Raw genomic sequence first — 144179 nt, 5'->3', positions numbered from 1 at the left:
ATAAAAGAGGAACTTTACAGGAGAGAGCTAAAACCTTACTAACTTTTAATGTTTTAAGTCCTCGGGTAGAATTGTGTCTACTGGTTTACTCATTAAGACATTTTGACAGAGTGTGTAGGACAATTTGTGTGTTTAAATTATATAGTAAACAAAAAATCAACAAAAATGGACATAGTGTTTTTTTATTGGTGAGCAAAGATGTCAAATTTTCTTTCCTGTGTTGAGAGATCAGATTCTTTACTTCTGTTAGTTTTTATTTTATTTTAGATTGTTTAAGGGAATGAAGGAAAAAATAAGCATTTTAGAGTTTAGTTCATTACTGTTAAAAATGAAAAACAAAAGAATATAATAGTTTCTTGCAAAAGGGGAGTTTATTAATGTGTAATTATGCATTGGGAGCAAAGAATTATTAGAGAAGTTCTAAGAATTGCAGGAGGCAAATCATCGCTTCTTCAAAGCCAGTAGATTTGAAGTAGGTTTGGTGAAGAGAAGTGATGAAGTTGGTGTAGTCTGTTTTGGGGTGTGTGTGTGTGTCGTTGGATGAGCGAGTGAGTAAAAGAGAGACAGAGAGAGAGAGAGAGAGAGAGAGAGAGGGAGTTGGAAAATCTCTTGATTAATCAACAAAGGGAGCGGGAGCTCTCCTGCTGAAGCCAATCAAAGTGAGAGCGGATCAGGTTTTAGCGCACCGTGCCAAATCCTCTTGTTCCTCCAGCGGAGGCGGCTTTTGTCTGCACAAAGCCAACCTAACATGCTTTCACAGCAACAAGGAATAGGAGGGCTGCTTTTTGGGGGGCCTCGAAAACAGCCAACAAGAGGTGTGAATGGACTGCCTTTCTACTCCGCCGCCTTTTACACTAATTCCCGCCCGGATCCCCTCATCCTCCCCTCCCCTCCACCCCACCCTCTCCTTTTTTTTCTTCCCTCACGTCTGGGCCGCCACAAAACAACAAACACAGGCGAGAACAAGTGAAAACAAGAGATCCTGAAAGGCTTAGCGAGCTTGTAATCCTTTAGCACTTCTGACCCCGTGTTGCCGCGTAAGACCCCGACCCCTCCGCCGAGCCCCCTCCAACTCTCGGCCCATTGGTGTGAGTCTACATTCAGCCTCGCAGCCCCTTCAAACACCCCGAGACCTCCCGCTCCAAAGACGGGGCACCACTCCTAGTGGTCCTCCAACACCCTGCGCCTTTTAGAAAGCGCTGGCCAGGAATCCGCGCTTTCAAACACCTCGTGGGCACTGAAAAGGTTGGAGTTGGTGGTCTTGGTGGGAGGGGTGAGCTGTAAGTAGCCTAAGTACGAGAGCTCCGGTCTCGTTAACACGATCTTCCCTTCGCTTTTCTTCCATCCCCGCTTCTTGCTTTCTTGCTCCTCTCTTCTTCATTCTTTCCCTCATTCCTTACTTACATCACGCTCTGAACTTCAAAGAGTCCTGCGCCTCCCCAAAGGAGAAAGTCACCTCCCTTCTTCTCCCTCTTCTTCTTTTTCTTCTCTTCCTTCTGTTCCACAAGGTGCTCCTTCACCCCCCCCCCTCCCTCTTTCCTTTAAGCAGCTGAGGAGAAATCAGCTCACTTTCTCTGCTTGCTTTGCATTTGAAAAAAGGAGTAATTAGTAGAACAGAGAACAGGGGGTTGGGTGAGGGTGTATGTGTGTGTGTGTGTGAGCGTATTGGAGATGTGTGTGTGGTGAAGGTATCAAAAGGCCCACACCCCCATGTTCACTGAGATCTTGCCACCCATCCATCCCATCTACCTGCTCTCGGCGGCAAAGCCAACATTTCACAGAAACACTGGATTTCTACACCATAAAAACAGTATTTAGTCCTGAGTAAATTCCCAACGGTGAGCCTTTTTTCACACAGCCTCTACTTCTCCTGGTTCTACATAGTACTAAAAATATGTTTGCTTTTTTTTCACCAACTGTTCTTACTGCATTTGAAGAAATGTCTTCTTAACAGCAGAATACACAGTTTTTTATGAAGGTTCTGACAATCACCATTGCTTTCTTATTCAGCAATTCTTCCACTTATGAGAAGGTTAGGATACATTGTTATAAAAGCACAGTTGTGAACAGTTCTAAAAGATCAATCTTTCATCCGTTACTTACTTCTGTAATTTCGAAACAGTAAGGAGAATTTCATTTTCCAGAGAATGGGCCCTTTATAAATGTATTTTACATACTCTGAGCCATTTAAAAAAAGAGAGGAAAGTTGATTTTCCATATTATATGCCATTTTTAAAAAAAGGGATGTTGATGTTCCACATTATGAGCATTTTTTAAAAGAGAGGAAAGTTGATTCTTTATATTATGAGTCATTTGAAAAGAGAAGGAAGTTGATATTTCATATTATGAGCCATTTTAAAAGAGAAGTTGCCCTGTTAAATAGGGGGAACCTTCATTTATCAGAGAATTAACACTTTAAAGAGTGAGGAAAACTGATTTTCCAGGAAATTGAGGAAAGCTGATTTTTCACTGAACCTTAGGTAAGCACCCAATGGTTCTTTGGTTTGTTAGGGTTGTATATAGACTTCTACACTACGTTATACTGTAAATCAAACACAAAGGTAATTCAAATATATTACATCAACCAGATATACCAAATATTACCAAATAGAAACATTTGTAAGAGTGTAAATGTGACTATTGGGTGAGCATTAGACCAACACTGTTAGGTGCACCGTAAACTGTTCGGTAAAATGGTTACTTTGAAGAAGAAAAAGAAAAAGGCTTGTCATGCTGGTGGACCAGTGTGGTCAGACTGGCAGAGCAGCTTAGCCAATCTGTGTAAGCTATCTTAGCTTCTGACTAGCATAAAGTATGTTTTCATTGAGTTTGATGGTTTATCTCGCCTGCAAGTATGATCAATCTGACCACGCTAGACAATCAGTATGATCAAGTTGGCTAAAGCAGCATTACCAGTCTGACCACACTGGTTCACCAGCATAACAACACTCTGGTCCATAAGTACAGTCAACCAGATTTATCACTACCATTAGCTAAAACTAGTCAAAAGTTCCACTATCTGTAAATTAGTTCAGACTAGTGCAAATGAAAGTTCAAGATACAATATAATTCAAATCTTCTCATTTAATTATTTTATTTATTTCTTTATTTAATTTGTTTTCTACAGTGTAGATTAATATTAAAGATATGAAAACAATTAAGGGACACATGGAATTGGGTTCAGCCTCCACAAACTCCTGACCTAAACACAACTGAGACGGGTGATTTCAGATGAGCTGGAAGAAACAGTGTGAAGAAAAATAAAACATGTGGTGACTGGTGCAGGGTGCTGCAAATGCAAGTATTTTAATAAAAAACAACAGAAATAAACCAAAGTAAACACAAAACTGGATCAATAAGCAGACAGGGTAACTAGGAGAAACACAGAATACACTCAGACAGAAAACAAACAAAAAAACCTACAACCTAACAGCCGGAAAAAGGCACGAAAATTGACAAGGAAACACTGGAACAAAGGGGCTATATATACATGGCGGTAACAGGAAAGAGAAAAAACCTGGGAACAGGTATAAAGGGGGTGGAGTTACAAATGCACAACCAAGTTATCAGTTAAAAGTGCTCTTTATTTTTGCTCAGGTTATTTGTCTGATATTAAAGTTTACTAAAAAAATATAAGTATGATAAAAAGCAAAAAATAAAGAAATCTCTAGGGAGGCCAGAGTATATGTAGAGCCCACATCTTTTAGGCAATAGGCATGATGCCAAATGGTTCATGGTTGTTTATACGCTCCAGAGAATCCTATATTCTATTGGCAGTACTTCTATACTTCTCTACAGGGAGTAGACAAGCTGTGTGTGCGTGCATTTGCACACCCGTGTCGGCAATGGGTGTGACTTAAAGTAGCTAAATGAATGTGTTTGTTAGAAAGAGTGTCCACAAACATTTGGACACATAGTGATTATCGCTGAAAGGGAGGAAACTGCTTCAGTTGGTTTCAGGCTGAATTATCGCTTTAATGTTTGCTGAGGGTTTTTTGACGTGGTGGTCTGTGTTTATCAGGCTGATGGTGGTGTTTGAGCGTGCTGATAGAGCTGGGAAGGTGGCAGGCTTCAGAGAGCATCGATGAGGCAGATGTTAGAGAAGGAGAATAGCGCTAACACACACACACACACACACACACATACAGTGTCAGAGGTTTGTGGTGAACACTGGTTGTCACAGCCCCCCTGGTTTCCCTGCACCGTGAGAGGAATGTGTGAGCCAGAGATATGCAGAGCAGTGTGTGTGTGCATGTGTGTGTGTGTGTGTGTGTGTCTGTCCACTGAGTCCTCAGGCAAGATGGAGCTGATAACAGGCTTCAGCATTATCACAGCCGAGCAGACGATTAAACACACACACACACATGCACGCACACACATACGCACACACACATACACACACGCAGACTCTGCTCACCTTGCCCTGTGCATGCACTCACACGCCAGAAGGTGCTCATTTGTGCAAAAGCACATTAGTCAGATTTCACACACACAATTAGCTTCATACACGAAAAATGGAAATGACAATTATGTGGATTTTTATGCATTTCGCATTTTTTACACAGAGCAGAAACAATAGAGACTCATACACTCCCGCGTGTTCTCTCTTCACGCAGCCTTAAAGGGCCCACAACACCGAGAAAATATAAAAATACTACTAAAAATGTCTCTTTAACATAAAAATATAGCAATAATGTAGCAATCTTCCCCATTCACCCTAACAACCATCCTTCCTGATTTCTGAACTCAAGCCAAGTTAACTGTAAATACTATGCTGAGAAAACCTTTTTAACCCTTACTCGTCTATAATTAGTCCCGGCTACATTAGCTGTGCATAATTAATTGCATTGTTACATTCCAATTACATTTCATTTATATTCAGTACCAGCAGATTCATGAGCTCTCACCTCAACATCAAAATCTGAACATGACAAAAAAAAGGAAGCAAAGAATTTTTAAAACATGAAACTTAGATGTAAGATGTAAATGCATTAACATATATTTAGTTTAAACATAATAAAAAAGCCTTTAAGTCAAGTGTAAAGAAGAGATAAAGCATAAATATAACTGCTTGAATGCGAAATTAAGTGTTATGGATACATGTAATTAAGTTTAAGGAAAATTTAAAACAAGCATGACCAGGATTCGAACCAGCGCTTTAGACCACTGGACCACTCGGGGCCCCCTGACTGAGACACTATAACATGTTACTGCTCTTTATTCATAATATTATCATCATCCATGCTGCAATAGCAAGCTTGCAATCTGAATTGCCTGTTGTTGCTACTTTCCTACTCTTCTTTTATATTTTGTGTATTTATCTTGAAATCTAATTTATTCTTATTTTATTCAATTTTATTTTATTTAATCTTTATATTTATTGTATTTATCATGAGAATACAATTTTATTCCACCACATGTATCACGTGTCACTCAGACTCTTCAGTAATGTTCAGTTACTTCAGGATCAGTATCCAGCAGTAAAACTCGAGCAGATGCCTTCCTGCACCATGGTGACCGTCTGACTGGCCAGCGGCTGGACGAACGCAGGAGTTAATTATCAGTCTGTTTAGTCTAGTTAATGCTGTGGGCGACTGAAAGCAGGACAATGCTGTAAGTACATTCTGAGTATGTTAATGTCGAGTCAAGAGGACACTTAAGTTGTTCACTTTGTTCCTTATATTCTTTCTTTTTTTGTGATATATGATTTTTTGGGATCTGTGTGTAGTGTGTTTTTGTGTTTTTAGCTCCTTGTGAGGACCAGTGTGATGAAAATATGAACACAGAGTGTTTTTTTCTGCAGATTTTATGATGATATTCACAAAAAAAATTGCATTCATAAGACGACATGTAAAACCATTAGTAATTATAAGCTTTTTAAATACGTTAATCATCTATAAACAAAATCTTGCTGCTGTTTTTTTTTCTCTTGGGGTGCCAAAGTGCAATTTTGGGCAGAGAGCTATTTATTTTATAATTTTATTTGTTTTGTTACTGCTTTTACTTTTTGCCTTTTACCTTTTTTTTATTTGAAATACTTTAATTTTCCTAAAAACATCAGTGCACCTTATAATCCGGTGCTCCTTATATACACATTTCTACCAGTCAGGTTGTAAAGAGCAGTAAAGCCACTCTGTTGAATTACAGCGTTATACAGGAGTTTCAGTGAAGTTTTTTAGCACCTCTAGCTCTTTCACTGTTCACCATTAACTGATAGCACCCTGGGTTGCCAAAATACTCGGGCGACATTTACTAGTGCTAAGCGCTGCTAACTGAGGCTAGCGCTGCTGCTAACTGAGACTAGCGCTGCTGCTAAATGAGACTAGCGCTGCTGCTAACTGAGGCTAGCGCTGCTGCTAACTGAGACTAGCGCTGCTGCTAAATGAGACTAGCGCTGCTGCTAACTGAGACTAGCGCTGCTGCTAACCATGCTGTTGAAAATATACGAAATCCAAGCTCACTGTAAATAAACAGAAGCGCTTTACTCACCCAAACAGTTAACAGGAGAGAAATCTGTGTAAGTTAACATCCAGCACTCATTTGACTTTAAAATAAAAAATAATACAGCTTTGTTTACTTTGATGACATTAGAAGAAAAACATGGCAACACCCTTGTTCCTTCATATTGTTGTTTAAAATGCACCTTATAATACAGTGCTCCTTATGTATGAAAATAGACCAGAAAATAGACATTCATTAAAAGGGCATCCTATAATACCTTATACGCCTTACAGTCTGTAAAATATGGTACACAGTATATACACATCAAAACTAAACTATTTTCAAAACCTTACACCATCATAGGAGAAGGTGGAAAACGCCACACACAATGTGTTTTCCTTTCTTTTTATGATTTTTTTACATTGTAAATTTCATATTAAAGATTATACAGGATCTATACAGGAACACATGCAGAATAATTTTGTAAACTAAAAGTGTTAAAAACTTTAGATTCTTCTAAGTATCACATTTAGCTTTGAGCTCTGAACACTCTTGGTATTTTAATCTCAGTGTCTTCATGAGAAAGAGTCACCTGGAACTCAGCAACTTGAATGAGTTTCTGGAGGTGCTGAACAATAGTTGCTTTTCCTTCAGCTGTGAAGCTCCAGCTCATCCGAAATCACCTCAAATCACTGTATTAGTTCATCGGGTTTAGATCAGGGGATTGTGAGGACAACCACTTTTTTGTTTACTTCATATTTCTCTACATAGTGTTCCTTAATTGTTATAATATTAAATATATTAGATTAGGAAATAAAGAAAAGCATGGAACTGGTACTGTACAAACAACGCTGTGTGCTTGATGTCAAAAACTTTTCTGTAAATGTTAAATTTTGTAGCAATACTGCATGGTTATATCTATGTAGCTACACACATAAAAAAACTAAAATTTTATTTATTTATTTATTTTTTAAGAAATTAGCGTCATTGTATGGATCTGGCGACAAAACCTAATTTTCGCTTTTTCTTGAATCAGTGAGTGGATTTATCTGCCCAGCCGATCCCGAGAAGAAGTAAATGATTACGCTTTATTGTATTTGACAGGTGGGTTGATGGTTTAATTCATTAGTATACATAGTTTTGACTGATGACATATGATGTACATATGCTACATTTAATTGCTCAAAAAAATTATTTTTATATATAAGAGTCATAAGTTTTATACACAAGTTATTAATTATGAGGAACTACACAACGCAATGTGAATAATCTTGTTAATAATCACCATGAAAAACACTAGTGCCATTAATAGTGCACTTCGACAAATAAAAAATAGCCATATAAAACTGTAATTAATCGCATGCACAGTTATTAGGCAAAACACAATTTATATAACAGAGATATGATACTTTTTGCTTGTTTATTGCAAAAAATATATATAATTGAGATTAATTACACAAATACAGCAATTAATTATGATATTCTGCAAAATGTGGTGGGACTGCAATTCATTGATATGACAAACCTTCTTTATCTACACAGAGATATTTATTTTTTATCTTTACGTTCATGGTTTAAATCATGGTTGCCGTAGTTACTGATTAAGTTGGTTAATCAGTGTTTTAACAACACAAAAAGCAGAAAATACAGTTTAAAAATATTGTAAACACCAAACATTCTTAAATGAGGGGGGGTGTAGGGTTGCGGTAACTTTCTGCCCAACAAAAACAAACATCCTCTGAGGTCAATTTTGAACGACTCTAAATTTACACGCTGCAATAAAATAGACCATGGAAACACCACACACACACACACACACACTCACACTCACACTCACATACACTCCATGCCTTTAGGCCTCGTATTGATTTTTCCAGGGATATGAATCAAACAAAGCGAGAGGTTTACACAGATTTCACTTCTCACTCTTTCCCGATGCGGTGAGCCGTCGTTGTGTGTGGATGGTCTGAGTGCGGCGGCTTCAGAGGAGCGGCTAACAAAAGCCTTCTTATACCATTTCAATTTTAGACCCGTGTGTTGATTCAGTCATATCTGAGGCCTCTGTTTGACATCGCTCACGGATTCGCGCGCTGTGTTGGTTCAGCCACCAAAAGGCTGTTGGTTCTGTGGGTTTCTGTGTTTCCGTTCGGGGCGTGACGTCGCTGTTGATTCAGTGCGAGTCGTGTTTTGCGTCCGCTGTTGATTTGATCCCTGGCCGCCGCCGCCGGTTTTCCAGCTCCCGCTCCGCTTTGCCCGGGGGACCCAGTGTTTGTGTGCTTCCAAACCTATCGATCGGCTGAGGAGAGGAAAACATTAGCGCTGGCGCAGGCCGGAGCAGGGAGGCACTGGGTAAACAGCTTTGTCAGGTGCAGAGAATCTACTGGTGTCAGGGAAATGAATGGGAGCTGTATTTGCAGAGAGCTCGCGGGAGGCAATCTCGCAGCCGGGCTGAGCCGTGCCGGACTGATCGACAGGGTGTCAGAGTGACTCCACGCTGGGCTCTGATGGACTCGCTGTGTAGCAGCACCATGTGCACCACTTTGGGAGTCTATTTATGAGTGTGCGTTGTGTGTGAGCTTATATATATATATATATATATATATATATATATATATATATATATATATATATATATATATATATATATATATATAAAGATGGACACATTTCTTTAGTATTTAGCTTTTTTTATCATACTTATATTTTTCAGATTAACAAACACAGTTTAATATCAGAACTATATAACTGAGTAAATATAAAAAGCAGATTGTAAATTCACACACCCTGTGCAGTCTATTTTCACGCCTTGCACCCACGCCGTTAAAATACCGTCAGAGTTTAGGAACAAATCTAAACTGATAAGTGTGGTGGTCTGGAAGTGAGGTGTGTTCAGGTAAAATTCTGTCGTGTTTCTATCATAATACTGTAACTTGGTTGTGCACAATTAGCGCCAACAACTGCAATCAAGCGTTGGCAATAACTGGCAATGAGTCTTTCATATCTCAGTGGCCCATCTTTCTTTGCAGAATTGTTTTTTTTTTTTTTTTAAGCAAATACTTTTGCCAGTGTTTTGTTGTATTTTATTGTATTGTATTGTAAATGATGATTGGTAAAAAAAATCAGATCTACATACAGTGCTCATTGTTGTATGAAGCCCCCCCCCCTATACTTTCACACACCTACACACACCCCAACACTCAACAAGAGACACTTCACCATATATACTCAGCAGCAGCGTTGGGTTAACTCCAAGCCTCATCTTTAATTAACTCTGCAACCTAAGAGCCTGTTCAGGTACTTGGGTGAAGACTCTGTAATAGATTAATTTAGCTTGTCAGATCTGCTGCACCCTTTTTTTGGCATCATGGCTTTGCCATTTAAAGGGGAGGTGCCAGTGGGGGTTGGCATTAACACCAGATTCTTAAAGGGCACTTCATTAATCACCGTCCCGCACAGCTGGGCACAGGGGGGCGGGGGTGCCTCTGTTGAAAGAAGGATGTGTTAAAGACAAACTTCATGATCACTGAACTTTACAATCCTTATAGCGAGCGTTTAAATGTAGGATTCAATGGAAATCTTTTTTTTATTTTGTAAGAGATTAAAAATACAAGTTAGGTAGATGAACGTGATGAACTTGAGACTGTTTAAATCTAACATAATAGACATACAAAGGAAGATCCATTGCTGTTAGTTGATGCCTTAGTGCCTTGGGTGTGATCAAATATTAACTCTAAAGCTCTGGAAAAAAATTAAGAGGCCACTTCAGTTTCTGAATCAGCTTCTCTGATTTTGCTATTTATAGGTTTATGTTTGAAAAATGAACATTGTTGTTTTATTCTATAAACTACAGACAACATTTCCCCAAAATTCCACATGAAAATAATGTAATTTATAGCATTTACTTGCAGAAATGAGAAATGGCTGAAATGACAAATAAGATGAAGAGCTTTCAGACCTCAAATAATGCAAAGAAATCAAGTTTATATTCAGTTTTAAGTTTTAAGAGTTCAGAAATTTGGCGGAATACCCCTGGTTTTTAAATCACAGTTTTCATGCATCTTGAGCATTTTCAAGCAGTTTTGATGGCTTGTGATCTTCCATCTTCCCCTTAATTGTATATTATAGAGGTTTTCAGTTTGGTAAACTTAAGAAACTCATCATTTTTAAATGGTTATTTATTTTTTTCCACAGATGTATGCTATTATCTAGAATGTGGGAGCTTTTGGGGCAGCTAAAAACTAATACTTAGCAACTAAACCATGAACAATACTGTTATTCTGAGCTTTCAGCGACTGAAGAAAAAACAGATGCCACCATGCTGGAGTTTTTTTTATTTAAACTAGGCATCTGAGAAAAGGCAAAAAAAATTGGCAATAGACAAATTAAGCAAGAACCAAAACTATTATTGGTACCTTGGAGAATTTGGAAAGCAAACTTTAAATCTCTGTGATCAAAATAAGAACGGATATTATTATTTGTTACGTTGAAGATGTTATAGAAGCTAAAAGCTAATACTGAGTGACTAAAGAAAAGGTCACTCTAGGCATCTGAGGAAAGGCTAAAAGCTAACAGTAGATAAATAAAGCAATAAGATCCAAAGCTATTATTAGTGCTTTGAAGTATTTAGAGAGGCTAAACACGAACACTCAGTGACCAAAGCAAGAACTCAGACTGTTCTTTGCTTCTTGAACAATCAGCAACTAAAAAAGAGGCAGATGCTGCTAGTAAAGTCATGGATAGGCTAAAAGCTAACAACAGACAAACAAATAAAGTGCAGATACTGTTGTTTGATGCATTGGAGCTCTGTAAGTGGCTAAAAGCTAACGTTTAACAACCGAAACAATGTTTTATTTTATGATTTGGTGCCCTGGGGCCCTGAAAGTGGCCAAAAATTAACAAAAAGAAAGGGCTAGTGCTGTTATCCAGCATGCGGAAATTTTAGAGCATCTAACACTTAACAGTCCTAAAAAATTTAAGCAAGAACCAATGCTGTAATTTGCCACTTTGGAGACCCGAGAGGGGCTAAAAGCTAACACTCAGCCACTAAAGAAAAGGCTGATGCTGTCATCTTCCATTCTGGATGCTCTTGCTAACACTAGGCAACTGCAGAAAGGCTAAAAAAAAAAAAAAAAAGCTAACACAAGACAAACAAAGCAACAGACGACACGACTAAGTGCCTTTGGAGTGACTAAAAGCTAACCGTATACAACTGACCTAAAAAAAAAAACACTTTGCCCTTGTCTGGGAGCTAAAATCTAACTTTAGGTGGACAAATTAAGAAACACTGCTTTTAGATACCACTCTGGTGTTGGAGTGGCTAAAAGCTAACCTTGGGCAAACAAACTAAAAATGGTGTTTGGTGCATTAGAGACTTTGCGGTGACTAAAAGCTAACACTGTTTTTCAGAGCTTTAAGACACTGGAAGGACCTCAGATACTTTGGTGCTACAGCTTTTTAAAGCAACTAAAAGACAACCCTTGGCAACCAAAACAAGAACCAATGGACTGTTCTTTGCCAACTTAAAGACTTAGGTCAAGCGAAAAGCTAACACTAAATAAGGGCAGATACTGTCATTTATCATGTTAGAGCTTTTTGAGGGGCTAAAAGCTAGTAGTAAACTGAAAAAGGCTAAAAGCTAACACTAGGCTAATAAAAAGCAAAAGTCAGTACCTTTAATTGATGCCTTGGAGTATTTGGAGCAGCTAAAAGCTAACACTACTCAATGACATAAAAAAAAAAACACTTTGCCCTAACTCTAGGTGGCCAAATTCAGAAACACTGCTTTTACATAACATTTTGGACAAACTAACAAACTAAAACTGGTGTTTGGTTCGTTAGAGATTTTGCAGTGACTAAAAGCTAACACTGTGCTACCAACACGTAAACCAATGCTGTTTTTCAGAGATTTTAGACACTGGAAAGACCTCAGTCCCTTAGGTGCTAAAGCTTTTTGAAGCAGCTAAAACTCAACCCAAGGCAACCAAAACAAAACCAATGCTGTCATTTTGAGGCAACCGAAGCAAGAACCAAGGCTGTTCTTTGCAGATACTGTTATTCACCATACTGGAGCTTTTTAAGTGGCTAAAAGCTAGTGGTCAACTAAAAAAAAGGCTAAAAGCTAACCCTAGGCAAATAAAAAGCAAAAGTCAGTACTGTTACTTGATGCCTTGGCGTATTTGTAGCAGCTAAAAGCTAACACTACAAGACAGATGCAGAAAGTGATGTTGCTATTCAGAGCTTTTACACATTAAAGCTAACACTACGCAATCAAGGCAAGAAACAATGCTGTTAATTAGAGCTTTTAGCCACTGGAGAAACTATAAGCTAACACTAGATAACCAACACTAGAAGCATTATTTTTATTTGGAGCTTTGGAGAATTTGGAGAGGCACTAAGAAAAGAACTGGTGCTGTGGAACCTTTGGAGTGGGAAAACTGATGCTGTTATTTAGGGGGTTAAAGCTTTTTTTTGTAGCGGCTAAAAGCTAATAAACCAGGGGCTGATGTTGGCCACCACCATGCTGAAGCTTTTGAAGCAGCTAAAGACTAAAAACAAGCAGAAGAATAACCTGTGATCTCACACACATTGACCACAACATGGCTAAACTTGACCCACCATCTTCTCCTTCCCCCCTCACACACACACACACACACACACACACACACATATATACACACATGTTTCTCAACAATTCATATCAACAAATATACTTGCAGCTGTACATACAATCACACACTCTCACACGTATGAGTACGAGCTGAGACACACACACACACACACACACACACACACACACACACACACACACACACAGATATGAATATTTAACAGTAGCTTGTGGGTGTGGGAGGGGGGTTGTGGTGGTTGCACTGTCTGTCGTCACCAAATAGAACTTAATCTTTTCAATTTCTGGGTGCAAATATTCACACTGCTGCTGTTTGTCTGGCCCATTAATGAGCGCTCCCCCATAATCCTCAGCTGCTAATTCAAGTGGCTGCTGGGGCGTCCGGCCAGGAGAGAGCGGCGCGCAGCCTTCCATACACCGTCCAGATTATCACACACACACACTCTCTATCTCTTTATCTTTCCTCCATCACTCTATCTCTCTTTTCTGCTCCCTCTTTATTTTCTCTGTATCTCTTTTTCTTTTTCTCTCTCTCACTCTCTTTTACCTTCTGTTTCTTCCCCCTAATTTCTGCATCCCCCTCTTTTGTAGATTATGTCTTCTCTTTTTTTCCTCTCCCTCTTTCTCTCTCTCTGTACGTTTTCTTTCCCTCCAATAATACCACAACCTCTCTCTGTCCGTCTTTCTCACCCCGGACTTTTGCACTCTCACTCTCCTGCTTTATCTCTCTATCTTTCCTGCATTTCTCTCTCTCACACTATATTGTCCACTCTATTTTTCTCAGTACTTTTGTCTTTTTTCTGTCTCTCTCATGCAATTTGTCAGTATACTGTATTTAATTTTATTTAATTAATCACAGCACACATGGTTTCCAATAAAGTGGCCAGTGTGTGAAAACACAATGTAGTAAGTAGTAGGTGTTTCTAATAAAGTGGCCAGTGAGTGGAAGTACAAGTTAGTAGTTGGTGTTTTTAATAAAGGGTCCAGTAAATGGAAGCACCAGGTAGTATTGTCAATCCAGAAGTTATAAGTCTGCCTGCTCTAGACTCTGTTTCACACATAAAAGACTCAAACTCCCAGCATGCACTCACACCGGACCTTCCAGCCTCTGCTGATCACATGTTGCTACAGCGTTCAGGCTCTCCGAGCTTCTGATTGCCCGCACCTGGTCTATGTTAGTATAAATACCCCTCTGTTTAAGTACAAAATCTATTTATTTCTAGCTCTTTGTAGTACATTTCATTGTTTTGCCTTTGTAACCAACTCGTTTTTTATTTTTGACTACTCTTTTTGCCTTGCCCCTTTTACCTGCTGGATTTCCCATGTATGCCTTCTTTATGTTAACTATGCCCTCGTAACTCACCACTTGGTTAATAACCTTAATAAAGTTTCTGCATGTGTCAATGCTGTAGTATGTGTTTCTAATAAAATGGCCATTAAGTTGTATTACAAGCTAGATGGTGTTTATAATATGTGTGGAAGCATAAGGTAGTGGTAAGTGTTTTTAATAAAGTTATCAGTGAGTGGAAGTAAACCACTCACTTTCCACAGTGAGTGGAAAAACCTACCTTGTGCTTCCATGCGCTGGCCACTTTATTTGAAACGTATGTGCCATGTGAGTCTTCATAGTTCTATCTAATCCTCATCCTCTGCACTCTCCTCCCAGTCTCGTCCCACCCAGGTCTCCTCCCACTTTGTTCTCCTCACCCTCTGCTAGGCTGTTGCTATTTAGCTGACTGCACCTTTGGTCAGTCCATTAGTGGATGGGTGGGGGGGTGAGGTGGGGTGAGGGGTGTTCGTGGTCACGGTGGGTGACCCTATCCGCCCTGCTATTATTAATGGAGTAGATGGGGGCACACACACACACACACACACACACACACACACACACTCATTACCTCATTAGGATGTGCCAAGGGATGCAGGTAATCTACCTCATTAGGCTGCGGTGACAGTGGCTGGAACTGGGTGCTCTCACACACACACACACACAAACACACACACAGTCAAAACCATCACCGTACATGACATACTGTCTTTTAAAAGCACATTACCTAACCTACCATACCTGAAATGCTCTGTGCTCCTCACACACACACACACACACACACACACGGAACACAACCTGCCTCACTCACTGTCCTCTCTTATACACATGCCACAAAAGCTGCCACACTTGACATTCTCTCCCACCACACACAAAGCCCACAGTTACGGTCTCACACATGCTGTACACCACAGTCAATCAGAGCTGCCCACACCTCAATAGTGCTGTATAACTGACAAGATGTGATACTATCAATGGCAATATGGTAATATCACTATAAATGATGATTCAGTGTATGTAAAATATATTGCAATACTGTGTTCATAACAATGTATTGTGATACATTGAATTCTAATAAATTGGCCAGTGAACTGAAGCACAAAGTTTCTAATAAAGTGGCCACTGAACTGAAAAACAGGGTATGGTTTCTATAAAAGTGGCCAGCAAGTGAAAACACAGGGGAAAAAAGATGTTTCTAATAAAGTGGCCAGCAAGTGGAAACATGAGGAAAAAAAGTGTTTCTAATAAAGTGGCCAGCAAGTGGAAATGCAAGGAAAAAGGTGCTTCTTATAAAGTGGCCAATGAACTAAAGAACATTTTATGGTTTCTAATAGAGACCGACCGATATGGGTTTTTCTAAGGCCGATGCCGATACCGATCATTAGTGGTCAGAGTCAGCCGATGGCCGATGTGACCTGCCGATTTTTAGGGCCGATATGCTATCGTATTATATTTATTTGGCATGCTTAAAATCATACTAGTAAGAGGAGGAACAACAGTTGTAAACTTCACACAATTTATTGAAAATAAATTAGCATTTTATAGTGACTTTAATGTTACTATATCACTATATGTTAATAAAAAAAATATTAATTTTATTTAGATTGTATTATCCATAACATTTTATTTTATTCATTATATAACATATGTTCTATATACACTATATATTCATGTTTATAGTAGAAATATTATGTTGGCTATTATATAAAATTTACTGTAGGGGCCTACTAATTAACAAATGTATGACTTGTTGCAGTCTGTTAGTCTATTAATTATTCATTTTAATATGTTTAACAGAGTGCAAGAAGACTTCCATAATGTGACAACTTTAGATAGTTACTCCAAAACGGCAAAGCTTATTTCTTCTTCAACTCCATGCAGTTGAAAACGAATGGACATGGGAGGACAATGTTATAAAATGTTCACATTAGGGCTGCAGCTATTATTTTACAAAAATGGGTGACGTTTAAATTAAGAATAAAATTATAAATAATGCAAAAACAGACAGGTGCTGTAATTTAAATATAGCTTTATCTGTTTTTTTTTTTCTTCTTCAAATGAGCTCCTTAGCCAGAGAAACGCGTCTCATCAGCTGTACTGGAGGTTCGGTGCAGCGGAAAATGAGTTGAGAAAGCTGAAGAGCGCGGACTTTATAGGTTCAGGATAAAATGAGCTTTTATCAGAAAAGTCTGGAGGGGGTTCTAAAGTAGAACCCGACAAAACAGAAAATTCTGCTCATCGTTTCATTTAATATCTAACAGCGCAAACCGCTTTAAACGGGTGAGTTTTACAGCAGAACAGCAGGAGGCGGCATGATTTAATGTCTGTTTGTAGTGAAGGAAAAAGAGATGTTTTATTTTAACTCCATTATTTTAGAAACTATTTGTTTTATTAATTCGTTTACAATAAAGCTTATTTATATACAGTGTTGGGAGTAACGGCGTTAAAACTAACGGCGTTATAACTAACGCAGTTACTTTTTTTCAGTAATCTAACTAATTACTATGACTGTAACTATAACGCCGTTACCATTTCCGACACCCCGTTACTGCACGTTACTTTAGCAGCTCTATGAACTTTTTTTTTTTATTTCGCTTTGCCCTGGTTAACCCCTCCTCTGTCCGGTGAACTTGAGCTTCTGGCCGCTGTGCCTGTGGTTTGGCGTGGTGAAGTGAGGCACAATTGTGACGATTTGCGTGCTCTACTCAATTCAGTGATTGCCGTGGACAACCCAAGTTCCGAATTAAGGACGTTAAGCTCTTTTTAGCTGCTCCGGTTTTTGTGGTGCTGCTGCTTTCTATTTTAGAGCTTAGATTCTCTGCCCGAATCCCACCTGACCTGAGGACCGACCCGAAATCTGGCTCCTATTTTTATTTTATATAAAGCTCTGGTGTGATAATCACAATGTTGCTAAGTAACCAATTATTATTGTTCACTAAAGCGAACGAAATAGCGAAAATTGAAAGTGAAAAACATTTGTGTTAACTGAATCTAATAAAAACGGTAATTAAAAGGAAAAACATAACTATCTCGAACTGTATTTTGTGTTTATAAAACTAACTAAAACGAACTGAAATTACTGATAGAATACCCTCATTTTTGTGTTTAATTTATTTATAAGCGCTGTTGTACAGCGGAGTTGTACAGCGGGAGTTGTTGTGCCGAGCGCGCGGCACTCGTGGTCCGTTAGTTCTTGTGTAAAGAGCTCGCGCTAGCAAGCCCACCCTAAAATGAACAGAAAAAATAAAAACAAAATAAAATTAAACTATAATAAAAATGAAAACTGTAATCACGTAGCTCTGGGCGCACGTGAACGCCTCCGCGTTTGACTTGCAGCATTGTGTGTAGCTGTTCTTAAAAATCATTTAAATTAAATAATAGTTCTATGCTTCTATGTTACAGTGTTAATTAACATAATTCTGATTATATTTCGCTCATTCAATCAGCCCGAAAACAGACAGTTTATGGGGCGGATCGGGTCAGGCTCATAATGACAGTTTATGGTTCGGGCTTGGGCAGAATGTGCACGGGCTCCGGCTGGGTCGGATTTTTTGGGCACGATCTAAGCTCTATTCTCTTTTGGTGAAGCTGTTATATTAATACCATTTTAACGGGCATTAAATTGTTGTTTTTGTCCATTATTTTGTTTTATATATACATATTTCTTTTGAGTGTGGCTTGGTTTGTTAAATTTCATCCCCAGACGCGTTTTTCCGCTTTTTTCAGTATTACAAGTTTTAGTAATTTTCTTTGGTTGTGTGGAGAATTTCGTTTTATTTTTTTGAAATTCGTTAGATTATATTTTTGTCAACATTTTGGGTTTATTTTCGTTTGTTATTTTTTGTTATTTTTCTAATAATAATAGTAAATGCATAATTGATTTCCTTTTTTTGACGGGCGAATAATAAAAAGTAACGCGATAGTTACTGGTAACTAATTACTTTTATAGTGGAGTAACTCCCTTAGTAACTCAGTTACTTTTTTGGAGAAGTAACGAGTAACTATAACTAATTACTTTTTCAAAGTAACGTGCACAACACTGTTTATATATAAGGAGAAGTACAGTCCTCTAATAATCCTGACTAACCAGTAATTATTATTTCAGCGCAGCTGATGCTGCGAATATCCTTAAACAGTTTTAGTCCTGCCCTTTTTCATTTCGTCTAAAAATAATTTAAATACTGAAAATATCAAGTGTTAATTTGATTTTATTTACTTAGATTTTCGTTTCTGAAGAAGAGACGTCAGTTATTTTATACTAGAGCTTATAGATAGGGCTTGCCTTGCATAGTCAGGGCGCATTCCAAATGCACTCCTGCCATCAACGCTAAGCATAGTTTCGTTTGGAGAGAAATGCTACAACACCGATGCAGTTGAAATTCTATTCTTTTTCAGTAAATGAAGCAACATCACAGATTACTAATCATGAGAGAAAATATAGACTTTGGGACACTGGATTGTAAAAATGGATGCCTTACCCAAGTCTTGCTCACTCTTGAAACCTTGCGCTGCGTTCCAAGTAGCTGCCCGCAGATGTGCCGGATTAAAATCGGCGCGGCCAAATAAGAAAATCGGCCGATGCCGATTGATAAAAAAATAACAAAAATCGGCCGATTAAATCGGCTGGCCGATCGATCGGTCGGCCTCTAGTTTCTAATAAAGTGGTCAGAGTGGAGGCACAAGGTTAGTTAGTGTTCCTAATAAAGTGGCCAGCAAGTGGAAACACAAGGACAAAGGTGTTTCTAATAAAGTGGCCAGCAAGTGAAAACACAAGGAAAAGGGTGTTTCTAATAAAGTGGCCAAAAGTGGAGGTTCAAGGGAGAGGTTTCTAATAAGTTCATCTATTTTCATATTCCCTCCATCCAACTATTCATATATCCATCTCTGCACATGTTTAACTACGTGTGTGTGTGTGTGTGTGTGTGTGCCAAAATAGAACATTAATGCTCTGAGGCTGGCCTGGGTGTTAATGGAGAGAGCTTAGATATATAATAAGCATAGATAAGTGAGATGGACAGCAAATGTGTGTGTGTGTGTGTGTGTGTGTGTGTGTGTGTGTGTGTGTGTGTGTGTGTGTGTGTGTGTGTGTATGCACCTAACCCTTTGCAGGTCATCTTAAATGTACATATAGAATATTGACATAAGTATTTGCATGTAAATCTATAAATATGCTAAACATTGAATTTCCAAAATAGCTTTACAGCAGAAGGGGAAAATATTTTGTGAAAGTCAGTGAAAAATACTTTATTCCAACTTATTGTGGAGCTTTTTTATTGGTCCATTCATCATGAAACTGTCCGATTCACACAGTCAAACTTAAAAATAGTTAAAATGGAAATAAAAGGTTTTGTGTGATCATGTAAAGTCAGAGACAGAAGCTCTGTAATCTGTTTGTCGTTGCTTTCTGTTGGTTATCCTATATTCCTTAATCAGTAGTCTCATGATGCTGATCAGAGGACGGTGCCCACAGAATAAAACTTTTTGGTTTAGACCAGCCCCTCATAATAGGCGGAGCCAAACCGACTTGTAATTTATGTATGTGGCCTACATAGAAGCATAATGTATCATCAACATATTAAATATAAGAAGTTTTTGTCTGCTCTGTGTAGTTTAATTGTTTTTATCCTTTTTATTGAAATCATCTCTAATATGTATGTTCTGATTTTGTCTGTTATAACAGCTCAATTCTAATTCTTCATTTTAAAAGTGTTCCTCCTTTAAACAGCTATAACATGTATTTGTATCAGGTTACACACAGAATTTTAGTTCAGTGACCAGGGTTAAGAACCTGCTTTAAACTACCAACATTACCCAGTACTCAATTCTAGCTATCCTCTACATCCAGCTTCTAGCAAACTAGTTAGCTAAATGAATTTTCATTCATTATAGCTTACAAGTCCTGCAATCCTAAGACAATGAACACAATTTGAAAATGAAATAATAGTTATTGGCTGATCAGGCACATCTGGGCAAGTTAAAGATTATTTTTTTTTCTTAAACCTTGATTACCTATCTATCTAATTTCAAATTTAGTGGGTTAAATCTGTGTGTTTTGATTCATGTCTTTCTAAACAGCTATCAGAAAACAGCTCCAGAAACGTGAGAACAGTTTACATGGTTAGCTACCCTTACCTTCTTTTTTTAAAAATCCGCCTTATGTCCAAAGTACCGTATTTTTCGGACTATAAGGCGCACTTAAAAACTTTTAATTTTCACAAAAATTGACAGTGCGTCTTATAATACGGTGCGCCTTTTGTATGGATTTTACTCGTCAGGTTGTAAGGAGCAGTAAACACACACTCCGTGCAGCGTTATAGAGAGTTTCAGTGCTATACAGAGTCCAGAGCCGTGCAGCTCCGAGGCTGGAGCAGCAATAGCATTAGCTAGATGCTAACCGCTAAGCTAGCTAGCTTTTTCACTGTTCAGAGATCAGTATTATCTAAATTTAGCACTTTTAATACTGCTGGAGCAGTATTATTAGAGTTAGATGCTAATCGCTAAGCGTTCACCGTTCAGAGGTGAGTTATCGGCCTGTAAGTCTGTGCTGCTTTGCCTGGCTAGCATTAGCTAGATGCTAAGCGCTAACTCTCTCAGAGGTGAGTTTTATCAGCCTGTAATCTGCTTGTTTACCGTGTTAAAACAAGCTACGGGGGACGAATCGCTAGCTAATATCTCACTGTCTTACCAGAACACGCAGGATTACTCAGTGTAACGCTGTCGTTTAAGTTTGGGTTAACTTTACTAGTTTAGGTGACTAGCTAGCGTGCTAGCGGATAGCTATGCTAACGCTGGTGCAGCAAGCCTTAGTGGACATCTGGAAATCTAAGCTTACTGTAAATAAACTGAAGCACGTTACTCACCCAAATAAACAGTTTTCAGGAGAGGAATCTGTGTAGATTAATATCCAGCACTCGTTTGACTTTGAAAGAGCTAGATTTGTATACTGAGACGCTCCACCGCCAAGAGACCACCCCCGGTGGGGGAAGGGAAACATGGCGCCACCCCTGTTCACTTTGATATAGGCACCCTTTCTAGTGTCACTTAACGCGCCTTATAATGCGATGCGCCCTATGTATGGAAAAATAGCAGAGAATAGGCGTTCTTTGATAGTGCGTCTTATAATACGGTGCGCCTTATAGTCCGAAAAATACGGTAGTTGTATTATCCATATATCCATATTATCCACAAACAGAAACAGAACAGAACCAATCCCAGCTAACTGAAGAACCACAGAGCCAACCCAGCTAACTGTAGAACCACAGAGCTAACTCAGCTAACTGAGGAACCACAGAACTAACCCAGCTAACTGTAGAGCCACATAGCTAACCCAGCTAACTGTAGAGCCACAGAGCAAACCCAGCTAACTGTAGAGCCACAGAGCTAACCCAGCTAACTGAAGAACCACAGAGCTAACTCAGCTAACTGAAGAACCACAGATCTAACTCAGCTAACTGAAGAACCACAGAGCCAACTCAGCTAACTGAAGAACCACAGAGCCAACTCAGCTAACTGAAGAACCACAGAGCTAACCCAGCTAACTGAAGAACCACAAATCTAACCCAGCTAACTGAAGAACCACAGATCTAACTCTGCTAACTGAAGAACCACAGAGCCAACTCAGCTAACTGAGGAACCACAGAACTAACCCAGCTAACTGTAGAGCCACATAGCTATCCCAGCTAACTGTAGAGCCACAGAGCAAACCCAGCTAACTGTAGAGCCACAGAGCTAACCCAGCTAACTGAAGAACCACAGAGCTAACTCAGCTAACTGAAGAACCACAGATCTAACTCAGCTAACTGAAGAACCACAGAGCCAACTCAGCTAACTGAAGAACCACAGAGCTAACCCAGCTAACTGAAGAACCACAAATCTAACCCAGCTAACTGAAGAACCACAGATCTAACTCTGCTAACTGAAGAACCACAGAGCCAACTCAGCTAACTGAAGAACCACAGAGCTAACCCAGCTAACTGAAGAACAACAGAGCTAACCCAGCTAACTGAAGAACCACAGATCTAACCCAGCTAACTGAAGAACCACAGATCTAACCCAGCTAACTGAAGAACCACAGATCTAACCCAGCTAACTGAAGAACCACAGAGCCAACCCAGCTAACTGAAGAACCACAGAGCCAACCCAGCTAACTGAAGAACCACAGAGCCAACCCAGCTAAGTGAAGAACCACAGAGCTAACTCAGCTAACTGAGGAACCACAGAACTAACCCAGCTAACTGTAGAGCCACATAGCTAACCCAGCTAACTGTAGAGCCACAGAGCTAACCCAGCTAACTGTAGAATCACAGAGCTAACTCAGCTAACTGAGGAACCACAGAACTAACCCAGCTAACTGTAGAGCCACATAGCTAACCCAGCTAACTGTAGAGCCACATAGCTAACCCAGCTAACTGTAGAGCCACAGAGCTAACCCAGCTAACTGTAGAACCACAGAGCTAACTCAGCTAACTGAAGAACCACAGAGCTAACCCAGCTAACTGAAGAACCACAGATCTAACCCAGCTAACTGAAGAACCACAGAGCCAACCCAGCTAACTGAAGAACCACAGAGCCAACCCAGCTAACTGTAGAACCACAGAGCTAACTCAGCTAACTGAGGAACCACAGAACTAACCCAGCTAACTGTAGAGCCACATAGCTAAACCAGCTAACTGTAGAGCCACAGAGCTAACCCAGCTAACTGTAGAACCACAGAGCTAACTCAGCTAACTGAAGAACCACAGAGCTAACCCAGCTAACTGTAGAACCACAGAGCTAACTCAGCTAACTGAAGAACCACAGAGCTAACCCAGCTAACTGAAGAACCACAGAGCTAACTCAGCTAACTGAAGAACCACAGAGCTAACCCAGCTAACTGAAGAACCACAGAGCTAACCCAGCTAACTGAAGAACCACAGAGCTAACCCAGCTAACTGAAGAACCACAGATCTAACCCAGCTAACTGAAGAACCACAGAGCAAACCCAGCTAACTGAAGAACCACAGAGCCAACCCAGCTAACTGTAGAACCACAGAGCTAACTCAGCTAACTGAGGAACCACAGAACTAACCCAGCTAACTGTAGAGCCACATAGCTAAACCAGCTAACTGTAGAGCCACAGAGCTAACCCAGCTAACTGTAGAACCACAGAGCTAACTCAGCTAACTGAAGAACCACAGAGCTAACCCAGCTAACTGTAGAACCACAGAGCTAACTCAGCTAACTGAAGAACCACAGAGCTAACCCAGCTAACTGAAGAACCACAGAGCTAACTCAGCTAACTGAAGAACCACAGAGCTAACTCAGCTAACTGAAGAACCACAGTGCTAACCCAGCTAACTGAAGAACCACAGAGCTAACCCAGCTAACTGAAAAACCACAGATTCTAAAACACTTAAAAATGCTTAATGTGAGTTTTCTTTCCACTGAAGCCTGTTATAAGGACGAATCTTAACGTGGACTAATGTACTAAAACAAGAGATAGAAACACCAAACATCTTATTTATTCACTGCATAATACACTTAATCAGAATCTACAAACAAATCACTGTAACCCACATTACTGACCTGCTGTAAAATCCAGAGAGGCTGTGGAGTAAACAGGCTGGATGATGAGCTCCAGCAGCAGTATATGATGTATTTTGAGTTTGATGGTGTAGCTGGTCTGTCAGTATATCCAGGGTGGTGTTGGACCAGTTTAATTAAAGCTCATACTGATAGAGCAGCGTGTAGAACAGTTAAACACGCCACTATCACTTGTCTCAGCTACACTGGTAAAACGTGTAAAATAGCATTTAACACTGGTTCTGGGTAATTCCATGCTGTTGGGCCAGTGAGGGCAGTTAGTTTATTAGGTAGATCAGCTGTGTGTAAATATACGCTGTAAACATACGAGTTAACTGGTGTTACACTGAAACAAGTCCCCTTCAAATCTCTGAACTAATGCAAAACAACAAAAATATTGTCATTTAGAGCATTTTTTTTGCAGAAAATGAGAAATGGCTGAAATAACAAAAAAAGATGCAAAGCTTTCAGACCTCAGATGATGCAAAGAAAACAAGTTCATATACCTAAAAAAGTTTTAAGAGTTCAGAGATCAATATTTTATGTAAAAACTCAGTTTTTTTAATCACAGTTTTCATGCATCTTAGCACGTTCTCCTCCACCAGTCTTACACGCTGCTTTTGGATAACTTCATGCCACTCCTGGTGCAAAAATTCAATCAGTTCAGCTTGATTTGATTATATTCAATTTGTTAAAATAAAAATAAAAAACTCATCATTTTTAAGTGGTCTCTTTTTTTCCAGTACACTACCGGCTCATTTTTCCCTTTTTTTGCCATTAGTTCTGAAACTTGCCATTAAAGGTAAAAAAAAAAATCCAGGGTTAAATTTTTTTGCAATAAGCTGTTAGGGTCTTTGAAGAAAACAAATGAACTGAAAAAAAGGAATTTTAGTCTTGTACAAACATATATTTATTAATAAATGGTAAAAGTGTGTTGTAAAAATCATTATTTAATTATTTAATCACAATTATTTTAGTGGGATATTTACTGGGATATTTTTGAGCAAACAAATAACTGGTACCAGCTTACAGCTAGTAAATAGTAATGGAAATAAACTGGGCGTTGGAAAAAGCAGTGCACTCTCTCCTGTAGCAGTTACACACTTACACACAGCACATTCACACTTTCATCATAATAACTAGAAAAAGACAGACAAACACAGATAAACATGTAACTATTAAAAGTAGAAGTCTTTTATTTAGAGAAATTACAGCGGAAGCCAGAGAGTATTGAGTACTGTTTCCTACACCTTGAGAAACAACTGAAAAAACTGACGTCTGGCTGACCCACATGGCTTAACACTGGGCTAAATCTTAGTATCAGTGAAGAATTAGAGGTCTGACATGTGAAAAGGGGCAGTAATAAAATCACTGATAATATGAGAAAATAAAAAAGCAGATTGTCTGGGACTTACAGCACTGCTACTGGACTACTAAAAAAATAGGGGTGTTCTAAAACATTTGATTAGTAGTGTAAAGTTTTATTTGATTTTAACAATGAACTTCTCAGTGCAATATTTATTGTCTTTAGTAAATGAGGGTATATGCATATATTTCAGTGTTTGACTGTGACTTAACAGGCATTTGTGTGTATGTGCTGGCTTGTGTGTGTGTTAGAGAGTGGGTGTGTGTCCATCCCCCCTCCCCTCTCTGACAGTTCCCCTGACAGCCCTCAGTAATGGTCTCTGTGATGTGTGTGAAATTGGCCGGCCGCTCTCAGCAGCTGAGGACCCACAGGAGACAAACCGCCATTTAATTCACCCCACCCCTCTACACCCCTCCCCACCGCCCTGAGGAGAGAGAGCCCCCTGCCCCGGGGAGAGCCACCAATCAACCATCCATCACACACTGACCAACACACACACACACACGCCTGCACTCCTGCAGTGGATGGATGGGGTTTGAGGCAGCACTCTGGGACCAAAATGGGACACCGGATAATTTATTTATTTACTAACTTACTGTTTTATTAAGATTTTATTTTATTTTATCTACATAAACTGAAAGTTTTATGCAGCTTAGAAAACAGTATATAAGTCAAAGATCAAAGCTATGCTGCTGTGACTCTTATTATATTAAGTCAGAAGAAAATGAACATATATCCAAAAGACTTTAAAGATTTTAATCAAGATTAGTGGATTATTTTTGTTTTATATCATTTTAGAATGAAGGAAGGAAAATGATCCACCGTGCACACGTTTGTACACTTCAAGAGGTTTGAACTCCCAGATCATGTTCACTAAATTCTAAGACCTTAATTAGTTTGTTAATGTTATGGCTTGCTGAAAACCCTCATTAGAAAAGGTCATGTGATATAAATATCAAAGCTTTATAGAAACCCATACATCTTATACAGGAGCCATAACCATCTATATAGTTCACTCACTGAACTGCAGTGTGAAACCAAAACTAACTAGACCAAGTGTACTTTCATGTGTGAAAACACCTTGAGATAACTGTGTTCATCACACAAAGCAGGAGAAGACTATGAGAAGATAGTGGAGTGTTTTCAGGAACCTGTATTCTCAGTTCACAGTGTAATTAAGACACGACAATTAACAAGAAGGGTGGAGGTGTGGAGGAACCTAACTTTCGTAGAGAACTGCTGGAAGGATTATTAGAAAGCCACATCGAAACTTCTGTTTAACTGTAAATAAAAACTCCAGGCACATGTATCAGACTCTGGAGTGGTGGTGAACTGTTCTACTGCACTGCTCAGCACCTGCAATAAAATGACCTTCAAGGAAGACACCATCAGAACCATAATCAGAACAAACTCTTATCACTAAATTCAGCTCCAACCCTAAAGCATTCAGGAAACACGCCCTAATGAAATTGTGGCTGCTGCAATAGCAAACAGAGTTTTGGAGAAAAATAGAACACAGGAACACCTCTCCAGCTGTTAAACATGGGGTGGGTGAAGTCAGTGATGAAGAACATTTATACTTGCAGAGGGTTAAATAAAGTACCAGGAAAGTAATAGAAATTAGAAAAGTGAAGGTATTTTACTAGAGAGTTTTTTAATCTTTGAGATCCATTATTAGTGCTCTGGATGTTTAAACAACTGAAGCCCAAACACCCAGGAATGGCTGACTGCGTGATTCACCTGATTTTACAAGGAAACCAGGTCCGCCTGCTTGAATTATAGAGCTCTCTCCAAAACTTTCTTTCTTTCTTGACCTCTCTCTTTGTGGAACTTACTGCAAAACTCTATTTCTAGAACTCTCTGTTTCTAGAGCCCTCTAAAAGTCTTTCTCTAGACCCCTTTCTCACTAGAACACTCTCTCTAAAACTTTTTCACTACAACTCTGTTTTAAGAACTTCTTTATAGAAGTCTCTCTTTAGAGCTTGAGAACTCTTTGTAGAACTCTGTCTTTCTAAGAAATCTCTCTATATAATTTTGTCTCTAGACCTTTTTTCTTTAGAACCTCTCTTTCTAGAACTAGCTCTTTGTAAAAGTCTTTCTCTAGAACCCTTTCTCTCTAGAATTTCTCATTACAACTCTCTCTCTCTAGAGTTCTCTCTGTCTAGAAGTCTCCCTCTAGAACCCTCTCTCGCTAGAACACTATCTCTAGAACCTTTTTTTCCTACAACTCTCTCTCTAGTTGTCGAAAATCTCTTTCTAGAACTCATTCTTTCTGCCACTCTCTCTTTCTAGAATGTTTTTCTTGAACCCCTCTTTCTCCCAAGAACACAACTTGCTCTTTCTAGAAGTCTTTCTCTAGACTGTTCTCGCTATACAACTATCTCTAGATCTCGAGAATTTTTCTCTTTCTAGAACTCTTGCTTTCTAGAAGTCTCTCTTAAACTCTCTTTCTAGAACCCGCTCTTTGTAGAAGTCTTTCTCAAGAGCCCTCTCTCTCTCTAGAACACATTTCTGTGACTTTCGCAATACAACTCTCTGTAGAACTCTATTTTTCTAGAGACCTCTCTCTAGAACTGTCTAGAGAGACTGACATACATCATGTTTTTGCCATTTTTTGTTTGTCAGTCGCTCTCTCTCTCTCTCTCTCTCTCTCTCTCTCTCTGTCTTTATGTATTCTCTCCCAGGGTCTCTCTCCTTTATCTTTATCCATCTTTCTTTCGTCAGCCCCCCCTCCCTTTTCCTTCTCTTCCTCTTTTTTGCCCACTTCTACCACCCCCCTCACATCCTCTCCTGTGTGTATTTTTCTCTTTCATGTTCCTCGCGCGTCCCTCTGAGCGTTTCAAACGTGCATCTGCCGCAAAAAGAAACAAAGGCGCACGACCTGTTTTTTTTTTTTATCTTGCCCATAGATTTATTCCTCATTCATGCTCAGACCGGGGCGCGTGTGATGGACAGGTGGAGTCTTTGAGCACATCTTTAGTATTGTTAACATTCTTAAAATTCACACGTGTAGTCCACCTCAGCGCGAACGGATCAGCAGCACCTGAGCGCTCTATTCTCCAGAAGCGCGCGGGTTTTCTCTCCTCCAGGTGGAGGTCCTTTAGCGCGCGGGGACGTGGGCTGGAAATCGAAAAGAAATGGAATTCAATTACTGACGGTTAGTCGTCGCGCGATGTGACGTGAGGAGCCGCGCGAGCCAAATGACAGCGCGTCTGGCACTGAACCAGGGTGAGACCCAGGTACACCACCTATAACAATCAGAATCACACAGACTGACCCACATCCGCAGAGTGAGGTCACGCGAGTGCAGGAGTCACGCCCACCAGGACTCCCGCTTCACACTCTTTTAATTAAAACATGCCGTGTGTTCACTTTTCCCTGCATTAAAATCATTTAAATATGCATCAATACAGTTCAACTGTGTTTTTCAACTCGTTTCTTTTTTAAAAGAAAATCCAAAGCACTTTAATGGGTTCATCCACAGTTTCAAATAAAGAACCCCAAAACGCTCCTCAAAGAACTTACACTTTCAACAGTAGATCCAGATGCCTCCTGCAGTTCTTTATCAGGTTTTTCCAGGACCAAGGACAATTCCATTGATGTTCCAGGTGGGATCAGCACCGTGGACTCTTCCTCTATACTTAAAAAAATCAAGTTATGCGGTTGCAGTAATTTGAACAGCAGAAATTGCCGGAAATAAAACATTTTATTTTACGTTAGATACATTTTTAACAGTTTTTATCAGTAAAAGAACAGAGGAGTTCTGTTAGGGTAAAATAATCCAAGTGTAAATTAACAGACTGGAGTGTTTCAAATACATAATTTACCTGTTAAAATTAAAACATTTACTTTCTTTTTCTTTATGTGTTTAGTTTAGTCTTTATTTTAGGTTTCTTGGGTCTTTTAAGCATCTTGGAGAATTTACTTGGATTATTTCTTGTTCATATCTGAGATTTTTGTTAAACAAATCCAATACCTTGGACTAATATGTGATTTGTGTTTGTTGTGAAAATGTGTTTGAGATTTCTAATGTGGGATTAGAACATTTGAGACAGTATTTATATTAGAATCAGAGCATACATTTCAAGAGTTAATTTGCAAAAACAGATTCTATTCTTTACATGTACCTGTATAACTTTTTTTTTTAAGTCTTCATTCATTTAACTCGTGGGTTCAGCACCATGGACAGTTCAGTGTGGTATTTCAATAGATAGATTCAGCATATTTGATTTATATATATGTGACATTTTGCACAGTTTTGCAGCTTAATGCTGTGCACAGCTGCAGCTTTGGTTGGTAATTTAAGGGTTTTTCTGTGTGTTTATATGTGGTTTCAGCACCCTGGACAAGTCATCTGGGGTTTTCATTAGATTGATTCAGCACCTTGGACTTACAGTACATGTGAGATTTCACAGTTATGTTACTTAGAGTTGTGTTTGGTTGCAGCTGTTGGGTGATTATTAGCGGTTTCTCAGGTGGGTTCTGCACCGTGGGAAAATATTTGAGGCTTCTCAGGTGGACTCAGCACATTGAGGAAATATGTGAGGTTTCTCAGGTACGTTCAACACATTTGGGCCAGCGCGGTTTTTCATTTTTCATCAGCACCTTGGAATTAAATGAGATTTTGCAGTTGTGCTGCTTAGCGTTGTTTTCAGCAGCAGATGTTGGGCAGTTTTTCTAAATGTTCTGCACCTTTGAGGGTGAACTTGAGGTTCCACAAGTATGTTCAGCACCTAGAAGAGTGCATTTGATGTTTTCTACATGAGTAAATATTGATATAGAACATTGAACTTAACTATGATGGATAATGTATTTTGTTGATTTAGCTTCTTGGGAAAATATTTGAGGTTTTTCTGTGTTCAGTACCCTATGGAAATGTGTTTTAAATACACCATTGAAATGTCATATTTTTAACCAGTTTTCTTTAATAGGTTTAGTACAGAAGAGTTACTCAGAAATCAGAACTTAGGGAAAATGTTTAAGATTTCTCGGGTGAATTCAGCACCATTGGGGATACGTGAGGTGTCTCAGGTGGGTTCAGCATTTATAAGAATGTATTTGGAAGTTTCCAGGTATGTTCAGGACCTTGGGACTGTATTTGAAGTTGAATAAGAGCCCTTTTAAAATGTTTAATCTTGACTTTTTTACATCAACTAAACATTTAGGACTTACAAATGTGGCTTCATAGTTGTGCTGCTCAGTATTATGTTTAGCTGCAGCTGTTGAGCAGCTGCTTAATGCTTTTTAGGTGAGATCATTACCTAGAAGAATGTATTTGAGGTTTGCCATATATTATTCCCCCCTCTGGGATATATTTAAGGTTAAGGGTAAGGTTCAGCACCACGGACACTTCAGTTTATTAGATTCTTGGGTGGGTTTGGAACATTGGAGAAATAATTGAGGTTTCTCAGGCATATTCAGAACCGTGGAGAATGTGATTGAGGTTTCTCAGGTTCAGAAGCTTGGAGAAAATAAAGGAGTTTTTTCAGGTGTGTTCCTCTAACTGTGATTAAGAGAAATATATTTGAGGTTTTCACTAGTTAGACTAGCACCTTGGACAAACATGAGATTTCACAGGTGTATATCTGTGGACAATTAACCTTCTCTTTTACATTTTCTTGAGTGAATTCAGGATCTTGAACAGTTTCCTTGGGGTGCTCAGTAGTTGAATTGTATCTAAAGTGCTCTGTAAAACAAAACATCACTACTTTCTCATTAAACAGTAGTAAATTTATAGTGAATGTTTTTCATAATATCCCAATGATTTAACTTGTGTTATTTTAAGAATGTTCTTATTTTGTATGAAATACTTCTATAACTAAATACATTCAAATAAACTATACTCCACCCTTTCAAGTTCTTCGGTAAGTATTTATAGAGGTGTGGTACTGAAGAACTTTTAAGACAATGAACTTGCGCTTTAAATTCTGCAGTCTTTTGGTCTTTTTTTTTCATTTTAATTGCTATTTCACACTTTTTAAAATACTCACTGAAGTATATTCAGTAGATCTATTAAATAATGACTGTTTTTCTGCAGTGTTGTAGGCTCTAAGTGCAAATTACCATTTTCTTTACTGTTAGTGTGACTTTATTCTTGCTGAGTTGAGTTCATGACTCTGAGCTGGATTCATTTTCTTATGTTATAGGACAATAGTCTGTCAGGAAAGATGCAGGGCCCTTTCATCCTATATTAAGAAACAAAAACATAGTTACAAATAATGTGTATATCAATAATGTGATGTATCAGAGACTCACAACGTTCATTCCCATTAACAGTTTATTTTTATGTCACACTGTTTGTTCTTGATATTTTTTATAGGATACATTTTGTCTTCAGCTCTGTCTATAAGTCCAAGCCATTACATGGCAGGCCAAAAAAAATTCTGTTTTGTAAAATGTAGTGTAATGGGATGGAGTGCTACAGACTTGTAGCTCTCCAGCCCAGAGGGTTGTTAAACCCAATTGCAGGTCAGTTTAATTTAAATCAGGTAAACCTAAAAAGAATGGGAAAAATAAATAAATAAACACAATGCTCCTTACGTGGGATCGAACCCATGTCTGCTACTGCTGCCCAGTTCATTATAGTTCAAACTACCTCACAGGCCAGATGTTTCATAGCAATCAAAAAATAAAATAAAAAATCACAGTTTTACTGCTATTATTTGCCTTTGTTTTACAGAATGAATGCAGTAACGAACCTCTTTCTTGCAAAATGTGTATTTATTAAACTTGTTTGTCTGAAAAATAACACTGCACAAATAAAACATAGTCGTGCAAAATAAAATAACTTTAATTTTAATTACTTTAAAGTGCTACCTGTGTTTAAAATATTACGAAAAAATATTCTTGTCTTGTGGTATCCCGTATCTCTCCTATTGGTTGTTAACATTGTTCATGTCACTATTTGAGTGAGCTCAAGACTTTATTAATATTAAATATAATATATTTAATATTATATATAATATTAAATATAATATAATATTAAACACGGTTGATTTTATCGGAGCACCAGGTTGAGAAAAAGACAGACTAAAACTTTCAATCCTAACCACCTCACAACGACCGAGATGACATGACCACAACTCAACTGCAGCTCGACTCTAGCCAGACTCTCATGATTTTATTCTGACTCTGGAAATTTGTCTGAGACAGTAAAATCACTTAAGAATCATTATGTGTAAGGTCGGCATAATTATGTGCAATATTTTTTTAACAGATTTTTTACACTTGATGTTTCTTAAGTGTGTTCACCACCTCCAACAGCTACCTATATCCTGTATGAGGTTTGAGGTATATTCAGCACCTCAGTCAGTTCCTCTATCCCATGTGTGTCCACATCCTTGGAGAGCTGCCTGAACTTAAAGTGAACTTATTTCATAATATCCCAATTTCTAAATTTGTATGAAAGTCTTCTATAACTAAATACATTTGAATAAACTATACTCCACCCTTTCAAGTTCTTCAGTAAGCATTTGTGGAGGTGCGGTACTGAAGAACATTGAACTTGCACTTTAAATTTTGCACAACATCTGAGTCTTTTGGTCAATTCATATCTGAATTGCTATTTCACACTTTGTAAATTACTCACTCAAGTATATTAAGTAGTTTTGTTTAATGGATGACTGTCTTGCTGCAGTGTTGTAGGCTATAAGTGCAAGTTACCATTTTCTTTACTGGTTAGTGTGACTTTATGCTTGCTAAGAACTGCAGTGCAGGAACTCTGAGCTGGATTCATTTTCTTATGTTATAGGACAACAGTCTGGCAGGAAGGATGCAGGGCCATTTCATCCTCTATTAAGAAACAAAAACACAAGCGAACCTCAGCACCATGGACAGTTCCTACTGTTTATTTCTATTCAGGTATGTTTAATATTCATTCTTTATGCCTAGGTTTCTATGATGTATATTTGTTATTTTTGGACAGAGACCACCTTGGACTGTTTCAACACATCACCATCAGCTGGTTCCGAGATAACTTCTTCTCCCAGGCGAGCAGACTGTGGAAAGGCCAGTAGAACAGTGTTCTGCCTAACCCACCCCCTTGCCATCTATACAAGCTCTGCACTCTGCACTTTACTTTACACTGTACCTACTGGACTGTCCCATACTTATTCTACATACAGTATTCTGCCCCTGTACTTCCCACACAACTCATTCTGTACCTGCACTTTACTCATAGTTACTCTCTTTCCTCACTTCCACACACACTCTAGATATCTGCACATGTATATAACACTGTATATTTATATGTTCAGACACACTTAACATATTTCCGTGCAATACTATATTTCAGTATGTCTATAGTGTAAGTTATTGTGAGTGTTGTTATTATGTGTATTGTGCATGTTGTAAAGTTATCTGTATATTCTATTTAATTTTACTGTTCTACTTATAAATACTGTTCTCTGCACACTAGTGGGAACCTGCATCCACGCTTTTCACTCATATGTACACCTGTACTCTAAAAAATCTTGAATCTCAGTCTTCAGATTTTTCTTTAGTTGGGTTTTTTTTTGCATCCTTGGCTCTATTCTGAACTCTGTATAGTGTACAGTGGTCCATTTAAAGACTTTCTGGTCATACAAAGAAATAAAAGACCAGATGACACAATATGAGATTTGGTTGGTCGTTGGAGGCATACAGCTGTCTTATGGTATCCTGTAGCACCACTGCCTATATATGTTGCAGCTGGGCTTGTAGATCCTGCACAATAATAGGTTTCCCAGCTGCTCCCAAAATGTTTGACCAGGCAGTTTGGTGGAGACATTCCTGGGAAACCCTTGTTGTTTGTGGTTGAGCATCATCCTGCTAAAAAGACCTGCTTGAAAGCCCTGCCATATTATTGAGCTGTTAGTTTCTCTTGTATGACACAGCCTGGAATACCATTAGTACTGCAAGTAGCTACTATGGATAACTCAGGCTGTCATTTGTCATTTGCTCTGCCAATAGTTGTATTACATTAACTTTACTTAGTGACAAAGGTAATGGGTCATTGTTTTATAATAAAGATAAAAATGCATTGATGCAAATATTTTGCAGTGGATGCTGGACTACAGTTTAATATCTATCATCATCACCAAAGTCAAAGTTTCCTCACTTGATGCCATGATGTTACCGCCACCATGTTAGACAGATAATGTGACATGCTTTGCATCATGCACTTTTCCTTTCCTTCTCCACCCACCATTCTGGCACAAGTTATTCCTGGTTTGATCTGTGCAGAGAATCTTGTTCCAGAACTAGGCAGGCTTTTTTTAGATGTTGTCCATCACCTTATTATTTCAGCTCCTGAGTGTTACCAGTTGATAGCCTCTTTAAATAAACCTACTGTGTGTACGTTTATGAAGGTATTTCTTGATTGTAGACATTCACAATAATATTTCTACATCCTTTAAAGAGTTCATGATTTTTTTTGGTGTTGCTAAGCTCACCAGTGTATTCCCTACTGTTAAGAATACCCTGAATAGTTTGGCCATTTGTAAAGTTTTGCTTTCCCTGACAGGTTTGTATTGTTTTTTCAGGCTAATGATGGCCTCCTTCACTTGCATCGACACCTCTTTGGAACACATAATGACAGCTCCAGTGAACAGCTACCAAATGCAAATCCAACACTTGGAATCAACACTAGACCTTTTATCTCCTTAATTTGTCATGTAATAATGAAGGAACAGGCCACATGTGTGACTGTGTGCTCATCAACAACTGTCCAATTACTTTTGGAAAAATTAAGAGATGGGGGAATGTGTAAAAACGGTTCTAATTCCTAAACTGTTAATGCAGTATTTATTGCCATTATGATTTCATTTGGTGAAGTTTAATTTTAAAACCATAGTTATTGTCAGAAATAGTTGTTTGATTCACAGTGTGTTATCTAGCTATACATATTTTTTTAGGCAAATGCATTTTAGCAAAGGTATGAAACACCTGCCTTATATGTGCTTCCAATCCCATCAGCTACTATTCTATTACCAACAACAACAACATTTAAAATATTAATACCATTAGCAACTTGCTTGTGTTATCTTTGTCTCCAACTATAATATTAATAAATTATAAATTGAATATATATACATATATATATATATATATATATATATATATATATATATATATATATATATATATATATAGATAGATAGATAGATAGATAGATAGATAGATAGATAGATAGATAGATAGATAGATATGTACAAACATATCATTTTAAACTAAACAATGTAATATATAACATTCAGGTAATACAGTTACATAATGCACATTATAATATAAACAGAAAACATAATACACTAATAATAACAACAACAGCAATAATAATAATAATAATAATAATAATAATAATAATAATAATAATAATAATAATAATTATTATTATTATTATTATTATTATTATTATTATTATTATTGTCAATATAGTGAAGTATAATAGGCAGAAATATTTACCTCAGACTGACTACACACACACACGCTCCCACACACCCAGCTGCTAAATCGTTGTTAATTCACTCTCTCGCGCTTGTACATTACCATGTGAGTGATATTTGCATTTCCAGGCGTTAAGAAAATGATGAGCTGAGTAAATATTTAAATTCCCTTCTATTCGCGGCCACTCGGCCAAACCGCCATTGATAGAGCTGCCACACATTTCCCTGTAAATAGCGGCATACATGAGAAAAGACTGGACCCCCCTTCCACACACACACATACACACACAGCAGTACTGAAATTCCCCCATCAGTTTTTACCTTTACCGTCCTATACCCGAACGCCTCAATGCCATAAAATTACCCATTAGAGAAAAAAACGCCCAAAAAAAATAAAATATGTTTACATTTATTTACATTTATCTGAATAAATGTCTCTTCTGTATAGTCCATATTCCTCCAGACTACCTTCTCTTCTCTTCCTTTTTTTTCTCTTAAATAAAAAAACGGAAACAATGACACCCGGAAAGCGAGGAAAACGAATTTTAAAAACGAAACAAACCAGTTTAAATCCGTTTCTCCGCCACCTCAACATTTTAAAAGTGTTCTAAACCGTCGCAGCCGAGCGAGGTTTCGGGGAGAAGGGCCGTTATTTAAATCCGTTTCCACGGCAACCGTTTTCCGATTGGCTGAAGACGGCGCCAATTAATCCGGGGAACGTCACCTAACAAAAAAAACACAACATCAGAACGCTGCTCTTGCACGAGCTGGGGAACTGGAGCATGAGTGTTCGCACGAGGGGCGTTCAACAGCGCGCGAGGGAGGGATGATAAAAATAAAAATGAGAAAATAAACGGAGATTTTTGAAAAAGAAAAAAAGTAAAAAGAACAAAAGGAAGACTAAATAATTTACAGTTTGAAGACTGAGAGTGAGCTGGACACGCGCTCTTATACTTTTTTATTTTTTTTTTAACCTCTCCCATTTTTGGGGTATTTTGTGGATGGCACGGGAGCTTCCAGCGCGCGCACCGGAGTAGCGCGTGCGGGCGTGGCAGAGAGTCCTGTTCCCCGAGCCGGAGCGTATACGTTTTGGGGATCCCCCACACCGAGCCCCCAAAGCAGCCCACCCGACCCCAATTTCGACTAAGCAGCCGCGACGCTGCCGCGCGCCGAACGTCCGCGCGGCCCGTGCAGCGCGAGGCGCGGCGTCCGTTCGGGCAGCATGGTGCAGTGCGCCGGGTGCGCGAGGCCCATCCTGGACCGCTTTCTGCTCAACGTGCTAGACCGCGCTTGGCACGCCGAGTGCGTGCAGTGCTGTGAGTGCGGCCGCGCGCTCACCGAGCGCTGCTTCTCCCGCGAGGGCAAACTGTACTGCAGGGAGGACTTCATCAGGTAAGATAAACAAAAACAGCACAATCTTTTCGCTTGCTTAAAGCATGTTTTGAAGTCTCGCGAGCTTATGTATTCTTAATATTTTTGTGCGGCCCCAGTGTAAATGGTGCTGAAACGAGTGAGTGGCAAAGCACAACCGTCATTTTATTAGATTTGTTAATATTTTGTAAATGTAGTAAATTTTACATTTTAATAATAAAAAAACGAAAAAGCGTTTCTATAGTTAGTGTTTATTTATCTACCTAGTTGTTTTGGTCATTTTGATTACCACTTTTCCTGCAAACTGAAACCACGGCCCCGTATACCTCATCCACCACCCCTAGGTGTAAATATGTTTTTTATATTACAGTAATTAAATTGTAATACATGTTTAATTTTGTATTAGTTTGTATTTACTGCTGCGTTTTGAACCCCTAATCAATCTGAACTGTGCTGTCAATACAACAAACACTGTGTGTAAACACCGTGCAGTAAACAATAAACATCACCTCAGTGTTGTCTGCATGTGAGAGAAAAAGCATTGCAGCAAAGCCCTGCCTGCTTTTTACACAACGCCCCTGAACAGCACGCACTCTGTAAGTATATATATATATATATATATATATATATATATATATATATATATATATATATATATATATATATATATATATATTCAGTTTACAAATGCGGAAATATGTATTATGTAATATTTATTCATTTAAATCAGGTTTGCGTGCAAATGTAAAAAAGCGCTAAACAAATAGAAATAAATGCATTGCAAATATTACTCGTTTATTTATAATTATAATAATAATAGTAGTAATAATAATAACTTTTATTATTGTTGTTATTATTGTTATTATTACAACAATACAACATATACAATATTAGTAATAAAAATAACTCAAGTACATGCTGGATAATTAATCCAAAACACAATTTTGCACGCACTTTTTATTCATTTTATTTAATTTATACATTAAATACATTAAATACATTTCGTGTTTATATTTAAATCTATTTATTTATGTATTTTTATAGTATTCAACTTCAACTTAGTTGTTGTGTCTTATTCTCGTTGATCGCTGTTTCGCAGAACGTTTGTTAGACGTTTTGTTTTGTGTGTTTATAGGGCGATATAATGTGATGTTAGTTGGGTCCTTTACTGTGTGTGTGTTTGTTATACTTAATGTTAGGTGCTTATGGGCATTGTGTTCTAAAGGCCTTGACCATCCAGGTGTGTGTGTGTATGTGTGTGTGAATGCGGGGGGTCACTAATCAGCCCTAATGCCCCATTTGGGGTGTGTAAGAGCTGCTTTTGCCCTTTCAGAGGAACAAATGCATGTGAAAGGAGAGAGAGATGGAGAGAGTCTATCCAGCATAACAAATGGAGGAATATCTACAGCAGAGAGAGGAGAGAGAGAAGAGTGGGAAAGAAAGAGAAAGAGAGCGCATCCTGCTGCGAGGATCTTTTTATTTATTTATTTGTTTGTTTTATTATCATTATTTGATAAACACTGTATGGAATAAACAGGGCTATTGCTGTCGTTGTTTTAGTATTGTTTATTGTTAATAAATATTTCGTCTGTAAGTGTGTGAGCGCGGGCCCGGGCGCGAGGAGTACAAGAGTGCAGTCGGTGTTGCTGTGACTCTGATCCTTTAAGACACTCTGTGAGGTGTGTAATGCGCTATCAGCGCGCGCGCGTGTGTGTGGTTAATCCTGTAACATGAGCTCATTTTTAGACTTTTTGGTTTATTACAGTGAGCGGGGAGGAGAGTATGCCAGCTTAACATCACTCACAAACACACGCGCGCACACATTATTATTATTATTATTATTATTATTATTGGTGTTGTTGTTTGTGTTTTAATCACAAATATTAATTTCTATATATTTATAATATATAATATTTAATCGTGTGTAATACCATGCGTTTTTTATTTATTTGAAATACAAATAGCGCTTTACTATTATTATTATTATTATTATTATTATTATTATTATTATTATTATTATTATTATTATACAAATATCATAATTATACACATAATATTATAATTGTATAATAATAAATGAAGCGGTCTCGCTGTTGCCGTTTTTAATATTTAATACATCTTTTATAGTTTTAAAATTGTAATTAAATATACATTGTATTCACATTTATTTCGTTGGTTTAGTTTAAATATATTTTTATCAATTAATTTTATCATAATTTAGCAAATGCTTGATTTAAGTTAAGTTTTTAAAAAAGATGTGCGGTGAGTGTGAAGGTCATTTATCTCTCTCTCTCTCTTTTCCCTCCCTTGCTCTTTCCGACTCTCTCCCTTTTTTATTTATCTCTTTTCTCGCTCCTTATCTCTCTCTCTCTCTGTCTCTCTATTTATGTATGTATTTATTGATGTATTGGCTTATTTGCTCAGTTGTCTGTTTGTTTTCTGCAGGCGCTTCGGCACTAAGTGCGCGGGCTGTCTGCAGGGCATCTCTCCGGGCGACCTGGTGCGGAGGGCGCGCGGGAAGGTGTTCCACCTGAACTGCTTCACCTGCGCCGCGTGCAACAAGCAGCTCTCCACCGGGGAGGAGCTCTACGTCATCGACGAGAACAAGTTCGTGTGTAAGGAGGACTATACGGGCACGAGCATACGCGAAGTCAACCTCAACTCAGGTACACAACTCACACACACAAACACACACTCATCATACAAGCGAGTGTGTGTGATCACGTTCGTTAGGATCGTTAATATGTCGCCTAATTTTTACCAGGTTTAATTAGACGTGCAGGTCTATTTCTGTACTTGCGGTAATCATATATATTTAATGTTATTAGAAACAGACCAAATATCAGGTTTTGTCAAATGACCGTTTTTATGCAATAAAAACGTGTATGTACTAAAATGTGTCAAACAAACTGCATTAAAATAATTACAAAAATGAACCCCTTTTCTGTGTTAAATAGATTATTAGAGAATCACTCCTCAGTACTAACTACAGTGTTTTGTGAAAAAAACTCTTTTACACATTAAACAGAATGTTGTGTGGAAAAAAGGCAGCAGAACATTCCATGTAGTAGAACCACTCTTCTGTACTAGCTAAAACATTATGCTCCAAAGAACATATGTTTTATATTACATGGAATCGCTATGTGTGCATAGTTAAAAAGTTAAAAGTGCATAGTTAAAATAGTTTAAAAGAGCATAATTTCAATACTAAATAGAAGATGTTTTCCTTATAGCACCATTTCTGAACTAATACAGCCTTTCTGTACCAAATAGATAATTATGGGTTGGTTTACCAGACAGGGGTCAAGTGTAGTCCTGGGTTATACTGCATTGTGAATGGAGAATTTTCATTGAAAAAGATAGACTAGGCCTAATCCCTGTCTAGGAAACCAACCCTTTGTATTAATGGACTCCTTTTTAGGACTGAACAGAATATCGTGTAACACAAAACCTCTTTTTTGTGCTAAATAGTCATTAATCTGTAAAATTGTCTGTCAAAAAATAAATAAATTTCTTTACTAAACAATATGTACTAAATATTATCTTCTGTATTAAGAACCCAATTTATGCACTGTAAAAAAATGTTACATAAAAAAAAACACTTTATTGAGCTAGCTTGGAAATACATAGAACACTATGTGTAACTATGTGTCTTTTTTCAGCCCTAAATTTAATAATATTTGTCTATAACACCAAACCGTTTTTGTTATTTCTCAAATAAACCCTTTCTAAATAAAATATTAGTAGTCAGCGAACTTGATTTTGGAATTATATGTCTAAGAACCCCTTTTCCTTATTGAATAGACCTATTTGTGCTTTTATTTTAAGTCAGAGAACCACTCTTCAAATCGTCAAATGATGTCTGTTTTAGAACCATTTTAGATTAAAGAACATTCTATATGGAACCACGTCAACCATGGTTAAACATTCTTTACAGAAAACTATTTGAAGATGGTTCTATAGATAATTATATGCAGGACCAAAAAGGACCCAATTTTCTGTAGTAAATTGAACGTTATGTGTAATAAGAAGAACACTATTCTATGCATTCTATTTATTTAAAAAGTGTTTTAAAAAGGGGGAGTTCTTTAGTAAAAGCAATGGTTCTATTTTGAACTATAACCTCTACTGTAAACTATACAGAACCCTTTTTTGTTGTTATATGGAACCATTTATAAAAGTTCCTAAAAGAACATCTACATACAGATACAGATCACTGATCAATCTTATGCATCAGCAATTAGTTAATGATGCATAATATTAATCAATAAAATACATTGTTGGTTATTGATCAGCCTTATTGATTAATAAAGTGTTATGGACCAGTGATTATTGTTACTTGTCACTAATATAAATGCATTGATCAGTCTAATTGATTATTGACATGTTATGGATCATTGGGTTACTGATCAGTAATATTAATCTGTTAGAGGCATTATTGATTATTGATGAGTTTTGTTAATTATTGATTAGTTTTGTTGATTATTGACATGTTATGGATCATTGGGTTACTGATCAGTAATATTAATCGGTTAGAGGCATTATTGATTATTGATGAGTTTTGTTAATTATTGATTAGTTTTGTTGATTATTGATGTGTTATGGATCATTGATTTGGGTTTTGGTCAGCAATATTAATCAGTGAGAGGCATTGCTGGTTATTCATCATACTTGTTGATTATTGACGTGTTATAGATCATTGATTTGAGTTATTGGTCAGTAATATTAATCAGGGAGAGGCATTGTTGGTGTTTAGTTGGTCTGGTAATATTAAAACTGGTCAGCCTTTTTGATCAGTAGTGTTACCAAAAAAAACAATGTAGTAATGTTACTGATAAGCATTTGTTTTTATTGATCAGTGATTTTTATCTTTTTTTTGTATGATTGTTCAATGGTCAGATTTATTGATCAATAATAACTGCGCTCTTGATCAGTGATCAGTATATATTAACGAGTCTATGGTGGTTTTGATCTAAAATATTAATAAGGTGTGTGTTGTTTGTCTTTGGTCAATAATTTAGATTGTCATTGATCAATACTGAAATTGTTGCATAGCCCTTTTTTTTAAATAAATGACTGTTTATGATTATTGAGCAGTGGTTTTGATCACTACAAATATTTATTGAAAGTGATCAGTCATAAAGGCTTTATTGGGAAGGGATTGGTATTATTGGTCATTGTTCAGTGGTGTTACCCTTGACCAGTCTATTGATCATCAGCATTGGTAAGATATCAGTGTTATTAGTAATTATTTACTGTTGTTAATCAGTATCAATTATCAGGCAGTAATAGATTGATCAGGGAAGGATTTATTGATGAACATGATTTAGCATTATTAAATCATTAAGTAAGTTAGATTTTCTTAAATTATTTGAGGAATGTGGTTGCTTTAAATTTTTCATAATGTTTACTGAGAATTTAAGTTCATTATACTAAAAAGAACGTATTATAGCTAAATTGTGTTTTAAATCAATTGATTTTTTTTTATTGTATATATTATGTAATAAGATATATGATGCTTGGTGTTATAGCCTACAACGTCAAGGCCAAGTAGCTAATTCCAATATACAAACTACAAGTTATGTAATGTAGCCTGGGGAGAAGGACTACACACTGACGGTGGCATAAACTAGGGGACACAGAGGTCAGGGGTCTTTGGAATGTATATAGGGGCGAAAATGTTCAACTAACTCATAAACGTTGAGTAAAGTTTGGAAACATTTACTTTTTTACATAAAACAGTGAGTTTACAGTGTAGTCAGTGCTATTGATCATTAATCAGTGTTATGTGTGAGGGGTCAGTGTTACTGGTCAGTGATCAGTGTTATTGATCTCTCCGTGCAGTGTCCTCGTGTACGGATCGTAGCCTATCCCCTGACCTGCCCGAGCCCGGCCCGGACGACACAAAGGAGACGGACAACTCCACCTGTTCAGACAAGGACACCAATAACAATGAGAACGAGGAGCAGGGGGCGTGTCAGAAAAGAAGGGGTCCACGGACCACCATCAAGGCTAAGCAGTTGGAAACGCTAAAGGCTGCTTTCGTGGCCACGCCCAAACCCACACGGCACATCCGCGAACAGCTTGCCCAGGAGACCGGTCTGAACATGCGTGTCATACAGGTAAGAAACGTGATTACTTAAAGAACTTTCTAACCACTTAAATGTTTCTGTGCCTGGTTAACAGGTTCTTTGGATATCACTTTATTTGGGTACTTTTTTGGGGGTTATTTTGGTATCAACTTATTTGGGTGATCCATTATAGATGTTTCATAAAGGCTCACTTAACAGTCAACCAACATTTAACTGAATGTCTTTTAAATGCAACTGAGTCTAAGTTGAATGTAAATGGTATATAATATAGGTCCTAACCCTACACCAAAGTTTAACCATAAACCTAACCTTAACCATGAATCAACTCCAAAACCTACCCTGAAATCAAAACTTGACCATAAATCAATTCTTAAATCTGGTCCTAAACCAAACCTTAATCTAAAACTTAAATCTAACCCTAAACCATTCCTTAATCTAAACCTTGACTCCAATCCTAAACCTAACCTTATCCATAAATCAACCCTAAATCCTAACCCTAAACCAAATCTTAATCTAAACCTTAAATCCAACCCTAAACTTATCCATGAATTAACCCCTAAATCCTAACCCTAAACCAAATCTTAATCTAAACCTTGACTCCAATCCTAAAGCTAAACTTAACCATGAATCAACCCTAAACCGCGAAACCTTAAATCTAAACCTAAACCTTATACATGAACCAGCCCTAAAACTTGACACTAAGCCTAACCTTGCATCAACCCTAAAACCTAAGCTGAAACCAAACCATATTCTAACTAACCTTAAAATGTTTTGATTAGAGTTCATGTTAAGAGTTGTGTTGAGGTGTAGGTTAAAATTCAGCAAAGAAACATTTGCTTTTACATTAGACTTCAGGTGGATTTATTACACATTCATAAAATGTTACTTGAATGTTAATTAAGCATCTATGAGGCATCTACAATTGACCATCCAAGTAAAGTGTTACTATGGCTTAATATATTAGCAATACATGCAGCACTGGTGTTACATGACGCATATAGCCCTGATTCTTAAAGTGGGTCCCTGCACCACCAGGGGTCTGTGATTAATATGCAGTGAGTTTGCAGGTTTTTAATTTTGTGATGAGCTAGGTGAATAATGAAGTTGCATTGTTGATTTTAAAAAAAGTTGCTTTAGTATATCCAGTTAGGTGGCTGCTGTGGTATCCCAGGTGGTTGCCAGGATTGTTACAATTGTTGGCTTTTAGAACTTTTAGAACACTGACTTTTCTTTTCTTGGCTTTATAACATTCTAACTTGAAATAAACATGATTGAGCAGATTTAAAGATGCAGTTGGTCAGCTCTGACAAGTTTGGTGTCTGATGTGCGCTTCAGTAAAACATTTACCACTTTAAAGTGTTGACATTTCTTCTCACAAACATACCAAGTGCTGAAGTGTTTCTGGTGTTATTTTGTCCCATTTGTTTTAAAATGTGTGAAAGTGTTGGGTGTGGCTTTTTTTCTGTTTTAAAACTTTTCACATATTTTATATTGGGAAAAATGAGGACTGGGCAAGTCCGGTACCCACAGCCATGTCTTTTGTAATGTGGGCAGCATAAGGTTTTGCATTGTCTTGGTGAAACGTGTAAGGACATTCCTAGATCTCAGTGTACTTTACTGCATTAAAGCCTAATTCCTAACAGAAGAATATTTGTTTGTGGGACGTGTCCTTTGTACAGTAGACATGTACACCAAATATACACATGCATTGTTCAAGCCAAAATGGAGGAGCTTTGGCCACGACCCCCCAACTCTTATGCTGAGACTTGCTGCAGACGACCCCCGCGGTGTGTGTGTGTGTGTGTGTGTGTGTGTGTGTGTGTGTGTGTAATCCCTCGCTCTGGAGGAGGGCAGCCATTTCCATACAAATGTACTGGACTGTTAGACGATTGTTCCCAGTAAGCAGGTGCTGCTTTTACCCACAGCCAGGACCATCTCTCTCTCTCTCTCTCTCTCTCTCTCTCTCTGTTTACTCTCGCATAGTCTCTCTTTCTCTGTCTGTCTCACTCTATCTTTCTCTCCTTCTTTTTCTCTTCTGCTGTCTGTCTCTCTCACTCTCTCTCTCTCTCTGTCTCTCCATTATTTTCTGTCTTTCTGTATCTGTCTCACTCTCTGTCTGTCTTTTCTCTGTTTCTCCATCTTTTTCTTTCTCTGTCTGTCTCTCTCACTCTCTCTGTCTTTCTCTCTCTCTTTGTATCAGTTTCCCCTTTTTGTCTTACTCTCTGTCTGTCTCACTCTCTTTGTTTCTCTCTTTCTGTCTATTTTCTCTCTGTCTTTCTCTTTTCTGTTTTTCTCTCTTGGTCTCTCTGTCTGTCTCTCTTGTGCTCTGTCAGTCGTCTCTCTGTCTCTCTCTCTGTCCTGTCTCTGTCTCTCTCTCTCTCTGTCTTTTTCACTCTCTCTTTTTCTCTGTCCTTTTTTTCTCTTTCTTGCTTCCTCTGTCTCTCTCTTACTATGTATGTCTTATTGTTTCTCATTTTTTATTTTCTTGCTCCATTTAATATTTTTCATTTTCAATCTCTTTTTGCTTCTCACTTTCTAGTATCTTTAAACATTTATTTCCATCTCTGTTTTTTCTCTTAACATAGTTTTTATCCTTCTTTTACTGCCATTGCTCTTCTCATCTCTGCTCTTGCTTTTTTGTTTCATATATTTCTAGCTCTCCTCTCTTTTTCTGTGTTTTTGACTCTTACTCTTTTTAGCATTTTCTCTTTTAATGTATTTTTGTCTCTAGTTCTCTATCTATTTGTATTTTTTTCTATAATTTTCTTTCTTTGTCTATCTCTCTCTTCTTTTTTCTCTTCAATTTTGTCTTTCTATTTCTGTTGTTCCTATTTTTCTAGTGCACCTCTATCTTTTCTCTGCTTTCTCTTTCTTTCACCTTCTCCTCTGTATCTCTCTCTTTTCCTTTTCCTCCTACTCTTTCTCCTGTCCTTTGCTCTCTTTTTATCTCTTTTTCTCCCCTCTTCTTTCTCTCCATATCCTGTTCTCCATTCCCTACTCTCTCTCCTATTCTCTTCCTCTCTCCTCCGCCTCCTGCCTCTCCCTCTCCTCCACTGAGCGTGGGTGTGAATCTGTCCTTCACTCTGCTGTGAAAATCACACACTGGTTTAAAGCGTAAGGCTGTGTGTGTGTGCGTGTGCGTGCGTGCGTGTGTGTGTGGAGCGGTTGGAGGTTAAGCGCTGTTTCTGTGGACGTGTTGGAACATCAGTCTGCTGTTTGACAGGAGTGTGACGGAGCTCTCAGCGCCTCTGCTGCAGAAACACCTCCCAACTACCCATCCAGACCTCTAACACACACTCAACATCAACAGACAGACAGACAGACAGACGCAAATAGAGAGAGAGAGAGAGAGTGGAATAGAGAGACAGAAAGAGACTGAAAGAGAGAGAAAGAAATAGAGAGCATGTTATAGATCTGCTTGATTCTTCTTTTTTTGAGAGAACACCTTAAACATCCAAAGTGACACCTGAACAATGGTCCTGCCACAAAAGAACCATTTTGATTCACTTTTTCTTATGGATTTAAAAAACACAGAACATATATCAGATGTTGAGACATTTAATTATTTAATAAAAAACTTAATCTAATATAATTTAAGCAGCAACACCACTAAAAAAAGTTAGACAACAAAGGCTGGAACTGCACCTAATTCATATAAGCATTATCAGATGCTGGTGATCTTCAGGCCCTCAGGCAGAACTGCACTAAAACATTTAGTACTGTTAGAATTAACCAGAATTGAAGTGGGTGGTCATCATTCAACATCCTGACCTCACTAATGTTTTTGTCACTGAATGCATTCAAAGCATCACAGCAATGTTCCAAAATGTAATAGAAAGCGTTTCCTGGATAGTAAAGACAGTTACTCCAACAACAGCAGTATAAACTCTTTTTAATGTCCTTGATTTCAACAGAACAAAGTAATAGGCAGGTACTGCAATACTTTTATTTTTACAGTGTACATTAGAAATAGATTGCTTTAAATGTTAAAGGGGCTGACTCCAGCCTCGGCTCAAATTTGAAAAAAAAAGGCAAAAAAATGGAAGAGAAAAATAGTTTGGGAGGGGCAGTGGATGATGTATGGGTTTAGAGGCAGGGCAGGAGGAAGAGCTGATTGGCTGAGCTGCAGCAGCAGTGTGCTTCTGATAGAGGTGAGACGTAGATGGTTGGATGGAAGGCAGACATAACCACAATAAAAGTGTTTTTTAAAGGTTAGGAAATGTTTATAAAATGTAAAGCAGGATTGGTACGTTTTATTACTTCAAAGGAACCCATTATAGCTATTAATAGCAAAAATATGGTTAAGGGTTAAAATCTGTATGTATTTGTCTGGTGCATAAGGTTCATAGATTATCTGCCAGGGGGCAGAACCCACAATGAAACTCAACCATCAACCTAAATCTACCATTTAAAATTTAACAGAATACAGTCAATGTAGCATCTCATTAATTGATAAGGTTATTTTGCATCATGATGCCTATGTCATCCATGATGGGTAAAAGCTTCACCTACACACAGGATCACATTTTATTTTCATTATTTTAAAATGTTCTGCATTGTTGCTGATTCATACGAAAGTCACCCAAACTGTGAAGAAAAACATACAGAATTTATTCGGTAAAAAAAAGTGTTAAATCAGAATATATTTTATATTTTACATTATTCAAAGTAGCACGGCTTTCAGTTAACAGCTGTGCTGAACTTGTCAAGAGTTAATTACTTATATTTTTTGCCTCTTAATGTGTTTGAGAGCATCAGTTGTAAAGTTGTGAAGAGGTAGAGTTGGTTTATAGTGAATATCTCTATTTGAGTGAAGTACTTAACTAAGTGAAGAAAAAAATACTTTAAGAAATGAAGGTCAATCATTCTGTTAAATTTACTTTAAAAGTATCCTCAAGTGCAGTTGGAAAGATGAAACTGGCTCTCACCAGGACCACCGAAGGAAAGGAAAAGCAAGAGTTACCTCTGTTGTACAAGATAAGTTCATCGGAGTTACCAGCCTCAGAAACCACAAGTTATAAGAGCCCCCTCCATGTAAAAGCGACCTAAATGCTTCACACAGTACTCTGGTTCGTTTAACACCTTTAAGTTACTACATGATTCCTCATGTGTTACTTTATAGTCTGGATTACATCACTATTAATTCACAATAAAGGAAAAAAATAATATAAAAACACTGAGTGGCTGAGGCCCACAAGTTAAAAAAACTCTGTTCTACAGAAGTGCTTATAGAACCCTTTATTTTTTACAGCGTGTTTAATGTTTAAGCAAGGTCTGGAATGGTACTGTTTTGAAGGACACTCTAATAGTAAAGCAAAGTGGGTCCCTACTGCTGTAAATGGGTTCACTTAGGTTTGGACAAAAGTGATCCACCATAAAGGGTCTGTTAATGATAGTGAGGCAGTTTTATACACACTGTATTTGCAGTGGTAGTAATGGGCAGATGTGCTAAAACTCTGGTGAAAATATATCATGGAAACTTTATATCAGGTTAGATTTGATCCCAGTCATGTTTATTAGCAGTTTTCAATTCATATTATAATAATTTACTTATTAGCTTTCCTGTTCTGACAGTTATTACAGTTACATTTTATTATAAAGTTTTTACTGTGTAATAAATACAGTAAGACATACTGTACAGTATATTCAGTGCTGAAACAATTAAACCATGAGCACAAATACCTGATGTCCATAATAAAACAAACTTGGTGAAAATTGTTTGAGTAATAAGTATTTTAAAGGTGATGTCCGTATTCATTGAGATTTTGGGAATTTAGGGCCCTCTCTGGTGAGAATGGGTAATTGCACCGAGCATGCAGAAGAATCATTTTAAACTGGTCGGGTGTGATGCGGTCTTCTTTCAGAGCAGATGAATCTGATTCCAGGTTATGTTTAGTCAGAGAGAGAGAGAGAGCATGCTCAGTCAGACTCAGCAATACTTGTAAACCCTTTGAGATCACAGAGCTCTCTCCACCATTCAAACGCCACTCAGATATCCATCCTGGTTTTAGCTCAGACTCTATCATATTATTTTTGGCTTCGGAGCTCGCTTCACTCCTTCGTTTCTTTGTTTTTATTATGAGTGAATGAGCTACTGAGCTCTGAGTTTCCCCTTCTGAAGTCTCCATTGCTCCACCAGCCGCTTGTGTTCAGTAAAACTGAGCCGGATCCTCTATCAGAGGCTGTACATGTGACACAAGTACGTAAAGACACGTGACGTGGCCAGAAGAACTTTCGCAAAAAGTGACACAGCACCCCAGTTTTTAGAATGAATATACACATGCATTCTTTATAAATCAGCTCTCAACTGTTCCAAAAATGGTTAAAAAAAGTTCTGGAGTAAATAAACCTAGATCCTACTGGCCCCATGCCTAATGCCAGGTATGGGTTTTTGCTAGAGTGGTATAAAGCATTGAGCTATGGAACATTGAGCTATGGAGCATTGAGCAGTGTTTTTAAAAGTATGTTATGCCTTCCTTGTACATGCTTATGATATGCTTATGTAAACACAGCTGCTGGTTATTTAGAATTTATTGGCTGCCACATCTGGACTGTCCAGTAAGGAAGTCACGGCTCACGTTTGTGTACGCTTTGAGAGTTTATCCATTTCTGTTACACGCCAACAACAGAATTTAATTATAACACATTAAAAAGTATTGATCACTTGTAGAGTCTAGTTTTTAGAAGCTGTTTAGACAGCAAATAGCTTGCGTTACTGTCTATAGCAGAGTTCTGACAGAATTTCCAATGCTACCACAATTAGCATCAGTTCCATGAACCCTAAAAGTGAACCCTGTGGAACACCACCACCACTGGCATTGTTTTTTCACAATAAACATTTTTTGATAAGTCACAGGTAACCTACACTGATAACTGGTAAATTGACCATAAAGTGTTACCTCAGGAGATGGTCTGTAAAATGTCAACACCTGTATTGTGTAAGTTGTGAGGTCTTATCTTGTGAAGGAGGTTAAACTCTTGCCAGAAAAAAAAAAATAAATAAAAGTTTAATTATAGCCTGACAGTGGTTTCTAGTCCCTTACACTCTTACACACTTTTCTCATACACAGCAAAATATTTGACTAAAGAGCCAACCAGTAAAAAGCTCCTTTTTGCAACCAAAGTGGTTCCATCGTACATTATACCTTTGTTTTTATGAAGGCAACTGTTTGGGATTTTTTCGCCTTTAAGCATACCTCTCTCTCTCTCTCTCTCTCTGTTTCTCTGCAGGTGTGGTTTCAGAACCGGCGGTCGAAAGAAAGGAGGATGAAGCAGCTGAGCGCTCTCGGTGCCCGCCGGCACGCCTTCTTCAGGGGTCCGAGGAGAATGAGGCCGCTGGGTGGGCGGCTGGAAGACCCTGATATTCTGGGCCCCGGGGGATACAGCTACTACGGAGGTATGGGGAGGCACCTCCGTTTCTCTCTCTCTCTCTCTCTCTCTCTCTCTCTCTCTCTCTCTCTCTGTATCTCTCGCACTCTCGCTCTAGGGCTCTCTCTCCCCCAGTCTGTTCTTTTATTCTTTCTTTTTAAGCCACACAAAGAACTGTCCTTCACACAACACACACAAAAACACACATTCACAGGCAATGCCACGCTCCATCCTTATACACCCACGCTCCAACCGCGGGCCTTTCCCTCACCTTGAAATGACAAAAGCCTTCCCGTCTCCTCTCTCTCTCTCTCTCTCTCTCCCCCCTCACCTCCCTTTCTCTTGTACCTCTCCGTACTCTATTTTTGGCTCTGTTCCCCCTTTGCTGCCTCTCTCTCTCTCCTTCCCCTTCTCTTGCTCTGTCTTCCTTACCCCAGACTGACTGACAGACAGACAGACAAGAGGATAAAGACACAATCAGTTTTTTCTTAAAACCGTCAAAATTTATTTTGTATTTAAATATGATTTTATTATATCATAACAACACAGTAACTATAACGGCCACTTGCATATAATTCCCATAAAGTATGGATGAGATATTACTGTGATTTATATGTAAAAATAGAAAATACAGAATATATAAAGAATCTGCAAAGCCCTGTAAGCCACCTTCTAACCGTCATTAAAACTACATATCCCAGCAGGCCACCTAAACCGCTAAACTGCATCCTACCAATCATATTTGGAATTTCACAGCATGCCACAGTCAAGCAACACCAGTGAAGGAAAAAAAGGCTATTTAATATTTGTGATATTTTGTCCATATTTAGTGAAACCAAACATTTAAATAGACAAATAAAGGATGCAAATGAACCAGTCTAGGGTGAATTCTGTGAATGTTTTCACTGCTTTATAGCATCATTTACACAACATCCCCATACACTTCACTACAGTGGGCCCGATTCTAACCCTGCAGAACCCCTTTTCCACACATTTTCAAAATTTGCATGGATGTGTGTATATGCATATGTTTTGCGTGTATGTGTGTGTTTGTTTGTTGCAAAGATATTAAATCTTACATTTTAATGTAAAAGTAATTTTATTTCAGTTCATTTTAGAGCATTTGTATTGGTCCATTTATCATTTTATTGTGTGTTAATGAATGTAAAAAACATCTGCCATATGCACATTCTGACCAAAAGAAAAAAAATGTAAAAACTGCAGATGTCTATGTGTTTTAGTTGTAGGATCACCATTATTACACCAATTTTAAGCAATTTAGCTAAAAATTCAGAACATTTGCAAACTGTTTGCCAAACTTCTAGACAAATCTCCTATTCTTTTCTTGAATTCTTAAAAATCACTTCCCACTTTTGCAATTGTCCAAAACTATTCCAGTGGCATTCCATATGGCATTTCCCAAAACCAAACACCATTAATTATTGACAGGTTCTCTAATTGTTTTATGTATGTTTTCTGTTTTCCCATTTGTTCAAAATGCGAAAACCTTTGCCCTATTTTTTTTCTAAAAAGTTTCTAATATGTTAAACTAATTCTGCACAATTTTGCAATATTTTCCAAAGAAAAGTCCACTTTTTTGGACTCAAAGGAAAATTATACAAGGAGGAGCTGCAGCCAGAGGCTGTGTGTGAACAGCTTGTCTCTCTGTGGATTAATGATGTATTTACATGTGTTTATAAGATCACAATGTAAAGGACCTGAGTGAACCCAGGACTAACAGGTATCAGCACCGTATACAGAGTAATTTGGTTGAATCATGCTCAAACAGACGGTGGTAATCAGGCAGACTGAACAATTCGTTTTCTAACCTGTGGTGTGTGTGTGTGTGTGTTTGAGTGTATGTGTGTGTGTTTCTATGGTGGCTTGCGTCTCTGTAGCAGAATCTGTAGTTAATTTTTCAAAGCATAATGGAGTGTAATCTACCCACAGAGCACACAGAATTCCCCAGGTTGCCAGTTATTGAGTTTCTGCGTGTACGGTAAATAAGCCACATTAGCGCAGATTCACGCCCAAAGCTGGAGGCACAGAGGAGAGAATATATTTCTCCCATTTTTCTTTTGCTCTCTGACATTGACTCAGGAGATAGAGTATGTGTGTGTGTGTGTGTTTGGTTTGGGTGTCAGAGGGAGGTAGAAATTTAGGGCATGGGAAATGGAGTAATTGTCTTTTTGTGTGGAAGAAGCAACAGTGTTTATGCTGTTGACAATAAGCAGAGTGTGTGTGTGTGTGTGTGTGTGTGTGTGTGTGTCAAGGTCTCATCTGTAATTCCCTTTCTGTTTTTCTTGACGCTTCTGTTTACACCTTCATTAACTGAGCTTTTTCTTCTCTCACTCCTCTGTCAGAACCCAGCTAAACGTCTAAACCAAACCAGCGTGTTAATCAGATTAGGATTAAGAAATGCAAAACACACACACACACACATAAAGAGAAAACAAACAAACACAAACAACAAACAGCCAAACAGCGTTAAACAAAATCCAGACGTCTCCAGTAAGCGAATCATTGATTTGATTTCCTCTTGTTGATTCTCAGCAGGACGTCTGATAGCCTGGAGCATTTTCTAAGTCATGTGATTTTAAACCGAATGCCATTACTGTGAGATTTTCACTTTTCAGAATGCTGGGCCTAATTGTATTAGTTCTCCATAATTTTGCAAATTTTACCCAAATTCTCTAAAAATTTCCTTTTTTTTTCATTTTGTATTTTCCCCTAATTTTACTCATAATTCCTTGATTTTGCAAAATATATTGCCTAATTTCAAAGCACTGTCCCTAATTTTAGAATCTTAGAAAGAATTAACTGCCCTAACTTATATATTTGTTCCCCAGTTAAGCTATGTATAGATTGTTAAAGTACTGAGCCAAATTGCTATTATTCTCTAGTTATGCTGTTTTCATCATCTAAATATCTGAAGAAAACTATCATGTTATTAGATTAGGATTCGGAAACAAAGCTGTGAATTAACCCTCTATGACATGATGTTTTTTTTTGTTTTGTTTTTTTTGTTTTTTTATATTTGGCCAACATGTAGATGTAGATCCCTTTTGTTAGGGCCATCCGTGGTGATTTAAATAATCAGCTTGTCAATAAAAATAAAAAATTCCCAAAGAAAAAATCTCCCAAATAGTGGTGTGATTTTCTTTCTCCACAAAAATATAATTCATGCCATAGAGGGTTAAATTAAATCAATCAAGCAGCAGCGTTACCTGCAGTCAAAACATTTTCGGGAATCGAATCATTGATTTGTTTTGCTTTTGATGTTTTTAAGCAAGGCGACTGATGCGGTCTGGAACGTAGCTTTAATCATGTGATTTTAAACCGACTTTTATTCCTGTGTTTAGTTTAATTAACCCTTGCGCCCTTTTTATTTTACTGTATTGGATACTAATGGCCTGGTGCCAGATACCACAGGACACATTTGGAAGTGTTTTATAGTCTTTCTCTAACGGGTCTGCTTTAGACATTAGAAAATCAACAGAAACTTAATAGCAGCATTCTTCCCAAAACTTTGATCTAATTTCCTCTTGTTGGTTCTCCTCCACAGAGTACCAGGGCGACTACTACGGCCCGGGGGTCAACTACGACTTCTTCCCTCATGGTCCGCCCTCCTCACAGGCCCAGTCTCCAGCCGAGCCACCCTACCTCCTCAGCTCAGGCTCCGGGACACTGGACGGGGGTCCGGGCTCAGCACACCATCCCACAGACGACCAAAGGTACACGGACATGATCTCTCACGCAGACACGCCCAGTCCTGAGCCCGGCCTGACCGGACCCCTGCACCCTAACTCACAAGGGGAGGGCTTCGGCGGGGGGCCGAGTCCGCCATTTCCACTGGCCAACAACACCAGCTACAGCGGTCCACTGCCCCACTCCGGCCAGGAGATGGGCGAGAACGCGGTATGGTAGAGAGGCCACCAGGGGGCATGAACTAAAAAAAAAGGGCAGAACTTGAAAAAGAGGGTGGACAGTAGACATGGACTTCAAACTTGTCCACCCCAGGCCCAAAATCCTGCAAGCCCTGCCGGCTCCAACCCCACCAGTACTGTATGAGACTGCTGAGTACTGAGTGTCCCGGTCTTCCCGGGTTACTCACACGCAGGACAAATGAAGAAATGTCTAGCCGTCGCCCCTGGAAACGGATAAAGGGCACAACAACTTGGAACACATGGAAACCTAGCAGGGACATCTCTCCTTCCTCCTTCCTTCGTTCCCTTTCTACAGCCCAGCTGCAGTCACCACTCAACTGGCCAGTCACACACAGGTGGAATTCTTTCCATTGCCTTTGTTTTAACACCAACACCCAAGTGTTAATTCATCACAATGACCATTACTGCACATGCCTGTTATCTTTATTCATTTTTTATTTTATTTTTCTTTATTTCGACTGCTGTCACTTACAGTCCAGACTCGGTTGTTGGCCCATGTCCACACACAGACGTGGCCAGCGAGCGGTCAACGGATATATATTCAAGAACTCAGAAGGTTTTTTCTTTCTTAAAAAATTAGATATTAAATTTGTTGCATTTTGGACTGCCTTGTTTATTTTTTTTCCTTCTCTACTCTTCAAACCTCTGGCCTGTTTGTAACATACAGTATTTGGTTATTTCATTAATTGAATAAAAAAATAATGAAACATTTTATTAAAACATTTTGATGAACACAGAGTTTGTGCTCAAGCCAGTCCTTGCTTCAAGAGGTACACCTTTACAAACAAAAACATCTACTACATAAGAGCGTGCCCAGTTTTTCCCATTGTGCTGCTGTCTTTCTCGTCCTTCCTATTTGGCTTCATAATAATAATCCACTTTTTGCATTTAGAAGCCACTTAAAATTACAGCCAATGTAGTTTCTTTGTAGTCAGAACAGTGCGGCAGATGTGGGCAGATAGAGATCAGGTTGACAAACACTGAAAATACAGGATCTATTGCCTTAGGCGCTGAAGTGAGTCGTTCCATGCCAAATCATCACTGGTATACTTTATGGACACAGTTAATTAAGGTGTTTAAGAGGTGTTTATTCTGCTTTTGTTGAGGTAACTGTCTCTACAGTCCAGAAAAGCCCTTTTTGTGAGGTCAACTCCCCAACTCAACTCAAAAGTGCTGGATGGAGCTCCATCATTTCAAGACACACAGTCCCGTGGCTTTACAGCTCAATGCTGGCGGGCTTAATACCCTTCTAACTCACACCTGGCACTGGCCTGGCATTGTGCCAGTAGGTTCATGGTTATCTGCTCTATTCAATTGGCAATGCTTCCCTCCAGGGACAAGCTATGTGTTGTACGTCTGCGTTCAGCAGCTGAATGCATTTATTTAAAAGGGTGTCTATAAACATTTGGACATGTACCGCATGTCCATTATATTGGTCGCTTCCATACATACTCCTTTTTAAAAACAGCATTTATGACACTAAGGTTTTATGTTTGCTTTAAATCTATGAATTCTTCCTATGGTAAGATCCTAAACCTGGGACCACATCATATAAAATACACCCTTATAGATCTTCCCATGTTGAATATGAGCATAGAAAGATTAACTGTTTACATGCAGCTTTAATGTGTCACTTCTTTCCAATAGCTGTAACATGTATTAATTAAACCAATTATCAAGTTGTTACAGGTGTGAAAATATGCAAATCTACAGCCCTCAGCAGCACAGCATCTTAGAATGATATAAGTACTATCTAAAAATAATCTAATAAAATATTTTAAATAAGACGCTATTAAAATGTTTACAACATGCACCACCCAGTTTAATTGTTATATAATACAATAGTTTTCATCTACAGTGAGACCAATTACACAACATCTGTGATGCAATTAAACAGAAAACATGTTTGTATGCACTCAATAATCCAATCATAACTGGATATCTGCAGTTGTCTGATTATTCTGATATATAAGTGGTAATGTAAACAGCATACTTATGTTTCTTTTATTTCCTAGATTTGATTAGGGCCAACAATTAAATTGCTGATAAAGAGAGATGTGTTTTACCTGAGTAATTTAGCTCAGATTATTTACTATTATCAATGAACGTCTATTTTCTGGTCTATTTTTCCTAAATAAGGCACACCAGATTATAAGGTGCATTAATCAACACTAGTAAACAAAATAAAATAAAAAAATTTAATAAAATGAATCGACCTAAGTAAACAAAACTGTGAGGTTAATCTACACAGATTTCTCTACTGAAAACCGTTTATTTGGGTAAACTCAATAGTTTAAGTCTAGATTTCCAATATTTTGTTTCTCTAGCACTAAGCATTAGCATTAGCCGCTAACCGCAGCGGTGGCTTTACTGCTTCTTAAAACCTGACTGGTATAATTTATACATACGGTGCACTGCCGATTTTTTTTTTAATTAATGGATTTTAAATTATAGTCAGAAAAATATGGTAACAGGACAAACAAATAGAACAGAAACTTATTAAAAGGGCTTATATCTGCTACAGTTTAAAGAAAGTTGTAAAGTGCTGCATAATATTGGGACCCATCAAAAAACAAAGATAGGATAATTGAAGTTTACATCATATAATTTTGCAAGATAGAAATCTGATCATTGCCGTATTCATGGTTCAAGGTTTTTCCAAAGTTTTCCTCTTATCTGATTACTCAAGTGCATGTAAACCTGTTAAACAGGTTACTGACAAAAAAATTATTAAGTGCATGTAGTTCTTTGGGTCATTCTTTTATAGTGCTATTTTCAGTAAAATAATTGACCTTTTCTTGTTTTTCAATGATGTGAGAAGTGTGATGTCACAACTTGGTGCAGAATATCCAAACCTTCTCCTCCAACTTTCTAGACAGATTAGCTGTCAAGAACTCTGAGTCTCAAAAAAAAGATCGGAACTGGGATTTATGTTGAATACAAATATTTGTTTGCAACACATTCCTGCACAATAATCTCCACGTAGAATCGTTGGAAAAATGGAGCAACAATTAATTAAAAAACTGTATGTGTCAGCTAATGTTACTGAGGATGTTACTGCTATTGGCCTGCATGTTTCCTATCCTCACAAATGAACGCACTTCCATTGTTCTACTACTGTATGTAGGCCTGCTTTAAGCCCCCCACCAAAACATTCTAACGCGTGTGTCCTCAGAAACAAAATATGATCAATCGACGTTAGTTTATTAACCCATTAGCTGGTATATGCTTTTAAAAGAGTACTGAAAAGTACAAACCATTATTGGAACTGACCATTCTTAGTATACTACTACACTAAGAAAACACTGCTGCTTTAATTTCCAGCCACAGTAAATATTGTTGGCAATAAATGCAGTATGTTTCTAAATTGCGCAATAATTTTTTCATAGTTCTCTACTTTTGTAAAGACGTTATTGATGTGATTATCCAGTGTAAAAATCACACTTCATATTCAGGAGCATTTCTCACATTAGCAACCGCTTCAAATACAACGGCGAACACGCCATATACTGAAAACAAACACACAGGCGCTGGCGATGACGTGCAGCACCTCTTTCAACCTGCTGCCGCTGATTGAAGCCCAGGCCCACACAGTGATCCCTCATTGGGAGCCTTACAGGAGGGCCTGACGAGCCCCGCGCCTCGTTCAACTTCATTTAACCTTCGTTTTGTTACCTTCCACTGAAAAGACTGGGGGGTGGTGGAGAAGCTTTAATGGAAATGATTTACAAAAGAACATTGAAGCCATAATGGAGAATCTCCTTCAACAGCTGAGGTCTCCTCCATCAATGGAGGGAAAACAAAAGGACAGGACAGACAACATCTGTGCTTCACCATCTCCTTGAAAGCGGCACAGGGCCGAGAGAGTGCGCCACCTGGTGGTGGTAGGGCCATACATCCCCGGCACATTTTTACCACAGAGTCACAAATGATTCAGAGGCCGCCGGCAGAGCAGAAGCAATTATTCTGGCCTTGAGGCCAGAAGGATGATTTGAATACAAATGAATGAACAGAATTGGCTATTTGTCGCTCTTCAGCGGCACGTTCATCATCACTGATCTGTGGAACACAGTTATGCTCTATGGCCTGAACCTAAACATGCGGTTTCAGGTTGATTTTGGGGGTTTAGCTTTGAGATATGCTTGAAATTCCATGTAGTGAAATATAAAAGATGAAAGATGAATTTAATTTTTAAACATAAATAATTAGGAGAAAGCATCCATATAAAATTTACTATTAAATATATAATGTGCTTTAGTTAATTAGGGTAAAAGGATTGCTGTAATTTATAAGTAGCTTTAGTATCATAGTGACCAACATGTATTCATTGTTATATAATGCAGAAACAATGCAGCTAGCTTTGGAATTTTTAGATTTCAAATTATTTTTTGGATGTTAAGAAATAATTCAGTTAATCCTGTGGATTTATGGCCAAATTAAGGTCATTTTCCGGATTTCAACTAACAATGCAGGTTAATTTGTAGATTTTAAGAAATAATGTAGTTAATTTAGCGAAATCTATGGACAAAGTAAGGTACTTTTGTGGATTTCAAGAAACAATATTTTGTAGATTTAAAGAAATGCAGGTTATTTTAGATATTTTAAGAAATAATGCAGTACATCTTGTAGATTTTAAGGATAATTTAGAGTTGTTTTGTGGATTTAGAAAAACAATGCACATTATATTGTGAATTTTAAGAAATAATGTAGTACATTTGGTGGATTGTAAGAAGGTAATTTTGTGGATTTCAAGAAACAATGCAGGTTATTTTGTAGATTCTAAGAAATAATGCAGTTTATATTTTAGGTTTTAAGGAAGAGTTAAGATAATTTTGTGGACTTAGATTTTAAGAAATGATGCCTTATTTTGTGGATTTTATGAAAAAAATTTGATTTCATAAAACAATCCAAATACTTTTGTGGACTTAATGAGACAATGCATTAATGATATTCTCTACAATATGCTAAATTCAGTACAAAAAGTGAAATTACTTAAATTTAGTGTAAAATATTTGTACACTCAAATAAATAATATCTGCGATTTAAATGGGTACATTTTAAAATTAAATTTAGATTAAAATGACGTGGTGTCAGGAATGCTTCTCTGGTATGCACTGTAAGAATATATAATTATATGCTTATTCAAAAGAAGAGCGCAGAGAATTAGTCATACAGCAAGTAATCTGGAATCCTACAGAATAACTGAAAAACAGAGATAATGAAACTCTGGACAGGTGAGACACCTTTCATTACAGTTAACACTGATTTAATACATTAACACCTCTTTCGCTGTGATCTGTTTAATCTACAGAGCCTTCTCTATAGAATCTGCTGCTTGCACTGCTGCTGATGTGATCCCGAACCTAAAGGAATAAAATCAAAAGATCTTCTTCATTTTTCATTTTCTGTCATGATAAATTGCATTATTTTATAAGATATAAAATATAAACATTTTCATAGGGAATGCAAATTATATTTGTGAAATTAAAGATATAATGCAAATTATTAAGTTTATTTGAAGAAATTATTCTATGGTTTAATTTAAGAAATAAGATTGGTAATGTTAATTATTTTAGGACAGCATGCAGATCATTTAAATATGTTTGTTTTTTTAAGCAAATGATGCAGATCATTTTACAAAGTTGGATACTAAAATCTTCACCTGTTGAAACGCAATAGCACAAAGGTTATAATTATGTTTAGATTTTGGGTAGATTTTGTGTTGACCCTAAATCAGGTTGATATTTTCATAACATGATCAGGATGTACATATAAAGGAAATGTGTTGAGTTTAAGCACTGGCAGCTCTTGATAGCAGGGCTTCAGTCAGTATTTTTATATTTGAACTGTGCGGTTTTAGCCTCTGAATCTGCCCACTGCCGTTCCCTCACTCGCATTTTCAAACTCAAGTTTGCTAAGTATAGATAACAGCATGCAGACAATATGCTGCAGCCATGAAAATGGGGGAGCTAAATATTTTTCTGCTGAACAGATAATCAGTGAGCTTCAGGAAGGTTACCAGCTATGCTTGGTAAATTTCACAGCTATGTTTAGCGATGTCCCTGCTATGCCTACGTGGTAGAGATGAACATTTTGGACTTTAAAACATATATATTTTTACTGATCAGAAACAGAGTAAGATTTGTCGTTGCTTGCCACTGTGTGTCAATCTGGCAACCCATGTGCCTTCCATCTGGGGAGGACCGGGTGGGGCAGAAAACTCTATCCAGTCTATACATTGGACTTAAGTAGCATTCCACAAACTTGCTCGCATTTATTACTAATTGTTCCTTCAAACTGAAGTTTTCCTACATTTAAATAAACTGAATTAAAGGGATATTTAAGACAATAAAGTAATTTATAATTTTAAAGAAATATTTCAGATTAATGCTGAAAGAGTGTCCTATTCTATAATACTTGTCTACAGAAACTGGATGACCTGGATGTCCATTATTAACAATTAATACCAATATACAATTTTCTAAAATAAATAAATAAATAAATAAGTGATGTTATGATCTACATTTTGGGAAGAGGAACATATCTCTCTCACAATAACAATAAATCTTCACAACCCTTCACCACCCGTCTCCTCCCTTTAACTATGTGATCCATCTCTCTTTCTTAATTCTACTTTTCAGAGAGGAGGAGTGGTTTCTTATGACAAGTAGAAGCTGCCTTAACTCCAGCTCATAATATTCCCTGAGTTCTCACCCCTCTCTTTAGTTTCCTCCCTATAATCATACGTCTATTGCAATCATACTGACTGATATCTCCAGACATATTTGCCTTTGTCTTTTTCATACAGTGTGTTTTTGTTTATTTTCTGTGGGGTTTTCTCTCAGGTAAAATGGATATGAATCACCATTAACAGTAAAGTAGTCTTTAACAGGAATATTCCAACATGTTTGATCTAATCTGATTCTGTAACTTCCGAGGTTGATAGTCAGAGAAACACAAACAATCATTTCAATGAGTTCTGCTGCACAGAGCAAACAACAGTAAACACTGCATTGAAATGCATTCATAAAAGAAACCAAGAGTATTGAAGCAACTGCCCATTGACTTCCATTATGAGGGTTCTGAGTGTAATAAAAGCATAAGGAGATGTGTTGCAAGGGTTATTTGTGGTAAATAATCATATATTACAGATCACACTCTCAGTACAATCATTCATAGGCTCAATTCATCTTTTGATACCTCATTATATTAATTAATGCACTTAGAGTTAATAGATTTAAATGGTAGCAACAAAATATACATTTCTGGCCTCAAAATATTAGTTGACAGCCTCAATGTATTATTTGGTGCAATTAAAAAAAGTATTTATGTGATCAATATATTACTTGATGTCCTCACTGGACTAGACCCCCTAAAGTATTGTAAGTAAAGTAAGTAAGTAAGTAAGTAATTAAGTATATACTTTCTATTTTAAATGGTGGACTCAATATATTTATTTGCGTTCTAGGTATATAAGTAATTTTCTTAAATATATTTTCTGTCTTCAGTATCATCCTTTGTTTCTTTTTTTATTTTATTTTATTTTATTCCTGACCTTATAATTTGGTAACCCCTCTGTCTTGGTCCCTCAAAAAGTGACTGCTCCACAGGGTTGGTTCTGAGCTTTTGATGGAGTAACTGGTTGTACAGAATCAGATAGAAAAAAGCAGGTTATCAGTATGATTCTCACAGTTATAAAATGCAAATAAAATAAGCTTCTTATTAAAATTAGCTCCAACATTAAAACCACATGAGAACAGTGCTAGGTTACTGTAGCTTAAAGCTAATGCATTCAACCCATGTGGCAAACAATGCAAAATTAGCTAGCTGTAGCTAAAGGGCTAATACATTACAACCACATGGTCAACAGCTTTAAGCTATTTAGCGAAAGCTAGAAGCTAAATAGCTCAAAATAAATTACAATTTTAGTTGAAAAATAAACTGAACTCATTTCCAGGTGAAAGAAGTCTGTCACATAAGATTATTACTTAAAGTACCCCAAAAGATTTAAACTAAATGGAGAGTAATACTAGCCTACCATGCCTTTTCAGTGCCAAAACTCAACTGATTTTACAATACAAATAATTATATTATAGGCTCAAAAAAGTAACATATAGAAACAAATATTAAAAATGTTTATAACAATTCAAAATATTAAACTAGGTCAAGGAAATACAATATAAATAGCTACCTGGTTGTATTAATTTGGACAGAAAACAGCAGGTTATCAGTATGTTTCTCCACTATTAAATAAATAAAATTAGCTCCAACATTAAAAAAACACATGAAGAGCAGTGCTAGGTTACTGTAGCTAAAGGCTAATGCAGTTAACCCACATAGTAAACAATGCAAAATTAGCTAGCTGTAGCTAAAGGGCTAATACAGTGCTAAACTATTTAGTGGAAGCTAGAAGCTAAATAGCTCAAAATAAATAAATACCAGAACTCATTTTCAAATAAAAGTACATACTCTGGCACTGCGATGCAAGATTGTTACTTAAAAGTACCCCAAAACACTCTTTCAGTGTGAAAGTCAGGCTGAACTGAATATGGAGGATAGTTGTTTTCCTAGCTACACTATACTCCATCTGACCAGTAGATGGTGTTGTTTGCCCATAGAAACAAGTGTTTAGTTGTGTTTCCTTTTAGAACTTATTTTGTTGAATTCAAGTAACATAATTGTTCTTTATAAAGAGGGCTTCTTTTCATCTGCTACAGTATAAATTGTTATGTTGCTATATGCTTACAGTGCAGGATCTGCTTGTGAAAATTATACTGAACTACAGTTAATCTATTAATGGCTATAGATGACTATAGAGTCATGGACTGAAATTAAGAGAGGATTGTATTAATCGTTGCAGTCAGCAAAATATTTTATCCACCAGCATCTCAATCAAATCTCCATGCTCCACCCCAGGCCCAAGCCCAGCCCAGGCCTCACTGCCAGCTAATATCTCTTACCCCCCTCATTCATCTCAAGGACATCAATCTCCAACTCTTACACATTTAAAGAACCATCTGGAGGTGTGCATGATGGGATGGGGTCACCATGACCCACCATAACCCACCCACTCAGCCACCCATTCCCTTCCCTGCTTCATCCCTCCCTCCTTCCTGGCCTCAGGTGGGCCTGCGGAGCCCCGCGCCGGCTCCAATTTTCCCCCTGACTGCCTTTAACATAAGGGGTAAAGTGAGAGGGACTGAGAGGGGGCTTCCTCCAGGCCTCAGCCCCCAGAGGGAGCGTACCGGGGCCGGCGCGAGCCTGCAGCACCTCCACAGCCCCCCCCCACCCCCATGGAGGTGTGCGTGAGGCTCCAGCACCGCCACAACATTACGGACTGCTGCCTTCTCCGTTTATTTACCTGTCCTCCATCCGTCTGTTTGGTCCCGGGGGTCCGGCTACACTGCGTGGGACCAGCCAGAGTCCGGCAGCTTTTATTGAAAAGCAGAGGAAGACAGGACATACATACACCCACACACACAAACACACCCGGGTCACGGCACCACCGGCAGATGTGTGTCTTTGAATGCATCTATAGCTTTATTACTCTAAAATATGTTTTGTCTTAGGGCTTTGAGCTTGCGCACACACACACGCACACACCGAAGGCCATCATCGCTGATACCCTTTTGTAATGGATTTCCCTGTTTTGCTTCAGTGAGAGAGAGAAGAGAGAGAGAGAGGGAGAGAGAGAGAGAGATCCTGCTGCTACTGTTATAAATCACCTCCTTGTTCTCTCACACTCACACACTATGCCAGCTATCTTCCCCATGGTCAGCGCCCTCCCGCCATCATCTCCACAACACAAACTTTCCAACGTCTTTATCCCATCTCCTCTCCACTCCACACTAAACTGCCTGCCAGAGGTTTTAGAGGACTGCAGTTCAGCAGTAGTGAATGTACCACAAATCTAAAAAGTTTAACTTATCAATAAAAATCTCTGTTATAGAAAGCTATAATAAATAATATAATAATTGAATGCACTGCTTGAAGACACTGGCTGTCTTAATTGTGTAAAGCACAATATAATATAAAAACAAAGTATTGATTGCGTAAGGATCTTAATAGTGTGGGGTTGATAGGTTAGAACACAAAATATGTATGTACTTACAATGGGTGCATTTCCCTTTTTAAAACAAGTGTTAAGTAGTTCTTTGTTGACTCCACCTCTGTGTCTGTGCTGGAATGACACCTCAGCTGAAAACTGAACCACAGATTTACATACAATTTTTATAATATTACACCACAAAAAGTTAATTAGGTAAAAGTTTATTTCAAAGACTAATAACAGATAAGTATTTAATATATACACTGCCAGGCCAAAAAAAAAGCCACCACCTGGATTTAACTGAGCAAATGATCTGGGGTTGCTGCAATTGGTCAGGTCTGGGTTCAACAACAGTATGTGCTGAAAGAATGAGGTCAGAATAGACCAGGTTATTCCATAAATTGATGTTTTTTTCCATGGTGACAATGCCAGGATTCATGGGGAGTGATTCAGGGAGCATGAGATCATCATTTTCACACATGGATTGTTCACCACAGAGTCCAGATCTTAGCTCCATTGAGAATCTTTGGGATGTGCTGGATGGAGAAGCGCTGCTTTGTACAGTGGTCAGACTCTACCATCATCAATGCTGCTGCAAGATCTTGGTGAAAAATTAATGCAACACTGGATTGAAATAAATCTTGTGACATTGCAGAAGCTTATCGAAACAATGCCACAGTGAATTTGTGCTGCAATCAAAGCTAAAGGCCGTCCAACGAAATATTAGATTTGTCAAATTTTTTTTTGGCCAGGCAGTGTATATATAGATATGTGTATGTGTGTATATGAGTGGCTTGAAGCCTATAAAAAACATTAAATGCATTAGATTTATGTCTCTGATAATCTCAAGTCAAAATAAATAATTTGATTTGTGTAAATAAAGTTATTTAATACAAAGTTATTATGTAGTCCACATATTGACATGTTTTATATCCAAATGTGTTTTTTTTCCAAACAAGTATACATAACATGGCATACATTACAATAATATTATTATGCATATATATATATATATATATATATATATATATATATATATATATATACTGTATATACATAAATTTTAAACCATGCAAATATAAAGAACAATATCTGACAGTATGATATTTCACTACGAAGTGAAAGCTATTTTACATGCATGTAAATGCTAAAATGGCAAGCCTACTAAATGTCAACAATTAATTTATATTAATTTAATGACTAAATATAACTGATCATAATATAACATCTCTGATACCCAGTTTGATCCCTGTCATGCTGTTGTTGTTGCTTTATTTGGTTGACGCTTTTTATTCGATAGCTGTATTCGGTCAATAAGAAACGTGATTATGAGCTGTTTCAGAGGTAGCAGTAGCAGTGTTGAAATAACAGGAAAAAGAGACACACATCTTGGATACACTAACTCTAACTCGAACCTTTTAACAAATATTTTCGGCACTTGGTAGTATTAATTCCTTAACATTGTTAAGCTAAAATATAATGCAATATAACAAAAGTAACACATCTACATGGTTAATTGTGTTAAAATTTAAATCTACCATGGATTAAAATATTACACTACATACATTAATATGTTTAAAACTGAACTTAGGTACATCAAAGTGTCTCATGTGCCTAAGCTGTACATTTTTTATATTTTATTTTTTGGTGTATGTGAAAAATACTTGTCACATGTGGATGTTACAAAGGTGTTCATTGCATAGTCCAATTAAATTGTTTTAATAAATGGGAATTGGTTTTATACAAGCTTTATTTCCTATAAACTAATAAATAGAAATGTTCGATTAGGCTTCATAACACTGTCTAATGAGCAGCGTATAGTCTAACAAAAGCATTTTTTTCCAAATAAATTATAAATTTAATATTTTCAAAACCCACCAGAGACCCCAACAATCTCGAAACCTTTCTCATCGCTGTATTACGTTGATCATAGTCCCTGTAATGCGGCAGGGATTTAACATAAAGCACAGGGAAGCCGCAATGATTAGCTTTTCTTTCAGGCTTGGATGGAACGCTTAAAAGCGGAACTAAAATATTTTCATATACTGCACTGAGGACATATATCAGACAAACACACGCTCTCAGACTGGATAGACACAGTATGTTGGATGGATTCATTTGCATAAAGTTCACCTCGGCTCAACTTTTCTTGCATCGCATCCCCCCCGGACTCGCATCCCCCAGGACGCATCAGACCCATGAAGCACTGCGTGACTGGGATACATCACTGTGTGTTAATGCGACAGAGCAGTGTAAATGCAGCGTTAAGAACGTTTTGGGAAACGCACCCCTGTTTGTACTAGCTGTGTCACGGAAAATTCTTCTGAAACTGTCGTAGTTGCATAGCATTGGCATCTATCATTTTTTTCTAATATTTTTGCGGTTGTGAGCAGATTCTCCTACCTAAGCCACATCCCCTGCTCGATCACTACTAGGGAGCTACAATAACCACTCGCACTTTGCACTTTGCACTCTGTACTGAGGCCTAACCAGGATTCGGTAATCACTGCTTCAACCCTTTACTAAAGCTACCTAAAAGACCATCAATCACCACTTACACTCTGTACTATTGCAGACCAAGGGAGCCAATGTCACAGCTCACATTCTGGGCCAAGGTCGATCAAGGGACCAAGTTGCAATCAATGCTCGAGATCTGCATGGGGTACGATTGAGGAAGCCGCAATCCCCACACTCAATCTATACTAGGGATGACTGATGGAGCCATGTTCTCTTCGCATGCTCTATACTAAGAATAACCAATGGAGCCGCAATCACTGCTCATGCTCTGTAGTAAGACTAACCAATGGAGCCTCAATCACTGCTCATGCTCTGTACTGAGACTGACCAATGGAGCCGCAATCACTGCTCATGCTCTGTACTAGGTCTGACCAATGGAGCTGCAATCACTGCTCATTCTCTGTACTAAGACTGACCAGTGGAGCACCAATCACTGCTCATGCTCTGTATTGAGACTGACCAATGGAGCCGCAATCACTGCTCATGCTCTGTACTGAGACTGACCAATGGAGCCGCAATCACTGCTCATTCTCTGTACTAAGACTGACCAGTGGAGCACCAATCACTGCTCATGCTCTGTACAAAGACTGACCAATGGAGCTGCAATTACTGCTCATTCTCTGTACTAAGATTGACCAAGGGAGCACCAACCACTGCTCATTCTCTGTACTAAGACTGACCAATGGAGCTGCAATCACTGCTCATTCTTTGTACTAAGACTGACCAAGGAAGCACCAACCACTGCTCATTCTCTGTACTTAGTCAACCAAGGAAGCTGCAATCACCACTCACACTTTGTCATATGAGTGTTTAAGGGAGGCAAATTCACCACTTATGCTCTGTAATGAGGCCTAACAAGGGGGCTTCAATCACTGCTTGTGCTCTGTGCCACTTATATAGTCTGTACTATTGCAGAACGAGGGAGCCAATGCCAGAGCTCACATTCTGGACCAAGGGCAACCAAGAGACGGAGATGCAGTCAATACTCAAGATCTGCATGGAGGCTGACTGAAGAAGCCGCAATTACCTCACTCTTCATCACTGTACTAAGGATGACTGATGTAGACATGTTCTCTTTTCATGCTCTGTACTAAGACTGACCAAGGGAGCTGCAATCACACTTTGTTCCCTACCCAACTGAGGGAGTCCCAATCACTCCTTGTCATCTGTACTAAAGCTGCCCAAGGAAGACCCAATCACCAGGTGAGAGCACTCAGACTCTGTACCAAAACTGACCAAGGGAGCCACTATCAATGCTTGTGCTTTCCATTACTGCCAAACAAGGACCAATGATCACTGTTGATGCCCTGTACTGAGCCTGACCAATAGAGTTATGATCACCACTTGTGTTCTGCATAGAGACCAACAAAGCGAGTTGAGATGACTGCTTGAATTTTGCATCGAGGCTCACCAAGCAAGTGGTTATCACCAATCAAGGTCAACAAAGACATCCACAATCAACAAACATGGCCTGAGCCACAATCATGCTAGCTTGCTAACTTGGGAATTGGTGCATACTACCTAAATTTAAAATAAACAACTGTGAGCAAGACCTTCTCAGATATGGCCTTTTTCTGTACTGCAAATATAAAAAGCCCAAATCTTGCAGTACAAAGGTTGCGACAATCAGCAGAACCCAATGTCATTAAACCTTTCCACCAAACAGTTCTGTGGCCCAGCTTTAAAATACACTTTAAAGGGACAACTTATTAAAATAGTGGAGAGATACATGCAGGAAGACAAAAACAAACATTCCAGAGAAAACTTGTTGCCAACATTATGAATAAAACTCTTAATAGATTTGATAGTTGGTTTGTCACAATAATTACACCACTGACTTATCATACAATAAATGGATATGACCTCAATAATTTTTGATAATGGTGATGATAATGGTCTGTTGTGTTTATTTGTTTGTTTGTTCACATATATAACAGTGAACAGTATTTTAGATAGTAATGCAATGACAAATCAGTGCTTCAATAACTGTTATTCCATCCACACAGTGTTTGTTTGGACTGCTGTAGGTGAAGAAAAAAGTCTGTATATCCCAAACTATGATTAATAAAATTGTTTGTTGTCTTAAACAGAGTATAAGTGCTTTGTTCTGCTATTATATTATCATAATGTCAGACAATTGAATGGTCTTTTAAAGACAATAATATTGTTTAATGCAATAGGATAAACCTTCCACAAAAAAGTCCCTTTGCCTTTGACCTCCTTTTGGCCCTATATAAAGATGTTTATACCTTTAACTTCTATTACTTTTGTACTTCATTATTGTAAGTCGATTCGGACAAAAGCGTCTGCCAAATGTAATGTAATGTAAAAGTCAGAAAACACGCTCTGTATAAATGTGTAATGGCTCTGTATAAACTATTTACATCTCCAACCCCCAGTTATTCACTCATTTAAAAAAAAGCTGTGAAATTTACTTTTTACAGACATTGTTAGCCTTCAAACATTGTGCACGTTTGATATTTTGCTGAACTTCTCCTTTAAAGGCTTTGATTGGACGCGGTTCTGCATCCCGTCACGTCCCACAGGCTAAGGCTGCCCCCCTCCCTCCACACCTCTGTGCACCCGGGCAGTGGGCAGGCTCACAGCAGCGTAGCCCGGGGCAGGGAAATCCTATTAGCCTTTACCAGGGGAGAGAACACGAGACACATCATTAATTACACACACACACACACACACACACACACACACACACACACACTCATGCCATCCAATCCAGCCACGCTTAATCAACCAACACCTCAAAAAACACATTCACACATATTCCTATATAAGAGTGTGCACATTCATACACAATTTTGATTATTGATTATCATTACCAAACATAAAACTAAGTTGAATAAGACAATTTCTATATCTAATACAAGCTAAAATGAGTATTATGATGATATAATAACTGTAAAAAGCACAGACAGCAAAACGTCTCTCAATAGTGAAGCCAGCACAGGCCTAGTGCCTCTGCTGGCTGGTTGCAGTATGACAGGTAGCTCCATCCTCCCCATATGTCTCACTTTTCAATTTCAATTTTCTCCTCCAAACTTTCTTTCCATCTGCAGCAGTTAGTTTTTCCTGTGATAATATTATCAAAAATCCAATAAATTTCAGTAAAACTCAATTCTCTGATATCGTAGGAAGGCGAGGTTAGTGTAAGAAGATGGGTTTTTACATAAATGCACTTTTACTATTGAAAAAAAATACACTGGCCATTTGGGGCACCAGCACAATTCCCGGTGGATTGCTCTTTGTGTGGGCTGCTGAAAAAGCTAAAAACAGAACCTAACAATACATTAAGTTTTCAAAAAAAGACTTGTACATTGGTCAACAGTACTGGCTGTGCATGGGCATTAGCAAATCACAGACATGCCACCTCTCCCAACATAAAATACAATCACAAAAATGTATGTTAGAATTAAGAATTTTCATGATTTTCTTTTAAAAATCATTGGTTGTTCAGTAATTTCAGTGAAATATATCATATAGCAGAAAAACACAGTAATATTTGTTTGCCTATTTTTTGTTTTATTTTTTTGTTTAATTGTTTAATTAATTATTTACACTTTTTGTAAATCCTAAAATCTGCATTTCACTTCTTAAATATTACTGTGTTCATTTGCTATATGTATATTTCACTGAAATAGCTGATCTGAACAACCAATGATTTATAAAGGAAAATAAAAAATGCTCAGTGGTGCCCAAACTTTTTCATACCACTGTAGTATACATATTTAGTGCTGTGTACTATTTAAATTGAGGGCCTGCCATTCCATGTCATACAATGTGGCCTACATAGAGCTTAGGAAGTAATTTGAGACAGTGCCAAAAAAAAAAAGTAAACACAAAGCATTTAAACACAAAAAAGGTTAAACTTAAGAAGTGATTGTGTGAATTAAACAGAGCTGTGTGTGTATGTGTCACTTTGTTGTGATTGTGGTTTGCTGGTCTGAAAAAAGTCTGAAAAAGCTGAAGTTCCCAGACTAACTCTGCTTACTTAACAAACTCCATGATAAAAAAAAATGCTTGACTTCTTTTTTCGTTTAGACTGTACTCAATGAAGGCAGTCTGAGACACATTTGGTGTGGGAAGAACCGTGTGGGTCTTCCAAATGTGTAGGCCACTGGTTTCCACTGCAAGAGACTCTGGTTGCAAATCCGAAAACATAGTGGAAATAATGGCATGATTTCTACAGAACAGAAGGGAATAGAACCACGACATCTATGTTTTTTACAGTAAATATCATTCTGTATATACAAGAATCCAATGGTGTTTTTCTGCAATATAGTATAAGACTAGAATCAATCCATGACTTTTATTACATCCTATGCCACAGTAAGCAGTAAAAGAAATGCGCACAGGCTGTAGCGAGTGATTCAAGGCTGGTTCTCTGGAGTTGAAGAGGTTAATTATATTAATATTTCAGTAAATGAAAGGATGAACTAAAAATACTGCAGAGAAGTTCAGTGTAAAAGTCAGATATTCCTGCCCCCTTTCACCTGCTGAGCTGCAAATGTAGCTCTTTAATAGAACAGGAAAAAAAACGACATGAAACAAAATTGTTAAAAATGTACAAAATTAAAAGGGAATATGAGAGGAAATTTGCTGAAAAGCATAAAAGCTAAAAAGCTCTTATAGTGACGGAGGGCCAGTGAGCACACAGCTGGGGGTGGGGTAACTGGGGGGGCTTTTCTTCAAAATGTTTAAAAGAATTGGCTTTTGCACTCTCTCTCACACATACACACACACCTTACCTCCTCAAAGCTGGCAACACATTGTCCGTTCTCTTCCTCTCCAATATATGACCACAAAGCTGCACTGATACTGAACAGCTTCACAAACACAAACCTGATCAGCCTCACACTGATCAAACAGTGTAGTTTAAAAAAAGGAGTAAAACATAACTGAATCATACCATAAATGCCATAAAATACTGAATCATGCAGTAATTAAGTATTTAAGGAGTTGTTTGATGTATCAATAGTAATGCTGAATTACATGTAGCAGAATTTTCAACTTCCACGTCAATTTTCCTAGTTGGAAAGTCAGGAGAGCTTCACCAACCCCACATTCAGAATCCAAGAGGGCTGCACTGCACATCACCTGAAGTAAAAGCAGTAGCACGTCTATCTGTTTGTGTCTCACAAAATCACTTATGCAATGCAAACAACAATAACTCAGGCCATAAAAAGTGAGACATACAGGACCAGTCAAAAAAAAATCTCACTCAATGTGTTTTCTTAATTTTATGATTTAATATTTGAATGATCACATTGTAATTTTAATATGGAATATTTTAAAGATATATATATTTTTTTTAAAACAGAAATTGTTAAACTAGCCAGAATATGATTTATACATTAGATTATTCTAAGTATGACATTTATTTTTGAGGACAGATCTGCACACTCTTGGTATTTTAATCGTCTTCATGAAGGAGAGTCACCTGCAATAGTTTTCTCAGAGTCTTGAAGGAGTTCCTGAAGGTGCTGAACAATAGTTGCTGCTTTTCCTCACGCTGTGAAGCTCCAGTTCATCCAAAATCAACATCTTAATTGGAATGAACAATTTAATTTTGCATACAAATGTCTTTGCACCTCTATAGCATCATCTTAATGATGTGGCTTTTGGATATGTTATTAGGATATCCTGTAGCTGGAGATACTATTGATACAGTGCTTAGCAACCCCAAAGGCAACGTATTACAACGTATTATTGGGCAGGTGTGAACACTGTAATTAGACTCAGAGGCGGATCAATATAAACACTTATAGAATTTTTGAGAAAAGGTAGTCTTGGACCATTCCCAAATTTATTCTGCAGCAGTTTGTCAAATTCATCCTTACCCTGTCTGGTGTTCCTTGGTTTTCGTAAGGCTCTTTGATCACTAATGTTTTGAGGCCTTCACAAAACAGCTGTATATTCATGTTGAGACAAAATTACTCACAGGTGGACTCTATTTACTAATTAGGTGACTTTTGAAGACACTTGGTAACACTGCATTTTTGGGGGTTATCAGAGTACAGGTGGCTGAATACAAATGCACACTACACTTTACAGAATTTTAGTTATTCAAAAGTTTAAAAACTCAATTTAATCGTTTTCATTTCACTTCACAAAAATTCTACGGGTATGGATACTTTTGCTAGTCCAGAACAAGAAACTTTCACTAGTTTTTGAAAAGCAAAGTTTTAAAAGTAAATTCTGTGCCAATTTGAGAACCACTTCTTTAGCCAAACAAAGAACTTGTCATCTTATAACAAACCTCAAAAAAGCCTTCTTTTAACTATCTTTTCTGATTTTCAGAGAATAATTTGGACAAGCAAGTCCTGGAACTGACGTGTGGCAGGCTTATACACTATGTTGACATTTATTGAGTGTTTATTGAGTGAAAAAATAAGTTGATCATGCTTTTGTTGGAGTAACTGTCTTTAATTCCAGAGAAATATCTATTGTTATAGTCTACAGTGCTACCATTTAATATATAGATCACCACGAACCACAAATAAGCAGATACTAAACAAGGACCTGGTTCAAGGTACCAAGTACCAAATATGCAAATATTACATTAAATAAATAAAAAAGCAAACTGGAGGCAAAACAAGTCAAGTAGTTTTAACAAAAGAAAGTCAAAACAATGACAAATCTTTAAAAAAAAAATGACAAAACATCACAAATATGAAGAAAAATATTTTTATTAGCTAAAGAAAATAAATCACAGCTTGAAGAAAACACGGTAAGATATTAAACCGCTACAAAAAAAGTAGAATAAATAAAGCAGCTGAAAAAAATACAGATTCACAGAAGTAGATTCAGGAAAAAGGGAGAGAGATGTTCCTGCTGGAGGTGCTGCTGACCACCATACAAATAAAGTGTAAACCGTACAGGAAAGAGAAGCCCAAACACGAGTTCAGGTTCAGAAGGACAGGCTCAGCTCTCAGGGGTCAAGAATGTCGCGGTTCAAAGTTCACAGCAAAACCAATAAGATCCAGACATGAGAAAAGATTAGACTGGGAAAGAAGACCTGCTAAAAGTCAGGCCTGATCCTGGAGCTCCCTCTTGTGGTCAGAGCAGCTCTTCTTAAAGGGATAGTTCAGAAATATCAAATATCACATGTACACAGTTTACTGTTTCCAGACTGTATTGGTGTCTGAAATTAGCTTCTTTAATTTGACACTTGACCTATGCGGTTAAAGTTAAAGAATTAGAGGCCTATTTATACAAAGTATTTTTTTGGTGGTACAAAAAATGTATAACTTATAGTTATAGTGGAAACTTCACATCAAGCCAACACGTTTTTATCTAATCTTCACTGTGATTAGAGTTAGAAACATTTTTTTCTTTGATGTTGATTTATTTGGTCTCCAACCATGAAAGCTGAATTTAATGTATTTATAAAAAACAAGATAGAGTGGGAATTTTTGAAAGCTATGGAGTGTCTGTATTAACAAAAAACAGGAAGTAAAACAACAGACATGGCATAAAGGTTCCACTACATTTAACATCATATCAGTTTCATAGTGTGAACCTGCCTTTATGGCCCATTAGTTAGTATTGGAGCAAAAATAAACTTAAAAAGCCTAAAAAGCATTTCACAGATTTTTCAAAATCAAGAAATGATAGTGAACCGTAGTCATGCAAAGTGGATTTGCTACTAAATGAGGCATTTTAGAGGTATTTAATTCAATTCTGACTCTGCAAGTTACTCTATAACAGAGCTTTTCATACCAAACCTCTTTAAATTACAACGGGAGATGCTCGGGTAATGTCACTCCAGGACTCCAGCTCTCCTTTGTGTTTAAACTATGCTAGACACGGCTCAGTTTTGTTAAGAATTAGAATTTTATTTAAACCAAGCTAATCTAAGCATGTTTATTTATTATGCAAATATTTTGAGACGCCTGCAGATTTGCAATTGTTTGAGGTTATTGTAGTCATTGATGGCTCTTCATATATAATACAGTGCATAGAAATTTGACTAGAGCTATATTTGTATAAATATAAACGATCTGTAGCATTGCAAATATATGGCTTAGTAGCAAATATTTATTTCTGCTCTAATCACCAGCCAGCAAATAAAGAATAATTAATCATCAGTCTTTTGGCTAAATCCAAACAAAACCATCACTCTGGTGCAAATTTATTCTACCTAATATTCTTTATTCTTCTGTAATTTAACTCAACTTTATTTCTCTTCAGTACGTATAAAAAATCTATTAAAAAAATCAAACAAAAGTTCTCGTCTACTTTCTAGACTATATGATTGTATTAAGCATTGTATTAAGTACTGATTTTAAAGGTGTAAACCGATTGCAAACGGCTTAAACGTTTCATACATTTTTAAATGTATGGCTTTCAGGTTATGCTTCAATAGTGCCTTACGGAGTGATTTAACTGTCTATTGTTTAAAAAATATTTATACCTTTTTTCTGTCACTTCCCTTCATGAAAGTATTTAGTATATTTTATTTCCAGAACTAATTTACGAGAGATTTAAGGTGTAGTTTACAAGGCTTTGTTACATAAATAAAATAAAATTTTATATAATTTTAAACTGACCCAGTATCAGGCTGATTTAAGTACGGCAACATTAATATAGGCCTATATATATTTATCACGCTCTACTTTCCAACATGTAAACAAGTTTGTTCACAGCTTCTTTTGCCCAGTAGCAGCTGGACAAAGAATGTGTGACTTCCTCACCTACCTGTCTGCACTACTAAAGACACTACTGTAAATTATTACTTTGCTAATCATTTACATCAGATTCAGTCGATTAGCAAGAATGTGTTTGGTATCGGGATCTTTTTTATTACAAGTGAAGATTCTAGGCTAATGTTGCTAACCAGGAATACCACAATCTGCACTACACAAAAGTAGTTCCAGACTTTTCTAACTGTTTTAATACTGTATTTTTCTGACTATAAGGCACACTTAAAATCCTATAACTTTCCCAAAAGTTGTCAGTGCACCTTATAAAGCAGTGCTTTTTATTTATGAATTTTACCAGTCTTGATTTTGAGAAGCAGTAAAGCCACTCCACTGAAGTGCAGCCTTTTACAGGAGTTTTTGTATAGTTCTCTTGCACCAAGACTCCAGACTGGAGCAGTATTAGCATTAGCTGCTAAGCGCTAACTCTTTTGCCGCACATAGGTGAATATTACCAACCTGTAGCCTGTTGCTAACCCCAGTTAGCACTGCTAAAGCAGTATTAGCATTAGTATATACTGATTATTAATTATTTTGGGGTGGATTTTTTTGTCTAAATCGACACAAATCCACCCCAAACCATGACTCTGGTGCAAATGAATTCTACCTAATATGAAAATAAATAACAGCTGCTCTGTACAGGTCTCTTCTGGGGGTCCTGACCATTGAAGAACAACTACAAAGTGTCCTATCAGAGAAGCTTAAAAAAATAGACAATAAGTATAAAAACAAGGAAGGTGGACAGCCAGTGTATATAAACACACACCTAAATAACAATTTTAACAAAGTTATCCAAAAGCAGCGTGTAAGACTGGTCGAGGAGAACATGCCAAGATGCATGAAAACTGTGATCAAAAACCAGGGTAATTCCACCAAATATTAATTTCTGATCTCTTAGAACTTTATGAATATGAACTTGGTTTCTTTGCATTATTTGAGATCTGAAAGCTTTTTATTATTTCAGCTATTTCTCATTTTCTGCAAATAAATGCTATAAATGACTAATTTTATTTGGAATTTGTAGAAATGTCGTCTGCAGTTTATAGAATAAAACAACGTTGTTTTACAATGTTTTACTTATTTTACTCAAACATAAACCTATAAATAGCAAAATCAGAGAAACTGATTCAGAAACTGAAGTGGTCTCTTAATTTTTTCCTCAGCTGTATATATTTATTTAAGTTGAAATGATTAAAAAATTATGAACATCAAAAACCCAAACCATCTTACACTATAATTAAATTTAATTATTGATTGTGTCACCAACTAAATTTTATCAAACTTTAATAGAACTAATTATGATTGCATATTTATCTATTTTGTTAAAATAAATAATTTATTTATGTATATTAAATATGACAAGCATGGCTGAAATAACCCTCTTGTGCCATCTTTACTTATAAACAACGTATTCCAGCTCAATGTCTCTGCAGAGCAATGTGGTCTGAGGTGGATCAAGAAAAGAAACCCAGGTGGTCAAACTGGGAAGAATCAGACATGGTGGTGCTTTGTGGAGCGGATGGCAACATCCGAAACATCTGTATACAAAATACTGAGTTTTATTAGTCAATGTTTATTTATTTTTGCTTTTTTTATTTTAAGTAATAAAACTGAATTCACAGATAAAAATAGTAACACTGTTTCGATCCCCTCAATTTAAGGGGACCCCCATACAAATAAAACACCTCCCTGCACTACAAAACCATGCACTGTGAATGAGTGAGTGTGAGTGTGAGTGTTTGTGTGTGTGTGAGAAACATAACAAAAGTGTGAGCCATAAGAAACCTGGAAATTTAGAATCCTAAAGAATCTCCACATCATGACAGACTCTGAATGTTCACTTTACTCTGAGATTCTTTAGATCTTTAAAAGGGAAAAGCATTTAAAGAACTCTGACATAATGTAAATGTTCCACAGTAACATATAAACTATTTAAATGGAGTTTCTATAAACCTTTAAAGGGAAATTGCTTTTGTAAATAAGGCATTTAAATAACCTGTTCTTGATTTAATAGTAAAGCTCGGCAAAATATGGAGTCCTGATTAGTGAATTAGCACAGAACTTGCACATTACACAGATTTAAATCTTTGAAGGGCTATTTTGTAAGAATGCATTTAAAGAACCCTGACATAATATAAAGGTAACATTTTTAAACTATGAGCTCTTTTATATAACCTTTACAACTTCTGGAGGTTCGGTAAACTTTCAATAAAGTGTAATTATTTGTAATTTTGTTTAACCTTTGTACCATGTGTACATTTGTTTTGTTTTAAATGTTAAGATCTTTTGTTCTTGATCAGTCTGGATTTTGCCTTGATGCCAACTTTGCCCTCTTGGCATTATTCTCTCAGTCTTAAAGGAGGTCTAGAGGTGCTGAGCTCTTGTTAACTGCTTTTCCTCCACTCTGCACTCCAACTCGTCCCATACCACCTGGGTTGGGTTTGTATGTTAACTGTTTGTGAAGGCCTATTTACTATCTAAACACATACATGTTCCTTCATAGTTTTTAGCCTATAATATTAATCTACAATGTAGTAAATAATACATATAAACAATGAGAATGTGTGGCCAAACTGTGACCGTTACTGTGTATATTAAATATTAATCATGGTTCTTTAGTCAACAAGTGGGTTAAATGTGGCAAGAAACCTTCGTGACACCTTATTTTGTGCGTGTGTGTGTGTGTATGTTTGTGTGTGTGCGCGTGTATGTGTTTATACAAAAAGTATAAATCAGTGAACTGGTGTGTTCATATTCTGCTGCGTCGCTTGGCTCTGGGCTGCGACGTGGTCTGGACCACTTTAATTTTCCCCCTTAACACCCTCCTGTCAATCACAGGTGGTTCCTCCTCTTCCTCTGAGCTATGCTCTGCCTCCTCCTCCTCTGCTGTCACCTTTTCCTCCTCTGCCGGTGCCATTTCTTTATCTTCTGCAGCTTTTTCCTCGTCTATCATCATCTTTTCCTCCTCCTTTTCTTCGTCTTCCGTTAGCACCTCCTTCCTGCTCAGTCTTTTGGAGGAGCGTTTGGGGGTTGAAGGCACCGGCTTGCTCCTTCCACCTCGCAGGACACGAACATCTGGAGCAGGAGAGGAGTCTTCCCTGCACTCGTCTTCTTCCACAGCACTGACGTTCTCCTCATCTCCTCCCTGCTCCTCTAAACTAATGTTACCTCCCTCTGTGGCAGGCTGGTTTCCCTCATCTTTAGGAAGCTCTTCTGAGGCTTCCATCACTACTTCCTGCTCCACAGGAGTTTCCTCTGTTTCCATTACCTCCTCTTGTCCTTGTGCCTCAGAAGGTACATCAGCAGGTTCCTCCACATTTTCCTCAGCTGGAGGAAGCTCAGACTCATTTGCTTTGTCATCTGAAGAAGCTGCTTCCTGTTTTTTCGTCACTTCAGGAGCTGCTTCCTGTATTTCCTCAGCTTCAGGAGTTGCTGTCTGTTTGTCCTCCATTTCAGTAGCTACCTCTTGATTTTCCTCCACTTCAGGGGCTACCTCCTGCCTCTCCTCCACTTCTGGAGCTATCTCTTTCTTCTCCTCCACTTCAGGAGCTACCTCCTGCCTCTCCTCCACTTCAGGAGCTATCTCTTTCTTCTCCTCCACTTCAGGAGCTACTTCCTGCCTCTCCTCCAGTTCAGGAGCTATCTCTTTCTTCTCCTCTGCTTCAGGAGCTACCTCCTGCTTCTCCTCTGCTTCAGGAGCTACCTCCTGCTTCTCCTCTGCTTCAAGAGCTTCTCCTTCCTGTATCTCCTCTGCTTCAGGAGCTACCTCCTGCTTCTCCTCTGCTTCAGGAGCTACCTCCTGCTTCTCCTCTGCTTCAAGAGCTACCTCACATTCGTCTGCAGCTTCAGCAGCAGCATCCAGTTCTTCCTCATCTACTGGAGCTACGTCCTTCTTCTCCTCAGATAGCTCTGTCTCCTCTTCTTCTTTTTCTTTTACTTCTTTTTCTTCACTGACAGAAATTCCATCCACCTTCTGTTCCTCCTCTGCTGCAGGAGGTGTATCCTCTTCCAGTTTATTCTCGTCAGCCCCTTCCTCCTCAGCTGCGGGAGAAACAACTTCTTCCTGGTGCTCTTCTGCTTCAGGAGATGCTTCCTCTTCTAGTTTCTCCTCACCTTCTTCTTTTAAGTCCTCTGTGGCTGCTTCCTCAGGGGTGTCCACGGTATCCATGCCATCCTTGGAACGAGAAAACAAACATGCATCTCACAATTCCATATGTGTATTCATTGTTTTCATGTCTTTAATATTAACAATGTCTTTCAACAATGAAGAAAATGATTTAAATCAAAAAAAGAAGTAAAACAATGAGAAGGTGTGTCCAAATGTTTGATTGGTACTGTACAAAATAAAATGTTAAAACAAGTATTATTACTGTAGAGCTTGTTTTTTTTCTACCTTTTCTTCAACTCGTTCCTCAACTTCCATCCCCTCCTCCTCCTCTCCAGATGTGCCATTCTGGAGGGCAGGCTCTGCCTCCTTGTTTCCTTGTGCCTCCTTTCCTGCTGCATCTTCCTCCTCTTCTTCCTGCTGCTCTTCAGCCAGTTTCCCATTCACCTCCAAAGCCTTTTCAATCCAGTGAAGCAGAAGCATAGATATAAATCTACTTATCTAACATTTAACACGCAAGGTGTGTGTCAAAAGTCTCACTCAACTGTGTGTAAAGGTTTGAATCTTTGTATTCTAGCGTGTGTGATTTGACAGATTGTGGTTTAGCAGTTAGCACGGCTAGCCTGTTAATTGACGTTATCTAGCTAAGTAAGACTTAAATTCAGGTTAGTTAGAAATAGCTGTACTGAGCTGTCTGATACTCTGTGTATCTGTACTGGAGGCTAGTTAAGCAAGTGAGCTTCAGGCCCAAACACCACAGAAAAACACTTATTTCAGTGTGTGCAGTGTTCACTTAGTCTGTAAACAATGATGTATTTGATCATTTTTTATTTAAAAATAGCCCAGAGTTTGATTGTATTGTAGCCACTGACGTAAACACAGACACAAATCCTTGTCCTGATAATACAGTATACCATGGTAATGTTTTTACACTGTATGACAGAATAAAAAAAAAAAACTACAGCTCAACTCTAACTGATGAGCCATAAAAAACTTACTTACAAATACACTTATATAGCGCATTACAGACACTTACAATTACATTCTACATACACTCTACATACAGGGGTTGGACAATGAAACTGAAACACCTGGTTTTAGACCACAATAATTTATTGTCCCGACGGACAGTTCTGGTGGAAACAGGAGAGTTGAGGTGTAAATTGAATTCTGCCGTGATTTGGGCAGCCGTGGTTTTATGTTTTTTGGATACAATCCAGGTTAGCACCCAAACATCCCTTTCAGACAGCTTCCTCTTGCATCCACAGTTAATCCTGTTGGATGTGGTTGGTCCTTCTTGGTGGTATGCTGACATTACCCTGGATACTGTGGCGCTTGATGCATCACAAAGACTTGCTGTCTTGGTCACAGATGCACCAGCAAGACATGCACCAACAATTTGTCCTCTTTTGAACTCTGGTATGTCTCCCATAAAGTTGTGTGCATTGCAATAATTTGAGCAAAACTGTGCTCTTACCCTGCTAATTGAACCTTCACACTCTGCTCTTACTGGTGCAATGTGCAATTAATGAAGATTGGCCACCAGGCTGCTCCAATTTAGCCATGAAACCTCCCACACTAAAATGCCAGGTGTTTCAGTTTCATTGTCCAACCCCTGTACATCCTACATACAGCACACCAGTGAGAAATGTCAGCCAACGGCGTACTCTCAATATGAAACAGCTGTCCACCTGGAGGTCTACATAGGGCACTGAGAAGTGTGTTTTTGGACTGTGGGAGGAAACCAGTCCTGGTGTTAGTCTTAAGACTTTGCTCACACAAATAGTGACGTGAACAATGTCAACAACCAATAAGTGAGCTACTGGAAGCAAAGGCAAGAATATTTTACAGGACTGATTACAAACATTTTGCAGTTAAAATGCCTTATATAGTTCTTAATTTAATAAGATCAATATTTTAAACAAAGGTAGCACTTTAAAGTTAAATATTTTGCACTATATTTTGTCTTATTGTGCAGTCTTATTTTAGATATAAATAAGTTTAATAAATGTAAGAATTTTTGCAAGAAACTGTGATTCTTTGCTACACAATGTTGTAGCAAAAAAAAGAGGGGGTAATGAAGCTTATAGGACGAGTTGAAGACAAAATGCATTCTATAAAAAAAATCAAGATCTAACAATGTGGTGGAAAAATAAACTGTTGATGGGGACAAAAGTTGTGAGTCTCTAATAAATCAGAGTATTGATATAAACATTATTTGTAAGTTAATATGTAATATGTATTGTATGTAAGCTCCACCAGAAGCATGATGGGAAATAATCTCAGAAATAATCTAGTTGAAGTTTTGCAAATAGTGATCTACAGTCTTTACAAAATTTTAGTCTGTGACTTCAATTCTGCAAGTAAAACGTCTGTGATGAGTCTTTAGATGTGAGAGAGTTTTAGACTTCATTCTGTTAAAAGTCTTTTTTTAGAGTCTTTTCAAAGTTGTCTAGTGAATGGACACCATAAGAAACAGGGAAATAGTTGAAAAGAAATTAGAATAATTTTGATACTCTGGTTTCATTGGCATCTGTCAAGGGGTAAGTATAAAGCAGTACATGAACAGTCAGGAAACATGATGCGAAACAATTAGAAAAATTTGTATCTGAGCCACTTCGGCAAGTACAGACTTGTAATGGCTAGAAAGCAGGGTCAGTACAGTCGGCAGGGTCATGAACACATCAAGGCATATTGATGTGACATATGGAGTACCTACCTCATGGAACAGCTCTGGTGATGGCCAGTGCTGTTTTGGCAGCACCAGTGGCATTTAATTAACACAAGGCAGGTGGTTTTAATGCTCTATGGCTGGTAACTATGGTCTAAACTGCAGGTCATAAGGCTCAGGTTTCATTAGCTCAGAGTTAGTGCAGTAGCCATTATACATATATTGAGGAAATCAGTGTGTGTTTCTGACCTGTTCTACAGACTCCAGCTCGACTGCAGGAGCTTCAGTGCCCACTGTCTCTTCTCCAGCTCCATCAGCAGGAGTCAAATCTTCTGCCTCTTTTCCAGCGTCTCCTCCTTCACCCTCCAGCGTCACAGCTGCAGGTGTAAACACTGGTTCTGGCTCCTCCACCCTGATCACACATCCACAATCCTCAGCACACAAAAGCTAATAACATGTTCCAAATAATATTCACACAGATTCTGACTAATAGTAATACACAACAGAAATCATAGGGGGTGCTCTAGAGTGCTCTATAACAATCATATGATCTCCTGGAAGCATATGTGGTGCTCTACAATGATATACAATGTCTTATAATCCACACAGTCATTCTGACAGACTGTAATACAGTATAGCAAACATAGAGGATGCTGAGTGGTTATTCTAATAGACTGTAATACACTACAGGAGGCAAAAGGGGTGCTCTATAATGCTCTGTAATGCTCATATGATCCACACAGTTATTTAGACAGACTATTATACACTACAGGGTGTATAGGGTGTGATGTGTTCATTTTAAAGGCATGCTGTAAAACTCTATTGTTAAATATATTGTCAAAAAAATCACATGGCACACTAAAAAAACTCTAAATACACAACCTGCTGATTTTCTCTGGCTGGCTCTCTCCCTCAGTCTCCTCCTTTTCCTCTCTCATTCGCTTCTTCCACTTGTGCTCGCTACTTCGTGTGCGTGTAGAGATTGGGGTGTCGTCCATCTCTGCAAACAGATGAAACAAAATTAAATAAAGGAAGTAAGGCCAAGAAAATGAGAGTAAAATGGGTAAGAGAGACAAACAGTGCCTGCACCAGCAAGGCCTCCATTTACCTTCTGCCACTTTAAGACGCTTGTTGACAACAATGATTTCCTCCTGTGGAAAACCAAACACATGACATCAATCAATTCAGGCTCGTTTTGATATTTGATAACTTGCAGCTTTGTTGGTTGAAGCATAAAGGAGCACAAGCAGAAATCACAAACACACAAATGAACCTGTGCAGAAGGACAGGGATAATGACTCATAAGGTAGCTGCACATGCACAGGCCTGTTTTTCTATACACTAATGATGAGTTTATACTTATACTCCTCGAGTAAACATTGTATTTAGTGCTGTATTCCACTTTTCAGAAAAAGGGAAATTCTGAAATGCAGAACTGTTTTATGATCACTGTTACTAAAAAAAAACAATTGGATTGGTTCATATTCATGTTGTTTCTACAGACCTTTTTGATACTTATAAAAGACATTGACATTAGTACGTCAGAAGTCATGTGACATCAGTATGTAAAGTGATCATAAACTGTTGCTTCAGGGAATGGCTGGGGAACACACACCTGTACAAGGCTGAATACTGGCCAGTGTGCTCATGACAAGGCAACATGAATTATCACAATTGGAGTGCGAGGCCTGATAGTTGGTGCCAGATAAATGGGACATTAAATTTCCAGTTGTGAAGGGTTTACCAGGTATCCGTAAAAAAAAGCAGCATTTTCCACCCACAGTGGTAAACAACAGCGTAGTGGGTGGTAATGATTGTGATCAGAGGTTTCTGGCTAGAACCGTCTGTGTTAATAAACTCTATGAATTGATTCTGGCAGAAATTAAACCCACAATCAGAGCAGTAGGTCCCACATGCATATCCTGCAGGTCCTTGCAGCATCCAGCTGCAATTTATTTAAAAAAAAAAGGACTAAATGCACTTTCTGTAATAAAATGAGTAGTTGGTCAGTGTGTTTTAACACTGCTTATGACCACAATATATTTATCGATATATATCATTTATCGCAATAACAAATGTATCAGAATATGATACAATATTGTCATGTTGCCAAACTCTGTCTCTGTATATATTTTTGTTCTAAACTTTTTCAACAATGGAAACCAATCCAAGGTATGTCAGAAGGTCTTATGACTAGGGATGTCAACATTAAAGCATTAACGCATGCAATTAATTTGGAATCAATAACATGTTATTATTTTTTTAATACAAGTAAATTATGCCCCAACTTTCACAATAATCTGCCCAGTCCCCACGTGAATTTTTTTTTTTTTTTTTCTGGCTGAAAGACTAAAATGCTCCAACACGGACAACACAATGACAGAGAAGACATCCTCTGTGCGGTGTCCAGTTTAAAGCTACAGAGCCAGTCTGGGTTCAGAGTTCCAGCTCCGACCCAGATAGAAGCACATTGGAGCAGACAGGACACTCTGACTCGTTCTTGCTTATTTATTAGTTCATGCATAAGATAATGCAGCAAATTTAGGACATTTATGATGTTACCTACAGAAATAAAATAAACAAAAGAAAGGAGATAGCAGTTTTCGTGATACAGCACGGTTCTCTACGCTCTCAGCGTAGCTACACATGTGCCCACACACTTACAGTAAAGAGCTCTTAAAGGGCCAGTGTAGACATTAATGAATACTGGCCATTACTTATTTTCCCCAGGCCATTTAAATGATCATCCCCCCATTGTGAGCATGTGTGCCATACCAAACTATTCAGTTTCTGATGCATTTTTTATTCAAGCACCCCACGTTGGTTTTATCAACCTTTAAACATACAAGTATATACTTGTGTTTTAATTCACACCACTAATATAAATATAATTACATTTTATACATTCATACTTTTATTTACATATAAGAATTCACTATAAAAACTTGCATCTTAAGAAGAACAAGTGATTAATCAGATACATTTTTTACACAAAGATACAAAACACTTGCATAGAAAAAGGTGGACGGGTATAAAATGAATCTACTGATGTAAAAAAGTGCACATTTTTGTTTTTGAAGGCATCACATGAAGCGTAAATCAATTTTCATGCAAGAACAACAAAACAAAATTACTGTGATGTCGAGGCTGGTTTCCTCAGTCATCTCCATCTTGTCTGGTGTCGTCTGTCCGTTTCTGCTGTCATCCTTTCCACACGAAAGGAGCCTGCCTTTATGAGGATCAGAATAATCACAAACCATAAAAATCTATTAAATAATAAGCCATAAAGCCATAACTCTCAGAGAGCCAGTCAGTTACGGTCATACCATTAATCAATTACTGTCACAAGATAGAGCCGTCAGACTGACGACCTCATGGGGGTCATAGTATCCCGTGTGCACTCAGTAATACTGATGGACTTTTGGATATAACCAAGAGGGCTGGCACCTGGTCAGTCTTCTTTTGAACAGATTCATTTTGTGTATGAACAGAAATACAAGCTCTAATTTACGCCTTTAGACCGGTCTATAAACACATTTACTCCATACAAGCTAACCAAAAAAAAAAACAATGGCATAAATTCCTTAAAAAAGCTTTGTGGATTGATTGTAGGTTTGTTTGGAAAAGAAGTCAGTCACTCTCCCAAAATGTAGGAGCTCAAGAGATGCCAATCCTGCTTAAATCCACCAGGACTTTTTATCAAAGATGCACCCAAATATTTGTCAACCTCAAATATTCTGCCAAAATTCATACTGAACAATGATAATTTGAATTTATTTAAAGCCATATTGCTGTGTTTTTTTTTTAAACAGGGGCCGACAAAAGACAGGTTCAAGTTTTTACCCTTTTTTTACCCCCTGCTTACATAAATGAAATTACTGTTTACTACCTCTTTAAAAACTGTCTGTTCTCCAGCTGAAAGATAAAAGCTGTGCAGGCCTAGAATAATTATACTAGCTGTGCTAAGTGACCTGAAGCATTTGTTTGTTTAAAACAAGACTACCTGCCTTCTGTTAGTGATTTTTTTTATTTAAATGTGACTTAAATAGCACTGCTAAGGTACATGTTTGTTTAGAATAGCACTACTGAAATAAATTCATGATTAGAATTTAGGTAAACCCATGACAACCTACAAAACTGCACTGCTGAAGTAAATGTATTGTGTTTTCTAATGTGTGTGCTGAGATATTAAAAACCATACGCAATTTCTTTCATGATGAAAAATGTGACAAATTCAGCCACAACATTAAAACCATCCCATGCTTAATACTGTGTGGATTTCTCTCATGCCTCCAAAACACAAAAAAACAATCAGAATTAGCAGTTAGTCTTGTAATTCCAATAAATTGTAAATTAGAGCATCCATTAGCAACAATGTTCTTGTTTACACCTGGACCCTTTATGTGATTAGTATCTGGATTGTATCCTGCACACTTGCATTTTTGTGTGGTTTTACCTATTCCAGACATAATCCCGATGCTAAAGACCAACAAAGTAACCAGATGTAAACATTGGATGTTCAAGACTGGTTGCCCTTCCTTGGATTATTTTTGATAAGACCTACACAAGACCCACCTAAAATTTTTGACATGTTTGACCTAGTTGTCAAGTCATCACAGTTTGATTCAATTTGCCTATGTTTCCTTCCTCAAGAACTGACTGTTCACATGCTGCCTAATATATTCACACCCATTACATTGTAACCAGATCATCAGTGTTGTTCCTTTCACTGTTCAGTATTTCAAATGTTGATATGGCTGATATATAAGGTTTTTATAATGTGGGAACACAAATTTTACCAGCAGGTGGAGCCAACAAACTGAGTTTTAGAAACTTTGGAACAATGCATTTTCGTTTCAGTTGATTGATATTTTCAAACAGCCAGTCCCTCTTAAGCTTTGCACTGAAACACTCGGGTAGAAAAAAGTAAGATTTTTTTCTACAACAAATTGTGCTTTTTTTATCCCCGAATGTCTTAGACAGACAAAGAGAAAAAAGAAAACTGGACCAGACTGTCAACACTGTTCCATGTATATGATTATATATATATGATTATATATAATAAAATATATGATTAAATATATGATTATATATAATAAAATATATGATTAAATATATGAATTATATTTAATGAATTAAAATATATTATATATTAAATATATGAATTAAATATATGATTATATATTATATATGTGCATATGTGATTATATATATGATTATAATGCATAGATTTCCTTTTTTCATGTGAATAAAGTCGCAATCTGAACATCCAGCCTCCTGACTCCTGACTAGAACTCCTAACTCCCGAAGGTCGAATTTCCGCTGCTTGTTAGCTTAGAATACAGGAGATGGTCAGATGTTCATACCTTTTAGTGTGTGAGTGCTGAGTTTACTGGCCACTCTGGTCCTCTGGTAGGGACCACCCACACCCTCCACCTCCCACAGTAGGTCCACGTCTGCAGGGTACCTGTCCAGGTAATGTCTGCACACTGCAAGGGTACATTCAGAGGAAAAGGGTTTATATATAGTAAAAGATAAATGCTGCAGAAAATTTCTCCTTATTTAATTAATATTAAAAACACTTTAAATGTAGGTTGATACACACTGAGGCAGAGCTGTAGTATTTTACTGTATATATATATATATATATATATATATATATATATATATATATATATATATATATATATATATATTACACAATACCTTCATTCACACTAGGTGAATAATAATTAATAACACTCCTAATGTAGGTATTGTGATACATGCTGAGACAAAGCTACAGTCTTTAATTATGAGAAATTATTATTAGTAACACTCTTAATGTAGGTATTGTGATACACACTGCCTCAAAGAGACTGACTACTGGCACACTGTTCGGTTCATTTTCTGTTAACACACACCCACGATTAATTAAGAGAATTAGTACATTCCTTTTGTGCATTTTGAACAGCGCAAAGGGGTATTTAAGACAAACTGGCACACCCTAAATCCAGCCCTGCGATCTGCAACTGACCAGTCTGCTATCGCTAAAATAGGGCCCTGAGTCTTTAATTATGGTAAATTGTTATTAATAACACTCTCAATGTATTTAACTGTGGAGCTACAGTCTCTCATTGAGGGTGGGGCTTGTAAAAGAGCATCATGAGTGGTTTTACAGTGTCAAAGCCAGAAATCCACAGGGGAGAGAACAGTTCTCACGTCATTCTGAGTGCTAAAGCTAAAGTCAGAACAGATGCTGAAACTGCTGAAAATATGGCTAAACACTGCAATTCCCACTTTTATGTGACCACTTCTGTATTTATGTTTAAAAAAGAATAAAAAATAATCATTCAAATTGTACTCTAACAGTAACAATATTGTCTTGTCAGTCTTATATATTTTGCATTTATTTTTGAATACGCTGAGGGTCAGTTACCCTGGGACATGGCTGGTGACAGGGGGAACTTCATGCCGAGTTCATCGTCTTTAAAACTGTCCACGAAATCCTCCAGCATCTGCAGCCCATGACCCTGTCCACGGTGACCCCTCCTCACAAATATGGAGTCCATGACAGGCAGGAGGTAGCACTGGCTCACAAAGTTACTGCACAAACTACCTGCAGGGGCAAAACAGAGAGAGAGAGAGAGAAGTAAAAGAGGTGTAGGAAAAACAGCAAATGCCCATCTCCTACTTTCAATATGGTTCTAATAAAAGCCCCTCTGAGTATTAAAATATTGGTAATCTTTCTCTTTCTACTGAATAGAATAGTAATCTTACTTCTGGATACATCTATTTTTTCAGTGTTGAATATGCATATACACAGATTGATATTTAACCTGTTTGTAGTCCCTAGTGATTTTGATTTAAATTATGGGCTTTAATTTTGGACCATAAATACCTTTGGGTTTGACTGAGTAGAATCCAACAGCCTCTCCATTCTTCCACAAGATTTTAGCAAAGTCATTTTCACCGTGGCACAGAAAGGGCACCTCTCCAGCACTCATCTCACTAGTGCGGTAAACGATGCGATTCAGCACATACAACACAATCCTCTCTCCAACGGACCTTACCTGCCAGATAAACAACAACAAACCGTCTCTTTATATAGTTAGTTTAATAGTGTCATACATGGTCTGATATACTGCACTGCAGACATTACCCAGTTTTATTTACACTTTAAAAAATAGCTCCAAAGTGCAGCTGTTTAAACCACATTGTTAACTCCTGAAAATGTGCCTCATCGCTGCAACTTGTGAACTGAATTGGGCTAAACCTGGAGCTGCTGGTGGGTCCAGATTTGAATTCCAGATGCCAAGAATATAAGAATAACTCAGTCATTTGCATAGTTTTCCATTTAATTACAGCAGACTTGTCTGTGTGGATTTATGCAACAAAACCTCTACGTGACCCTTTTCCAACTTCTCTCTTCCTCTTAAAATTAAACACGCTGTTGTTGCTACTGTTTAAAGTAGTGCTCACACAAGGCATTTGCAGTTTTTGTAGCTTTGCAAAATGGTCATTACTGGGCCTAGACTGGAAGTCTGGTAATCAAAAAGCCCTCCATTCTGGTGCTGCTAGCATGCTAACAATAGCTAACTTGCCAACTATAAACAGTGATCCTGAAAAGAAAAAAAAAAGTTAACATACACCCACCATATTTTTAAAACTTGCAATAATGGGTATTTTAACGTAAATTAAAAAAATCAGTGTTAGATTGGCAAAAATAAATTAGATTTATATTAGAGGTGAAAATCACTTAAAAAAAGATTTATCATGTTTAAATGCTGGTACTACTCTGTACTGTGGGATGAAGACAGTAATAATATAGTGTATAGTAGTATAGTGTGGTTTAAGGCAGACTGGATGAATGAGAATATTGTAAGGTTCTGAGTTACTGAGCTTAACTGAAAGCTTAAATAGAGAAAATATACGCTTGTGTAGTTGCATATTCCACCGAGAGAGCCTGAGAGTCTTCAGCACAGTGACAGTATGTCGATAGCTAGGTGGAAAATAAAGTGGAAGAAATTAATCTGCTGATAGCTCAATAGGTAGCATGCTGGAATAGTGTTTTTGCAAACCGGCCAGCATGATAGCCTGAGAAACTTAGGACGAAATGGCGAAATGCAAGATCAAATAATATGCATATTTTAGAACATGAAATAATACAAGCGTACCAGATGATCAAAATGTGTACTCGTTACACAAAATGCGTACATGTTGGTAAATTTGCACAAATGCCAAAATTCATGGAATTACAGTACTTAAACTAATCATAAAGTGTTCCCTTATGGAATAGTACCACACCTGTATAGGTTGTGAGGTGTTATCTTGGGAATGAGGCCAGAATGAGAATTACAGGAGCTGGAGCAATGCCTGCTAGAGGATACCATGATGCATGGGAAATTACATTTCCACAGTGTCACATGTGCATCATAGAAGGAGTTACCACCCACAGTGGACAGTGCAGTGGATGATAATTATCGTGTGTGGTAGAGTCGTTAGAATTGTTGGCGTGAACAAAAATCACACCCATATTTAATGTACAAGATCCCACATACATATCATGCAGGTCTGTGCAGTGTTTTTTTTTTTTTACTTTATTTCTTGGGAAAAGTTGTGGGACATGATGCTAGTTTTGTCCCATGACTTGTCCTGTGGCATGTCAGTGTATTGACCTTGTGGCTAATTTGGAGTGATAGCAGCCTTTTATTTTAAAAATGAAAAGAAAACTAACTGAAATAGAAAATTATATGTCTGAAGACCCCGGCAAGTAATGGTTAAAGGGCCTATCTTATTTTGATATTTTTTTTGTGAAATAAAAGGGTGTCCTGTGACTTTTGACCCTGTACATAAGTCCTTAGCTTGGTTTAGCATTATATGTGGAGTTAATCACTTGAACACTGCCAGCTTGCCAACTAGCAGCAGAGAACAATTAAAAAGGTGTGAATTACGTCACGCTAACTGCGGCCAACACGCTTTCACTTTTTAGCACGCAAGCTGGGTTTCTGAAGTCACACAAAGCCGTATGTTACAAAATATCAGAACAGACGACTAGAACAGGTAAAAACCCTTACAGACAAAATCTCGTCCGTCCAGCAGGAAATGGGGCCACATTGGTCATGGTGCAGTAAACAATATGGCGGACATACCAGAGGAGAAAGGGGAGGCTTGGTATGCCCTCCACTTCCACAGCTGCTTCCAGCACCCCATAGAGAGAGAGAGGGAGTGTATGTGATTGTGTGGTTCAGGACTGAGTTCCAGAGTAAAATGAAACCAGGACCGTGTATGCAAAACAGTTTTGTTGAAAAACAAAGACAGTACTCAGTAACAGAGTGTAGCCTTCTGTCCAGTTGCATGAAAATACTCTAAGACAAACATCTCCTCTGTCCCTTCCTTTTTCTCTCTCTCTTTCTCTCTGTCTTGCACTCTCTTGCAAACACACACATAATATAACAATTTGCCATGTCAAATTTTCTTGCCAAATTTCTTCAGACACAGATAAATAGGTGCCTTCTAATTCAGTTTAAGATCAGTACTAATATTAATGAGGTATGTCACCTCGCTATCCCATCACTAAAAAACCTCCCTGTGGTAGAGTGAAGATGAGTGGCCAGGAAAGTTCCCAGAGAGGAGTGTTGAGACATAAAAACAGCTCAGGAATCAAGTTAAAGTGCAACACCAAAAATAGAAGCACCCAAAAAGAATAAATTCAACAAAAACACAATTTACAATAGAGTGACATGGAAAATATTTTGGGCACCCCTGATAATTTGTATGATTTTATTTATAAATCATTGGTTGTTCGGATCAGTAATTTCAGTTAAATATATCATATAGCAGACAGACACAGTGATATTTGAGAAGAGAAATGAAGTTCATAGGGTTTATAGTAAGTGTGCAATAATTATTTAAACTAAATTAGGCAGGTGCATAAATTGGGGCACCCTTGTCATTTTATTGATTTGAATAAGCACTAATTATTGGAATAAAAAATTTGTTTGGTAAGCTTGACCCTTGACCTACATACACAGGTGAATGCAATTGGTTAAGGTGACCAATTGCAAGTTTTTCTCCTCTTTGCATCTTCCTCAAAAGTGGCAACATGAGAGCCTGAAAACACAACTCGCAAATGACCTGAGAACAAATATTATTCAACATCATTTTAGCTGTCAGTTTTCACTGTGAGGAACATAGTGAGTCCACAGGCCACAGGCACAGTTCTAGTTAAGGCCTGAAGTAGCAGAACAAGAATCTGAGAATCTCAGATAAGCAGAGGAGAAGGATGGTCAACTTTAGGTGTAGTTTAGGTCAGGGGATTGTCGAGGACAAACACTTTTTTTACGATGTAATTCCATTTTTGTCCCTTAATTGCTTTTAATGTCTTTAATATTAATCTACAATGTAGAAAATACATTTAAAAAATAAAGAAAAAACACTGAATAAGAAGGTGTGTTGAATCTTGACTGGTACTGTACAGAACATAGAACAATAATGTGGTACCTTGATAAGCCCTTCTCGCGATGAGTCCGCTGTTCTAAGAATGTCGTCCACAGCATACCATTTATCATCCAACAGCAAAGCCACAGCTAGTAAGAGAGAGAGCGAGAGAGAGAGAGAAAAAGAGATGTAAGAAGTGGCTCTGTTGATGTCCTTTTCCACTACATGGTACTTTTTGACTTTTCCCATTTTAGCACATTTTCTACCTGCTACCTAGAACCAAGTACTTTTTAAGTTTGCTCGTGGTTCCAAGCAAAAATGTAGGGACGAAAACGTGATGTGTAAACCTTGCAGAATGCTAATTGGATAAAAAGGATGTTGTGTCTCTCTGTAGATGACAGTAGTGATGTTTTGTAGTGATCGTGCAGTGATCATGTTTTGTGAAATCACCAGCTACATTTCGGGATGGGAGCTGTGGTAGTGTAAAACGAACCAGGTATTAGGCAGTGTAGTTAACATGCAATGGAAAAGCATAATTACTGCCTTAAATGCATCAGTAATTAGATTATCAGAGATGGGGTGTTATAAGATACCTGTAAACTGGTCCTCTGGAGCAAACAGAGCCAGGACTTTGTGCTTGAGGTTTGCTCCATATAGAGGAACGAAGCCCACATTAGACAGACTGATCCGAACCTGAAACAGTTAGAGCACTTTTTAACATACAGAAGTTGGAGTAAGAATCTTACAGAAATCAGTAAAATTTAAATTAAATTCTGCTTTGTTTCCTCCCTATTATCAAGTTCCACAGATTTTTAGATAGATATATATAGATCAAATATTGAGCAAGTCACAGAGTATAATCAACTTGGCATCTGGTAACTCTAATAGAAAAAGAGTGGTAGAGGGAACACTACTCTCAGTCTTGGATTAGGCTGATGTAATTTATAGGCAGGCACCCAGTAGTGCCCTGAAACAACTGCAGGCTGCACGAAGGGAAACAAACTGGCTAATATTTATTTACAACTCGCTCTCCGGCCATATGCCATCTTATATCATATCCATGATCTCTATAAACACCAGTAATTACCAGACTCACTCTAGTGACTGGATCACCTGTCAGGTACTGAGAGTTTTTACTGAACTAGGAAAATCTGCTCTTAGCTACAGAGCACCAGCGAGCTGGAATTCACTACAGGAAACTCTAAAACTTAGCTGGCTTGTGTCACTAAATCATTTAAACTATTAGTCTCCAATCACCTACAGACAGCCTGTAATTATTTTAGTTGCATTTTTCTTTTACCTTTAATTTATTTTGTCTTTTTGTTTGTGTAATTTTCTGTTTTACCTTTTAGCCTTTTACTTTTTTATTTCACTTATTTTTTATTTTATTTATTTTATTATTTTAATACATTCTAATTCATCTCTTTATTTTATTGCTTTACATTTTAGCCTGTCCACTTATCCTTTTATTTTGAATTATCAACAGAAGAGCCGTCTAACCAGAAAGTTTTTTGGCATTCAGTGGAATCATATCTTTACTCAATAATACTTGCTGGACTCCCATGTTAGAGAGTTAGTAATTAGTACCTTTCTTCCAGTGGTCAGTGAAAGGTACTGGCTGTGGTCAGGGTCAACGTAGAGAAGATCGGACATGTAGCTGTGAGCAGAACTCTCCAGCTCCTCATGGCCTATAGCCTCCAGAACATCCACAGGGAACTCCATCCCTACAGTGATATGAAACAGAGGACACGTTAACAATGCTTACCTCATAACATCTTGGTTGCCAGGTATGAAACGTGACAGCAAGCAAACACAGTGTGCTGCAGCTTCTGCAATCTTCTTAAAAACTTTATGACCGGTTACAGTGTAAAAAGTAAGTAAATATTTCCAAAATGTTTATTAGATGGAGACAGCTTAGAACCCAGAAGGACTACAAGACGATTGCTCAGCTGGCTATTATTTTCTCAGTAACAGGTAAGCTCTGATATCCATCTAATATTAGTTCAATTAAGCTAGGTTATTTATTTTAACCACTTGTAGGAATTGGCATTTTGAGTCATTTCAACTTTCAAATGTGCTCGCATTCATATTCATTGGTCAAAGTGTGGCCGAGTTATTAATGCAGCGAGAATTTGACACTTTTCCCATGCAATCTTCTGGCACACATTTGTGTAGTTTTACTTTCTTTAATCTGGTAATCTTTATGAGCTTTGCATCTGAGAAGTAGTGGGTGTGGTAGACAACTTTCTACAGTGTTCTGAAACTGGATTGTGGCATTTTACATGCTTGCCATAATTCAGTGCAGTGGTTCTCCATCTTTGTAACTACACATCTTACACTTCAGTTCTTCACTAGAATTATTATTATTATAAGCTTCACAGGCCCTACCATAGAACCACAGAGACTCCATATATCCCAATAGTTCCGGCATTAATACAGTAACCAGGAGTTTAATACATTATATGTATAATTATATGTATAATACATATAATACATTTCCAAAAAGAGGAGGAATTCACAAAACATTTGAGAATCTCTACGTTCAGAAGGAAAGGTTTCACCTCATAAAAGCTTCTAACACACCTCATCTAATTAGAACAAGCCATGTCTCAAACATCCACTCTAAATACCACCCTGTAACAACTAAACCCACTGACATTTCACAAACAATAGGAGAGCAGACAGAAACACACTTACATTGGCAGCTTACACACACACACACACACACACACACACACACACACAAATACTACGGCAGGCCGCTGGCTGCTCTCCCAGCCTCACTGTCCTGAGTGAATCTCTAACTGTCACACACCATGTGTGTCACGATGCCAATCAGAGCGAGCACACGCAGAGATGCGCACACACACACACAGACATGCACAGAGATACACACACACACAGAGACAAACAGACTCACACACACACACACACACACACACACACACACACACACACACAGACATGCACAGACATGCACAGAGATACACACACACACACACACACAGACAAACAGACTCACACATACACACACACAGACATGCACAGAGACAAACAGACTCACACACACAGACAGAAACACACACAGAGTCAGACACACAACAGACAGAGACACACAGGCAGGCAGAGACATACACACAGACACACACAGAGACAGAGACACACACACAGAGACAGAGACAAACACACAGAGACAGAGACAAACACACACACACACACACACACACACGCAGAGACACACGCAGAGACACACACACAGAGACAGAGAAACACACACAGAGACAGAGACAAACACACACACACACAGACACACACACGCAGAGACACACGCGCAGAGACAGAGACACACACACACACAGACACACACGCAGAGAGACACACATACAAAGACCAAGACACACACAGAAAATACAAAAATGACAAAGAGGAACCAAACACACTTTTAGATTAAAAAGGAAGACACTGTCTGCACGATGAGGTCAGACTACAGATCCAGTCACACTACACTCTAAAAAACAGAGGTACGATACGAGTACTTTTTTGTACTCAAAAGGTACACTCTTCATAATTTTACCCTCAAAAGGTACAATACTGGTCTTTACAGGGTCAGATTAGTCAAATGGTCAAAGAAGACTAGTAAGGAGGCAATTGTACTTCATAAGCAAGGATATGGATGTAAAAAGATAGCAAAAACATTAAACATTTCTAGAGACACAATTGAAGGCATTATTCGCAAGTTTAAAGCTAAGAGCCCAGTGGAAAGGATACCAGGGCGTGGCAAAAAGAGGACGTTGTCGGCGACTCGGTACATACACTAAATATTTATTTCTTGTTTGTATTAGATTTTTTTAAAATTACATTACATAACATTTAGCGGACAATTTTATCCAAAGTGCCTTACAAATAATTATGTACATTAGCAACAGAGGACATAGAATTTTAAGGCAAAATCATTTTGGACAGGGCCTGAAGGGACCAGAAGAAAAATAGTGGGATAGAGGAAGAAAGGAGGGGGAGCAGGGAATGAGGTAGGAATTAGTTAGTGTGTTAGAGGTGTTAAGAGAGTAAGTGCTCTTTGAAGAGCTCTGTCTTCAGGAGTTTATTAAAGATAGTGAGAGATTCTCCTGATCTGGTAGTGGAAGATAGTTTGTTCCACCATTGGGGAACACTGTATGAGAACAGTCTGGATTGCTTTGTGTAAATTGCTTAGGCAACGTTTACTGGAGGAGCGCAGCGACCATGAGGTAACACTAGACTTTAGAAGTGAGTGCAAGTCTGAGGGAGCTGCTCTGTCATCACCTTGTAGGCGATTGTAAGAGTTCTGAATTTAATACAAGCAGCAACTGGTAGCCAGTGAAGCTCAATGAGTAATAAGGCGACATCTGCCTGTTTTTGCTGGTTGAAGACCAGGCGCACTGCTGCGTTAGCATTGCATTGCAATAATCGAGGCATCAGATGACCACTGCTTGAACCAGGAGCTGGGTGGCCTGTTGCATTAGAAACAGTTAAATCTGTCTTATGTCGTAAAGCGCAGGACTGAGCAACTAAGGCAAAACATCTGTTCATGAACTGAATGTCAAGAGAAGGTGGGTCTTGCCGCAAGACAACGACCCTAAGCACACAAGTAATACTACACACAAGTTAGCCAAGTCAAAGTCCTGACTTTAATCTAATCAAAATGTTGTGGAAGGACACCAAATACTGAAAGCAAAATTTTACATACTTTTGCCACGCACAAATATGGAATATTCGATCGTTTTACTCAATAAATAAATGACCAAGTATAATATTTTTTGTTTCCTTTGTTTAACTGGGTTCTCTATATCTACTTTTAGGACTTCTGATGATTTTTTAAGGTCATATATAAGCAGAAATATAAAAAAAATCTAAGTTTTGTTTTATTGTGATTTTACTGTGTAATTTAAAAATAAATAAATTGTGCAAGATATGGCACAACCCTACTAAACACACACACACACACACAGGCATAAACGGAACCCCCTGCAAACACCACAACTCTGCACCCCCAACACACACCACATACATATTCACTCGCTTCAGTTCCACACACACATTCCAGTTGCATTCCAGCGCTCGGCTGGAGAGATGTGTTCAAGCGTTTCAGTTACACACAGGGTCTAGTTGACCCCCTGCTCCAGAGACCGTTTACTAACTGCAGGCTCACAAACTTCTATTGTATGAGCAAACAAGACCTTGCAGAATTATTTTACGAAAAAGTGAAACAAAAATAAAATAAGCAGTTCATTATCACAATGTATCTTCTATTCTATTTGACAATATATTCTTTTATGATGCTAAAACAAAATAAAACAATTTTTTAAATCTAAATTGTTACAAAAAATCATACTATCCCAGACTGCTGCAAAACTATGCATGCAGTTATGGCTTAGACAGATACGTAAACATTTACAGATATGGTCTAATTGAACACAGGGTCATTGAGCAAGCGGATGTAAAATTGCTTCCATCGTTGCTCTCAGGAGCTACATTGGGGTAGTGTACCTCTTGGTGAGAGATCAGTGACCGCTAGAAATGCCTCTACAACACACTTAAAAACTTTTTGTCCAGTTTTTCTCAGGGTGCGCGCACCATTGGACTGAGAATAGCAGAATGCTAATTTCAATTAATTGCCTGGTGTTTAGGCCGATCATCAACCAGCTGCCGTCACCTTGTTTGCAGTGGTTTCATGAATCAGAAACCTGGCCTATGACCTATGGTCTGGAACTGTACTGTGTTCAGCAACAAATCCTGGTTCTGTTTGAGTATGGAGGCCTTGTGATGTGTGGTTTAATACTGCTATTGCTGTGGTGCAAAACTCTGCCCCAACTGCTTGTGTAATGAGCTAGGGAGACTGTCAATCAACCCGAGTGACCTCGAGGGAAACTCACAGTTCAGTGATATGTGCAGGACATCCCAAAGCCAAATGTGTTGCCCCTCATGGCAGGGCTTCCACCAGGCATTTTTCAACAGGACAATTATCACCCACATACAAAGGTTTCCCAGGAATGTGTGTCACTCATGCCAAAATCTTTTTTTTTTATAAAAGGACAACTCTGCAGTTGAAGGAAAAAACATTCTTAAATTTCAATGAAAGTCAGTCCAAATATTGTTTTCAAAATCCATGTTGATGTTCGAATTCTACTTTAATATCCAAATAAAAAGGTGTAATCTCATCCTAAAAATGTTAACAATATATAATAACATATAAAAAATTGTAGGTGTTGGAATCTTGAGGCACATTACTAAATTTTATTCAATTTGCCATGCAATTATAAAACAATTATTGATTCATCTTTATACATCTTTTTCTTTTGTACAGGATTTCTCTTTCCTCATTGCGTGACTACTTGGTACTGTACTGTACAATACATTATCTGTAATGATCCATAATGAATCCTACTATTTAATAGGCTTTTTGGCATAATTTCTGTTTACTTAAAAAATAATAGTTATTTTAAGTTATTGCATGATTAATACAACACTATAGGATTAAATGTTATTAGGGTAATATTAAAACCAGCTACAAGGAAAGCAGAAACAGGTGATTATAATGTTGTGGCTGACCAGTGTAATGTATATACGGTGCTGGTATTAATGTTGTGGCTGATCTATGTTTGATCCGCATATAAATAAAGTATTATGCAAAGTATAAAATGGAGCTTTCATCACTATATTATGATATCTCCGGCCAGGTTTGCTGCTATTTAAATGAGAATATTGTAATATGCTGAGTTACTGAGTTTAACTGGAAATTTTGATGGAGGAAATAAACTAAATAAAGTGTAGCTGTGTATCCTACCTTAGAAAGAGGAAACATGTCATCAGCTGTGTGTGCATACATGTGTGTGCGCGAGTGTGTGTACGTTAACCAGATTGAGAAAGAGTTAGCGAGAGATATCTTCTGAAAATCTTCAGCACAGCAACGCTGTTTTGAGAGTTTGGAGAAAATTGAATAGTGGATGAAAGTAGAGGGTGGCTCAATAAGTAGGTTGCTGGATTAGCGTTTAGCTAAACACGAACAGCGTGACAGTAAGCGGCTGCAAGCGCACTCACACACAAACTTGGGACAACATGAAGGAAATACGAGAGTAAACGATATTCGTATCGTACAAGCATGCTAGGAGATCAAAACTCGTACCCATTATTCAAAATGTGTAGCTACATGTTGGCAGGTCTGAATCATTTTTTGACATTCATAAATCTATTTAGAATCATCCCACTCCTAGTAAATAGACACCTACAGTACAACATATAAAACATTTTTTTAAATACCTTTTGGTTTGTAGTTTATAATATTCCAATTACTACAACCCCTGGCAAAAAGTATGGAATCACCAGTCTTGGATGAGCACTCCTTCAGACATTTCATTCTGTAAAACAAACTCTGATCAAAAACATGATACAATAATAAGGTCATTCCAAAGTGCAACTTGTTGGCTTTCAGGAACACTCAAAGAAATGAAGAAAAAACATTGTGGAAGTCAGTGAATGTTACTTTTATTGACCAACCACAGGGAAAAAAATATGGAATCACTCAATTCTGAGGAAAAAAGTATGGAATCACTCAAATTGAAGGTAGAAAATAAGGACACACCCAGTCAATTTCCTTTCCCTAAATGGACACCTGCCTCAGATTAGATCTGCTCGTTAGTCTGCAGTTAAAAACACCTGCAGTCATGACACCTTGGAGGGCTGCTGGACGAATTAGAGTGGCAAGAACCATGGCTCCAACAAGAGAAATGTCTCTTGAAACAAAAGAGAGGATTGTGAAACTTCTTGAAGAAGGCAACTCTTCACGCATGGTTGCTAAAGATGTGGGCTGTTCACAGTCAGCTGTATCCAAGATATGGACCAAATACAAACAGCATGGAATGGTTGTTAAAGCCAAGCGTACTGGTAGACCGAGAAAGACATCAAAGCGTCAAGACAAGCAACTTAAGGCCATTTGTCTTGAAAACCGAAAAAGTACAACTAAACAGATGAAGCATAAATGGGAAGAAGCTGGAGCCAATGTATGTGACCGAACCGTAAGAAATCGCCTAAAGGAAATGGGATTTCAATACAGGAAAGCTAAAAGAAAACCATCATTGACACCTAAACATAAAAGAACAAGACTGCAGTGGGCTAAGGAGAGGCAATCATGGACTGTGGATGACTGGATGAAAGTTATCTTCAGTGATGAGTCAAGAATCTGCATTGGACAAGGTGATGATGCTGGAACTTTTGTTTGGTGCCGTTCCAGTGAGATTTATGAAGAGGCCTGCCTGAAGAAAACAACCAAATTTCCACAGTCCTTGATGATATGGGGCTGCATGTCAGGCAAAGGCACTGGGGAGATGACTGTGGTTAATTCTTCTATCAATGCACAAGTTTACATTGACATTTTGGACAGTTTTCTCATCCCTTCAATTGAACAGATGTTTGGAGATAATGAAATAATTTTCCAAGATGACAATGCACCGTGCCATAGGGCAAAAACAGTGAAGGTATTCCTTGGAGAAAGACACATTCAGTCGATGTCATGGCCTGCAAATAGTCCAGATCTCAACCCAATTGAAAACCTGTGGTGGAAATTGAAAAAAATGGTCCACAAGAAGGCTCCGACCTGCAAAGCTGATCTGGCAACTGCTATCAAAGAGAGTTGGCACCAAATTGATGCAGAATACTGTGTGTCACTCATCAAGTCCATGCCTCAGAGACTGAAAGCCGTTATAAAAGCCAAAGGTGGTGCAACTAAATACTAGTGATGTATTTTGAATCATCTTTTGTTTATCTGTTTTTCATGATTCCATACTTTTTTCCTCAGAATTGAGTGATTCCATATTTTTTTCCCTGTGGTTGGTCAATAAAAGTAACATTCACTGACTTCCATAATGTTTTTTCTTAATTTCTTTGAGTGTTCCTGAAAGCCAACAAGTTGCACTTTGGAATGACCTTATTATTGTATCATGTTTTTGATCAGAGTTTGTTTTACAGAATGAAATGTCTGAAGGAGTGCTCATCCAAGACTGGTGATTCCATACTTTTTGCCAGGGGTTGTAGATTTGTTCCTGTGACTAATATACAGAATCTGTAATCAGCAAAGCACCACCCCTACATCAGTAGCACGTCTGTAATTGGAGAGGATGAAGAGAATGTAGTAGCTGTAGTAGCGTGCTCAGCCGAAAGCTTAGCCCTAAAACCAGAGTAATCCTGAATACAGAAGGACACTGCATAATGTTACATAACCGCTGCTTATGGGAGGAGTCTATAACACCTCTGACTGATCATTCCCAGCAGCTCCAGCACACACACTGCACTCTCTCACTGAGCTGAAATGTGGATATACACAGCAAAACAAGACAAATTTCTGTCTGCCACAAGGACAGTCCTACAGTGTCAGTAAATCATATAATCAAGTCTATTGGAGTGTGTGTGAGGACTTTCACCTGCAGCTAGCACCATGCTAATTAGTGAGGTATTAGCTTCCATTAGTTGTTAGCTTCATTAGCCTCAAAGCTCCAGTGTAAATATGCTAAAGTGCAAACAAAAAACATGACAAGGCTAACTGTCTACATTTACAGAGTTCTGGTTAGAGTCTTTCTTTCAAAGAGGTTCCTGAACTGTCCTTTAACATTTTGGTTCTGTGTGAAGGCTGCATATTTACTGCTGCTGCCCTCAGGACAATCGCTTTGGCAGCATCTGACTGCAGCTTTAAACTGCTCTTCACTGGTCCAGTTGCCAAAGGCTGCCTGCTGAGCACTTTCTCCAAAACAAAATTGCATAAGTGCAGAGCAACATGAGCCAAGCGACATGAAACCAAATCTACTAAAAATTCCCCCTTACAAAACAACACAAACCTACATCACTTTAAACTGGAGTAGAACTAAAAGATAAACATAGGGAAGTGTCCTTGATTGGCAATGTAGCTTCATATTAGGAACAGAATGCCCATTGTTTCTGGTTTCCTGCATTTTTTGGTGCAGTACAATCAGTACATTTCAATACAATTCCATTCAGTAGGAACTCAGGTGGCACAACTGTCTAACTCTCAAGATTGTCCATTAGAAAAATCATAACTCGTCAAACAACCATAATTTCAACACTGGTGAGCAGCATCTGCTCCTCCCCAGATGCAAAGTTCACATGGGTTGCCAGACTGAGGACACTAAACATGGGTGCATTTGCAATAGCTATGTAGAATCGCATTCACAGCTAAAATTATATGGTTAATACCATACTATTTCTGTCTTATAGTTATGTCATGCTGGTCACTCCATAGGTAGTAAACACCTGTGGCCCATCTGCTTGTTCTTTGTGACTGACAGCAGGTCAAGACTGAAGTAGCAGGACTGCTGAAGTTCAGTGCTCACCTGTTCAGGAGAAAACTAGCTAGCTCACAATCTGTCTTGTAGTCCTTCTGGGTTGCCAATATTTATTTAAGTTTTACATAAGAGAGATGATAAAGCTGCAGCTGGCCATGTTTTCTATTGTGTTTCTACTTGGCAACTTGGGGTGTGGAATAGGACTGGGGAATGGGCACTGGGCAGCAGGCAGGATCAGAGACAAAAACACACGAAGAGAGTTCAAAGAAAAACACTGCTGCAAATTGCATTTACTTATCATGTTTCCTTAATAGAAAAAAAAAAAACTGAAAAACCTCATGACCTTATGCAGGACCCATTCTTTTACCCATCCAATATGCCATAAGCAGACCACACAGGATATTAGCTCTGAATTATTATAAGTTGTACAGTTAATTCAGGTGAGTTTCAGTCTTAAGAGACGTTTATCAAGTTTACGCTGCATATTTATATCTCTCATTCTGCCTTTCACACTCTCTGTCTCACATTCACACACACACACACACACACACACATCAGGTTGTATCAGTCTGCTGGGTTAACAGGAAATCCCCCATCAATCTGCTCTTTTAGGCCATACATGAAATAATGAATTAATAATAATGACTCAGCGTAATTCGAGCATAGCGCTACAAAGCAAGATCCAGCCATATCTGGGTCACATTTATCAAGCTCCACTGATTCGAGATCAGCTCTGCCCAGTTACATGTCCTAGAACAGCTGATGTCACAGGTTTCTGAGGGTTAGCGTGTACCTGCCTCCTTGGGCAGGCCGCACTTGCATGCGCGCTAGCATCAGGCTAATCCCTGCTGAACCAGGGAGGAAGTTTCATTAGCTCTTCTAAAGTGGGATTCCCTGTAATCCCATTAGGAAGGCACTCGAGCCCCTTTCAGAGAAAGAGCCCAGGACACTGCTGGATTAACTGGACCTTGCTGCCCACTGTGCCAACACTGGATAAACGGTTACTGTGAGCAATGTTCCAAGTGTAAATAAGTGAACAAATTAGAAGTATGGTAGATGCAATACATCCTCTATGAGTTGGTGTGTTCTGAACTCATGTCTGTGTGAGTTTCATCCAATAACTTTGGTTTTCTCCCATGTCACAAAAACACACACAGTAGGTGGACAGTAAATCCTTTGGGATTCTTTCAGCAATTTGCTTCAGGATCAATAAACTACTTCCACTCTATTGATTGGTAAAGCTAAATTACTTCTGGGTGTGAGGAAATGGGTATGTATTTTATATGATACCCTGCCCTAGTGAAGGGTGTTTTCCTGCTTTGCACCTAAGGCAACGATTCTGACTGAATAAGCAGATAAGATAAAGCTGTAAACGACAAAGCATAGTTTACAAAAAATGTATCGCTTTAAAAGACTTTAAGCAAATTAGAACCATAAACTTTCTGCAATATTCAAAAAACAAACACAAAGTCTGCATCCCACACTGAACACTACCTACACAGTAAAGATGTATAAAATTAGTGCACTACCATAAGAGGTGAGTGGAGTGTAGAACTGTGCAGTTTGGAACACATCAAACTCAGACCACAGAGCAAATGGTGGTTGAGCTAGAACAAGTATATTGTCCAGATTTTAGTGATTAAGTAAGTTCATATGTGAAAACAGTTCAACAGAAAATTGCAGGTCTAAATTCTCGGCCCCTGGGGGGTCTCTTTCACTATGACAGTACCCCGACCCCCATTCAAGGTCTGACTGGATTGCTAGGTGAGTATGGACATGATCTAAACCATATGAGGGAGCCTTCACCGTCACCAGGTCTAGTTGAACACCTATGAATAATATTGGAATATTCATTTAAGCAAGCTGATATTGCCCAACACTGGTCACTCAATCCTAGGTACAACTGCATGTTTGAAAGGGGCTAATGACAGACAAACAGCAAGCAGGAGGTAGGAGGGGTCTGTGTGCTGAGGCACAGGGGGAGGGGAGTCTGACTTTCTGAGCAAAGAGAGAAATGTTTGAGAGTTAGCACTGGATAGAACCGGTTCGGCACAACCACAAAACTGGCCAAACTTCATTTTGACTTCACATGAGGCCCCCCCCCCTCATCTCCTCAGTTTCCCTGCTTGAAGGGGGTGGGGGATACATTAACTGATTATTTGAAACAATGAACAGTTTGTCAGCATTTCTGTAAAGAACGTCACAAAGACAAGGGTATGTAAATCAAAAAGTGTAATCAAAATACAAAAAAGACCAGTAAGTTGTAAGAAGTTGTAAAAAGAACACTTGGGCGAATTTTGGTTAATTTGGGCTATTTTAATACGGCCCAAATTAGTCTCGATGTCTCTATATTTGGGCTGCTTGTGGCTGTTGACCAGTTTACTCAAAAGACCTCACTTTGTCACTCTAACTTAAGTAATAGTTTGAGTTTTAAACCAGAAAATTTGATCTCCATGCAGGACCCCTCTCATGCGTAGTCCACAAATGCAAAAACACATATACAACACAGAGAACACTGTGTTCCTTCAGCTGAGGAGCCACCGCCCCCTCCATGTGCTCAGAATGGGTTTGAGATCTACACATCCCTAAAAAAGAAAACCTTAAACTTAATGAATAATAATAACGTGCATAAATTAATAATGATATAATATGAGAGTGTTTCTTAAAAAGCATTTGGTTTAACTGAGGAGTCAGTTCAGTTTTTCCAAATTTCTTTAGGTTCGCTTCTTATCAGCAGAGATATACTAGCCCAAATCTGAAGTCCAACTCACAGGATATTCAAAACATGTTAACCCAAAATGACAAACCAGCCATAAGCTAACATGCTACCCATGAATCAACATTAAATTGCAGCACACTGTGAACAATATTACTGCAGTAAACAATATCACTAAAAGCAGGAACTAGCATGAACCGCATATGTCGTACAGATGCCTCTATTTATGTGTATTGGAAAAAAATGATTTTGCAATATTTTGTTGTTTTGCAATATATATATATATATATATATATATATATATATATATATATATATATATATATATATATATATATTTTATATATATTTTTATATATATATTTTTTGTAATATATAGCAACATTACAAAAACAGGAATAAATTCCAAATTTTAGTAGAAGCCCATGATTTAACATCCTGATATGCAATTTGAGTATCAGTTACTGGGATAACTTTGACGTTATTGGGTAGATACCATCTGTAATATGGTACATAATGTTATGTAAAACATCAAGAATCTAACTGTTTTTGTTTCAAGCTGCAAAACACTCTTAAAATTAAATTTGACATTACACACAACATTGTATATTCAAGTGAGCAGTACATACAATACTAGTAATACATAATACTAGCAATAGTGAAATGTGTAAAATATGGACATAAAAAAATACACATATATTTGTACATTTATGTGCGCCCCACTTGAACTCTCTCGATAGGGGTGATGAGACCGATTGCGTGTAATGAGCCGATTCTTTTAAATGAGTCTAAACACCAGGAAAATGATTCACAGAACTCTCTCACCTCCTCAATAACATGAAATGCCAGCCTGCCTTTAACAACAACAAAAAACAACGCCTAAACATAAATAAGACAATGACATAATTTTTAATTGTAGGAATTCTGTGAATCGTTTAATGATTTTAAAACAGTGTCCGTCATATATTCCAGAAACTACTCGATTGGCTTGCCTCTGTGGATCTGTTCCATTTTTAAGAATCAGTTCAAAGAACCGATTCACAGATTCATTCGTAAATCGGACACCGCCACCGATTAATCCCACTGGTATTCAGCTACGAGATAAAGCATTTTTATTTCTACAAAAGCGTTAGCTATATTTAACTCGTTAATTTGACCTACGTCCTATTTTGATCCCTGCTCTTTTAAAGACAGGTGTTTTAAAGATGATTCGGAATCAAGTCGAGCCGAGCCGAGAACTGCAGGAATTGCAAAACGGTGTCACCCAGAAATAAACAGTTTATTAATCCGCCTGCCTGTTCGCATGTTTAAGAGTCTCCTCACCCACCTCAGTCTCACTGGCGAGGTCTCTCCTGTGCCCTGTCCTCTTCTCTGGGGGGCTTTAAATCCCAGTTTCCTGCAGAAAGCCCTCTTGTTGTGGTGGGAGTGTTAGCTCACCGTCTCTGTGCGCGTGTGTGTGGAGGGGCCTGCGCGCGCTTGCTCTGTTCCAAAACGCGTGGAGGGAAAAAAAAAACTTTTTTGTTTTTTAAAAATGAATTAATGAATTGCCGAGAAATAGTTCGCTTTAAAACATTTAGAGAACCAGAGAACTTAACTTCAGTTCCACAATCTCTTTTTTTTCTCACCAGGTTTAGGACAAGCCCCGCCTCCTGGCCTATGATTGGCAGGTAGTTCATACTCACAGGCAGTCCGCCAATGCAGGGTGGGCATCCCCAGCACAGGGGGTGGAGATCCGTCCAAATCCACTTCCTCCTGTCCTATACGTGCTATGCTAAGGAGTGCACTACTAATAGTGGTCCACTGTTGCTGACCTGCGATTTAGAATAGATGTCAACACGCCATCAGTTAGTCAGCATATATCTCTATTATTACATTCTAGATCTTTAATAACTCCCAAAATCTAGTCAAATCTAAAGTATTTCATTTTCAATACAATACTATCAAGTTTCAAATATTTATGTAATGTTATACACATATACACGTCTCCGGAAAAAAACACTTTAAATTCTGGATAATTTTGCTATTTATAGGTATATGTTTGAGTAAAAATGTTGTTTTAACATCGTTGTTTTATTTTAGAAACTACAAACAACATTCCTCCCAAATTCCAAATATTTTTTTTTTTTTAATTTTGAGCATTTATATGTAGTAAATAAGAAATGGCTAAAAATAACAAAAACGATGCAAAGCTTTCAAACCTCAAATAATGCAAAGAAATCAAGTTTATATTAATAAAATTTTAAGAGTTCAAAAATTAATATTTGGTGGAATAACCCTGGTTTTTAATCACAGTTTTCATGCATCTTGGCATGTTCTTCTCCTCCAGTCTTACACACTGTTTTTGGATAATTTTATGCCACTCCAGGTGCTTGTGATCATTCATCATTCATCTTCCTCTTGATTATTTTCCAGACGTTTTCAATTTGGTAAAATCAAAGTAACTCATCAATTGAAAGGGGCTAATGACAGACAAACAGCAAGCAGGAGGTAGGAGGGGTCTGTGTGCTGAGGCACAGGGGGAGGGGAGTCTGACTTTCTGAGCAAAGAGAGAAACAAATCAATATATATATATATATACATATATATGTATATATATATATATATATATATATATACATATATATATATATATGCACAGTACCAGTCAAATGTTTGGAGACACTTCTTCTCATCCAATGTGATTTTTTTACACTGTAATTTAAAATAAAAGAAACATTAAAGCTATACAGGAACACGTGAAATTTTGTAAACAAAAAGTTTTAAACAGACCAGAATATATTTTATACTTTAAAATGTTCTAAGTAGCCACATTTAGCTTTGATGACAGAATTGCACACACCTGGTAAATGTAAAAGACAGAGGAAAACATTTAATACATCGAGGAAAGCATTTATTAACTGAGATTATGTATTTTCAAATTATTCTTTTAATTCTTTTTATCTGGATAAGTACACTCTTAAAAAAAAGGGTTCTTCAAAGGTTCTTTGGTGAAGGTAATGGTTCTACATAGAACCATTAACACTCAAAGAACCCTTTGAATGCCTTACGGGTTCTTTGGGGTTCAGTAAGGGGTTCTTTGTATGTGCATTATTCAAATTGTGCAAGTACTAACTGTGGTGGTCATGTATGTTTTGGTTTAGATTTAGTTTTTTTATTATTACTAAATATAATAATAATGTAAAAAATAAAATACAAATAATAATAATTTAGTTTAACAAAATTATTTTATGGTTGTTGTTATTGTTGTGTGCTATTGTATAATTATGAGCATGTGTGTTTATTATACACAACACAATATCAATAATAACTTCAATAATAATAATAATAATAATAATAATAATTATTATTATTATTATTATTATTATTATTATTATTATTATTATTATTATTATTAATTCTTCTTCTTATTATTATTATTATTATTAGTGTTATTATTACTAGTGTTTTGTAATTGTGTGGTTTATAATAGCTAAAACTATTGTGTCAAGAGAATAATTTAAGATTATAATGTATAATTTAGATTTTTTCAGAAAAAAAACTTTTTTAAGCTTCAGAACACATTTTTATATTAAATATTAGTGTCTTTAGCAGCTTTAAAAAAGAGCAGGGAGACTGAAACTGCAGTAAAAGAGAATATTCCTCCCCATTGATTCATGACAGGTTAAGCCTGCCACTGTGCTTAACGGAGTCAACTCTTTTAAGAATCAGTTAGCTGTTCTGAATCAGTTTCTCTCTAATGGCGCGCGGATACTCTCTCTCTCAGCGGCAGTGCAGGTTAACCAGCGCCACAGCTCGTGCCACTGGCCTTCTTTCTTCACTCTGAGGTAAGTCTACAGTATTAACGTGTCACACAAGCAGTCGTTTAATCACAAGGTTTTGAACCAGCGGCTACACTTCACGGGTAAACATTCATGTGAGAATGGCTAGTTACGTTCTCAAACAGTGAAATAATTAGATAACGATTTATTTTATTTCTTTAGTTTGACTTGACGACAGCTAACCAACGTTAGCTTACGCTAGCTAGCTAGCTAGCTAGCTAACTATGCAGTTGCTAGGCAAGTATTTAGATGTAGCTAGACTAGCTTCTTAGTTGTCAGACCTCTTAGCTAACCTACCTGTGTAGCTAGCTAGCCAGCTACATAGCAAACAAGGTTTTTACACATAATTACAATAAACTATATAAAGAATAGATGTAACAAAGCAAAATTAATGTTATGTCGCATGGAGTTGCTGTTAAATATAGTCACTACCATTGGATTTTTAGCGAGCTAGCTTGGTAGATAACCTAGCTAGCTAGTTAGCTAGTTGAGAAAATATGTTTATTAGGCTAGCAAAGGATTTTTGGATTTTTGTTGTGTTTCAAAAGTCTAAAAAGCTAAAAATAATTGTATTAATTACAATGGTAAGTATGTTTTGTTTCAGTGAAGATATCAAATGTAAAATAGTTTCTTTTTAGCAGTAGTCAGTGTTTTATACGGAGCCCCTAAAGGGACGTGGTGTATTTTTTTTTTTTTTACGTAGAAAGTGGTGAGTACTGCTTACTAAGTGGTGAGCACCACTTACTAAGTCGTGAGCACCACTTGCTAAGTCGTGAGCACCAGATAATGGTAGCTAGCAAGCTATAGTTTAAACTGGCCACATTTTTCCACAGTGTAATGTGATTAACTAGCTAGGTTAGCTAATGTTATCCATATTTCATCGTGAAATGTTTTAGCTAACGTTAGCTAATGGTAACTACTTTATTTCAGTGGGGAATGTATTAGCTAACATTAGCTATGTTAGCTAATGGTAACTACTTTTTTTTCAGTGGGAAATGTTAACTAACGTTAGCCAGCTTACTCTTATAGGATGTGCACAGAAAAGCTTTTGGGCACACACACACACACACACCAAACACCAAACACAGCGGCTACTTTAACCCAAGCCTACCAACGAGGCTGAAGTTGGTTTGATATTCGCAGCTCCAGATTCGGTTGGCTCGATATTCGCAGCCTCGTATTCCCCGGCTGAAGTTGGTTTGATATTCGCAGCTGCCGCTTCACTGAACCACCGTGAACTAAAGGGAGCGTTCACAAACACCCGCTGTTTATATTAAACACCTCACAGATCAACACTGAAGGAGATAGAATGAAGAAAAGCAGTTCATCTGTTTATTAACAATGTAAATATACAATATATTATTAAATATAATTTTGTGTATTGTAAAATATTTATTTTAATTACTGAATTTATAATTATATATTACAATAAATAATTAAATATATAATTAATAAAATTATATTTTAAAAGCCATTGCGCTCAAAAAATATGAGGCAGATGTTCAAGTGTGATTTTGAAGAACTTTTTCATGTTGGGCCAGACCAAATACACATGATCTGAAGAGTACTAGTCTTCTTCTTTAAGGAAAACCTGGAATTAGCCTGGCCCGAGCTGATTTTATACTTTAAAATGAACTGGCAAACTTTGAAAGACTTTTTCATCTTGGGCCAGAACACATAAACATCAGATGAAGAGAACTACTCTCCCACTTTGAGGGAAACCTGGAATTAGCCTGGCCCGAGCTGATTTTATACTTTAAAATGAACTGGCAACATAGCATACCAATCAATAATGCACAATTTTTTTATGTAAAGCTGATGTTCTAGTGTGATTTTGAAGGACTTTTTCATCTTGGGCCAGACCAAATACACATGATCTGAAGAGTACTAGTCTTCTACTTTAAGAAAAACCTGGAATTAGCCTGGCCCAAGCTGATTTTATACTTTAAAATGAACTGGCAACATGGCCTACCGATCCATAATGCACAATTTTTTTATGTAAAGCTGATGTTCTAGTGTGATTTTGAAGGACTTTTTAATCTTGGGCCGGAACAAATACAAATGATCTGAAGAGAACTAGTCTTCTACTTTAAGGAAAACCTGGAATTAGCCTGGCCCGAGCTGATTTTATACTTTAAAATGAACTGGCAACATAGCATACCGATCCATAATGCACAATTTTTTTATGTAAAGCTGATGTTCCAGTGTGATTTTGAAGGACTTTTTCATATTGGGCCAGACCAAATACACATGATCTAAAGAGTAATAGCCTTCTACTTTAGGGAAAGCCTGGAATTAGCCTGGCCCAAGCTGATTTTATACTTTAAAATTAACTGGCAACATGGCCTACCGATTCATAATGCACAAAGAAATTGAATATAAAGCTGATGTTCTACTGTGATTTTGAAGGACTTTTTAATCTTGGGCCAGAACAAATACACATGATCTGAAGAGTACTAGTCTTCTTCTTTAAGGAAAACCTGGAATTAGCCTGGCCCGAGCTGATTTTATACTTTAAAATGAACTGACAACATAGCATACCGATCCATAATGCACAATTGTTTTTATGTAAAGCTGATGTTCTAGTGTGATTTTGAAGGACTTTTTAATCTTGGGCTAGACCAAATACACATGATCTAAAGAGTACTAGTCTTCTACTTTAGGGAAAGCCTGGAATTAGCCTGGCCCAAGCTGATTTTATACTTTAAAAGTAACTGGCAACATGGCCTACCGATCCATAAGGCACAAAAAAATTGAATATAAAGCTGATGTTCCAGTGTGATTTTGAAGGACTTTTTAATCTTGGGCCAGACCAAATACACATGATCTGAAGAGTACTAGTCTTCTTCTTTAAGGAAAACCTGGAAGTAGCTTGGCCCGAGCTGATTTTATACTTTAAAATGAATTGGCAACATAGCATACCGATCCATAATGCACAATTTTCTTTTTATGTAAAGCTGATGTTCTAGTGTGATTTTGAAGAACTTTTTCATCTTGGGCCAGACCAAATACACATCTAAAGAGTACTAGTCTTCTACTTTAAGGAAATTTTGGGATTTGCCTGGCCCGAGCTGATTTTAGACTGCACAATTAATTGGCAACATGGCAGCACAAAAAAAAAATTATTTAAAGCTGATATTCCAGTATGATTTTGGACTTTTTTTTCAGACCAAATACTCATGAGATGAAGAGTTCTGGTATTCTCAAAATCGATGCTTTATATTCATTATTTCTGTGCAAAATGGCTTTCATGTCATGTTGCCAATTCATTTTAAAGGATAAAATCAGCTCGGGCCAGGCTAATTCCAAGTTTTCCTTAAAGCAGAAGACTAGTTCTCTTCAGATCATGTGTATTTGGTCTGGCCCAAGATTAAAAAGTCCTTCAAAATCACACTAGAACATCAGCTTTACATAAAAAAATGTGCATTATGGGTCGTTATACCATGTTGCCAGTTCATTTTAAAGTATAAAATCAGTTTGGGCCAGGCTAATTCCAGGTTTACCTTAAAGTAGAAGACTACTACTCTTCAGATCATGTGTATTTGGCCTGGCCCAAGATGAAAAAGTCCTTAAAAATCACACTGGAACATCAGCTTTACATAAAAAATTGTGCTTTATGGATCGGTATTCCATGTTGCCAGTTCATTTTAAAGTATAAAATCAGATTGGGCCAGGCTATTTCCAGGTTTTCCTTAAAGTAGAAGACTAGTTCTCTTCAGAACATGTGTATGTGGCCTGGCCCAAGATGAAAAAGTCCTTCAAAATCACACTGGAACATCAGCTTTACATAAAAAATTGTGCTTTATGGATCGGTATTCCATGTTGCCAGTTCATTTTAAAGTATAAAATCAGCTTGGGCCAGGCTAATTCCAGGTTTTCCTTAAAGTAGAAGACTAGTTCTCTTCAGATCATGTGTATTTGTTCCGGCCCAAGAATAAAAAGTCCTTCAAAATCACACTAGAACATCAGCTTTATATTAATTTTTTTTGTGCATTATGGATCGGTAGGCCATGTTGCCAGTTAATTTTAAAGTATAAAATCAGCTCGGGCCAGGCTAATTCCAGGTTTTCCTTAAAGAAGAAGACTAGTACTCTTCAGATCATGAGTATTTGTTCTGGCCCAAGATTAAAAAGTCCTTCAAAATCACAGTAGAACATCAGCTTTATATTCAATTTCTTTGTGCATTATGGATCGTTATTCCATGTTGCCAGTTCATTTTAAAGTATAAAATCAGCTCGGGCCAGGCTAATTCCAGGTTTTCCTTAAAGAAGAACACTAGTACTCTTCAGACCATGTGTATTTGGTCTGGCCCAAGATTAAAAAGTCCTTCAAAATCACACTAGAACATCAGCTTTACATAAAAAAAATTGTGCATTATGGATTGGTATGCTATGTTGCCAGTTAATTTTAAAGTATAAAATCAGCTTGGGCCAGGCTAATTCCAGGTTTTCCTTAAAGTAGAAGACTAGTTCTCTTTAGATCATGTGTATTTGTTCTGGCCCAAGATTAAAAAAATCTTCAAAATTGTACTGGAACAGTGGCTTTTTTGTGCAAAATGGCTCGTTATACCATGTTGCCAATTCATTTTAAAGTATAAAATCAGCTTGGGCCAGGCTAATTCCAGGTTTTTCTTAAAGTAGAAGACAGATACTCTTCAGATCATGTGTATTTGGTCTGGCCCAAGATTAAAAAGTCCTTCAAAATCACACTGGAACATCAGCTTTAAATTAAACTTTTTTGTGCCTTATGGATCGGTATGCCATGTTGCCAGTTAATTTTAAAGTATAAAATCAGCTTGGGCCAGGCTAATTCCAGGCTTTATCTAAAGTAGAAGACTAGTACTCTTTAGATCATGTCTATTTGGTCTGGCCCAAGATTAAAAAGTCCTTCAAAATCACACTAGAACATCAGCTTTATATTCAATTTCTTTGTGCATTATGGATCGTTATTCCATGTTGCCAGTTCATTTTAAAGTATAAAATCAGCTCGGGCCAGGCTAATTCCAGGCTTTCCCTAAAGTAGAAGGCTATTACTCTTTAGATCATGTGTATTTGGTCTGGCCCAAGATTAAAAAGTCCTTCAAAATCACACTAGAACATCAGCTTTAAATTAAACTTTTTTGTGCCTTATGGATCGGTATGCCATGTTGCCAGTTAATTTTAAAGTATAAAATCAGCTTGGGCCAGGCTCATTCCAGGCTTTCCCTAAAGTAGAAGACTAGTACTCTTTAGATCATGTCTATTTGGTCTGGCCCAAGATTAAAAAGTCCTTCAAAATCACACTAGAACATCAGCTTTACATAAAAACAATTGTGCATTATGGATCGGTATTCCATGTTGTCAGTTCATTTTAAAGTACAAAATCAGCTCGGGCCAGGCTAATTCCAGGCTTTCCTTAAAGTAGAAGACTAGTTCTCTTCAGATCATGTGTATTTGTTCTGGCCCAAGATTAAAAGATTCTTCAAAATTGTACTGGAACAGTGGCTTTTTTGTGCAAAATGGCTCGTTATACGATGTTGCCAATTCATTTTAAAGTATAAAATCAGCTTGGGCCAGGCTAATTCCAGGTTTCTCTTAAAGTAGAAGACTAGTACTCTTTAGATCATGTGTATTTGGTCTGGCCCAAGATTAAAAAGTCCTTCAAAATCACACTAGAACATCAGCTTTACATAAAAACAATTGTGCATTATGGATCGGTATTCCATGTTGCCAGTTCATTTTAAAGTATAAAATCAGCTCGGGCCAGGCTAATTCCAGGTTTTCCTTAAAGTAGAAGACGAGTACTCTTTAGATCATGTGTATTTGGTCTGGCCCAAGATTAAAAAGTCCTTCAAAATCACACTAGAACATCAGCTTTATATTCAATTTTTTTGTGCATTATGGATCGGTAGGCCATGTTGCCAGTTAATTTTAAAGTATAAAATCAGCTTGGGCCAGGCTAATTCCAGGCTTTCCCTAAAGTAGAAGGCGAGTACTCTTTAGGTCATGTGTATTTGGTCTGGCCCAATATGAAAAAGTCCTTCAAAATCACACTGGAACATCAGCTTTACATAAAAAAAATTATGCATTATGGATCGGTATGCTATGTTGCCAGTTCATTTTAAAGTATAAAATCAGCTTGGGCCAGGCTATTTCCAGGTTTTCCTTAAAGTAGAAGACTAGTACTCTTTAGATCATGTGTATTTGGTCTGGCCCAAGATTAAAAAGTCCTTCAAAATCACACTAGAACATCAGCTTTATATTAAATTTTTTTGTGCATTATGGATCGGTAGGCCATGTTGCCAGTTAATTTTAAAGTATAAAATCAGCTCGGGCCAGGCTAATTCCAGGTTTTCCTTAAAGAAGAAGACTAGTACTCTTCAGATCATGTGTATTTGGTCTGGCCCAATATGAAAAAGTCCTTCAAAATCACACTGGAACATCAGCTTTACATAAAAGAAATTGTGCATTATGGATCGGTATGCTATGTTGCCAGTTCATTTTAAAGTATAAAATCAGCTCGGGCCAGGCTAATTCCAGGTTTTCCTTAAAGAAGAAGACTAGTACTCTTCAGATCATGTGTATTTGGTCTGGCCCAAGATTAAAAAGTCCTTCAAAATCACACTAGAACATCAGCTTTACATAAAAACAAATGTGCATTATGGATCAGTATTCCATGTTGCCAGTTCATTTTAAAGTACAAAATCAGCTTGGGCCAGGCTAATTCCAGGTTTTCCTTAAAGTAGAAGACTAGTACTCTTTAGATCATGTGTATTTGGTCTGGCCCAAGATTAAAAAGTCCTTCAAAATCACACTAGAACATCAGCTTTATATTCAATTTTTTTGTGCATTATGAATCGGTAGCCCATGTTGCCAGTTAATTTTAAAGTATAAAATCAGCTTGGGCCAGGCTAATTCCAGGCTTTCCCTAAAGTAGAAGGCTATTACTCTTTAGATCATGTGTATTTGGTCTGGCCCAATATGAAAAAGTCCTTCAAAATCACACTGGAACATCAGCTTTACATAAAAAAAATTGTGCATTATGGATCGGTATGCTATGTTGCCAGTTCATTTTAAAGTATAAAATCAGCTTGGGCCAGGCTAATTCCAGGTTTTCCTTAAAGTAGAAGACTAGTACTCTTCAGATCATGTGTATTTGATCTGGCCCAAGATTAAAAAGTCCTTCAAAATCACACTAAAACATCAGCTTTACATAAAAAAAATTGTGCATTATGGATTGGTATGCTATGTTGCCAGTTCATTTTAAACTATGAAATCAGCTCGGGCAAGGCTAATTCCAGGTTTTCCTTAAAGCAGAAGACTAGTTCTCTTCAGATCATGTGTATTTGTTCTGGCCCAAGATTAAAAAATTCTTCAAAATTGTACTGGAACAGTGGCTTTTTTGTGCAAAATGGCTCGTTATACCATGTTGCCAGTTAATTTTAAAGTATAAAATCAGCTCGGGCCAGGCTAATTCCAGGTTTTCCTTAAAGTAGAAGACTAGTACTCTTTAGATCATGTGTATTTGTGCTGGCCCAAGATTAAAAAGTCCTTCAAAATCACACTAGAACATCAGCTTTATTTTCAATTTTTTTGTGCATTATGAATCGGTAGGCCATGTTGCCAGTTAATTTTAAAGTATAAAATCAGCTTGGGCCAGGCTAATTCCAGGCTTTCCCTAAAGTAGAAGGCTATTACTCTTTAGATCATGTGTATTTGGTCTGGCCCAATATGAAAAAGTCCTTCAAAATCACACTGGAACATCAGCTTTACATAAAAAAATTGTGCATTATGGATCGGTATGCTATGTTGCCAGTTCATTTTAAAGTATAAAATCAGCTCGGGCCAGGCTAATTCCAGGTTTTCCTTAAAGTAGAAGACTAGTTCTCTTCAGATCATGTGTATTTGTTCCGGCCCAAGATTAAAAAGTCCTTTAAAATCACACTAGAACATCAGCTTTATTTTCAATTTCTTTGTGCATTATGGATCGTTATTACATGTTGCCAGTTCATTTTAAAGTATAAAATCAGCTTGGGCCAGGCTAATTCCAGGCTTTCCCTAAAGTAGAAGGCTATTACTTTTTAGATCATGTGTATTTGGTCTGGCCCAATATGAAAAAGTCCTTCAAAATCACACTGGAACATCAGCTTTACATAAAAAAAATTGTGCATTATGGATCGGTATGCTATGTTGCCAGTTCATTTTAAAGTATAAAATCAGCTCGGGCCAGGCTAATTCCAGGTTTTCCTTAAAGTAGATGACTAGTTCTCTTCAGATCATGTGTATTTGATCTGTCCCAAGATGAAAAAGTCCTTCAAAATCACACTAGAACATCAGCTTTACATAAAAAAATTGTGCATTATGGATCGGTAGGCCATGTTGCCAGTTCATTTTAAAGTATAAAATCAGCTTGGGCCAGGCTAATTCCAGGTTTTTCTTAAAGTAGAAGACTAGTACTCTTCAGATCATGTGTATTTGTTCTGGCCCAAGATTAAAAAGTCCTTCAAAATCACACTAGAACATCAGCTTTATATTCAATTTTTTTGTGCATTATGAATCGGTAGCCCATGTTGCCAGTTCATTTTAAAGTATAAAATCAGCTTGGGCCAGGCTAATTCCAGGCTTTCCCTAAAGTAGAAGGCTATTACTCTTTAGATCATGTGTATTTGGTCTGGCCCAATATGAAAAAGTCCTTCAAAATCACACTGGAACATCAGCTTTACATAAAAAAATTGTGCATTATGGATCGGTATGCTATGTTGCCAGTTCATTTTAAAGTATAAAATCAGCTCGGGCCAGGCTAATTCCAGGTTTTCCTTAAAGTAGAAGACTAGTTCTCTTCAGATCATGTGTATTTGTTCTGGCCCAAGATCCTTCAAAATCACACTAGAACATCAGCTTTATATTCAATTTTTTGTGCATTATGGATCGGTAGGCCATGTTGCCAGTTAATTTTAAAGTATAAAATCAGCTCGGGCCAGGCTAATTCCAGGTTTTCCTTAAGGAAGAAGACTAGTACTCTTCAGATCATGTGTATTTGGTCTAGCCCAAGATTAAAAAGTCCTTCAAAATCACACTAGAACATCAGCTTTACATAAAAAAATTGTGCATTATGGCTCGTTATACCATGTTGCCAGTTCATTTTAAAGTATAAAATCAGCTTGGGCCAGGCTAATTCCAGGTTTTCCTTAAAGTAGAAGACTAGTACTCTTCAGATCATGTGTATTTGATCTGGCCCAAGATTAAAAAGTCCTTCAAAATCACACTAAAACATCAGCTTTACATAAAAAAAATTGTGCATTATGGATTGGTATGCTATGTTGCCAGTTCATTTTAAACTATGAAATCAGCTCGGGCCAGGCTAATTCCAGGTTTTCCTTAAAGTAGAAGACTAGTTCTCTTCAGATCATGTGTATTTGTTCTGGCCCAAGATTAAAAAATTCTTCAAAATTGTACTGGAACAGTGGCTTTTTTGTGCAAAATGGCTCGTTATACCATGTTGCCAGTTAATTTTAAAGTATAAAATCAGCTCGGGCCAGGCTAATTCCAGGTTTTCCTTAAAGTAGAAGACTAGTACTCTTTAGATCATGTGTATTTGTGCTGGCCCAAGATTAAAAAGTCCTTCAAAATCACACTAGAACATCAGCTTTATTTTCAATTTTTTTGTGCATTATGAATCGGTAGGCCATGTTGCCAGTTAATTTTAAAGTATAAAATCAGCTTGGGCCAGGCTAATTCCAGGCTTTCCCTAAAGTAGAAGGCTATTACTCTTTAGATCATGTGTATTTGGTCTGGCCCAATATGAAAAAGTCCTTCAAAATCACACTGGAACATCAGCTTTACATAAAAAAATTGTGCATTATGGATCGGTATGCTATGTTGCCAGTTCATTTTAAAGTATAAAATCAGCTCGGGCCAGGCTAATTCCAGGTTTTCCTTAAAGTAGAAGACTAGTTCTCTTCAGATCATGTGTATTTGTTCCGGCCCAAGATTAAAAAGTCCTTCAAAATCACACTAGAACATCAGCTTTACATAAAAAAATTGTGCATTATGGATCGGTAGGCCATGTTGCCAGTTCATTTTAAAGTATAAAATCAGCTTGGGCCAGGCTAATTCCAGGTTTTTCTTAAAGTAGAAGACTAGTACTCTTCAGATCATGTGTATTTGGTCTGGCCCAAGATGAAAAAGTCCTTCAAAATCACACTAGAACATCAGCTTTACATAAAAAAATTGTGCATTATTGATTGGTATGCTATGTTGCCAGTTCATTTTAAAGTATAAAATCAGCTCGGGCCAGGCTAATTCCAGGTTTCCCTCAAAGTGGGAGAGTAGTTCTCTTCATCTGATGTTTATGTGTTCTGGCCCAAGATGAAAAAGTCTTTCAAAGTTTGCCAGTTCATTTTAAAGTATAAAATCAGCTCGGGCCAGGCTAATTCCAGGTTTTCCTTAAAGAAGAAGACTAGTACTCTTCAGATCATGTGTATTTGGTCTGGCCCAACATGAAAAAGTTCTTCAAAATCACACTTGAACATCTGCCTCATATTTTTTGAGCGCAATGGCTTTTAAAATATAATTTTATTAATTATATATTTAATTATTTATTGTAATATATAATTATAAATTCAGTAATTAAAATAAATATTTTACAATACACAAAATTATATTTAATAATATATTGTATATTTACATTGTTAATAAACAGATGAACTGCTTTTCTTCATTCTATCTCCTTCAGTGTTGATCTGTGAGGTGTTTAATATAAACAGCGGGTGTTTGTGAACGCTCCCTTTAGTTCACGGTGGTTCAGTGAAGCGGCAGCTGCGAATATCAAACCAACTTCAGCCGGGGAATACGAGGCTGCGAATATCGAGCCAACCGAATCTGGAGCTGCGAATATCAAACCAACTTCAGCCTCGTAGCCTACCATATATTGTACAGAGAGCAATGAAAGCCTTAAAGCTAAGCTAAATTAGCTAGCAATAGGTTAGCAAGCTAGATCTTTGTAAAAGCAGCCTACATTTGATCACACATGGCAGCTAAATAAATATGATTTTGATAACTGGATTGTGTGTGTGTGTGTGTGTCCGCGTGCCCGCGCCCAAAAGCTCTTTCTGTGCACATCTAATAAGAGTTAGCTGGCTATCGTTAGCTAAAACATTTCACAATGAAATATAGATAACATTAGCTAAGCTAGCTAGTTAATCACATTACACTGTGGAACATATGCCAGTTTAAACTATAGCTTGCTAGCTACCGTTATCTGGTGCTCACGAGTTAGTATGTGGTGCTCACGACTTAGTAAGCGGTGCTCACCACTTTCTATGTAAAAAAAAAAAAATACACCACGTCCCTTTAGGGGCTCAGTAGTTTTACTTTCCAAGATGTATGAAAGAATTGATGTTTGGTTAATGTCATAGTATTTTTAGTTTTTGTTTGTACAGTAAGGGTTTTAGAATATTTTTTCTCTGAATATGACTAAAAACATAATTTGCGTGAGCCTGACAATAAACAAAATGGCAATTTCAGTCATTTTATGTTTTCTTTTTTCTTCTTTTTTTCTCTGTTTCTAGACAATGAGTGACTACATATCCTGGAAACCTGCTGAAGTATGCCAGTGGCTAGAGAGAAACAATTTGGGAGAATTCTCTAATGTTTTTATGGGTGAGATCCACCTCATTAACTAGATTCTAAAGGAACACCCTGGTCCATGTACTATTGTCCCAGTTGCTCTGTTAAGAAATATTCATTATCAAAATATTTAAGACATTTACAGTATTTTCATGAGAATGAACCTAACTTCTCTGTCAGATGCGGACTTGACAATGGATGCCCTAATGTTTACAAGAAAATAAGTTCTTTCAAGGTTCATATTTTCCGCAAACATAAATCAGTCAAAAGGAACTTGGATGAAGAGCACAAGCTGCAGTATGAAATTGAAGATGTTGAGGAAGATTGTGATGAAATTGTCCATACAGAATTGCTGTCTGATAAATTAAGCCATTTTACAGAAAATGTCCAGAAACACTTTGGCCTGTTTTGTTTAAAGCTGCAAGAAAAACACATAATTCCTAAGACTGTTACCCAAAGTATTTCACAGGAGGTTAAAAGTTTAATCGAGTTGTTCAATGAACAGTATCGAGCTCTGCTAAAGACTTGTCTTCAAGAAGAGCACACAGAGCTTGAAAGACGTTCAGATCTTAAAGTCCTAATTGAAGACAATTTATTTGGAAAGTGCTTTGAGCATGTTACATCAGACTATCAGTTTGAACGATATTGCATAAAAGAGTTTGGATTGGTTCAACCTGTTGAGTACATTCTTGGAACTGACCAGAGCGGGAAAAAGGACACTTTTCAATACATACCTATTTTGGAAGTTCTAAGTCATATTTTAAACAGAAAAGAAGTGTTTTTCTTTGTACAGGAGAAGAGAGTTTCTGATGGAGCGGCATTAACCGATTTCACTGATGGGTCTTTTTTTCAGAAGAAACAAGCGCTGCTTGGTTGCAACAAGTCTGACAAGTTGTTGACACTGCAATTGTACACAGATGAGTTTGAAATTTTGAATACACTTGGTTCAAAAAAACTGATTCATAAGATAGCCTGTTTTTATTTTGTGGTTGGAAATCTACCTCTGAAGTACCGCTCACAACTTAAGAACATACACGTCGCTGTTTTAGTCCGAAACAAGCTGTTACAGAAATATGGCTATGAGCCCATTCTTCAGCCGCTCATCTGTGATCTCATAGAGCTGCAATTGAAGGGAATATCAGTCAGTGTTGATGACCAAACTCATGTTTTCAAAGGAGTGCTTTTTTCCATTTCAGCTGACAACCTCTCTGCCCATTCTCTTGCTGGTTTCAATACATGTTTTAGTCATGGCTTTATTTGTCGATTCTGTATGTGCCATCATGACAACATGCATAATGCAATTGATGAGGCGTCTTGCATTCGTCGGACCTCTGATGATCACAAAAGCCATTTAGCAGTTGAAAATTCAAAAAGTCTCTATGGTGTTGCTGGACATTGTCCATTTGAAAAAATTCCTCATTTTGAGGTGACTGAATCTTTTCCACCAGACCTCATGCACGATGTTTTAGAGGGTGTAATTCCACATGTTACACGGCTAGTCTTAAAGAAACTCAACAGTGATAAACTTATCACGATTCAGCAGTTGAATGAACGACTACAAGAGTTCCCTTTTGGACAAAATGATGTTACACACAAGCCAGTGTTTTTGAGACAGACAGTCCTGCAGGGAAGTGGAATTCAAGGAAAAGCTGTTGAAAAGCTTGTATTGTTTCGTCTTCTTCCTTTTCTAATAGGAAACTTTGTTCCTAAACGGAATACCCACTGGGATCTCTATCTTTTATTGCGATCAGTATGTGACATCCTTCTTGCACCGGTCATAAAAACAAGTTGGCTAAGTCCTCTGACGGCTCTAATAACAGACTTTCTGACAAGTTTTCAAAGATCGTTTCCAGATGATTTCATACCAAAGATCCATTACTTGGTTCACTATCCACGACTGATAGAGAATTTTGGACCTCTGAGGGCACACTGGTGTCTTCGATATGAGGCAAAGCACCTGTATTTCAAACGACTCTCATCTGTAGTCAACAACTACCAAAATATTGCTAAAACTCTTGCAAAGCGCTACCAAATGAGACAGTGTTGGGAGTCCCAGTCTAGTACCACCAATTCAGAAGTAGTTCCAGATAATGTGACCAAAATACCTCTAAGAGCACTCCCGGCTCCACTAATGGAAATTGTTGCAAGTGATTCTGCAAACTTAGCAGAATCTGTGTGGAAAGCGAAACAATTGGAGCATGACAGAGTCCAATACAAAGTCGGTGATTTCTACATTCTGGACCTTTTGCATGCAGAGGAGATTCCAGTTTTTTTGAAACTGATTTACATAATCAAGTTTCATGAGGAGTGGAAATTGTGTGGTAGGATTTACCAAAGTTCTCACTATTCAGAACATTTACATGCCTATGGTGTGAAGTCAACTACCCATTGGATGGTTGTGAACCCTGGTGAAGAAGTGGACTATCATCCCCTTGACTGTTACGCTGATGAGAAGGATGACCTTTACATCACCCTGCATCATCGTCCTGTGAGAAATAACTTAATCTTAAGTAAAAGACACTTGCACTGAAGTACATACAGACTAGCCAAACTGAGTAGTCAGCACACGCAAAGCTACAGAACTAGCACATTTAGTACATTGCAAAATTGAATTTTGGATTATTTTGCGATTTTATGATTTTTTTTTTTTAAATAAATATCATACTGCTTAGACAATGTGTTAACCATCACCTTAAAATCACCTAGCTAATGAAAAGCTATATTAAAGACTATGAAAACTGTTAACAGACTAAAGTTTTACTATAGCAGTGTGACATTTGTATGAAATTATGAAATTTAATGTTCTTCAGTAAGGTGTAAAATATAACTTTTTTTTTTTCCCCTTAGAGCATGAGATTGACGGAGCAACTTTAGGTGTTTTCACAGAGCGAATGGCAGAGAGACTCATACCCATAATTAAAAAACAGGCCGTTTTTATGTCTCTTCTGGAAAAACTGAAAACAAGTGAAGCACACAGGTAAGTTCTATTCTGCCAAAATTTATACTGTACTGTACTAGGTGTGAAAAAAAAAAAGATTCTTAAAATCAAGTCGATTCAATAAATCATTGATGATACCCAGTTCTATACTGTACAGTGGCATCACACATTTGTCCAGTGTTAATGTAATTCAGTTCTCACTGTTTATTTACAAGTCTGCAAACTCTACTGAAATAAATAATTATAATTTTGTAACATTTGTATATTTTATCGTAGACCTTTGATGGTAGACGTACAAAGACGTGACTCAAGAGCACGGGATTCATCTCATATTGCCTTTCCCCCATTGTTGTTGGCTGCACTGGAGAGAAGAGACCATGAACTCAAAAGCTCAAGGAAGTCAAAAACAAGGACCCTACTACTACAGGCTCTCTTTGACCATCTGTCTAGTAAAACTTTGTAAGTACTTTTTTTTAAATACACAACGTGCCAACATTTGTAAATGTTATAATCCAGGTCAAATAATCAATTTAAAAGTTCTGTAATATTTATAATATTTTTTGCATCTTATCCAAGGTACCCAACACATCACCAGTATGTTGAGTTGTTGTCTTCACTCATAACTGTATACCCATACCTGAAAGAGAACTTTGGATCAGGTTATGTAAGTATTTAACAATAAACTTTTTTCTTTGCAGATGTTGGTGTAAATGGCTTTACGTTGGTGCCTCATTTTTCTGATTATTAGGATGCTTTGCATGAGTCCTTAAAGAACAAATTTAAAAAGGAAAGACGTCCCTTGGTCAGTGATGAAGAAGTGGCCAGAATGAGAAGAAAGTTTTCCATTACAGGTTCTGGCAGAAAACGTACATCTGAGGTTGTCCAAATACCACTTAATGCAGTGAGAACCCCTGTAAGTACAAAAGAACCCACGCACTGTATCTGTGTAGATCTTACATTTCACTATTATTTATTGTCTATCGTGACAGTTTATGGTGAATGTATTAATTCAGGTTAATGGTCCTACTGCAACAGAAGAAGTGTGTGTGGAGGAAAGAAACATTACTGAAATTGTGAAGACTATGGCTGAAGAGGTAAAGAAAATTCGCCCGGATATGATGTTCCTGCAAGAGCAAATGACAAAGACAAGAGAGTACCGAAGGACATATATCCTCTCTCATCCTACAAGAGAGATTTTGATGGAATTCCCTTGCCTCAGGCTTCCTGAAATCGTATGTTTTTTTTTGCCTTGGTCAGTTTGCAATTAACACATTTTGTTACATGCTGACACCTTTGTTCTTGAACTTCCAACAGCTGCTTTTGGAAATGAAAGCTCTTCAACACATCGATGTAGACAAGCAAGTCACTTTAGTGCTAAACAAAATGGCCCCCATGATTTTACTGCGAGCGTCACACTCCACCATAATAAAGAGATGTCTGGAGACCATTGAAGACTGTCAGGAAGGTGCAGTAAAAAAAGGTAAGAATTATCATAGTACAACCATAATTTAAAAAAAAGCATTACACTATTTTGTACAATGATTGATTTTGATAAATATACATGGTAAATATCCAAATGAGGTATACATCATGTCAGAATACTATGACCACCCCTTGTTTGTAACTGATCATATACAAGCACTATGTAGTTTTATAATTACTGGTAGTAGTCCATCTGTTCCTCTGTATAGGAAGTGTCTAATAGAGTGGGCAGTGAGTGGACAGTGTTGAGTCCATAATTATTTTTTATTGATCATAGGTCTGCAGTTGGAGACAGCCATCCTGTGCCTTCCGTCTCTGTTCAGTGAGGATGCCTCACTTCTCTTCGCATTTGAGGAAGTAAGTTTCTTTAAAAACTCAAATGAGTTACATGTTGATGTATTTATCTCTTTTACAGCAATGGTAATTTTCTGTTTTGTGTAGTCAGGCACATCCCAGGTGGTCACACCACAGATTATCCTGAGTGGGTGTAAGGAGGGAGTGCCCTTGCAGCACAGTTTGGTGAAAGTCACCATGGACAAGGAAATCATAGTGGAAGACTGCACAGACATCTCCCTTGCCCTCTGTGTACTGTTCAGCACCTACTTTGTCTTCGGAGTGGAGTATCCTAAGGGACTTAAAAAAACTCTTACATTCCTTGAAGCATTTGTGTTTAAAATGAAAGAAGAGAAATTTCTTCCAATTACACTGAAACGAGTATTCAATTCTCTCTGTGAGTAGATTGTGTAAATAAGAGCTGTGTAGAATGAAGGACTTCTCACAGCAGTTTAATTGCTGTTTAATTAAATGCATTTAATAGTTTATCATTTTGCTACATTTAGTGTAACATCCAGCATATTTCAGGTTTGTTGTATTTCCATATGTGTTTATTTTAGAACTATAAATGCTGCACTTAACCCCACCCCCACACCGATGCTATATGCATTGAATGGGCAAATGCCATGGTTTAGTTTAGTTTAGCCTTGTATTTTTGGTGATTTTAGTCATGCACATAAGTACTTGAATTTAAAAAGGATGAGCTTTTTTATTGTTACATTTACACAAGTATCCAATTCTCTCTTTCAGTATCCTTACCTTTTTATTTCCTTGTACTTTTATACTTTTATACAGTCTGTAGTCTGCATTATTTATTGTCCTCCTAATTATTCTTAGCACAGCACTGCTGCTGGAGTTTTGGACATCACAAAACATTTCAACTTCACACAACATTAAAAAGCCTCACTTTCTGCATGGACAAATGTAATTTTGATATATTGACTAAAGATTAATTGTTTATATGAATTAACACAATAAATGCAATAATTTGCTATGATTATACCGTTACCTGTCTATTTTGTTGTGTTCTAAGCAATACAATTGTATATTTATGTTTTATAGTATTTGTATTACATCAAGAAAAGGGCAGTACATGTTTGCTGATAGCACCACCTTTAAAAAGTGTTCTATATAGCACCATTAAGGGTTCTATATAGAACCCTTTTCATAGGGTGCTATTTAGAACCCTTTGAAAAGGGTGCTATATAGCACCAAAAAGGGTTCCACTATTGTTACGAGCCAAAGATCCCTTTTTAGGTACTATATAGAACCCTTTTTTCTAAGTGTGTAGTAAAACTGACTGTTGCTTTTAGGCCATTCAGACAGGCTATTCCTGCATAACATAATTGCGATTGAGCTTCACATGCAGAAATGTCTGGTGCTGGAAATGTGATTTTAAGAGCTGTGACTATAGCTTGCTGTCCTGGCACTCCAAGGTAAGTTTGTGTCTCAGGTGATAAAAATAAATTAAACCTTCTCTCTCCAACGGAGCTGATAAAAATAGACTAAAGGCTCGAATCTCCACCTCAGTTCCTGTGTAGAGCTGTATGCAGATTATACTGTGTCTTTTACTCGCACTATGTCTTTTATTATTTTTGTTGTCATTGTTACACATATATATTAACCTTCACTTAAAATGTATTCATTTAGCTATTTTTATATAAGTGTTGTTAAGAATTAACATAATTTTGGGATGAACCACGCCTCAATTTACCGAGCTCCTACCCCCTGGTCCTATATATATACCTTCCAGCTGCTCACCTACGTGACTTTCGACCTCGCACGCGCCTCCACCCCATCACCACCCTCATCTTAATCACTCATCTTCATTACTCACCTAGCTGCAGGGGGGACCTGGCTTGAGAACCGTCTCAAGCTGTTCTGAACTGTACCCCAAGCAACATCATCACAGTTCCCCTCCCCGCATCTCGTAGGCGGGGTTCATTATAGCAAAATAAAAAATAAAAAAAATAATAAAATATATATAAAAAAATATATATATCAAATCTGTTCCACTTGATGGCGCTGTTCCCTTGAATATTGAATATGTTGAACTGATTTTTACTGGCTTTGGTGTATTTTTCAAATGTTTATTTCTACATTACCCTACATCCAAAAATATCTAGGCATTCATTTATTGCATTGTAATTGTATACAATTACATGTAATTGCAAAATGTAATTGCAAGGCATTACATTTACAGTGTTGAATAAGTTGTCACAACATGTAAAGCACATTTATACATTTCTCTCTAAAGAATCTGCAGAACTGACAAATAATTAAATCAAATCTAAATGCACATGATGACTTTTACTGATAGAGAGAAGTTTAAAAAACAGCAATCAACTAGTTATATTAAGTAGCTCTGATGGGCATATCATAATAAAAAAAAAGAATCGAACATATAATACATCTTATAAAAAAAGGCATAGATAGATAAGAGTTTCACTAATAACAGTAACGCAGTGTACAACAATTACAAAGATAGCATTGTATAAATTTAAATCTAATAATAATATAAAGGACTCTCCAAAAATACAATTGTAATGACATCTACCAAACCCAAAAGTAATCTAAAATGTCTGTTCACTGCAAACATTATGACAGGTAAAGTATGCATTGTAAACATTCCTTGAGGAATATGTAAATAATATATGAGTTAATGAGTGCTGTATACAGTGACTGAAGAGTGGATATTAATGGATAAAGTACCAGTAGCTAAAAAGACATAGTCGAGTGGAGAAGAGTTGTACAGTGTGATTGCTGTGGGTTAAATGATCTCCTGTACCGTTCTTAGCTGCAGCAAGGCTGGAAGTCACCTCTCTCTGTATAGTAGATTGTGAAGGCGATACAATGTGTTGTTCAGGACAGCAGTGAACTGATGCAGTGCTCTGTCCACCACAACCAGCACTGAGCCAGACTTCCTGATCAGCTTGTCTTACTCGTGTCCCTTTCCTCCCTAGCAGACTGCAGCAAATACGACAGCACTGGCAACAACAGACTGGTAGAAGATTGCCAGATTGTCGCTGCACACATTAAAGGTAAGAAAGTACAGAAAGTAGAGTTTCCTAAAGGCCCTCATATGCACAGTCTTCAAACTGGCCACTGGTTTGTTGTGAAGGAAAAACACATTTTTTTAAGGTTTTTGCTTTCTCAACATCTAACCAATGATGGACTGATTGTGGTTCACATTACCAAGCTAAAGTGACTCAAATCTGATTTTTTTTCCTCAATGTGGCTCAGATCTCAGATCTTTTTTCTCTGAAGACTTCCAGAGATTTCAATTAGTCTGAACAGACAGAAAAAATAGCCTAAATATAGCAACATATTATCATTACTCATGCTGTAAACAGGCTGTGAAAATGTGAAAATGAAACATATTTTAGGCTTTCATCTGCATAGTTAATGTCAGCTTTCATAGGTATCCACTGAGCAGTTAGCTATAGTTAGCTAAGCTGGGAAAGCTAGCTAGCTAGCTTGCTGGTGAATAATTGCAGCTGTTAGAGTACTAGCTAGCTTTAAAAGGATTGCAGTAAAAATCTAAAGATTAGTCAAAAAATGTGGGTCCACTTCAAGGGAAATTGGGAAGTTTACACATTATTTTACAAACTCTTTTACACACCTTTGGCTAAGTGGCAGGTACCAATTATTAGGAGGGAGGGGTTCTTGGCAACTCCCATTAAGCCACAAAGCACAATCACTGACCAACACAGTGACATGCTAATACTGTGACATAGGACTACTACCATGATGCTTTGCCATTCCACTGATTGTTATTTGTTTAAAATATGTTTGTTTGTTTATGTGTTGAGAGACGCATTTGTGTAGTTCTGGTGTGTTTTCAAATATTTTGAGCACTCACCATAAAGAAACAAATTAGACAAGGTACGTGCCTTAAAAAGCCTTTTTTTTTTTTTTTGCTGCGTTCAGTTTGTTATTAGGAAAGTGATATTTCGGTTCTGGTATGGGGTCTTTTATTGAAGTCTGACATTGTCAACGAAGTAGATAATAATTATGGGTTAGCTGTAAAAGAAACTGAGAAGTAAAGATTTGCTAATTGTCAATTAAGCAAACCTTTCATTATTTTTACACGTTATTTTACACTTCAAAATACCTTAGGCTACATAGCAGGTGCCAGTTATAAGAGGGAGCGGTTCTACCTCAGTGAAGCTGGCCCCTCATATCATTAGAAATGAAATAAAAATATTTCCATTGGTTAGTGCTACGTTTGTGCTGGTTTGTGCAGCAAAAATTAACGTATGTGCTGTTATCGTTTTTGAGATATTAAACATTTAATTTTCTCACCTGTTATGTAACCCAGCCCCTCATTTGTGGCCAAATCGCACGAAAGTGGTCTCATTGGTTAGTGCTACGTTTGTGCTGGTTTGTGCAGCAAAAATGAACATTTGTGCTGTTATTGTTATTGACTTATTAGGGAAAAAAAATATTGAATAGGTGTGAAGCTGGCCCCTCATATAATCAGAAATGGAATAAAAATATTTCCATTGGTTAGTGCTACGTTTGTGCTGGTTTGTGCAGCAAAAATTAACGTTTGTGCTGTTATCATTATTGAGATATTAAACTTTATATTTACTGTTATCGTTATTGAAATATTTAACATAATAGGTCTTACCTGTTATGTAACACAGCCCCTCATCTGTGGCTAAGTTTTACCAACGTGGTCTCATTGGTTAGTGCTACATTTGTGCTGGTTTGTGCAGCAAAAAATAGCGTTTGTGCTGTTATCATTATTGATTTATTACGAAAAAAATATTGAATACGTGTGAAGCTGGCCCCTCATATAATCAGAAATGGAATAAAAATATTTCCATTGGTTAGTGCTACGTTTGTGCTGGTTTGTGCAGCAAAAATTAGCGTTTGTGCTGTTATCGTTATTGAAATATTTAACTATTTAATTTATTACCTTTTATGTAACACAGCCCCTCATCTAAAGCCAGATTTCATCAAAGTGGTGTTGTGTTTCTACTGCTGTGTTTGTGCTGGTTTGTGCTATTAGAATAAATATTTGTGCAATTTATTTATTAGAGTTATTGGATAAAAAAAATATTTAATGGGTGGCATTACCCAGCCCCCCAATAAAGCCCAAACCACACCAAAGTGGTCTCGTTCAGCAGTGCTGTAAAAATAAATGTTTCAGGTATTTTGATTATTCAGCTACAGGGAAAACAATATTTTTGTACACACACCACCCAGCCCCCCTCATTAATCAGTGTTGTTAGTGCTCGTAAAAGGCACTTAGCCCGGTTAAAAGGCATTAACAGGGCAGTCTGTTAAATATATGCTTTCATAATGCAGGAGCAATTTTTATCATGGTAAATAAGTTTTTACCATGAACAGTCATGTCACCTGAAGACATTTTTCTGTGCTTTATTATATATAAATATTATATATAATTATTTTACACATATATATTAGAAATATTTTACATAATTTAAGTGTTGTTTTAGGATATGAACCACGCCTCAATTTCCCGAGCTCCTCCCCCTGGTCCTATATACACTGCTCAAAAAAATAAAGGGAACACTCAAATAACACATCCTAGATCTAAATGAATGAAATATTCTCATTGAATACTTTGTTCTGTACAAAGTTGAATGTGCTGACAACAAAATCACACAAAAATCATCAATGGAAATCAAATTTATTAACCAATGGAGGCCTGGATTTGGAGCCACACACAAAATTAAAGTGAAAAAACACACTACAGGCTGATCAAACTTTAATGTAATGTCCTTAAAACAAGTCAAAATGAGGCTCAGTATTGTGTGTGGCCTCCACGTGCCTGTATGACCTCCCTACAACGCCTGGGCATGCTCCTGATGAGGTGGCGGATGGTCTCCTGAGGGATCTCCTCCCAGACCTGGACTAAAGCATCCACCAACTCCTGGACAGTCTGTGGTGCAACGTGACGTTGGTGGATGGAGCGAGACATGATGTCCCAGATGTGCTCAATCGGATTCAGGTCTGGGGAACGGGCGGGCCAGTCCATAGCTTCAATGCCTTCATCTTGCAGGAACTGCTGACACACTCCAGCCACATGAGGTCTAGCATTGTCCTGCATTAGGAGGAACCCAGGGCCAACCGCACCAGCATATGGTCTCACAGGGGGTCTGAGGATCTCATCTCGGTACCTAATGGCAGTCAGGCTACCTCTGGTGAGCACATGGAGGGCTGTGCGGCCCTCCAAAGAAATGCCACCCCACACCATTACTGACCCACTGCCAAACCGGTCATGCTGAAGGATGTTGCAGGCAGCAGACCGCTCTCCACGGCGTCTCCAGACTCTGTCACGTCTGTCATGTGCTCAGTGTGAACCTGCTTTCATCTGTGAGGAGCACAAGGCGCCAGTGGCGAATTTGCCAATCCTGGTGTTCTCTGACAAATGCCAAGCGTCCTGCACGGTGTTGGGCTGTGAGCACAACCCCCATCTGTGGACGTCGGGCCCTCATACCATCCTCATGGAGTTGGTTTCTAACCGTTTGTGCAGACACATGCACATTTGTGGCCTGCTGGAGGTCATTTTGCAGGGCTCTGGCAGTGCTCCTCCTGTTCCTTCTTGCACAAAGGCGGAGGTAGCGGTCCTGCTGCTGGGTTGTTGCCCTCCTACGGCCTCCTCCACGTCTCCTGGTGTACTGGCCTGTCTCCTGGTAGCGCCTCCAGCCTCTAGACACTACGCTGACAGACACAGCAAATCTTCTTGCCACAGCTCGCATTGATGTGCCATCCTGGATGAGCTTCACTACCTGAGCCACTTGTGTGGGTTGTAGAGTCCGTCTCATGCTACCACGAGTGTGAAAGCACCACCAACATTCAAAACTGACCAAAACATCAGCCAGACAGCATAGGTTCTGAGAAGTGGTCTGTGGTCCCCACCTGCAGAACCACTCCTTTATTGAGTGTGTCTTGCTAATTGCCAATAATTTCCACCTGTTGTCTATTCCATTTGCACAACAGCAGGTGAAATTTATTGTCAATCAGTGTTGCTTCCTAAGTGGACAGTTTAATTTCACAGAAGTTTGATTTACTTGGAGTTTTATTGTGTTATTTGAGTGTTCCCTTTATTTTTTTGAGCAGTGTGTATATATATATATATATACCTTCCAGGTGCTCACCTACGTGATTTCGACCTCGCACCCGCCTACACCCCATCACCACCCTCATCTTCACCCTCATCTTCATCACTCATCTTCATTACTCCTAGCTGCGGGGGGGACCTGGCTTGAGAACCGTCTCAAGCTGTTCTGAACTGTACCCCAAGCAACATCATCACAGTTCCCCTCCCCGCATCGCGTAGGCGGGGTTCATTATAGCAAACTACTATCTTAATAAGGCAAATTCTGGAAAGAATAATATATTAAATTATATATTATATATGTAAATTAAAATTTGTTTTTGCCTGGTGACAGTCTGTTGTTGGGGTAATGTCAACAGTTATTTTTGCATTTTTATTAAATAAACCATTCTAAAAGGAATGTACATTATATGGTAGTAGGTCAAGTGGGTGAGGTCAGTATAATAGGTAAAGTGCACAGGCTTTATTGTGCATATATTTATTTATTGTGTGTGTGTAAAATATTTTTAAAATATTTTTATATATTTTTGCTGCACAAACGTAGCACTAACCAATGAGACCACTTTGGTGCAATTTAGCCACAAATAAGGGGCTGTGTTACATAACAGGCAATACATTAAATGTTTGATAACACCTCAATAACAATAAATATAATGTTTAATATCTCAATAATGATAACAGCACAAACGTTAATTTTTGCTGCACAAACCAGCACAAATGTAGCACTAACCAATGAGACCACTTTGGTGCAATTTAGCCACAAATAAGGGGCTGTGTTACATAACAGGTAAGACCTATTATGTTAAATATTTCAATAACGATAACAGTAAATATAATGTTTAGTATCTCAATAATGATAACAGCACAAACGCTAAGTTTTGCTGCACAAACCAGCACAAACGTAGCACTAACCAATGAGACCACTTTCGTGCGATTTGGCCACAAATAAGGGACTGTGTTACATAACAGGTCAGAAATTAAATGCTTAATATCTCAATAAGGTTAACAATAAATATAATGTTTAATATCTCAATGACGATAACAGCACAAATGTTAATTTTTGCTGCACAAACCAGCACAAACGTAGCACTAACCAATGAGACCACTTTGGTGCGATTTGGCCACAAATGAGGGGCTGGGTTACAAAACAGGTAATAAATATAATGTTTAATATCTCAATGACGATAACAGCACAAATGTTAATTTTTGCTTCACAAACCAGCACAAACGTAGCACTAACCAATGAGACCACTTTCGTGTGATTTGGCCACAAATGAGGGGCTGGGTTACATAACAGGTGAGAAAATTAAGTGTTTAGTATCTCAAAAACGATAACAGCACAAACGTTAATTTTTGCTGCACAAACCAGCACAAACGTAGCACTAACCAATGGAAATATTTTTATTTCATTTCTAATAATATGAGGGGCCAGCTTCACTCAAGCGTTCTTGACACCTCTCATTCATCTTTGCGGTGCCATTGATTGTTATTTGTCAAAAATTAGGGCGTTTTAGCTGCATGTTTGTTTCGCCGACTTTTGTAGTTAGTTTATGTTTTGAGAGGCGCATTTATTTAGTTCTGTGTTTTCAGAAATGTTGAGCACTCGCCATAAAGAATTAGAAAAATTACGTGCCTTAATTAATTTTACAGAATTATATCTTGTCACAAGATTCTTGTGGGTTCTTGAAAGCACGTAGACATCTTAGCTATGAGCTCAAAACAGGCAGCCACTACTTCATTATTTAAAGATTTAAAGACATTGGTAGGATTTTACATTTCATGTTTGTTTTAGATTTACATTTGTCCATGTATTTACTGATAAATTGAATATTTTAAACAATGAACCAGATGGTAAAATAACGGATTTCCAGCCTATGTCATCATCTGTTTTTCTAGACAGTATTAAAAAAAAAATACAAAAAAATGAATACGGATTAATTGTAAAGTAACGGAACATTTTTAGGTAATGACAATCCCAGTACATTTTCCCTTTTTTACGTAAGGATTTTGTAAATTGTATGAAATTACAACCTCGGTGTGAATGATTCTGCTGGCTGTACAGGTGCACATATACTGCATTTACAATAGGGGGCGGTAGTGGTCTTTGGTAAGTCAGTAAGGCATTCACTGTCACGTGCTGCATAAGCGGTTCTATGTCAGGGGATGTAGCTCAGTGGTAGAGCGCATGCTTTGCATGTATGAGGCCCCGGGTTCAATCCCCGGCATCTCCAAGTGGTTTTTATTGATAGTGATATCTGCTCCACACATACCTGAACACCAGCCGAAGACATTAGGATGAAATTCTAGTTAGTTAGTTGCATACAACTTAGACCAAAACTCAATACCAATAATCAGATCTCTTTTCAATTCAAAATATGTTGATATATTAATAGTAATTATGAACCTACTCTACAACCCACAACTAAATTTTTAAAGTCAGAGATTATTGTTTATTTAAATAAAAAAAAAATTGTCTAAAAAAAAAACAAAAACAAATATTTCAAATGAAATGAATCATATGTTCTCTGGTGCAACATATTCAAACACAATGGCTGATGCAGAAAAATAAGCACTGTGTCGGCCAGTTTAGCAAGAAAACACGTATAACACATGTTTGTTCAAAAGGAAAATAGAGGGTGTGAACACTAGACAACAAAGGTACAAAAAGTATTGACATTCATTACTAAGGTAGATGTATAAAAGTTTAAAATAAGATTGAAATACTTATGTAGAAGTTTCATCATACATTTAAGCTTTTTACTTAAGTAAAAGTGTAAAAGTGATGGTTTTAAAACTACTTAAAGTATAAAAGTAAAACTAATGTAAGGATAAAAAATCCCATTAAGGACAAAAGATTAGGTCGTGCCAGAGGAGTCTAAAGTGCACTATCCACAATAATGTGTAGGAATAAAAATAAGCGGTAAAATGATAGGAGTAACAAGTCTATTTTTTAAAATGCAGGGATTAGAAAGTTCCGATAATTGCGTGAAAATGTCAGAAGTTGAAGTAAAAACTTGCCTTAAAGTAGTCACTCTAGTAAAGTATAGATAACCAAAATGTACTTAAGTAAGGTTAGTTGACAAAGTATTTATACTTTGTTACTCGTCACCTATACTTTTAATAAATTCAATTCTGATCTTAGAAATATACCAAAGGAACTGGGAAAAAAACTTCTACAGTCTCAGTGTGAGTGATCCTGCAGGCTGTAAAGCTGCATATATTCAGTATGTACAGCAGGAGGCAGGAGTGAGAAATACTGCAGGGAACAGTTGTCAGCAGCACAGGGGATGTAGCTCAGTGGTAGAGCGCATGCTTTGCATGTATGAGGCCCCGGGTTCAATCCCCGGCATCTCCAACTGGAATTTTCTACGTAGTGTATCAGTTCATAGCTTTAAGCTGCCTAGACTGTAGGAGAATGCATTAATGTTGTAAAACTGTTCGTTAACTGTGCTCAGGGTGTGACATGCATTCCAAGCTCACCACCTACATTTCACAAATATTTAAAATCGTTTATCTCATTACAGTAGCACTCTTTCATTTACTCAACCCGGCTATACTGACTGAGGTTGCAGCTGATCGTAACAGTTCACCTCATATTTAATATTAATATTACGAGTTTGTTGTCGTAAAACTGTTATTTTTTTAGACTGACCCTAAAACACTATAGTGCTGGGAGTTTCTTTCAGTGATTTATACTGTTATTGAGAAAATAGGATCTGTAGTGTAAATGAGGGGATGTAGCTCAGTGGTAGAGCGCATGCTTTGCATGTGTGAGGCCCCGGGTTCAATCCCTTGCATCTCAATCGTACATTTTCTTTAGGTTGTGCCATTACACACTCGCGAACCTAAAAAGTCACATTTATTAGACCTAAACTCGCTAAGTCTCCCTATAGCGAGGGTATTTAATTAGAATACATGATCATGTAATCTGTATGTTTACTTTGTTTCAAAATGCTATATTCATTATATTTGATTTTATTTATATTGGATTTGGCCTGCCTGTCATAATAATAATTACATGAATGATAAATCGTATATGGAGAAATGTTTGCTGAATTTGGTCAAAATATCAGCTTTAAAAAAAAACAGCAGCTTTATTTTATTTAATATTATTACTGTAGCATACTTTATTATATTGTGGGTAAAACTTATGGGGGGAGTTGCCAATGCTTTTTGTCCCCTGGGGGCTGCCTTAGTTTTGAGGTAGGGTTGTTTTTGGATCAAAGAGAGCGGCATGTATTTTTGCATGTATGAGGCCCCGGGTTCAATCCCCGGCATCTCCAAGGCACGTTTTCTTTAGGTTGTGGCCCACCACACTTCTCGCGATCTTATAAAAATTACATTAATTTAAGTTAAACTCGCTTAAGTCACCCTATAAGCTGTTATATGCAATAGGTGCTATTTTTAGCTTAGTTGAGCAAGATTGTAAAATTACAAAATTAACTAATATAATTATTTATAGAGTTTTTCATTACTGCACTGGTATATGTAATAAATTCTTTTGTGCAATATCTTAAATCACCTTTACTGTATTTATAATTCAGTTAATATCATTTTTTATTTACGGTGTATTGCTAACATAAGTGGACCAACCAAAATCTCCCCAAGGATTATATAGACCGTTTTACAGAATGATGTGCTGGGCAGCGTCAAACCATTTACTGTTTGTTGAAGATGAAAGCACTATTATAATACATTATGGTGGCTTTTACAATGTCCGTAAGTGACTGGATGTGTAGTTTGAGAAATGTATTTCTGATCCTGTGGAGCAGCACAGATACTGCATGTTCAGCAGTGGGCAGTGGTGATCAGTCAACGTGTAGTCAGTAAGGGGATGTAGCTCAGTGGTAGAGCGCATGCTTTGCATGTATGAGGCCCCGGGTTCAATCCCCGGCATCTCCAACGCTTATTTCTTTAGGTCGTGCCATACCACACTTACGTCGCACTATACTCGCGAAAGTCACGCGTATTTGAGGAAAGCTTGGTCAGCCAAAACAGTTTTTCCCACATTATGCTTACCTAATAAAAGCCAGGTGTGATCAATTCCTCAATTAAGCGCTAAATCAAGGCTAATGCATTTAAATTAAATATTTAGGGACCCCAGAAAAACGCTTACTACAATAAACTTTTGAATATTTTTCCTGTATTTTATGAAAATGTATCTTGTGACTTGAGAAAATATGTATAATTGGAGTGCATTATGATCTGTCAGCTTTTACATAGCAAAACAGTTACAGTAACAGTTAAATAAAACTTGTTGGTCATTTTACACAAAGTGACTGCTGTTATCCAGATGCATTGTCAAATAAAGAAAAAAAAACTTTTTTTGAATGAATGTTGATTCAGCAGACCTAGCCGAATTGTTAAATTCTTTATAGGTTGTTTTCCATCGTCAAGCGGTTTGACTGTGTGCTGTAGCAACCAAAAAATAAGCTTTGACAGTTAACAGCAAACTGCAGGGGGCGGTAGAGATCTACAGTCATATAGTGATTAGTGAAGATACTTCAGTCTATGGAAGGGGATGTAGCTCAGTGGTAGAGCGCATGCTTTGCATGTATGAGGCCCCGGGTTCAATCCCCGGCATCTCCAGCTTCTGTTTTCTCCAGCTCTGAACCAACTGGGCACTAGCAGAGCAAATCATGTTAAAATTCTCTTTGTTGGTTAGTTAACCAGCAAATAAAAAAAATATATATATAAGAAACTCAGATAGGTCTTACTAAATTAAACCTACATTAATTATGTGGACACCTAATGTATTCTTAATTTGGCTGAACAATGTTTTTCATTATTAATGTACTAAAACAACGTCGATCTCCATCATTAGAATTGGTTTATTCATGCACATCAATTTTACTTTGATTGTTTGTATTAAGCTTCACATATTAAAAATGTATATCTATGCTTGTATTATATTTTGTATAGCGTGCGTATAAAAGCATAGTTTAATAATAAAATATATTATTAGAAGAATTCTTATTATTATTTATTCTTTAGCCTGAAAGCAATGTGAACGTAGAAAAGTTCCAACAATTCAAAGCCTGTAAATTAAGGTTGATTTAATGTGAGAATTTCAATACTAACCTATGCCTATAATGCAATGCTAAATAAATGTTTTTTATTAAAAGTTGTTATTCCTTAATAAACGGTTAAATATATAGTGCAACCAAAATGTTGATGGTTATTTAAACTTCTTTTATTTCATGATCTTCTTGATTTTTGTAATCTTCTTAATTATTCAAAATATGTACACTATATATACATAAAACATAAAACACTAACAGAACATTAGCTTGCTAACATGCGAAGCTGCTTGGTTACAGCCTTAGTTGTTAACAAATGCAATAAAATTGGATTTGATTTGATTCCAGATGTTTGACTAATGTGTTTAAAAACATTTTATTATTTAGTACTATTAGTGAGTACTATCTAGAAACTTTTAATCCAAAATCCCATAAATATTATTTTGTACACACAGGGTGCTTTTCTGGACGTCTTAGATAAACCCTAAAATCTAGTCATATTTTATATCTCTATATAAAATATATCTCTCTATATATATCTTTAGATATAATAAAATAAAGCACTGTCACCCCCGTCACCCCCTGTCACCCCCGCAACCCTTAACGGATAAAGCGGTTGACGATGAGTGAGTGAGTGAATAATAAGGGCCGGTGTTGTGCCAAAATCCGACTACCCGCAAAATCCACTTTCCTTCTCATCCAGTCATGTTTATATTTAAAAGCATCATCTAACATGGCATAAACAAATGATTGTGATGATGCAAATCGCGACCACAATGTGACATAAGATAATGGAGTGTTGTGACGTGCTTGAAAGGGGATGTAGCTCAGGGGATGTAGAGCGCACGCTTCGCATGTGTGAGGTCCCGGGTTCAATCCCCGGCATCTCCAAGCGCTGTTTTAATAATACTGTGCCCTCTTGGACATTCCGCCACACGGGCACAATAGGACATACTATGATAAAATTCCTCATTCCAGCATTAAAAACAGTCCGACCCTTTTTTAGAATTTAAAATATTTAGCGACCCCTACTCTAACACCTAGGGTGACCAGATGTCCCGCAGTCACGCAATTTCATTACTTTTCATGCGTCCCGCAAATAGAGACGCTGTGCCGCATTAGTGAAAATCAGATTCCAGTTTTAAAATGCGTGTTTTGTAATCTGGTATTTATTAAACTGCTGTGTGGGGAAAGCAGTGAAGGCTGTCAGCAGGGGGCGGGGCGGGCTGTTTCATCGTGTCAATTAAACGGGAACGCGGACGCGGTTTAAGGGCACGCCCACCAACACAAACCAATTCAAATCAGGTTAGAGCAGCACCGGCGTGCAGCACGAGATATGGAGAAAAGGGAGGTAAGCGCGACGCGAACAGCTAAAAAGCGAAAATGCAGCTACAACAAAGACTGGGAAACTATCTACCCCTGGGTGAAACCAGTGCCTAATCCAGTACATATGCGGTTCAGTATATTTTTCTACTAGAAAAAAGCACTTTAATCTGGTGTTTGGAGTTGTGTTGTTGCTCTGTGTTGTTAGAGAAAATGCAGGAAACCCATACCCTTTTTAAAGCACATTAAAGAACTGTCTGTTCTGTTTAATTGTACACAGTCGGGTGTTTTAACTTGAGAAGCACTGTGAAATTGTATGAAAGGTTCATGCTTACTATTTTTTCTTACGTGAGAGAAAGTTGCATTTAAATAAGTTGTTATATGTAAAAAATGTATATACAAATAAAAACGTGTATGTATATATATATATATATATATATATATATATATATATATATATATATATATATATATATATATATATATACATACACATACACGTTTTTATTTGCTGTCTGTTATGTGCTAAAGAGGCAGAATAGAGATGTTTAAGTTTTCTTTAGGTGTTTAAGTGTTTTGTTTAGACTGCCTCGATGCATTGGTGTCCCACATTTTCCCACACAAACATATCTTTGTCCCACATCTGTTGAATTGGAATCTGGTCGTCCTAACACCCCACCCAAACTCATCACCCCACGTCCGGTAAAGCCCCAAGACTATTTTATCACAATGGACATTAAATCACTGCAGCTGCAGTTTTACATTCAACTTGTGGATAAAACTAACTGAAATCTCAACATATTGTTGGATAACATTTGCTCAAATTCGCTCAGCTATGAGTTTATCTGACCAAGAATGAGGTCAAATCCTGACGCACCGCCGTGTCTCCAGCGCCGAGCGGCACTTTACCGCCGAGCAGGATTTTGCTTAATTAGTCAGAAACTGTAATATAAAAGTTGAGCGAATTTCACAAAATATTGTCAAATAGTTTGTTTTTTATCATCGTTTGATATACACAGTGTAGCATCACCCTCGCTACCCCCAAGGGGTTGCGACCCCCCAGGTTAAGAAATCCAGGTCTGCGTGAATATTCAATAGTGGTATTTTCCGCACCATGGAACATAATCAAACGCGGGTATTTAATATACACGTATAGGACCAAAAAAAATATTCTCAGATTAAATACATGTATTGAATCCAAAGAAGAAACAGCATGCATAATTTAATATTGTGCTGGTTTTAATATAGACAAGGCTTTTGGACACAGTTAAAAATAGAGGTGTAGTATTTTGTTTGAACAACAGGTGGCGTAGTACAACTCTTTTCCGTTTGATCCATTTGCCTTTTTACTGCTTATTACTGCCTCAGAAGTGCCCCGGTTGCCCATTAGATAGAATTACCATATTCTTTTTTTTAGTTATATTCTCTTTTTAAAATTTGAAAAAAATGCATCTTAAAGAAATGTCTAACAGGGCTGGAATTTCCCTTTGATTTCACTTCAACATGTGTACAGTCACCACACATAGTTGTACAAAAAAGTTGCTAAAAAAGGCTGTATTGTTTTTTTTTTTTATTCTTAAGAGACACCAGTGGACACCCATGTTTTATCATGGTCCATTACCATGTTTTTTAGGTAATGTCATCCTACATTACCTAAAAAACATTTTTTATCCCTAGCTAAATTATTTCACCAAAAAGCCCAAAAGTTATATAAATACCAGCATTATTGTGTCTGTGTCTTTACAAGTTGAGAAGTTATCTAGCTCTATCTATTGGTTACATTATTAGCTGTTTCGTCAAAATCCTAAAATAGTACAAGACAGCTAATTTGGAAATCAAGGAAAAATATATTTTTATAAAGATATTTTTATTAGTTTAAGTTAATTATTAATTTAGCCATTTTCATTAAAAATATATATTAAGCTAGTCTGAAGACTTACACCTGGACTCCTCCTATTATTAACAACAAACCATTGCAGTTCTGCTTGATTCTGTAGTACTTGTATGCACATATTTGGGGTTAAGCGATGTTAGTGTGTTTAGCTAGAGAAGCAGATGGCTGTTCTATGCACAACTCTTATCATACTGGCCAATCCTCCTGCTTATACTGACAGACCAGGTAGACCATTAAACTCAAATCAAATATTATATGCTGTGCTGGTCAAGAGCTACTTAACCAGCCTTTTTACTCTCCAACCACTCTGAATGTTACAGCAGCCTAGTAATATGGATTATAGTGGTTTGTACATATTATAAAGACATGAATATAATTATTATTAGTGTTTTCCTGCTATAACACACCCAGCTCGCCTAAGCAAGGGCTTGTTAATTGAACAGTGATGTTCAGAAGTTTAATGTAAACAGAATAAAACAAATAGAGTCAGAACACATAGAACATTTATTTACTACAGAACATGAGAGAGGTGAGTTTTTGAAAAAGCCCATTTATTCAGGCCATATAAAAAAAACAACTTAGACAAAGAACACCAAATATGGGCCTAGACAACATGGAACCGACTACAAAAAGACTGCAGTGGTCCATGCCCTAACACTAGGAGAGTGAACATTAGCAAATGCCTTCTCCAATACATGTGAACTTAATCAATGTTTTTTTGGTTTTTTTTTTTTTCAAACTGCCACAGACGTAGCATTACAGAGTAGCCAGCTTGCTCTGAGGAAAGCCCAGCAACCCGACTCTGATACATCAGCTCAAAGATGCCTGTTCTGACCGACATAACCTTGGGAGTGATGTGGGGAGAGAGCGCCATCTACCCACCTGGAGAGCGCAAATCCCATTTGTACTTTCTCAGACTCCGGATACTGATGGTAAGCAGCATGATCAAGATTTGAAACAAAATTTAGTGTCTTCAACCACAGACTCAGCTCCTCTTTCTTGAAAAAGGCTGTACGTCAAGTGAATGTAAGTCATGTGGTGTCCGTGCAGCACTCCCATCTTTTTGTGCTGTGTTGGAGAATAGCTCCACGCATGTTGGGTTAGCATAGCTAGGGAATTTATGATCAGTGTCCAAATGCTGTAGTTTTATTTGTACTGCTTTATTTGTGACTTCTCTTCACTTCGAATACAATTCAACCATAATTAATTCAATATGAACTGCCCGGAATTCTAACACAAATGTAAAGAAACTAATTCTTAAAAGTAGGCGTGGCAGAATAAACTGGAGGTTTATCCACAAATAAATCAGTGACACAGAGTAAACACGCTAACACACACACACACGTTCAAATAGCACACTAAGGAACTATCAGGTGAAATACACCCGGGTGGTTCGTTCTATGACCTGTGAGCATGCCATGCTCCTAAATCACCTCAGCAGGCCTCAGGCAGGCCCTCATAAAGACTTAATCAAACTTTAAATGTGATACGGGCGCCCGAACAAACGGCTCAGTGTGTGTGAGCGTGTGTGAGGGACGGGGGAGTCCAGCTCGCGGGATATTACACTGCACTATCACAGTCTAACGGGGGGATTACTGTATTATCTGTTAAGGTGATATGGGGGGAGGTAACGCT

At 37.6% G+C, this 144179-nt stretch overlaps 3 protein-coding genes and 5 non-coding genes across 22 annotated transcripts; 7 read left to right on the top strand and 1 right to left on the bottom strand.

The window, feature by feature from the left end:
* The first annotated feature begins 36475 nt into the window (after positions 1–36475).
* lhx5 (LIM homeobox 5) lies at positions 36476–55257 on the top strand. The gene is made up of 5 exons (XM_007256529.4): positions 36476–37133; positions 39558–39778; positions 42957–43234; positions 50435–50600; positions 54138–55257. Exons 1-5 carry the CDS (start codon positions 36964–36966, stop codon positions 54497–54499), a joined length of 1197 nt encoding a protein of 398 aa, XP_007256591.3. The 5' UTR covers positions 36476–36963; the 3' UTR covers positions 54500–55257.
* An 18515-nt stretch (positions 55258–73772) lies between these two features.
* On the bottom strand, positions 73773–107668 carry fam169ab (family with sequence similarity 169 member Ab). 12 transcript variants are annotated; one of them, XM_049466474.1, is made up of 15 exons: positions 107365–107668; positions 94584–94720; positions 93590–93689; positions 93060–93145; positions 89458–89629; positions 88996–89175; positions 87944–88066; positions 85712–85806; positions 83686–83728; positions 83460–83577; positions 82827–82989; positions 80195–80362; positions 79568–79975; positions 79475–79504; positions 73773–79444 (listed from the first exon to the last, which is right to left on the bottom strand). In XM_049466474.1, the coding sequence occupies exons 2-15, from the start codon at positions 94716–94718 to the stop codon at positions 78551–78553; spliced, it is 2715 nt and encodes a 904-aa protein (XP_049322431.1). In that variant the 5' UTR covers positions 94719–94720; positions 107365–107668; the 3' UTR covers positions 73773–78550. The 12 variants fall into 12 exon arrangements, with proteins under 12 accessions (XP_049322431.1, XP_049322432.1, XP_049322428.1 ...); XM_049466475.1 differs by having other exon boundaries at positions 73773–79504; positions 79568–79597; positions 79628–79975; XM_049466471.1 differs by having other exon boundaries at positions 73773–79294; positions 79355–79975.
* A 1848-nt stretch (positions 107669–109516) lies between these two features.
* Positions 109517–127214, top strand: LOC111197430 (sterile alpha motif domain-containing protein 3). 4 transcript variants are annotated; one of them, XM_049466609.1, is made up of 10 exons: positions 109555–109861; positions 121404–121494; positions 124309–124438; positions 124676–124858; positions 124976–125063; positions 125148–125312; positions 125413–125631; positions 125714–125879; positions 126159–126238; positions 126323–127214. In XM_049466609.1, exons 2-10 carry the CDS (start codon positions 121407–121409, stop codon positions 126617–126619), a joined length of 1416 nt encoding a protein of 471 aa, XP_049322566.1. In that variant the 5' UTR covers positions 109555–109861; positions 121404–121406; the 3' UTR covers positions 126620–127214. The 4 variants fall into 4 exon arrangements, with proteins under 4 accessions (XP_049322564.1, XP_049322566.1, XP_049322565.1 ...); XM_049466610.1 differs by lacking the exons at positions 109555–109861; positions 121404–121494 and adding an exon at positions 122332–123949; XM_049466607.1 differs by lacking the exons at positions 124676–124858; positions 124976–125063; positions 125148–125312; ... (2 more) ...; positions 126159–126238; positions 126323–127214 and having other exon boundaries at positions 109517–109861; positions 121404–124438.
* Positions 127215–135466: 8252 nt separating this feature from the next.
* Positions 135467–135538, top strand: trnaa-ugc (transfer RNA alanine (anticodon UGC)). Its single transcript has one exon. It is a non-coding gene; the product is annotated as a tRNA-Ala (tRNA).
* Positions 135539–136590: 1052 nt separating this feature from the next.
* On the top strand, positions 136591–136662 carry trnaa-ugc (transfer RNA alanine (anticodon UGC)). The gene has a single exon. It is a non-coding gene; the product is annotated as a tRNA-Ala (tRNA).
* Positions 136663–138137: 1475 nt separating this feature from the next.
* trnaa-ugc (transfer RNA alanine (anticodon UGC)) lies at positions 138138–138209 on the top strand. Its single transcript has one exon. It is a non-coding gene; the product is annotated as a tRNA-Ala (tRNA).
* Positions 138210–138824: 615 nt separating this feature from the next.
* Positions 138825–138896, top strand: trnaa-ugc (transfer RNA alanine (anticodon UGC)). Its single transcript has one exon. It is a non-coding gene; the product is annotated as a tRNA-Ala (tRNA).
* A 1247-nt stretch (positions 138897–140143) lies between these two features.
* On the top strand, positions 140144–140218 carry trnaa-cgc (transfer RNA alanine (anticodon CGC)). Its single transcript has one exon. It is a non-coding gene; the product is annotated as a tRNA-Ala (tRNA).
* Positions 140219–144179: the final 3961 nt, after the last annotated feature.

Source organism: Astyanax mexicanus, chromosome 17, assembly GCF_023375975.1.
Source record: "Astyanax mexicanus isolate ESR-SI-001 chromosome 17, AstMex3_surface, whole genome shotgun sequence".
In the NCBI taxonomy this organism is placed as follows: domain Eukaryota; kingdom Metazoa; phylum Chordata; class Actinopteri; order Characiformes; family Acestrorhamphidae; genus Astyanax; species Astyanax mexicanus.
The sequence above is the reverse complement of the archived record's forward strand: the minus strand, read 5'-3'. Positions and strand labels throughout refer to the sequence as shown.

Excerpts from the sequence above, each read along its gene's own strand:
- lhx5 (XM_007256529.4), top strand. The coding sequence starts at position 36,964 with ATGGTGCAGTGCGCCGGGTGCGCGAGGCCCATCCTGGACCGCTTTCTG. Across the intron at positions 37,134-39,557 it reads TGCAGGGAGGACTTCATCAG|GCGCTTCGGCACTAAGTGCG; the intron begins GTAAGATAAACA and ends TGTTTTCTGCAG. Across the intron at positions 50,601-54,137 it reads GGGATACAGCTACTACGGAG|AGTACCAGGGCGACTACTAC; the intron begins GTATGGGGAGGC and ends TCTCCTCCACAG.
- fam169ab (XM_007256531.4), bottom strand. The coding sequence starts at position 94,718 with ATGGAGTTCCCTGTGGATGTTCTGGAGGCTATAGGCCATGAGGAGCTG. Across the intron at positions 89,630-93,059 it reads CGCGAGAAGGGCTTATCAAG|GTAAGGTCCGTTGGAGAGAG; the intron begins GTACCACATTAT and ends TTTATCTGGCAG. Across the intron at positions 83,578-83,685 it reads GCGTCTTAAAGTGGCAGAAG|AGATGGACGACACCCCAATC; the intron begins GTAAATGGAGGC and ends ATCTGTTTGCAG.
- LOC111197430 (XM_049466607.1), top strand. The coding sequence starts at position 121,541 with ATGTACTATTGTCCCAGTTGCTCTGTTAAGAAATATTCATTATCAAAA.